At 41.3% G+C, this 144179-nt stretch overlaps 9 protein-coding genes across 13 annotated transcripts; 8 read left to right on the top strand and 1 right to left on the bottom strand.

Moving 5' to 3' along the window:
* Positions 1-481: 481 nt before the first annotated feature.
* Positions 482-7621, top strand: LOC308325174 (uncharacterized protein). 2 transcript variants are annotated; one of them, XM_080777596.1, is made up of 3 exons: positions 482-639; positions 3946-4046; positions 4422-7621. In XM_080777596.1, exons 2-3 carry the CDS (start codon positions 4037-4039, stop codon positions 5660-5662), a joined length of 1251 nt encoding a protein of 416 aa, XP_080633722.1. In that variant the 5' UTR covers positions 482-639; positions 3946-4036; the 3' UTR covers positions 5663-7621. The 2 variants fall into 2 exon arrangements, with proteins under 2 accessions (XP_080633722.1, XP_080633721.1); XM_080777595.1 differs by lacking the exon at positions 3946-4046.
* Positions 7622-11490: 3869 nt separating this feature from the next.
* On the top strand, positions 11491-18223 carry best4 (bestrophin 4; the record flags this gene model as incomplete). The annotated part of the gene is made up of 9 exons (XM_080778953.1): positions 11491-11642; positions 11724-11824; positions 13065-13298; positions 13490-13644; positions 14082-14159; positions 14436-14588; positions 14683-14763; positions 16340-16488; positions 17941-18223. The coding sequence occupies 9 exons, from the start codon at positions 11491-11493 to the stop codon at positions 18221-18223; spliced, it is 1386 nt and encodes a 461-aa protein (XP_080635079.1).
* Positions 18224-18897: 674 nt separating this feature from the next.
* hectd3 (HECT domain containing 3) lies at positions 18898-28723 on the top strand. 2 transcript variants are annotated; one of them, XM_080777406.1, is made up of 20 exons: positions 18898-19016; positions 19550-20033; positions 21170-21423; positions 22326-22461; positions 22877-22998; positions 23132-23245; positions 23578-23660; positions 23920-24085; positions 24321-24402; positions 24687-24869; positions 25001-25053; positions 25559-25727; positions 26531-26644; positions 26754-26843; positions 27028-27234; positions 27386-27515; positions 27754-27828; positions 27921-28002; positions 28097-28168; positions 28519-28723. In XM_080777406.1, exons 2-20 carry the CDS (start codon positions 19683-19685, stop codon positions 28601-28603), a joined length of 2568 nt encoding a protein of 855 aa, XP_080633532.1. In that variant the 5' UTR covers positions 18898-19016; positions 19550-19682; the 3' UTR covers positions 28604-28723. The 2 variants fall into 2 exon arrangements, with proteins under 2 accessions (XP_080633532.1, XP_080633531.1); XM_080777405.1 differs by having other exon boundaries at positions 23578-23666.
* A 2164-nt stretch (positions 28724-30887) lies between these two features.
* Positions 30888-32813, top strand: LOC308325544 (heat shock 70 kDa protein-like; the record flags this gene model as incomplete). The annotated part of the gene is made up of 1 exon (XM_080778070.1): positions 30888-32813. The coding sequence occupies one exon, from the start codon at positions 30888-30890 to the stop codon at positions 32811-32813; it is 1926 nt and encodes a 641-aa protein (XP_080634196.1).
* Positions 32814-35275: 2462 nt separating this feature from the next.
* On the top strand, positions 35276-38174 carry rps8a (ribosomal protein S8a). Its single transcript, XM_080777748.1, has 6 exons — positions 35276-35326; positions 36139-36245; positions 36490-36589; positions 36803-36978; positions 37716-37845; positions 38019-38174. Exons 1-6 carry the CDS (start codon positions 35323-35325, stop codon positions 38126-38128), a joined length of 627 nt encoding a protein of 208 aa, XP_080633874.1. The 5' UTR covers positions 35276-35322; the 3' UTR covers positions 38129-38174.
* A 1492-nt stretch (positions 38175-39666) lies between these two features.
* Positions 39667-48817, top strand: acadm (acyl-CoA dehydrogenase medium chain). The gene is made up of 12 exons (XM_080777362.1): positions 39667-39781; positions 41757-41856; positions 42674-42771; positions 44968-45037; positions 45311-45411; positions 45643-45723; positions 45820-45950; positions 46086-46194; positions 46754-46894; positions 47185-47280; positions 47781-48029; positions 48127-48817. The coding sequence occupies exons 1-12, from the start codon at positions 39767-39769 to the stop codon at positions 48196-48198; spliced, it is 1263 nt and encodes a 420-aa protein (XP_080633488.1). The 5' UTR covers positions 39667-39766; the 3' UTR covers positions 48199-48817.
* Positions 48818-49499: 682 nt separating this feature from the next.
* On the top strand, positions 49500-57590 carry rabggtb (Rab geranylgeranyltransferase subunit beta). Its single transcript, XM_080778002.1, has 9 exons — positions 49500-49547; positions 50021-50128; positions 50791-50988; positions 52434-52539; positions 52765-52817; positions 52952-53062; positions 53154-53279; positions 53751-53900; positions 55313-57590. The coding sequence occupies exons 1-9, from the start codon at positions 49545-49547 to the stop codon at positions 55451-55453; spliced, it is 996 nt and encodes a 331-aa protein (XP_080634128.1). The 5' UTR covers positions 49500-49544; the 3' UTR covers positions 55454-57590.
* A 6553-nt stretch (positions 57591-64143) lies between these two features.
* Positions 64144-71965, bottom strand: LOC308326145 (cotranscriptional regulator ARB2A homolog; the record flags this gene model as incomplete). Its single annotated transcript, XM_080778952.1, has 4 exons — positions 64144-65275; positions 70102-70221; positions 70734-70809; positions 71950-71965. The coding sequence occupies 4 exons, from the start codon at positions 71963-71965 to the stop codon at positions 64144-64146; spliced, it is 1344 nt and encodes a 447-aa protein (XP_080635078.1).
* Positions 71966-75539: 3574 nt separating this feature from the next.
* st6galnac3 (ST6 (alpha-N-acetyl-neuraminyl-2,3-beta-galactosyl-1,3)-N-acetylgalactosaminide alpha-2,6-sialyltransferase 3) lies at positions 75540-134724 on the top strand. Of its 3 annotated transcripts, none has more exons than XM_080779211.1 (5): positions 75540-75629; positions 94298-94495; positions 100540-100949; positions 125589-125696; positions 130382-134724. In XM_080779211.1, exons 1-5 carry the CDS (start codon positions 75600-75602, stop codon positions 130569-130571), a joined length of 936 nt encoding a protein of 311 aa, XP_080635337.1. In that variant the 5' UTR covers positions 75540-75599; the 3' UTR covers positions 130572-134724. The 3 variants fall into 3 exon arrangements, with proteins under 3 accessions (XP_080635337.1, XP_080635336.1, XP_080635338.1); XM_080779210.1 differs by lacking the exon at positions 75540-75629 and adding an exon at positions 75645-75799; XM_080779212.1 differs by lacking the exons at positions 75540-75629; positions 94298-94495 and adding an exon at positions 75645-75799.
* Positions 134725-144179: the final 9455 nt, after the last annotated feature.

The raw sequence follows: 144179 nt of genomic DNA, 5'->3' as shown, positions 1-144179 counted from the left end.
GAAAAGTGGCTTTGGAAATCAAATGTAGACTAATTTATTATCAATGATGCTTTATAATTTAAAATTTTAATATGATCATGGATGTAGACCTACCTATTTAAGTAGGCTCGACACTGTATAAACATACTACGACATTAAACCTGCATGCACTTGTGGTATTATTAGCCACCAGAGCGCGCACTATACCATTAAAGTGGTAGTAAGATACTGGCTCTTATCTATGGCTTCTATCTGCGCTTCTACACTTCTACTACTTTTTATTGGAACAAATCATAGTCATAGAGACACTGCGCAATGTGCGCATCTAAATTTCAATCGCTGATGATGAACAATACACACGCACGCGACGCGGCATTGATTGAGCGCACGCACGCGTGCCGAGTCCGACACAAACACGGGAAGCTGAATTTCCACATTCCGCTTGGAGTTTAGCAGTCAGTCAGTGGAGGGAGCGACACACCCAGCCTGATCCAGTAAAGGTTAAACAGCAGGCTATAAGCTCTCTGTGATGCGGAGAGGAGAGGTCCCCGACTCCCCGTTGCACTGAACCTGTCCGTGGAAAACGAATGAACCCTTCAGCTGCCCATGAGGGCAGCAACACATAGGGAAAGCAACAGGTTGCAGCCATGGCATTCAAAGGTAAGGGAAGTCCTTCCGATTTTATAACGACTTAAACAACTGCTCACATAAATCACAGTCAAGTAATTTTGTTTTACAATCCATTATTTTTATATTCTTTATTGTCCATTGCAACAATTTCAAAATGTAGTTTAGAAGTTATTGACAATTTATGAATCGTTATAATAATATAGCCTATCCTTTATTATAAATTATAATGTAGTTGTATTAATATTGAATAATGAATTAATATAATAAATAATAAGTGTGTGTGTGTGTGTGTGTGTGTGTGTGTGTGTGTGTGTGTGTGTGTGTGTGTGTGTGTGTGTGTGTGTGTGTGTGTGTGTGCGCGCGCTCTGCTTTAAAGTGTTCTAATATCCTGATGTGGAGTATCTTACATACATTTTTTAAAATGCAGATTTAAACGTAGCAATGTAAAGGTTCGATAGAAAAGCAGGCCGTTATCTTTGGGGAAAGTCTCAGGGAGGATGTAAGCAACTCACATCGTTACACAGTGAGGTCATTTTTTGGTGCTCCAGCCTCCAGAATTAAACCATGCTCCTCTCTCTGGTTGTACACTCCTGAGACATTCCCGAGAATGATCCCTATGTTTACATAATACATACGGAACAGTAACACTGGTAAGTGGACCACGCTACAAATTAAAGAGTCATCGCCTCACACTAATATACACAGTAACATCCTCAGTATTCATGCATCTCTGAGAGTGTACAGGTCTGTTTGATTGCATTTTCACACTCAGACTTACGAATATAATACACGCACACGCCCACACACACACACACACACACACACACACACACACACAGGATCAGGATTCTATTGTGATGGCTGTTTCTTGAAGACTGAAGTCTGTCATGGTAGTAGATCCCTGACCTTTGGCTCCAGACTCTATAAGTAAATAGGCCTATCATATAGAATCAATGGTTGACCTGACTTCCACCAAAAAACAAAAGCATGGCTAATTGTCTTGTTTAATCTTATCAAGCTAGTTGCCTAGTTGTCAAACCTTCAGACTGTGATTGTGTTCCCAAGCAAGATATAATCGTTTCAGCTATGTTTAAGTACTCCTTCAGTGATTTAGATCTACAAGGCAAACTCACAACACGTTGCAACACATCACATTGTGAGGTTGTAGAATGAAGATCATGTTCTATTTTCACTGAATGTTGCCTATTTTTCGCCGCAAGTTCTCCTATTATGACAAGCATGCCCACTTGCCCAGGAATTGCGATACTAGGGTTTGTGATTGGTGAATGCACTGTAGTGAATAACACAACATCCTGGAAAATTTGAAGAAAAACACAAACGTAACCACACATATTGCCTAATGCAGTATTACTCAATGCAGTTGTGTCAAACTACTTTTCTGTGCCTTTTCACAGTGACACAAAGCTTTGAATATATAACTACTGATAGCTATCTTTTTTGAACAAGGCAAAGAGCCATGTGCGATGCAAATGACTTTGGAGATAATATCCTGCACATGGACAATAGCCACCCCAGACACCAGTTCATAATGTAAAATCATTCTGCCTGCCTGCAGGGACATATACAGTATAGTGAATAAACAAGCGAATGTATGGTTGCAGTGGAACACACACACACACACACACACACACACACACACACACACACACACACACACACACACACACACACACACACACACACCATTATCTCAAAGTGATGAACAAACATGTGATTTCTTTCTTTCTTATGCAACCTCTTTTGCTTATTTGTTTCTGTGCGCTTTGTTAGTGCTTTATTATGGGCATAAAAGGGCATACTGTATAATGGGTACTCTGACAACGGTAACAACGAGTACAACAGGTATTGCATCGTTCCAAACTTAACAATGGTGGTTAACTAATTGTAATGCTAATGGTGTGTGAGGAGAGCTGAAACGTGGATAAAAAACTCGGAAATAAGTAGACACAAAATACAGTTTATGACCTGTAGTCACGCTCTGCCTCAAGTCAATTTATTACAATATTTATTCTTGTGAGTGTTATGCTTCACCTTGATCAGTACGAGATGAAATTAGAGAGCTCTTTGTATTGAAATGAGGTCTCAAAACAATATAATGTACAGTATCTAATCCAGTGGAGGTGCGTTTTATTGTTCATGGTTTTATTATTTCTTTCTTTCTTTGTTTATTCTGAAATTGAGATGCTGGCACGCTGCTATGACCAAATTAGGGTTTTATTCTCTCTTTTATTTTGCCTGCACAGTTGACTGTTTTATCTCATACTGTGATTTTGTGAATACAGCCATTTTCACATTATGTTTGTTAGTTCTCTGTCTTCCAACATGGCTGCCTGTAACATAGCAACCCTTGTTTCTTTAAACGGCATTGAAAGAGACAGCGCGGTTGCTATCTGTTTTTACATCTGGAGACTCCCTTCCAGGACAGGCTAAGTTCAAACGCACCTCCTGCAGGAGACTTGGCTCAGATCTGAACCCATGTGATTTGGTGTTGCGACCACATGCCCTTTCTGACGTTGACCCAGAGCAAAAACATAAGAGTGTCTTTCTTTGTTACTGGATCTTGTAAAGAAGTCACAGTAACATTAATATTATTTCCCTGTGTTTACCAATCATCACTCCACAGAAATTCACCATTTTCTTTAAGAAGTGGTTAGCCAGGTTACAGGCAGCCATACTTGAAGAAACTACATAAGCATTCCGTGCTTTGATTGATAAAATGCAGTTGGGGCATCAATTGTGGAATTTTGAAAAACTACTGTGTCCCAGCATGCATCTACCTCCAGCTGACTAGGGTGCTCCTGTTTTAACCCCACCAAATGGAGTATCTGTGTGTTGTTGGGGTGTTAGCACATTCCATCCTTCTCACTGTGGAGCCGCTTTCCACTTCTATTGTGAAGGGTGAGGAAGTGTGATGTCACTGGCAAACACAGGCACCGCTCCCCCTCCCCCCCCCCCAGTCTCTCTCTCCCTCTCTCTCTCTCTCTCTCTCTCTCCCCCCTTTCTCATCCTCTCACGCTTCCTGTCTGATTCATATGAAAGTGACCCTGTGTTGAAAATGCTAATATCTTCACATAGCATCCCAAAGACCATGCAGGAAGTTTGCTGCAAGTAACGAGTGACGTGTATCTGCCTGTATTTATATAAGTCTGTTAAAACTGTATATTTAAAGCTCTCATCCTTACTCCTGCGTTGCTTCATGTGGCTCCAAGACTGCATAGTATATCTGTATGTTACATGCTTTATAGTAATTGTAAATACATTATTTTCTGGCACGCCAAAGTCATCGCACCTGTTTCCTCTCTCATATCCTGCTAGTATGAAGGTCTGAGGTGGACTCTTGCTCCCCAGTCATCTGCATTACCATGGCAACGTCCGTGCTAATCACAACAACCAGGAGTCCTTAGAGATGTTGCTAGGTACCAGGCCCCTTCTACGTCTCTGTGGGACTGTATGGAGAACGTCCACAAAGACTGGTGTGTGTGTGTGTGTGTGTGTGCGCGCGTGTGTTGTGTGTGCGTGCGTGTGTGTGTGTGTGGTATTTTTATACAGTATGTGTGCATATGCTAGTCTATGGGGTTCACTGTTGGTCTGTGTGTACTATGTATGCAGGCTTGTGCATCACCATCAGAACAGCAGATGAGAAAGAGTGAGGAAAAATAAAACTCGTCAAACTAAAGACTAATAGAGAAGCTGAGATTGATGAACTGTATTCCGATGACTTTCAAATTCTCTCCTTTGTAATGAAGTCTCACAGTCTAACTTGTCTTGTGTTCTGTTCTGTTCTGTTTCAGAGATTGTCTGCTATTGGGGTGTCCTGTTGCATTTCATGTTGCTGGTAAATAATGGAATTGTGGATGGATGCCTGTGTCCTGAAGCCACCATTTTGGACCAGTTTCCCTCAGAGCTGCCCACAGAGACTTGCTGCTTGAACTACTCTGGTTCCACGTTTGGCCGCTTGCCTTGGCCCGTGTTTACCAATGAGACAACCATAGAAATCTTGGATCTGTCCCATTGTAACATCAGTCACGTTGACATCATTGGCACCGGAATATCTGTTGTGAGAGAGGTCTACCTGAGTCACAATGGATTGACCACACTGCCAGGGGGATTCCTGACCAGCCAGACTAGCCTGAGGCTGCTGGACCTGGGCATGAACCTGCTGCAAGAGCTCCCTCAGGGCTTCCTTCAGAGCGCTGACCGCCTCCAGGAGCTACGCCTACAGGGGAATCATCTGCGCTCTCTCCCAAGCTCTCTGCTCCAGAAGCCAGACCTGCTGAAGCTAGAGCTGGATGGTAACCCCTGGGTCTGCTCCTGTTTTCTGATGGAGAGCCTGCAAGCAGGGTTTCATGACAATAGGACCACCAGCCTACAGGATCTAGTTGGGAACCTGACCTGCGCGTCTCCCAGGAAATTGGCGGGCCGGATGGTGTGGTCAGTGAGTATAAGCGACGTGTGCCGCCCGCCTGGCCTCACCGCGCTCTTCATCCTCCTCCCCCTCCTCATCCTCTCAACCCTGGTACTCTGCTGGTGCTGTGGGAGGAAGAGGAAGAAGAAGGAGACGCCGGCCTTCAGCACCTCCAAGAAGAAGCCCTCCACCTCCAACTGCAATGGCCAGAAGCACCGTTCCAAGCAGAAGCCTGCGCCCAGAGGGTCACCTGTCAAACCCGCAGACGTCGGACGCGAGGGGATCCTGAAGAACCAGCTCCTGCTACGCCCGGCCTCCACCCTCCTGGGCAGCACCAGAGACATTTATGAGGAGGTGGAGATTAAGCTGGGCTCAGTGGAGTCACTTACCCATGCCTCCTCCTCCGCCCGCGGCTCCACCCCATCAGAAGTGAGGCAGGGCCCCCATGGCATGGAGACAGGCAGCAGGGCGGAGCTGGACACAGTGAGCGTGACAGAGGTGATGAAAGACTCCTCTGACAGGGAGAAGGCCTACATGACCCAGTCCACTGAATACTACAGCCTTGTGCCTGCCATCGACCTGGACGACTCTGACCATGCCGATTACGAGAGTGTCGACCTCTCGTGACACTAGCGTGTGTGTGCTCGTGCGTATGTGTGCGTGTGTGTGTGTGCATGCATGCTTGTGCGTATGTGCGTGTGTGTGTGTGTGTGTGCATGTGTGTGTGATAGATAGACGAAGAGACAGTGAGTTATCTGTTGTCACACACAGACAGTCTGGTCAGAACACTGTTGTATCACAATGTAAGAGGAAGTGATATAATCCCAAGCTTTTCCTGTGGGACCTGAGGAGCGCTGTTGCTGTTTGAAAGGGAGGCCCACTTTTACTCTTGTACTGACTAACCATGTAAAGACTTACATTTCACTGCAAATACAGACCTTTTGAACAGTGACTTTTGACAAAGGTTTACACAAAGACATTCATAATGACTCCATCGTAATACACCAAAGACTATTATTCTATTCAGAAGGACACACGTACATGTGTTTGACAGAGCTCCTGCCATCTGCATTGCTTCCTCTTGCCACACCCAAGTAAAACGGACATGTGTAGTACATACAGTCCAGTACTAGTTTTACCAGTTACATATGATTTTCCACACTTGATGCACTGGAGATTAATATAATGTACCGTAACGACTTTCAAAATGGTGTTGCTATTTTTAACTTGTCATTAAGGGTAAAACTTTTCAAAGATTTCAAAAGAGATTGTGAAAATATAGAAAAGCTCACATCACATCACATTTTCCACTGTTTGCTTATGATGTAGCTCAAGTGGTTAAGGCTACGCCACTAATCGGTGCTAAACAGTGATTAATCAAGCTACAATCGCTACTATTAATTGTATGTTTGATTTTGATTTGATTTATTTGATATATTCATGATACAATTCATAGGAGAGCAGTACAGAATTATCAGGATTGCACAAAAAGTCTGAGGACTTATTTCTACTTATGTCTACTTTACACATGTAAAAGTAGACATGAGAGGGAAATGCTGACTTTCTGCCACTCCACTTGCTACAATCCACACTTGCACACTAAAGTCCTCGCTCAGTGTTAAATTAACACTGAGGCTTCTTGGAAAATGCTTGGAAAAATGGCAGGATCAAAATGCTGGTAAAATGCTGGTGTTAGATAGTGATCTGTGTGCTGTGGCATGATTCAGGCTGGCTCAGTAAACTGAGCTACAGAGGGCCACTGTGTTAAGGTGCTAAGCATAATGACAGTGCTGGGGAACTACACAAAAGGATAACTAGTTGCACTAAATATTGGGGTCAACAACAAGGTGCAGAATGTACAGACACTATTGTTGTTAGGAGGTGGAAACTAGATTGAATGTTCACTCTCACCGATTCTGGTTTAGTGTTTTAATTGAACGTTGTACAATAAGAAAGAGAGAGGACAGGAAGATGGGAGGGGAACTTCCTGAAAAACAACAACAACTTGTTTTCATCACCTTTCTCTATATATAGGCCTATTGTAAGATTTTAATGTATTTCAAATTATAAAAGTTTTGGTCAAAACACTTCGGCAGATGTAGCAGAACTTGACAATGACTCATGCTAATTTGTTTTATAAATCTGGGAAACCTTTGCACTGTGGTAAGATATAGGCTACTATGACCTATCAGCCTATTTGGAGGAGCACAAGAGAGGCTCAAGAATTTATGGCATAGACATTTTGTTATACAGTAAACATTAACACTTTCAATGACAAGCTATTACAGGTCATGTCAGTAGATGATTGTTGCGTTAACTTTCAAAATGGGACTACTGCTACCCAGAGGCACTGATATTTATCCATGTTGACAAGTGTATTTTGTTGATACTGCTTTTTTGGTCCACCATGCATTTCATTGTTTTTTGTCATGCTTTTGGGAGAAAAATAAATATTATTTTCAAATCTTTGCTTCCCAAGACTTTGGTGTTGATGATAACAACACACACTGGCAAGTTAATGGCACATCAAGTAGGCCAAGATATGTCATAGGCCACCATAAAGGCAGCTAAAGTAACATTGAAGATTTTAATGTGCATTACTACTGTCTGCTATTCAATTAAAATATTCTACAGATATGTATGTTCTGTCTCTCTAATGACCTTCAGGCATGAGTGAAAAGTTTCAGTAAGACAGTGAAAGGATTGTATTTGAATACTGTATGTCTTGAGGACAGAAAGCTATATTATTATAAGCTACGTAACTGTTCCCATGGGAATAGTGTCTTGCTCTTTTTTATCTGAGCGTCCTTTGTGGCCCCTCAGTTTGCTCTGCCCCTACAATGACCTAAGGCCTCAGCTACCTGAAATCCCGTTTCTACCCAGCTCTAATTACACTCACAGTGGGAGGTTGTAATTATGGCGTTGGGTTACTCAAACGATCAGCATGGAACCTACACCCTCCTCTCTGGTTCTCAGAGGTCTTAGCCCCAATCAGTGGATCCTTTGGCTGAAGCCAGGAAATGACTTGGCAGAAGTGGTCGGGGTCTCCTCGGAAGCCTGTGTGCGAGATGTATTTGATCTAGAGCAAGATCACAGAGCAGCCATTGTCCTTAGGTCTGATACAGAGGACATCAGTTCCCAAATGAAAGTGGGATAGTACCCTCACCTTGTTGAATGAATGTAGCAGTGAATAGTTGTCCATCTTAAAGTAATGATATTAACCTTAAAAACACAAAACATCATTTTTAAAATCAAATATGAATATAATGACTTAATTATACTCCTCACACCAAAGAAGGTATAGGCTATCTACGGTGTGTAGGCCTATATGAGTCTATACATTAAGTTATGATTATTGATGAAACAGTTGACAAAAACGAATCGATTTGATCAATAATTGAGTGCCACAGACGAAAAACAGTCTAAGTCCAAATTTCATTCTGACCCCTCCACGAAAAGGCCTAGTTGTCCTGACCCCTTGCCTTATCTATCATTTATACATTATGGATTAATAGTGTGGACTGTTTTTCGTCTGTGGCATTCTTCATTTAATAAAATGTTTATTTATAGAAAGTCTGGTCACCATTGTTGCATCATCGATTTGTTAATCGATATATTACAAAAAGTATATTAATTGATTGAATAATCAAAAATAAAAAAATAAATCGTAGCACAATTTGCAGGAAATTATGATTGCTATGATTAGTTTTCTAATTTTATTTTATCCTATGACCTTTTTGATTCATTTATGAGATAAAATAGCCTAGAGGTAGTATATTCCATGGTAGGCTGCTACTGTCAGAATTAAGGGGCTGCGCCGCCGCGGCCTGCGGCCAAGAGTAATGTTCTGAATTACAAGAGTGGCATCCAGTGGTAGGAATGGGAAGTGCAGCATGTCAGACGCTCTGAAAATGGGTAGTCTCTCGAGACAGACTGTGTGTTGTGTTGACCGAGGACGCTGTTTTCCCTTTGTTTTGCAGATTAATTGAAATGGTGGAACAAATCAATCAACACAGGTAGCTAATATATGTGATTGCGATATAATAAAACGTACACAGCATCTGCCTTATAGTTAGATGAGCATGATTTGGATTTGTATGCAACTAATGAGAGCAAGAGGGAAGTATAGGCCTAATAGTAGCCTAGTTAGTAGCAGGGCCATATAAGAAATATTATGTCTATGAGCAGGGCTGCCAACATTGGACTGTGTAAATCCAGGAGATTTCTTTGAGGGAAGCTGAGCAGGGGGTCTGGGGTCCTCCTAGATGTATTTCCTGTGTTAGCTGGTTCTGGTGAATTTGGGGAGTTTTTTGTAGCTCTAGCATAAGGACTTCCTTAACGCTATGGACCAGAACTAGGGAGTTTGATACTTTTATCAGGCTTGCTTAACTAGCATTGGAAAATAATGGGTACAGTTTCAGTCAGCCCCAAAGTTTTCTGGTAAAATTTGGGGCAAAATCCAGGTGACTGGCAATGCAGGAGACTCCTGCAGGATCCAGGAGTGTTGGTAGCCCCTGACTGGGCTCCAAGGAAGAACAGATTGCCCCATAAATATACTGTCGAGAGAGTAAACATAGCAGGAATAAAACGGTATGGAAAACAGAGCCTGATTTACAATATTGACTAGTGAAACGATGTGAAGAACAAATAAGTCAACTGAGCACATCAGCCAATGACAAAGGTTGAAGGTTGTGTGGAATGATTTAGATATGCATCAGACTGTCAGGTAGGTAGGTGTTTTGACACAATGAATGAGTCGTCGTGAGTCGTTATCAGTGTCACTGATCTATGATGAAACTGTAAACAGCAGTGTTCTGGACTACCATTTCCCAGTAAATTGCTTGAATTACAACTATCTTATTTTACAAGGTATGTTGGGGTTTTAGACAGTGAGTGCACAATGATAGAAATGTTTTTTTAATTATATGGTTAGAAAAAATCACACCCGTGTGAAGAGAGGGGCGCTCATCATGACGTAAAATAGACAGTAGGTCTTATTTGCTCAGACACTATGACGTAAAATTGTCCATTAATTGTCAATGGGAATTTAATGTTTGTGAAAGACAAAACATTTGCACACACAGCAAAAGTGCTAGCCTGTGTTCCAGCCCATTTTGCTGCGTTCCGCGGATCTGAAAATGTCACTTGAGTTGCGAAGTGACAGTTTCAGATCCGTGGAACGCAGCAAATCAGGCTGGAACCCAGGCTACAAAAAAAAAAGTATTTGAAATTGTAATTTAGTTTTATCACCTAAACCCTCTAGACTTAATTAAAACAGGGGCCCCAAGGTCTACTCTGTGAGTCTACTTGGACCACTTTTTGCCCTCCACACCAAATCTCTTCACCAAAAATAGCCCATCTACAAGCTCACTCACAGTCACAACACAACGTTGTGAGCTTGTAGATCTGCTAGTTTTGGTTAATGTTCCCACAGAATATGAATGCTCGTGTTCAAGTGGCAACCGATATTAGTGACCATAACCTATTTTCAACATGTACAGCTATCCATAATTCATTGTACTATCACTTATTATTATTATTACTAGACTGGTGCCCGGCTGCAGAGCACCGAGTCGGTAACGAAGTTGGATTTCCATGCCCCACCCAGCTATGCAATACCTGTTGTACCCGTGCCAGAGTACCCGTTCCACCCATCTGTCTGTGTCCCTTTTATGCCCATATATGGATATTTCTGTATCTGTCTCTCTGTGTCCCCTTGTTCCTATATATGGAGTTCTGTGTCAGGCATGCCCTGCTCTGGACAGGACAGGGGCCCTGTCCAGAGCTCGGGCCGAGGTCTTTTGTGGCGGTTGTCCAGAGCCCGGGCAGAGGCTTTTTGTGTCGGTTCTGGACAACCGTGCGTCCAACGGACTCGATACCCGGCACTGCATTCCCTGTGGGGGTGTGGAGTGGAACATGTGTGTCAGATTTGAGTCGGTGGGGCGAACGGTTCTCGAGTTACGTGCATTACAGATGTACACACGTACGTACAGACAGACGTACAGACAGAGACATGGTGCATTTATAGATAGATAGATTAGGTTATATCAAAACTTATGTTTCATAAATAAATAACGGGTTACCCTCAAACAAAAGTGTCAAAGACCTTGGATTCTATGAACAAAACCACAAGGCGTTTCCATAGGCGCTCAATTTGATTTGGTTCCCACACAATAAAGTTCACATGATGGATGATGACAGCACTACAGCACTACAGCACTATGATGACAGCACTACACTAAACTTTATAATGAGACGTAAGGGTGAGTCCTCTCAGGACACTCACACTTGATTCTAGAACGGATACAGGTGGCTTTACAGGTAAAAAGAAATTCTCCATCCTTCTATAAATCTATGATGTTATAATTAAGCTATTCAACTAATCTATGTTCAATTTAAAAGGTGCCCTTGATATTTTTAACAGGACTTTCCTGCCTCACTACATTAAACCAAATATGACGGTTTCCTACAGCCTTGAGGTGGCCAATGCAAAGTTTGGCGGCTTCGCCAAGCTCCTGTTCCGATGGAAAGGAAGCATCTACAGGCTGATTTACAAGGAATTCCTGGTGTTTTGTGTCATGTATTCCTTTTTCAGTGTGTTTTACAGGTGATTGCATATATCTGATCACGTTATTCACCTGTTTGGTTACAGTGAAGGCAAGCTCTAATGATATGATTTTCCTTGCAGGTTTTTTCTCACATCAAAGCAGCAGAATCAATTTGAACTTGTAGCACTTTACTGTGATCAGTTTACCAATACCAACTTTATCCCTATGTCATTTGTGTTGGGTAAGTCGCACCAGCTTACTACTATCTGCCTCAAGAAAAGTCATGCTTTGAGAGAGGAGCATTTTGCAGCTCAGTCAGTGTTATACACTATTTTAAATTACCATCAGTGTGACTAATATATAAAAAAGGGCATTAGTTAATATGAATGGAATACCTCTTGAATGTGGTTGAAATTGCATAGGTTTTCAAAGGACAAATTCTAGCACATGTAAAGCCCTCTGCTCCATATCCGAAGTTTAACAGCGTTGTAGTACCAGTACCATCTCGCTGAAAAGCCATGCCTCTCTAAACATTGCTTACAAGCAATAGCAAGAGCATAATAAGGGACATTAAATTAATTCAACAAGTATGTTTGAGTAATTAATGTTTGAAAATGAAAGCAGTCAAATTTAAGCATATGACCCTCAGGGATTGACTGTTAGTTTGAATCCTGTAATGTTGCTGAAGGCATAGGGAGAGAGTATGTTTTGCACTCTGTTCGTGTCCGTCCGTCCGTCCAGCCGGCCGTCCGTGTACAGCTAATCTCCGGTCGATGCCAAATTTTGCACACACACTTCCTGGATGCCAACGATGAACAAAATTTCCAGAATGGCGCCACCAGGAGGCCGACTTTTTAAAAAACATTTTTTTATATTACTCCTCCAGATTCTGTCCAAAAATCCCTCAAATCGTTACACACTATATCTCTAGAGTCGTGTTCAAGACAGATCTGTCCGATATTTCATATTCCATCCTAATTGGCTGACATTGGCTTTCAAAGTTTGCAGGATTGGCCCGTTTTGAACAAAAAGCCTCAAATCATGAACACAGAGTGCAAATTACGTGAAATCTTTCACAGACTTTCCTACTAGGCTGAGGAATATATCCCACCCATATCCCACCCCACATGTTATAGCGCCACTAACAGGTGGATTTTTGCTAGACACATTTTTGGAACAAAATCATCCAATTGCCATCCAAGGCATAAGAAGAAATGCCACTCTTTTCACATTGGCTATTTATAGCGCCACCAGGAGGCCACAAACTGACCTGCCCTGGTAGTTTTCAATGAGATAGGACGCACTGTGACAAAGCTACCAGCCAAGTGAATTGACATACAGCAGTAACAGCACTCACAATAGTGAAATGCACATTACCGTCAGATCAGAAGTAAGATTCACACATTAGATTCAACTGGACACCAGGCAAAGCATAACATTTTAAGACTGTGGTACTTTGTTGTTCTTTGGTAACATTACAGGATTCTACGTGAGCCTGGCTTTCAACAGATGGTGGGGTCAGTATACCAGCTTCCCGCTCCCTGACAACCTGATGATGGTGGTGTCTGGAAATGTTCACGGAAAAGATGAGAGGGGACGCTTGCTGCGACGCACACTCATGAGATACGCTAACTTATCATCAGTTCTCATTCTGCGTTCCATAAGCACGAGAGTCTGCAAACGCTTCCCATCTCTTGAACACATTGTGGAATCTGGTAGGTACTGGCATATTTATGAAGACCGTCAAGAAGGACGTTCACAGTAAAATCTTTAATTCCGAGACAAAATAGACCAGATGGACCTCAATGGATAAAAATGAACACTGAATATTTTATTGTGTGGTGTTTTAGCTGATTTTGCTGAATTAATTCCATAAAGGTTGTGATTAATTAATTTCTGTTTGTAGGATTTATGACCCCACAGGAACTCAAAATGCTTGAGTCACTGCACTGTGATTTCAACAACTACTGGATGCCTTTGACTTGGTTTACAAATTTGGCATCCAAGGCACGAGAGGAAGGCCGGGTGAAGGATGACGTAGCTTTGAGACTGCTCATGGATGTAAAGTATTTTGTTGTTTCTGTAAATGGACTAAATAACTGTACACGTGGAAACTTTTATATATTCTTAGAGGACATCTAATGTGGGAGTCAACACTTTACATGCCCTATTGACAAACTTGATGTACAGATGTATGTGTCGACTGAATGAGTCTTATAATTCTAATATTATACTGCTGTCTAACCCCAGCCTCAGTGTTACAAGACATATAGTCAACACTGGTATGATTGTCTATTGTAAAGATGGATGTTTTATGGTATAGGGGTGTTCTTTATGTACAAGTATATATATAGTGTTTTTATGGTGTTTGTTTTTACACAAATAAAGTTGATTGATTGATAATTGCTTCAAAATCTCTAATATACAGTACCATGCACTGTCCTAATTTTATAACATTTTATAAAATGTCCTTTCATTAACTGATATTCTGTCTGTAGGAGCTGTGTAACTACAGAGCAAAGTGCAGTCTATTGTTCCACTATGATTGGATCAGCATCCCTCTGGTCTATACCCAGGTAGGCTGTAGCAGTACAATTTTACAGTACAAGTTTACAATGGAGGCTTTTGCAATACAAAAGCCAATGGCCGGGTTTAATGCGTTTGTGAAGTGTGAATAAAGACAGCCTTTACATTAGCAGAGACTGTGTCACTACAGTATATGTCCTACATTCAATGTTAGAATTTGTTCACTGTTTTGTGCTTTTTTTGTGGGGTTTACATATGTTGCAGTGCTAGTCAGCCACTTTGGGAGAAAGTTGAACTATAATAATGAACTCACTAATCAATTACAGGTTGTTACTGTAGCTGTGTATTCCTTTTTTGGTTTCTGCCTGATTGGCCGCCAGTTTCTGAACCCTGAGAAGGGATACAAGAATCACAACCTGGATATGTACATACCTGTTTTCACTCTGCTCCAGTTCTTCTTCTATGCTGGCTGGCTCAAGGTGAGATGACAAGTGAATTCTTGAATCAATCAAATTAAACACATTTTGTTATGAAAACTCAGACTGCATTAAGTACTGTATATATTTTCTGCAGGTGGGGGAACTCATTATCAATCCATTTGGAGAGGATGACGATGACTTTGAAACAAACCAACTGATAGACCGAAACATCCAGGTGATCGCACAAGGCTTCTTTTCAATACGCAGTACCAGCATATACACAGTAATATCCTAACTCTGAGAGTGTAAAAATGGGGCCATTCCATCCATTTGACACCAGTTATGGCTCCACTCTTAAAGGGACACTTCACCCCTTTTGCTGATGTTTGGGAGACAATAAACACTTTCCTGGGGTTTTTATGTGGGTAATGTGTTTTTAGATATTTCACTATTTCAAAGTGTCCATGGGCTCCTTGATGTCATGGACACTGGGCTCACTTATTTCCTGGACTACATCAAGAAAGCTGGACTACATGTTGTCTCAGTAAGACAGCCCTCCCCCTATCCACAAGGAAGAGCAGTGGACCAAAGCATTATGGGAATTGTAGTTCAGGAAGGAAGTGAGCCCAGTGTCCATGACGCTTGTTTATGGATCCGGCAGCCCACAGTTTGAAATCATCATCATTTTTCGACCGTGGTGGAGATCATGGATTCCACAATGCTACGCCAGACTTCCCGGTCCTTCATTGCCAGTGCCACCCCCAGTTCCTGCCTACTGAAGCACTGGTCCTTCATTGCCACCCCCAGTTCCTGCCTACTGAAGCACCGGTCCTTCATTGCCACCTCCAGTTCCTGCCTACTGAAGCATGCGTCCCTATAGCGATGACATCAGGGAACGACATCTTTCTACCTCTGGTCCGCCCTGAGGCAGGACTCCAGAGAAGAAGGGAAGATATAACCTCATTGTCAGCTCTGTAGCAGTGGCCGGCAAACTGCGCTCTTCTGGATCGGACCAGTAAAGAAACACGGGGAAGGTTGCCATATATTAGATTAGTTGATGGGTGGCTCTTCCAAGACAAAATTTGCGCTCTCATTAGAAGGCGGGTGTGTGCCATCCAAACGATTCTTTTGTTTCTTTGAAAGTGTCTCGGAGCCATAGAGTAGAATCGGCTCAACGGTCGTCCTAAATATTTTTTACTTTTAACATCTTACTAATTGATGACCAGATCTTATGCATGTCATTGCAGGCTGACCAGGCCATACCCTTCCTAGTTTGAAAGTTATATGAACCCAAATACTTAGTCATCAACCCGTTTCAGAGGAGTACATTGTTAAGTGAAATACTAAAATATCTATAAAAACACATATTACCCACGTAAAAACCCCAGGAAAGTGTTTCTTGTCTCCCAAACATCATTATAATAAGATCTGGCTGCAAAACGGGTGAAGTGGCCGGGTGAAACGGGTGAAATTAATACTGAAGGTTTTTAATGTGTAATCTAATCTCCCAGAAAATCTTATTTTATAACTACACTGTTGATAAACCAAATGTCTTCACCAAAAATAGAAGATCAAGATCTCACAATGTGGCATGACACATTGGGTTCAGAATCAAATCTTTGAGCCTTCTACTCTAAATCTCCCCTTCCCATTTCCCTCTCTACTTCCCTACCGTCCATCTTAATATAATGTAATTGTGGAGTAGACTACCATATATATCCCTTAATGACACAAGTATATTTAGGAAGACTTTTTTTGCTACTGCTGCATACTGCTGCATACTGCTATTTGGTTTTCTATCCTATACACAGGTGTCAATGTTGGCAGTGGACAACATGCATCAGAATCTCCCCCCAATGGTGAAGGATAAACATTGGAAACAGGGATATTTCTCCATCCCATACACAGTGTCCACAATCGACATGAAACCTAATTTCAAAGGTTCTACCTATGACATGAGGTAAACATTCACGTTTTATTGCTCTAGTCTTTCCCAGTGATTATCAAACTTTTCAATTTCAAGGCCCCCCAGTTTGATAGGTAGCCATGGACCCCCCTGTAAATCTATATAAAGTGTTAATTTAACCCGAAGAGTGTACAAATCAGATCCATTTGGCTCCATTTGTACACACTCAGAGTCCATTTGGTTCCTAAATTTCAATAATTTAGCTGGGGGCCCACTAGAACCCCCTCAAGGACCCCTTTGGTTCCCTGGACCCCACATTGAATACTATGTCACAAATTAAACAACACTCCAATTGCATGCAAGGCTGTTTTTGTTTTTCTCATCTGTTCTATATTTTAGCAGGTAACTAAGGGATGAATTAATTATGCTCAACTAGCCTGCTTATGCGTAACAGTTATTATTTTGTAGGTAATAACAAGTTAATGATTCTGAATCACAATAAGATTATCAATAATAGATTACTGTTAAAGTCACAGAGTATAATATACCTCCTGGAAGAAGTATTATTATTATTTATAGTGACTCATAGGAATAGACTATGTGACAACCAGGTATAGTTTGGTGACCACCGGAGAGAAGGGTGACAGCCGGAATGTAGACGGCACCCCGGGAGCAGTATGGGTTAGCGCCCCAGCCTGCATCCTCCGTGAGGATGCAGGCTAAAAAACCTTCGGTGAGGCCTTTAGGAGGGCCAATCGAGCTGCAAGTGGAGCCTGCAGTACTACCATTGCCCAGGTGGAGCCTGCAGAACCATTGCGGCTCAAGAATCCACCACTCCTGAATGAAGTGTCTGGTGCTGGGAGTCTGGTGCAACGCACAGGTCCTAGCTGTACTCCTGGTGAGAGCAGGAGTGGACCTGGTGAGACGTAGGAGGGACCCGGACAGGAGTCAACCCACAGAGCCTAGTCCCTCCACATGCCAGAATTGTACGTCTCAGTCCCGGCATAGTAGTTCCGGAGTGGTTCCAACGGATTGTGTGGCCCTAGTCTTTCCCTAGTGGGTCTGATCGAGGGTAGCTACTGGGACGTAAGTCGGGACTTGATCACCCCGGCTGGTTCATCCGATTGAGGGGTATGATGTTCGCGAGACCCGAAACCCTGATGACCTTGGGATACATCACTGAGGATACGTCCCAGTTGCATCCATGCAATGTATTTTCGTTCTTTTTATGGGTCCTTTATAATAATTAGGCCTAATTACTTATTACAACAGGCATTACTTTCCCAAAATAATTACTGATGATTACCCATGCTGATTACACTGCTGATCATGCTTAATACAACAATACAATACATAACCTCTTTCAACCTGGTGTCTCTATTTTGGGCATGCCATTATTGGTGGAATTCTTAAAAAAAAATATATACAAACAATCAACAATTATTAATAATAATAACCAAAAAAAACAAGTGGTTAATAAAGGATTTGTTTGTTTGTCATGTTCAGGATGAGTGCTGAAGACCTTGAAATCCACCAGCCATCAGACACACCATTAGAGAACTTACCTCTCAGGGGATATCTGGGTGATGGTCTTGTGCGTAAAGCTAAGGGCATCCTGCGAGGAGGGAGCCTTCCATCCCTGCTAGATTGCCCGAGAGAGGGAGATTGTCTAGATTCTCTAGAAGATACTGATGTCCATCTCCTTTCCCTCGAGGGGGACGGGAATGTCTCTAATCAGAAAGAAGCCGAGATACCCATGATTAAGATTTCTGTGGAACATATTGAATGAAAATGAGCTGACCTGTTAGTAATAGTATACCAAAATGCATTGCATTGTTTTGAAGAATGCAAGAAGAATCATATAGCCATTGGGACAAATCTCTTTTGTTAGATTGTAATTCAGTCTTAAAATAAAGAATAAACCTGAGGAATGTTCAATGTTTTTTATTGTCTGTCTATGTAATAGTCTGTCTATGTAATTTCAAATATCCTGGGTGTCAAACTGTCACTCATTCATCATATTTGCCTATAATGTAGGTATAATATCCCGTGACCTGTGTTAATGGGTAACAAACAATCAATAGCAATAAATAAAGCCTTCACTGTCATTCCCTGGGCAGTGTGCCTGAGTTTCATGGAAAGAGGATGTTCATGGAAAGAGGATGTTCACACAACACTGTTCTGAAGAGAAGTTATTATTGTAGGTAGCTGCAGGTAGCCTATAATCATGTAGCATGTCTGTCAATCTATCAATGCCCAGTACTTGACTAATTTATTAATATTTATGTCAAATAATCGTACTTATAGAAGTTATAGTCGACTGTCCGAGTGTCCGTTCACGTTCATGGATGAAAATATGAAAGGAGCAGTGTAACTTGTATTTTGAAGTTTGATTTTGAAATACTAACGAACAGCACAGTTTACGGTGGGTGCAGTGGAGCTTTTATTTTGGCGTGTGGAACTCGGCACCACGGAACTCGCGAAGGGTCAAAAAGGATCAAAGGTTCTTCCGTGTTGTTTTTTACAATGCAACAAGCCAACGAGACTTGAAGTCATCTCCGTTACATATCTGAAGACTTCAGGTACGTAAACACCGTTATTCTGCAGCACTATACACAGATCCAAGCGTAGCGATGTCCTCTCTTTACAGGAACATGGCACATTTCCCCTAGCTGACGTTCCAGCACATATAGTAAAACGATCAATATCAGTTCAGTCCACTCGCTAACGTCAACGTTCTGTGCTTTTTTTTGCTAACGTAAACGGTAGCTGACTGTTGCGAAACAGGAACTTTGATTGGGCGTTTTGGTTTTATAGTTGAAGATCAGCTCTTGTTGTCGGCAAGCGGCAGACAGTCACACCCGTCCTGCGAGCTCCGTCGCACGACGGTGTCTCTGGCCGACAAGAAGAGCTGCCCTGGTCGGCAAGCAATAGCGAGCCACACCGTCGTACGACGAAGTATTGTGACTTGGGCTTTTTAGGCACAGCGTCACGTCACCATTACATTACATCCCTGCCCTGATGGCAGCGTTCATCATGGTTGCTGGGGTACCAACTGGCCCAGAGCCTCGATTCATAAGAATGTTCTGCTTTGTCTTGTTTGTTTGTGTGACAGGAACTGCATTACTGCATGAAAACAAAGGCTGGAGTGAACGCTGTAATGTCAGGTGCGCCCCCCCCGCTGTGTTGACTGTCATTGCCACCCCCAACCCCAGTGTTGGAGAGCTGGGGTTGACCTGCCACAAGAGATGTCCCTGGGTGACAACCCTCGCGTCCTCCTGGGGAGGATTCGCTTCCTGAACAAGTGCATCGAGTGCTTCAGGAACAGTGAAGCCCTGCCACAGTGTCTGTGTTATGTGCCGAAGGAGGTATGCTATAAAATCTGTAAAGATTCCTCATCCACCACGTCCGCTTCATCCGGTTCTGCTGCCGGCGCCTCGACCACTGGGAAGACCTTGGTCTCCGTTTGGGAAAGTCCACATCAAAGCATCAGCAAGAAATTATGCAAGTACAACATTGAACCAAAGAAAGGGACATGTATCCGGACGACGGGAGAAGAATACTGTAACAGTCAAGGCCTTTGGGTCAAAATAAACAAGGTAAGCAGCAGTCACAACCTCCTCCAGGTTAATTATTAGTGTGGTTGCCTAACACATCAAAAAAGGAAAAAGATATGCACAATTGCACATCTCTACATTTTTTAGATGTAGTGCTGGATCCAAAAACGATCAAATGAAGAAAAAAGCCAATGTCAAGAATATGTCCAAATTTCCAAGAATTGTGAATTTTCTAGTTGCTGTATGTTTATGCGTCCAGTTTACCTCATCATCCTGTTGTCAGATCCATTGGATTAACCTTTAAACTCCTTTGCAAAATGTTCCTTAACAATACAGTAGTTTTAATGTCTAATGCTGAGGCAGATGCAAAAGATGCAAATCTTTGTAGTTGAAGTTGAAACCAGCTCAACGTCTTTGTAGCTGTACAAATGTCAGATGTATCTTGTGTCACTGGCTTCCATAGCAAATGAATGGTAGACTGTATCTTACATCTACCCGTGTGAATGCAGCATTACATATGTTTTCTCCCAGCATCAGCCAGGTTATGTTTGCTGATCGTCATGCTACCATCTTTCTCCACTGAACTGTCTACAAAAGCAGAAAGGACCTTTATGATCCATTAAAACCGGGAAAGCATAAAACGTTGTCTCTTTAAAAGTAGCATATACATATACAAGGTCACAGCAAGTTGGTAGATCTGCTATTTTTGGAAAATTGTGAAAGTATATATACCAGTAAGACGCGCAAACGCGGGAAGCGAACGCAGCTCGTACATATTTGGGTTTTTTTAAGATTTATTTTTAAGTTATTATTTTTTTAAGTTTTTTTAACAAATCACTCAGCTCCATATATGGGCACAAAGGCGGGACACACGGACACACACACAGACATGATCTGCTAGGTCTCATAGTAAGTGCTCACTGCGTTCGCAATAAATCTATAAATATATATATATTAAAAACATCTTTAATGCAAATATTTGCTTCCGCTGGTCCGGAACAAAATATTTTGAGATGGGGGTCGGTGCTCCTTGACATGAAAATGTCTGAGTGCCACTGATCTAGAAAACATAAAATATTCAACTGCTAGGATTGATAGACTATACATATGTCATGTAGAATGGACCACCTCAGGTCTTAAAGATACTGCCTTCATTCCACATCCACGTCCCCCCCCAGGACCAGCTGGAGGAGCACCGTGTGGGCCAGGAGCTGGAGGAAGGCTGGATCCTGGTGTGTAAACACACGGACGGAGGCGACAGGTTGGTGCCCGTGGAGTCTCAGGACACCATGACCAGGCACCAGCAGCTCTTCGGCTACGACCACAAGCCCTGTGATCGGTGGGAGCAGGTGGTGGATGTGGAGCACACCCTGCACCTGGGATTCAAACCCAAGGTGGCAGAGAGCGACGATGCTGCCATCCAGAAGCTTAGGTGAGTTGGGTTTGTGTGACACGCCGAATGAGACTGAAACGTCACGTGTGTATCGTATTTTTGGTGTGTGTGTGTGTGTGTGTTTTCTTTTTGAGCGGTGCTAACCACTCCAACGTGTGGCTTTGTGTGTAGCCCCCCCCATGACGTCTTATGGCTTCCAAGTCGATGGCAAAATGAACGTGTGGCTTTTTGTGTCTACCCTGTTGACATAATCATTATAAAAGGCACTGCTCACTTCACACAAGTGTGATTTTATTCTTATCTCTCCTGCCATAATTATTCATTTGTTTGTTTTCTTTCTGTGTAATATTATATTATTGGGTATATATATTTTTCATTTAATCTATTTCCATTACTATGCTTCTGTGTTCAATCTGTTGATTTATTTCAGCCTCCTTTCCCCTATCCCTCAAGAGGCCTTGCCAAAAAAACATTCTTAACCTAATAATAATGGATTGCATTTTATAGTGCTTTTCTAAGCACTCAAAGCACTCTACAATGGTCCATTCATTCATACATTGGGTGAAGCTGAACAGCCACCCAAGCGTCATCACTTCCTACATTCACGCACCAAATGGTGGCAAGCTACTGTACCATGTGTGGCACTGACCGACTAATTGGAGGAAATGTGGGGTTCAGTGTGTTGCCCAAGGACACTTCGGCAGGAGGAGCAGGGATTTGATCAACCTCCTGAGCCACAGCCAACATAAATTCTTTGAGCCGAATGCGAACGAAAATAAAAGCCTGGGTACCGAGGCTACGGCCACCTTGTTTAGCATGGTTAAAGAAATCTCTCAAACTAAACTGAATATATTCACAAATAGCAGACAAATATTAGCAGACAGGTTGGACAAATAAATAGTTGTATACAGTTGACTCTCCCTTCTCTTCGATCCTCCCAGATATCTGCCACCTACCTGGACATATGAATGTGATGAAGACTTGGTGCACTACTTCTACGACCACATAGGGAAGGAGGATGAGAATCTTGGGAGTGTGAAACAGTGTGTGACCAGCATTGATGTATCTTCATGTTCAGTGAGTAAAATGCTTCTTTCAGACCTCAACATTGTTTGGTGGTGTTGTTCTGGGGGTCAGTCCAAAATGGTCAATGGAGCTCTACAGAATCAAATGTACACATATTAGTTTGTCACTAGGATAACCAGCAGCAATTTAAAACTACTGGCGGAGGAATTTAAGTTGCTTATGACCACAAATACACTCTGTCATAGCAATACCACATATTAATCCACAAAATGATTTGCCTTGCCCTTAATGAGAGAATGTATGTGTTTGATATCTGTGTACATTATATAGGAGGACCCCAGAAGAGGTGCCAGTAAATCTGTATGTGTTACATTTTAACAGACTTTTGTGTAGGGAAACTTCAACGGAGGTGGCAATGAATGCGTACGTTTTTCTTATTTAATAGATTTATCATCTGTGTCTCTAGGAGGACCCCAGTGGAGGCGCCAGCTGTCTTACTGATGGAGACACCGAAACGTACTGGGAGAGTGACGGCATGCAGGGACAGCACTGGATCCGTCTCCACATGAAGAGGGGGACCGTGGTCAAGTAAGACACACATCACCGAGTATCATTAACCACATATACAGTACACGGGGAAACAGAGATAAGACCTATTAACAATGCATGGGCATCAGGGCGTGCCAAAGCATTGATTTTATATCGTTATTGTGCCATGCAGTAAGCTGATTTTGACTGTCGACTCCACGGATGACAACTACATGCCCAAGAGAATCACAGTGTACGGAGGAGAGGGGGACAATCTGAAAAAGCTGAGTGATGTCACCATAGATGAGTAAGCATTTTAAAGCATTTCTACAAAACTTGAGCAGAATGATATGAATATATATGTTGAAATGAAATATATTACATACCCTGAAGAAGGAAGAAGTAGTTACCTGCCCAAAACATTGGTTTCTGTACTCCAGTGTGTGCGGCCACCTTGTCCCTTGAAGACTTATTCAGAATGAAATATATTCTCATCAAACACCATCTTAATTTCTTAATACTTTGCGAGGCGACCAGCAGCAGATTCAGCACTATATCTTGACTTTATTTATAATTGTTCCACACTGTCTGCTTGGTTGAAATGTATTCCTTTTTTGTTCCCTCTCATCTTGCTTCTAGCAATCTGATTGGAGAAGTGTGTGTGCTGGAAGATATGACCTCCCACCTGCCTGTCATTGAGGTCCGGATAGAAGAATGTAGGGGTGAGGGTTTGTACTACTTACTTACTTTTTTGCAGTGTTTCATGCAGATACCTCCATTGTGCGCCTCTGGTTGCAAACATCTGAATAGTTCTGAGTCAATTCAACTTGGTACTGTTCTGTCAATTTGAGGTGGTCATTGGACAATTGGATAGCATTCTGACTCAATCAGAAATAAATTATTATTATTCCAATAGTTTCTAACTAAGATAAGATGAGATGATATGATACCGTCTTTCTCCTTCTCTTATTCCCCATGCAGATGAGGGCATCGATGTTCGGATCCGAGGCCTAAAGATTAAGTCGTCGTGCGAGAGGGACCTAGGCCTGAATGCTGATGTCTTCCAGTCCTCCAACCTGGTGCGCTACCCCCGTCTTGAGGGAACGCCTCCCGATGTCCTCTACCGCAGGGCATTGGTCATTCAGAGGTAGGGGCCTGCAAAAGCTGTGGGAAATTATTCTTGTCCAGAATGCTATAATATATATCAATTTTATATATATATATATATATATATATATATATATATATATATATATATATTCACTAGTTATGGGCTAGTTTACTTGTAAAGGCTATATGGTGTAGCTCTTAATCATGACTCATCAATCTTTCTTTTCTGGGTTTGTGTAATATTGTCTCCTTTTTTATGTATTGTTCTGCAGGTTCATCTCTCTTCTGGACAGTCTGCTGCCTCATCTGGTTCCTGCCTGGGATTACAGCTTGGGCACATTCAACCAGATCAAAGTGAGTTATGTGGAAACTGTATAAAGAGTGAACAGTGTTTTAAATGTACTGCTTTTCCTTTTTCACTTCTGCTTTACATGATTATTGTAGGGCACATGAATATTTATTATTTAGCTACATGTTATTATAGCTCTGACCTTTCCAATCATATGTTGATGATGTAGCCTACAAGTTGAACCTGCATCATAATGTAATGAAAAAGTAATGAAAACCTGTCACTGCACAACTCCATCCAAAACCTCACTGTTTTTCATTCTTGTGCATGTTCTCTGGCCCCCCCTTAGAGTATAAAGCAATTCCTGCTGCTATCTAAGCGCCGTTCGGCTCTCATCACACAATGCCTGAAGGACTCTGAGACCAGTAAACCCAACTTCATGCCCCGCCTCTACATTAACCGGCGGCTTGCCATGGAACACAGGGACAACCCCTCCTTGGAGCCCAGCTGCAAGAACGCTGTCTTCACACAGGTAATGGCACATTATCTCACTATCTAGCTTTTTATCAAGTTGTCCTTTTTGAAGGAAATTATTATTGTTATAGTGATTATGTTGTGTGTTTGTGTGTATACAAAGCTTGTTTTTATCTTCACATATTCTAGGTGTATGACGGTCTCAAACCATCTGACAAGTTTGAGAAAACATTGGATTACAGGTGAGGTGACCTTTCTTTGCTATAATATATATATGAAAAAGATTATAGGTAAAGTGCACTAATCAGCTACAGGCACATGTATGCCGCCAGCATCTTTCAAAAAAAATACCGGGAGACATAAACTTCCATTCTTACCTCGTGCTGGTCACACTAAAGTCTCCATAGAAGCGTTAATAGTCCAAACAATGGCATGTTGAAGTCAGAAATGAAGACAGAACATTGCCCATGTGGTTAAAACCGCAAGGGGTACGGTGCAGAAGTAGTGGCCAATTATTATTATTTTTTATTAGAAAAGACGTGTGTACATCCAAGGCCAAAATGCAACACTTGACGCCATAATGAAACCACACACGTCTATCATCATCTGTGATGAGCAGATCTACTTAATTAGGGTCACCGGCCCCTCATACGTTGATCTAATATTTAATTTCGCTGAGATGTAGTTTTCAGACAATTTGACATATTTTAACGAATTAACAGTAAAGAATTGTTCTTGGTCTGTCAGGTGGCCTGCACGATATGACCAGTGGTGGGAGTGTAAATTCATCGCAGAGGGAATCATTGACCAAGGTGGTGGATTTCGAGACAGTCTGGCTGACATGTCAGAAGAGCTCTGCCCCAGCTCAGCGGAGTGTCCCATGCCTCTACCGTTCTTCACCCGCACATCCAACCAGGTACTACTCGCACACTCTGCTTAAGACTCACTTCTTGCTTGCATGACAGTGGACCTCAGCATCCTGTTAGTTCGCCCCAATATAGTCATTGACATTTCCCCCATGTTTATAGTCCCGGTCTGCCAAACCATAGAGTAGCTGTTGGTCGTGGGGAGGGTGTAGACCAGGTTCCCAACCACCGGTATGCGGACCGGTGCTGGTCCGCGGGACATCTACCACCGGTACGCAAGAAGGGAATTCCAGACGTGACTCTACCACGCGTTACCAAGATCATTCTCCAAACAGCGGTGAAAAGTACCAAGGATTCGTCAGTGATATCACTGACTATGGTTTATAAACGGCTTCAAGTCCGTGTTACTTAACAGTGACATCACTGTCAGATCCTCTGTATCTTACCGTAGCCTTAGTTTCATGTGTGTTCATGATTAGCGAGCAGCAGCGTAACAAGCTGTAGCCTATTTTATCACGCTCCGCTCGCACTAATGAGAAACTAAATGGGATTATAATATTTCATGTCAACATTCAAGTACAATTATCAGAAGATGTAACCCAGGTAAAATAATCTGTCACTCAGCAAGTTTAACTAAAGTTTTCCACCTGTACTGTCCAAAGTCATTTCTGATACAGACATAGCATTTTTTTAATCATCCTATCATTGTTGATATAACACTATTTAGGTCAATGATATTATAATATAGCGGTGGGTACTTGAGTCATTGACTGGCCGTCAACTGTCCGTGTTTTGGTACAATGATGACCGCACTGCAGATATTTTCTGATATTGTCATTATTATTTCCTCCAGGGGTCAGGAGAGGCCAGGGATTTCTATGTGCCCAACCCGTCCTGTAAAGAGTTTCACAAGTTTGAGTGGATTGGGCAGCTCATGGGAGCTGCTCTCCGAGGCAAAGACTTCCTGGTTTGTGACATCATTTTATTGGATAGTTAACCAAGGTGCTATTATCACCTGGAATTACGATTTAGCTGATTGGGAAACGTTGCGAAATAGGTTCTGCTGTCTCTTTCAGGTCTTGGCTCTACCTGGGCTGGTGTGGAAACAGCTGACTGGAGAGGCAGTGAGCTGGAACAAGGACTTCCCTGCTGTTGACTCTGTACTGGTAAGCACTACAGAATAGGGCTGCAGAAATGGTTGTTTCTGCAGTTCTCTCTGGAGCGTCATCCTTATCTGCAAGAATGGCCATGCTATAAAAAAAATAAGATAATCTCAGTCAATACACAAGTCAATAATTCATATAGTTGAATGGGTGTTGTTGATGTAAGTTTGCATCATGTGGTATTCAGGTAAAGCTGCTGGATGCCATGGAGAGCATGGACCAGGACACATATGAGTTTAAGTTTGGTGAGGAGCTGGTGTATACCACCCTTCTGAGCGATGGACACATGGTGGAGCTCATCCCTGGGGGGAGCAACATAGCAGTCCGCTATGAGGACCGCAAGGCGTTCATCCGCCTGGTGCAGAAAGCCCGGCTAGATGAGGGCAGACAACAGGTATGTTTTGTGAGAGCGATATATTGCTGAGGAGTCCACAGTGTCCTATTTGTAAGACTTCAGTTGTGGTTATCTGTGATTATGTTACGTTTATATACTGTACATCTATCACTAGACTGAATGATCGTTCTACTCTGTGTGCGTGCGTCAGATTTCAGCCATGCAAGCAGGCCTTTTGAAGGTGGTACCCCAGGCTGTGTTGGACCTGCTCACTTGGCAAGAAGTGGAGAAGAAAGTGTGTGGAGATCCTGAGATTACTGTGGAAGCTTTGAAACGACTCAGTGAGTGTTTTTAGGAGGTCACTCACCAACACTTGCAGTCAGTAAAAGCTGTTGCACTGTAGAGTACTTTCCTATTTCCATATGATTACAAGATACATGCACATCAGAGAGACAGTACTGTAGGTGTAAAAATAAAAGATATGATACTTATCATTGGTCCTTGCCTAAACGGTATCGCATATTACAATAACACAATACATTGCTTATGCTTATGTTGATGTTCCTATTTCCCCAACAGCTCGATATGAAGACTTGGAACAAACTGATGTTAGAGTGCAATACTTGTGGGAAGCACTAATGAATTTCACCAATGGTCAGTTTACCCAGATTATTCACTATTCTATTGTATGTACTGGCAAACACATTTAATTGTTAATTGAGACTTCTTGTGAATTCTGCTTTTAGAGGACCGTAGCAGGTTTCTGAGGTTTGTGACCGGGAGGAGTCGTCTACCTGCTCCAATCTACATATTTCCTGATAAGCAAGGGTAAGTAGGGTCCTACTCCCCAAATGAACGCAGGTTTAGGTCGATTGTATTTCATTTTCTAAAACACGTTTTTCTTCTTCTCCCTCTTCTACAGGTCTGAAACGACAGATGCACTTCCACAGTCCTCCACATGCTCTAGTACCCTTTATTTACCCAACTACCCAAGGTAAATGCCAAAATGAGTCATTCTGAATCTTTGGAATAACAGAATTTGAAATCTGCCTGAACTATCATCATCATTGTTTTGTGAGCCAGAGTCACAAGTTCAGTCTTTACACAAAATTCCCATTGAAAATGAATGGAGAATTTACATCATGTGTTTGAGCAAATCGCCATGTTACATCATGATGACACATGGGTGTGATTTTTGTAGTTGTAGATGACTTTTGGTTCTTATTGAACTGTTGAATTATTCTTGTTTCTTTAATTTTGCGTTTGACATTTACTGGCACATATTGCTGTCTAATTCCCCAGTGTGTCCTTCATTTCTCTTTCCTGTGTCTCTCTGTCCTGCAGTGCAAAGGTTTGTGAGGAGAAACTCCGCTATGCTGCTTATAACTGCGTGGCTATTGACACAGACATGAGCCCCTGGGAGGAGTAAAGTCTTTTGCTTCTTCACTAAAGGAGTTCTACACACCCATACCCTTAAAATGACTGGTGGAGGAATATTACCAAGTTTAATACCACATCTACACAATTGCCAATCAATCATAGCTGTATATAATAAAGAACTATATGAAAACATGAGCCTGTCATTTGCGTCCAGGACTCCACAAAGGTCATATTATTTGTTAACATAATTATAAAATACTACGGTACTCAAAGGGACTGGTTGTCCGAGTTTAGAACCCGCTGCAATGGTGTTCGGTAAGAACTTAAGTTAACTGAGATGTCTAGATCCCTGACACAACAATATCTTTTGTTGTAAGGCCACATTTCCTAACTACCGGTAGTGTGAAAGGTGATGGAATGAATGCTGTTTGAGGTGAGGGGAGGTTGGATATGAATATCGCCTCGTGTCGTGACGAGAGATGAAGAGGGGAGTAATGTGCTTGCCATTAAGCTCAAGGGTAATACGACAGAGACATCTAGTCTCTATATGGATATTTAGATCTCCCGGTACGAATATGGAGATTGTGATGTTGGATTGGATGGGTTTGTAAGATATGTCGGATATCTGCATATATGGGGCACCTCTGAAATACCCATATAAGGGAATACCCATGAGGCAGTGAAAGCCTTCATTTCATAATAAATATGAAATGCAGGAATTGGTTTTATAGTATTCTGACCACTGAAATTCACTGTCTGAAGTGTTGTACATGATGAATATGTTGAAATGGAATTATAAGTGGTGGTCAAAATGTATTGACATCTAGAGATGAAATGCCTCCAGTCTAGCGAATAATGACTCATGGGGAGTCCATCTGTATGTGTGGGGTCCCCCATATGAAATGCAATGGCCTCAATAAAAGAATTGGGCGCCTTCTCTGATTAGCTATAGGAAGCTTCAATTTGATCAGGTCTCTGTTCTTATAACTGGAGCAAGTAATTGGAAATCAAATAAGGAATCAGAAAATGCATTGAGCCAGCGAGGCTTTCCTCACTTTGAGTGGCACTGAACGTGGAAGGCACGGGTGTCTTTCTGACAGAATTACCAGTGTGGTAACTGCCTTTCTGACAGAATTACCATATAATGAATGCATTTATGATAGAAATACGGTGTGCTAAATGTATTTCTGACAGAATTAGCAGTCTGGTAACTGCCTTTCTGACAGAATTACCATCTGATTAATGCATTTCTGATAGAAATACATTGTGATAAATGTCTTTCTGACAGAATTAGCAGTCTGGGAACTGCCTTTCTGACAGAATTACCATCTGATTAATGCATTTCTGATAGAGATACAGTGTGATTTCTGAACCCTCTCTAACACTAACCCACTACCCCTAACCTCACAGACTCTGACGCGGTTTAAAACTTTACTTTATTGTTTTTTTTGCGGTTGGCACAAAAATAACAGCACAAGCAGGATTCTAAATCAGGAGGCGTGGATTGAACGTTGAGTCACTAGACCTCTATGCTACGAGGCAGTTGGCAGAGTTGCTTCTCAGCACGTAGTAGAATATGACAATGTCTAGCTCATGTAAAAAGAGAGAAAAATCCCCTCCCCATATTTCTGTCAGAAGCCGTTGAGTGCTGATTTTACCCTTTTGCCACATGCAGTCATGGACAAGGATGAAGATGGGTATTAGAGCAGTAGTTCTCAAACCTTTTAAATGACATTAGTATGTGACCTGTTTGACCATGCATGGACCCCCATGTGAAAATATTTTGTGCCAGTGACTGTGTTGTTAAATGTATATTTCAAAAATATATTAGGTTTCTAATCATATCTTTTCAAGATTTTTTTGAAAATAGATCTATTAGCTGTGGTAAAACTGATTAATTAAGTAGTTTGGCTGGGGACCCCCTGGAATCACCTCAGGCTCAACCCATGTGGTTCCCCAGGGGCCACTTTGAGAACCATTGCGTTACAGGTGGAGGACTGTGAACAAAGCTGCTCAACAGACATTTTGATTAATAAATTGCTCATACCATGCTGTAAAATGTTGATGCCCTTCAAATGCTCCTGTGGATGCTAACAGTTGTCAGTGGACGTTGCTAGGATACAGCATGTTGTATCTCAGCAATCACAATGTGAGGTCATAACTGACATCACACCCCACCTACAGTATATAATACTCGCACAACTCAAATTCAATGCCATTTCCTTTAGTTCTGTGCGACTTCTAAGTTTTTATTGTAAGGAATAGCTGAATTATTTCTACTGCTAATAATTTAGTACACAGTATTGTGTAATTCTAGATCATTATTATTCAAGATGTCGGCCGCAAAAGGTGTTGCTATTGGCATTGACCTGGGGACCACCTACTCCTGTGTGGGGGTTTACCAGCATGGCAAAGTAGAAATCATTGCCAATGACCAGGGAAACAGGACCACGCCCAGCTATGTAGCTTTCACCGATACTGAAAGACTCATTGGAGATGCAGCAAAGAACCAGGTGGCTATGAACCCTACCAACACCGTGTTTGATGCCAAGCGGCTGATTGGCCGAAAGTTTGAAGATGCTGTGGTGCAGTCAGACATGAAGCACTGGCCGTTTACCGTGGTGAGTGATGGAGGAAAGCCCAAAGTTCAGGTCGAATACAAGGGGGAGAAGAAATCCTTCAACCCAGAGGAGATCTCCTCCATGGTCCTATTAAAGATGAAAGAGATTTCAGAGTCTTACCTGGGCCAGACGGTGAACAATGCTGTCATCACAGTCCCAGCTTACTTCAATGACTCTCAGAGGCAGGCTACAAAGGATGCTGGTACCATTGCAGGGCTGAATGTACTGAGAATAGTCAATGAGCCAACTGCAGCTGCCATCGCCTATGGACTAGACAAAGGAAAGGCTGAAAGCAATGTCCTAATCTTTGACCTGGGTGGGGGCACCTTCGACGTGTCTATCCTGACAATTGAGGATGGCATTTTTGAAGTGAAGTCTACAGCTGGAGACACTCACCTGGGTGGGGAGGACTTTGACAACCGTGTGGTCAACCACTTTGTGGAGGAGTTCAAGAGGAAACACAAGAAGGACCTCAGCCAAAACAAGAGAGCTTTGAGGAGGTTGCGCACAGCTTGTGAAAGGGCTAAAAGAACCTTGTCATCCAGCTCTCAGGCTAGCATTGAGATTGATTCTCTTTTTGAGGGAACTGACTTCTACACTTCCATTACTAGGGCTCGCTTTGAGGAGCTGTGCGCTGATCTCTTCAGGGGAACATTAGAGCCGGTTGAAAAATCCCTCAAGGATGCCAAAATGGGCAAGGGACAGATTAATGAAATTGTCCTTGTTGGAGGTTCCACCAGAATCCCCAGAATCCAGAAGCTCCTGCAGGATTTCTTTAACGGAAAGGAGCTGAACAAGAGCATCAACCCAGATGAGGCTGTGGCTTACGGGGCTGCCGTCCAGGCTGCCATTCTGTCAGGCGATGAATCAGGAAATATTCAAGACCTGTTGCTGCTGGATGTTGCACCTCTGTCCCTGGGCATTGAGACAGCTGGAGGAGTTATGACGGCTCTCATTAAACGGAATACCACCATCCCCACTAAACAAACCCAGACCTTCACCACTTACTCTGATAACCAACCTGGGGTCCTCATCCAGGTGTATGAAGGAGAGAGAGCCATGACCAAGGACAACAATCTCTTAGGCAAGTTTGAGCTCTCAGGAATCCCACCTTCTCCTCGAGGAGTTCCGCAAATTGAGGTTACCTTCGACATCGATGCCAATGGCATCTTGAATGTGTCTGCAGCGGATAAAAGCACAGGCAAAGAGAACAAGATCACCATCACCAACGATAAGGGCCGGCTTAGCAAAGACGAAATTGAGAGGATGGTGCAGGATGCTGATAAATACAAAGATGAAGATGACAAGCAGAGGGACAGGATGGTTGCCAAGAACGCCCTGGAAGCCTACGCCTTCCAAGTGAAGAGTAGTGTGCAAGATGATAATGTGAAGGGGAAGATCGGCGAAGAGGACCAGAAAAAGGTCATTGATCAGTGTGACCAGGCCATAGCCTGGATGGAGAACAACCAGTTGGCTGACAAAGAGGAGTACAACCATCAGCAGAAAGAGCTTGAAATAGTATGTGCACCCATCATGAGCAAGCTGCATCAAGGAGGAGGAATGGGAGGAGGAATGCCAGCAGGCAACTCACAGCAGCCTCCATCGGCAGATGGCCCAACCATAGAGGAGGTTGACTAAATGACCCATTATGGACCTCACCGCCATGGTTTAAACAAATGGCAGAAAGAACAGAACGAGCCAGAGGAGAGAAAAGATGGAAGGGGAAGACAAAGAATGTGAACGGATGAAAACTGTGTGAGGGAAAAGACTATAACGATCTCTTTCCAAGATTTTTCATCTTGTCTCCAACTAATTGGGGAGAGTTTTTTTTTCGTTTTTTTTTTCTTTCTTGTTTTTTCCCTCTTGTTTTAACAAATCAATTGCTATACAGCATGTGATGAAACTATTTGGCCCTTTTTCCTTTCATTTGACAGTTTTATAGAGAACCATACCACAGTTATTTTTTCTTTTTCTTTAGTCAATTTTATTTCTATTTCGTATAATTATAATTGTCACAATATATTATATTATTTATAAATACAAAAAAAAAGAAATCTAAATATAATAGTAGATTGTAAAAGAGAAAAAAAAGACTGGTCACCAGCAGGATTTTTTTTTGGTCCGCAAGAAATGTTGCTTCTCAAAATCTAGCCAATATACAGTATAGTTCGATGCCAGTCTAACATCAACGACCACATATTTGGGGGCATGTCTAACCTAGAAATCCATATTTGGGCATGTCACGGGCCTCACAGCTGACTCACTCTTCTAATCAACATTGCAGACATCAGAGCGGAACCACTGCCAGACGATAATATTTGAAAGTAGCCCATCTACAAGCTTGTAGCAGTAGCTGTTGTCAGCTTTTAGGTATGGCTATTTTCAAATAGCTGATGTAAAAGTTGAAGATGCTATATTAATTCATATTGCTGGGGATGGCCTGGGAACCCATCAAGGACCCGGGTGTCCCTGGACCCCACATAGAGAACCACTGATCTATTTATGACTCAATATCCGATCAGTGCCATTTTTCATCAGTGATGTGGGCTACAGCAGTTGTTCTCAACGTTTTTTTTTATGTCAAAAGGATCCCCACAGTAATGGCCATGGACCCCCATCTGAAAATATGTGACCAGTGTTGGAAAAGGTACTCAAAAATGGTAATATATTACCTATTACTAGTTACTTTTTAAAGTAATATTATTACTTAACATATTACTCCCTGCCAAAAGTAGCCTACTAGAGTTACCAGTAACCAGTAATTACATATTTTGTCCCCACACGTCAGGTCAAATGTACGCTAAATCTTGTCCCCACACGTCTCAAGATTTATTTTTTTGCATAGGTGTGTATACTTGCATGTCTTTAAATATTCTGATGAATTGAAAATACTTTATGTAAACAAGTCAAGTGCTTTTTCTGGGTTTTTTTTAGCAGATTTTGTATTGACCTGTAGGCTACATTAATTGAACTGTAGGCCTACCCATTCTACAAACTGTTAATACAATGATCAATCAATCAATCACGTACAGTACAGACAACTTGAGACAAGTGTACGTGCATTGTTTCCGTATCCACGAGTCTAGATCCAGACAGATGAGCCTGCAAAGAAACTCATCCCGACAATAATAAACACCAAAGTCCACAGTACCACCAAGGCTCGTGAAGAGTCGTTAAAATAGTATAGTTACTTTTGGAAAGTAGTAGGCGTATCATAGTAATACCGGTATCTAATATTATTACTCAAAATGTGAAGTAACATATATTAGTAGGCCTAATAGCCTATCTATAATATTATTACTCAAAATGTGAAAGTAATTAGTTATATTAGTAGCTAGTTACTGGAAAAAGGTAATAATATTACTTTAAGTAATAAGTTACTTCAGTTACTTTCCAACACTGACAGGGGCCCCCATAGAAAGTTTTTAACAATAGCCTCTGGCTCTGGCCCTGAATCCCTAGCCATGCCCATTAAATAAATATATGTTCTGAACGAAATGAAATTTGTCAAAAGTGTCAGGCTATATTATCCATCTTCAACCTAGCCTGGCTCCAGCCCTGAATTGCTAGCCACGCCCATTAAGAAAATATATTCTGGCGATTCAGAACTTGAATTGAATGATTGAATAATGAACTAATTAGTGTAAAATGTGGTGGGGGGGGGGAACAGCGCCCTCTGCTGTTTGTTTAGCTTATGATGAATTTTGATGAATTGAAAATGGTGGACCCTGTGAATACAAATTTCAATCAATCATGTGTGGGGAGTGGGGAGTCTGGGGACTGACTTACTGACTACAACCTTTGCAGAATAACAGTACATTTCAAGTACAACTCAATACAAAAAACTGTTAACTGTGAGTGGACGACACCATAAATAAAGCATTACACAACATCCTGATGTGAAAGAAAATATTTATTTAAAAGAAGAAAAACTAAATAAGTTTGCACAATGGAAACAACCCCCTGCCCCCGGGACTTTTTAGGATTATGCTTTTTTGTATCTTTTTATTTTTTCTACTGCACTGCCTTTTCTAATTTATATTCAACGAATAAATCCAATAGCACTCTCGTAGATTATCGCGATAAAAAGAAGCTTCAAACTTTCCCATGACCCCTTGCGATTCCTCTTTCTAGCCGGCGCCTGAGAATGGGTACGTGTTTTCATGCTCGGTTTGGAGAGAGAATCTTTATCCATCTAATGTTTTACAGCATGAAAATGTAAATAACTGTTTGTCATGTTGAAGCTTAATATTATATTAACATACACATGATCATCTTAGTTGTTTATGGATATACTTTGGGGTTTTATTAAGTAATTTAAGCGTGATGTCTGAATTGCTCACAAAAAATGGCTGCTCTCATACACAGGCCTTGGCTATTGATGCTATGCTACACTTAACTTTAACTATTGCGGCTTTCATTGTCGGCTACTTTTAGTTTTCCTGGAAGTATATTTATATCGGCAGAAATGTTTAGCATGTTGTCTGGAAATTAATTTCTTGTGAGTTGTAATCTGGTGTATCGCAGTTCGCTTCCCCTGTTAGCATCGTATACTAGGATACATCGGGTACCTAGCTGGTACACCACTAAACATTAGTTGGAATGCTGCAGTGCTAAAATACATTTATTAACGGATATTTCGGCATTTGCCCAAACATGTACATGTTGTAGCCGGCACGCCAAATTTAACTTACGGTAACTGTTTTGTATGTGAGCGCAAGCAGTTTAGCTAACCCTATAGCACCAACCCACGTTAGACCTTGTGCAACGTTGACATGTGCAGCTTTCTAGTCTACACAACAAATGCTTGATTGACATGATGAATTAAACGGAATCCGATGTAAATATGCGGATAACACCTTGGAGAACTGATTTCTCAAGCATTCATTTGAACTGTTGATACAGCTGTCATTAAGGCCATTCCTCATCTAAAACGATGTTTCTATTCCTTGGTCCCATACAGGTATTTCGCGGGACAACTGGCATAAACGCCGCAAGACCGGCGGTAAACGCAAGCCCTACCACAAGAAGAGGAAGTATGAGCTTGGTCGCCCTCCTGCCAACACAAAGGTGAGCAAGGCAGCTGAACCACCTATAGACCTGACCCTCAATTTGATGTTGCGTGGGTGATGAAAACATGAACTTCTTAGGTAGGTTTCTCGTTGGCCGTTTTGGTTTTAACATTTGGACCTACCAATGTTAGGACTTGTTATAGTTACTCTGACACGTTAACACAATTACTGTTAATTCATTAAACAATATCTGACCATTTTGTTAAGGCACATGCTGAACTTGGGTACCACTTTTCTCCTAGATCGGACCTCGCCGTATCCATACAGTGAGGGTTCGCGGAGGAAACAAGAAGTACCGTGCCCTCAGGTTGGATGTTGGCAACTTTTCTTGGGGCTCTGAGTGTAAGTTTGTGTTGCATCATGAAGTAAAGTGTATTTAAAATATGCAGGAGTACCTGTCTTTCTGTGAGGATAACCTTGTCCAGTTCTGCTACTGAGTGAAAGTGATGATATTAGTGACTCTGAGATAGAACAGTCCTGCAAAGAGAATTTGTCATGTTAAACCTCTGTAGATTTCTGTAGTTTATGCTAATAAGCCTGATTGTTTGTCCACAGGCTGCACCCGCAAAACTAGAATTATTGACGTAGTCTACAACGCCTCCAACAATGAGCTGGTCAGAACCAAGACCCTGGTGAAGAACTGCATCATCCTTGTTGACAGTCTGCCATTCAGGCAGTGGTATGAGGCCCACTACGCCACTCCTCTGGGACGCAAGAAGGGAGCAAAACTGGTATGTCTCATTTGCACTGTGGTGAAGCATTGATTTTACAAGATATGAAAACCTAATGTAAAAGTTAGATAAAAACAACATTGTCCATGTGAAGGAAACTGATGTATTGGTAGATCACGTGTAGTCTATTGCGTGTAGGCTTTATAATCAAAGCTGTATTTTAATTGCATGTTTAGCACAACTCACGGGGATAAAACGTTTTAGGTTTTAATGGTCTTGACTGTCGGTGTGGATATTTTATGACTGAGGAAGACTACTTACTGAACTCATGGTTATGGTTGCAGTTGTCTTTTCAATGTTAAAGTTTGGTTAACATTTGTCTCGCTTGATGTCACTTTGTTGCTGGAAAGCTTTCTGGCAGTGGTGGGCTAAAGATTAGATTAACACTTTCGTCGCAGAAAGTTCGATCCACTGGACCAAAATCAGAGCTGGGAAGTGAATAAGCTAAATTCTCAAACTGTTTTAAGTGCCTTTGAGCAAGACTGATTGAACCCCCCCAACTGCTCCATGGAGTTGCAGTGACTGGCAGTTTAGGACTGGTTGTACTTTACACTGTACTTTACTGTACACTTTAACATGTGTTATGGCTCATTGGATCACAATATTAACAAGAGCCACTCCTGTAGCTTCAGATGATGACAAATTGTTAAAATCGAGTGCAACCACAGCCTGTCGGGTGTATGCTTGGAACGTAAGTGTATAACTGTCTAATGTGTTGGCATGTGTTTACACTCCAGACTTCTGAGGAGGAGGAGATCCTGAACAAGAAAAGGTCCAAGAAGATCCAAAAGAAGCTGGATGAACGCAAAAAGACTTCTAAGATCAGCACCCTCCTCGAGGAGCAATTCCAGCAGGGCAAACTTCTTGGTGAGTCTAGAAATCTGTTAAAGCTTGTGCAGTTTCCAATTGTTTTGGTCACAGTTGAACACTTGCCAAAATAAATCATATTATGGTACTTGATATTGTGATGTAATTGACACAATGTATGACCTGTCACCTAAAGTTCTGCTGTTAAATAAATCCTGTTGTCTTCCCTGCAGCCTGCATTGCCTCCAGACCTGGCCAGTGTGGCAGAGCAGACGGCTATGTCCTCGAAGGAAAGGAACTTGAGTTCTACATGCGCAAAATCAAAGCCAAAAAAGGCAAATAAATGTACAGCAGTGTAATGCGTCAATAAAGTCCCAAATGTTCCGTAACCTGTCTGCTGTTTTCTTATAGAACATCTCAACATTGTGAATTTACTGCAAAATCTCATTCCAGCTCTAATCTGGGAATGTCGGTCCACAACATCCGTCAGATTGATTTCTCCCTGATACAATATTTGTTGACAAATCACAACACTTGTTTCATACACAGAATGTAAATGGATTTGTAAAAAGTAGACATAATTTCCTTGAGCGGTATTTCTGTCAAATTCCACCAATGCACTCTACAGCGCATATTGTGCCCAGCGTGAGGTCAACCTAAGCCCAAAGACTATCAGGGCCACATGATGGATTGTTAGCAAATGGTGGTGCTGAAGAAAGTGAAACTTGTATAGTCAGCTTCTCATGTGACTTTACATCAGACACTTATATGGGGCTAGTGTAGAGAATGGAATAGCCTGTGAACTACTGAACTTGTGTACATTTGTGTTAACGTGTGGTTAAAGAAGTTTTGATTGCTGTTGTCATTTTAACCAGTTGAACCCAAGCATCTGTTCATTTGTGGAAATACTTTTAAGTGGTTAATGTTAATCTTGGTAATATGAGGGTTTACCCTGACTGTTTTGAGGTTGATATAATGGCTGTAAATTAATCTGTCAGTGGTGTGAAAAGCATACTGTAGGTAATTTATACACAACATCAAGTTGATGAGACGTTAAGGATGCCATCTGTCCAGAATCAAATTTGTTCAGTGCAAGGCATAGTTCATGTTTCGTTCAGATGAAAAGTACATGCGCTGGATTTTCTTTTGTCAGAAAATTGGTCATGAGACTACAAAATTCAGTCAAGTGACTTGAGTCAAATGACATTTACAGCTGTATGAGAACATGGCCATACATTAGTATTTGACTGGGTTAAGTATAAGAAGAATTTAATTGTACATTTTTCAGTTACATTTTACAGCTTCCTGGAAAAGAAAATCCAAAACTCATATTGAAAGTAGAATGCTTTCATTTAAAGGGAACAGGAATAATTAGACTTAACGATGTAGAAACAAACACCAGCAGGTGGAGCTATTGTGCATGCATGACTGCAAATCTGAATAACTCAATTCTGCATTGGAGTAAGCGCATGTTTAAAGTGAGTGTGGCAAAGCAACATACAAAGTCTGATTGCATTCAGATAGGACTTTTCTGTTTGGATGCATGGGTTGTCAGGGCCAGAAAGTAGTTATTGGCTACGCAGTAGCTTAGAGTATAAGCTCAGTATGCATTCCTGCATAACTTCCGGGTTTGATGTCACGCGCGAACCCTGGTTTAATTAGTTATTGCGATCATCTTGTTGAACAGAATCACAAGATTATTTCTCACTTTTAATTGGTCTGATATCGGGGTTGTGCAAGGTTATTTCAGGACGGTAAACTAATATAACTGATCTACAAGCTAACAGCGCGTCACACCGTGACGCGATGTTGGCTTGTAGATCTTTTTTTAGCAAACCAAACGCATGCGCGAAATGAAAGTAGGGCAAAAGTCTCTGACAGATCCATCACGTGGTTCAAGGGAGCGTTGCCATTGGCACTTTAAATTGGCAGAATATATTTTCTTTCAAGAGGTACAAGGTATTCTGTAGAAACGTCAACAATGCTCTTCAACAAGGTAAATGTATAAGTTAATATTGTCATTTACAAATCAAGATTTCCGTGTTTTAAAGTGACAGATTCAAGCTCGTCATGCAGTAGGTAGTTACATTTAAGTTACACATTTAATAACAGCTAAAGCCAGCGACCACACTAACCTAGCTAGGCGGCTAGTTCACACCGATGACATCAATACAATGCATTTAAAATGTGTTCATTGCCAGTAACTTCTTAAGTTACACTTACACCCCTGTAATGCATTCTAGTATGCGTGTCAATGACAACATGATACTACTTAAAATATCTAGGCATGCTTTTTATTTCAGGCAAATGTAGTAAACGTCGTTCTTGTGGGGATCTCGATCCTGACGATGTTAGACTAAATGTTTAACTTAGTTGGTGTAATGGTACTCATACCTGTTCTATGGTTTATTACCAGCTGATTAGAGCTGAGTTCGTTGTTCTCAGTGCCTGGTTCTGTTCGTTTCACCCCATCCCTACCAAGATTTGTTTATTTCACCCTGTCCCTTGAAGGTCAGGGACAGGGTTGATTTAAGGATAACACAAACAGCCCTAGGAATTGGACCAGGGATCTCGCCCCCCATGAGGAATTGGACCTGAATGAATATATATATATATATATATATATATATATATATAATTAGGGATGCACCGAAAGGGAAATTCTTGGCCGAAACCGAATATAGGAAACAGTTGGCCGAATATGATTAATATTGTACATCTTTTTTCCTACCATTGCTGTCATGGCCGTACGTTAAAGCTACCTGATTTATGGCAAAATAAATGGTTATGGCAAAACTTTACTTAAATAATAATCACTTATGGGTCCATAAAACATTTATTCAGCCCTTTTGAATGCATTGCCTATTAGGGCCGAAACCGAATAGGGCAAAAAAGCATTTTTAGCCATTTTCTGCCAAATATTTTCTGCGGCCGAATATTGGGTGCATCAGTAGTTAAAATAGTATGTGTGTATATATAATAATAATATATAATAGCTTAGACAACTGTTCGAAGTTGTCTCTCAGTTGAGCAAACATGTCAGGACACAGAGTCCTTTATAGCAGGCTATAGGAATCTTAGAATAGCCAGTGGCCACTAGTGACCACAAACAAATGGTTGGGGGTTGTTTGTTTGCTATGTTGGGACAGGTCTACTGTGTTCCTAGCTATTACCATATAGTGGACAGTGGGGGTTTGCATTTAATAGCGAAAATAGTTGATCTACAAGCTTGTAGATGTTTGGAAAATTTGAAAGATTTAGAAAGCTTTTGCCTATAATGCCATGTTGAAAGTGGTTATCACTTAAAGGAGAATTCCATACTAAAAGGCTTTCTTACCTTTCTTTGTAGTTGTTACATCCCCACCAAAGAGGTCCAGGTGTTGTTTGTGAAAAAGCTCCTTATTGCCTATTTCCCCTACCATAAGCCCTACATGAATTGCATTGAATTGAATGGGGCTATGGGGTGTTGTGCTAATTTGCTTATTTCCATCGCTCAAAATTATATATTTTTTGTATATATCCTCTCTTCATAATGTAAATAATATCCCAAACGGCACACTTTACTACTTATTTCGATGGAAATGAATGAATTGGCACAACACCCCATAGCCCCATTCAATTCCCATTCAATTCAATGCATTTCATTGAGGGCTTATGGTAGGGGAAATAGCCAATTAGCCATTTTCTGCCGAATATTTTCTGCGGCCGAATATTTGGTGCATCACTAATATATACATACACACACACACACACACATACATTCACCTACAACATTTTTAGCAGAATGATGGCTTCCATTTTTGCATTGCAACCTTTCAGGAACAGAAAGCCTGCTGTTGATGGACGGGTTTCTGAACTGCCCACAGCCTTTTTTGTTGCTATTTCATGAACATTTGAGGACTGATGACGAGTGATGAAGTGGTTCTTTTTAAGGCTATGTACAGATTGGACTACTCTGTTGACTCCTTCAGGTGCTGAGAGCCGGTGTGCAGGCTGGACTCAGGCTCCAGAGCACTGTTGTCAGTGCAAAGCCTGCATCCCAGCAGATATCATCATTGGGGTTCTCATTTGGTGAGTTGAGCCAGGGCAGGCAAGAGTGATCTTTAAAGATTATGGATTAGAGATGCTCTGATACTTTTTTTTGAGTGATGCAACCACTCCAAGGAACAGCTATGTCCTAACGACCTATCTGACTATGTCCCGATGTTTAGCGTACCAATAGGGGGTGCTGCTGTTTTCCTTCTGTGCAAGTACTTAATTTATAGTACTCGCCGATACCGAGTACAGAATAGAATAGTACTTTATTGTTGAGCAACCACTTATTTTATCCTCCTTTTCTCCAATTTTAATTCATTGTTATGCCTTGTATTTGTATTTATTGATACTATGTAATGTTCAATTACACAGCTGAAAATGAATTGTTTTGTAAAAAATAAATAAAGGCTTTATAGCCTATTTGCATAATTGATTTCTAAATGATAAAATAATGCAAATATCTATGAGGGTGTATGCCTGTCATATTGGCCATATTGCATATAGCCTACTCACTTTGAATTTGATGCATTTTTTGTTGTCGTATACATTTAACAATAGGCTACACATTGATTCTAAATATTACTTTCAAAAGAAATTTACCAGCCATGTGTTCCTATAACTCGTTCTAACTCCAACAGGCGCACTCTACACACACACACACAGTCACACACACACAAGCTCGAGCTCCGCCTCAGTCCTCTCACAAAGCATGAGCATTTCTCTTTCTCACTGTCTGTAGCTCAGATCCTTTCTCAACTTCATATACTGGAAATATTGTACTTTCTGTCACACAGTGAAATTGCACATAAAGGGCTGAGTTTCATACAAGCCAGACTCCTATTTCTGTCAACAGAACTCACTGACCAGCAAAAAGAGTTCCAGGAGCTGTCAAGGAAGTTCGCACGTGAAGAGATTGTTCCAGTTGCTGCAGAATACGACAGAAGTGGCGAGGTGGGTATAATAATTATCGGCCTGGGCCGTGCCTCAGCGGTCCAGGCACCTTGGCTGGTAATCCAGTCTGGCAGTGTGCCGCGGGTTTGACTCCCGTTCCCGACGGCCTTTCATCCCCCCCCATCTCTCTCCCAATTTCCTGTCAGCCTACTGTCTGTCCCTCCATAAAAAATATAAAATATCAGACAAAAAATATATAATTATCATAAAAGCTAATTGAACATTTGAGGGAAGCAGAAGAAACCATGAATGATAACCCCCTCAGAACCTCTCATTCATATTTCTGTTACTGTACTGTAATGGGGGTTCCCCAAGTGAAATGTACCAGGCTGGTCATCTGATTCTGTCCTCAAGAACTATCAGACGGTAGCAAGGAATAATTGGGACATATGAGCATTTTATGCATTATTCACTGAAACACGCCACCGAGCGAGGAGGAGAGGATTAGATGCGAGTCCAGAGGAATCAAGCAGGTTGTACTGACAGCCACATTCCAATTCCTCACATTCATGCCTGCTCGCTCCTTCCATGTCATGTTGTATTTCTCACTGGTTGACATGCATTCTAGCCCACAGCATGCACAACAAACATTTGTATGAATAAACACTGCTCAACACTTCGGTGAGCGGGTGAGAACAGGCTGTAGTGTACACTGGTTGTATAGTAGCGGTTTCACGCTCCAAGCGACTTACCATCTGGGACACACACAATTTCTGGGTTAAGCTGCTGGAGGACCGAGTGGGGTCTGAGCAGAGATTTGGTTATTGGAATTTGGCTTTCTGTATAGTGACAGAAACCATATCTTTATGGAAGGTTAGTGAAATTTGTGACAAAACAATGCTTACCACTAGTTTTCTTCACAAATGTCATGTGTTCATAAAGGTGTCTACTATCACCTCAATTTGTTCCAAACCAACTCTCTTGGGGAAACTTTGTGACAGCTGCTGAGATTTGGGGTACCATTAACACATTCAGACTTTAGGACGTGTGGAAATGTCATAGCTAATCCAACCGATGGATCCAGAGGATGTGTACACAGTACACACGTCCTATCGCTTTTTCATTGATATCAAACAAACCGAAAGAAGCCTTGTATCTCCGTATCTTGTATCGTCTTCTTTTCTGACTTCAACATGGCTCTCATTTTTAGAATATTAATGCTTCTAGAGAGACTTTATCGTAATCATCGTGAGGTAAGCATGCAACATAATGCATCCCGTTTTTTGTACGGAACGGAAGGCTTTCAGAGTAAAAGCTGCCATATCTGCCCGGCACCCTGAGCTCCTATTTTGAAAGATTCTGTTAACATACGCTGATTGGGTTAACATGTTATCTATGGCAAAAATTTCCAAATTTCATTAGAAAGTGTTGTGTCAAACTAGGTGTTTTTCATGATTCTGAATACATTGCAATCATTAGTTTTGCACGAAAGATTGCAATGGATTCAGAATCATAAACCCTCTAGTTTGACACGTCACATGCTACATGAAAATTTGAAAATGTTTTCTTATCTAGGTTCTGACAGCTGCTGAAAGTTGGGGTAAGGTTCCCAAGGGAGTAAAGGCCTATTCATAGTCTGGATTTTCGGTGGTGAGGTGACCACCTCTCTGGTGGTGAGTTGACCACCGGAGCTGAAATAACGTTGAGTGGTGGTGAGTAAAAACGGAGAAGGGCTGGAGCGGTGGTTTGCTCTTCACCGCGGCTCGTGACGTCATGTTGTAGTTCGGTGGTCACCTAACCACTGAAAATCCAGACTATGTATGAGCCTTTAGGTGTCTTGGAACTAATTGATGGCTAATAGTAGACCCATATATGAACACATTTGTGAAGAGATTTGCCATACATTTAGCTAACTTTCCCTAACTGTCTTCTTGAGGTACCCACTTTGCACTGCAGTCAGGGAAATTGTCTTCCCTGGTTTCACTGAAGTTAGGCTAGAGTTTGGAGATGGTACTAGACTCCAACTGTCTCCTGAGGAACACCAGCTATACACGGCAACACCCTGTCTTCTGAGGAGACACACACACACACACACACACACACACACACACACACACACACACAGAGACATGATGCTACTAGTACAGTAACAACTGAGGTATGATCGAACAAACACATTTCCAAAGTGTTTTGGGTTTACATCATAGATTGACCACCACTATCTTTTTTTGTTTGTTGCCATTATACATTTTACAGTATCCCTGGCCAGTCATCACGAAAGCATGGGAGCTTGGTCTGATGAACTCTCACATTCCAGAGGACTATGGTATGTACTTGTTTTACTTGAGTTCCGAAAGTATCACAGAAGTGCATTAATGACGATGAAGAACACCTTTGAGTGTAATTGTACAACAATTACCCTTAAAACTAAGATGATTGCAGAAATTTTATATTTGTTTCAATGACAGATGTAGCCACCACGACCACAAATGTCCCAAGAAACTAGCTAGCCTAGCATTAAAGACAATTCATGATCATAATGATCAAATCGTTTACATGAAACGAGATAATAAAGAAACGATCATTATTTTGTTTCCAGGTGGAATGGGCCTGTCAATTTTTGATGCCTGCCTTATCACAGAAGAGCTGGCGTATGGCTGCACAGGAGTCCAGACTGCCATTGAGGCTAACTCTCTTGGTGTAAGTTGACAAAGATTGCCTTTTGAGATCCTCTAACTATTATTTAACTAAGACAAATTTACTGGGATATAGCAAATGGTTCTGGTTGCACAGAAACAGTCTTGATACACTTTGAACTAAGCAATGATACAAATGAAGAACCCAACAAACCTGTTTTACAAATGACATGAGCAAACTGTGTCTAAGACCTGTGTCTCTTATCCGGAATATAATTTGTTTTTATCCACACAGCAAATGCCTGTTATCCTTGCTGGTAATGATGCACAGAAGAAGAAATACTTGGGAAGAATGACAGAGGAGCCGCTTATGTGTGTAAGTATTGCTTGTCATCTTTTAATGATTGTTACACCATTAAATTAAGTGTAAGACCAGATCTTGAAGTGTGGGCTCCTGTGTTGTTTTTGGCAGGCATATGGTGTGACAGAGCCTGGTGCAGGGTCCGATGTAGCTGGCCTCAAGACCAAAGCTGTTAAGATGGGGGATGAGTATGTTGTTAACGGACAGAAAATGTGGATAACCAATGGAGGAAAAGCTAACTGGTGTGTGGTCACACAATGTTCTCTTCAATATAATGTAAATGTTTTATAACAGAAGTAGTACCTTGTATAACGAGCTAATACTGCAGTATTTTCTCTCCATGAAGTGAACCTTTTTGTTTCTCTCCATATTCCCAGGTTCTTCCTCCTGGCTCGCACTAATGCTGACCCTAAATGCCCTACCAGCAAGGCATTTACTGGCTTTATTGTTGATGCTGACACACCTGGTATACTGGTTGGTAGGAAGGTAAGAACAAGGTGGAAGGTTTTCTCTAGTCAATCATCAACCACTTTCTATGTGCATGTTTTATTTGTGCATTTAAAAAACTACAGGTAAATGTAAACATGAAGTAATTGCAAAAATGTGCTTTTGCCTTCATCGACAATTGAGTAAATGTGCTAAATAAGTTCTGACAGAGCATTCAACTCGTATAATACAAAATGTATAATTCTGCAAAATCGATAGCATTTTTCAGGCCTACATTTCAGTCGTAGGCCTGCCAAAGAATACATTCAGATGATTAAATTAATTCCACAAGTATGTTTGGGGATGCATGTTTTATAGCCTATACTTTAGATATTATCTTATCATAATACTCATTATGATTGAAATTGCGCTTTACCTCACTTATTCTGTAGTGATCTTGTCCTCTATTACATTTATTTACATATCAAAATATTAGCAGTGTTTTACTAAAGAATCGTAACATTTTTGGCCTGTCCAGATGGCCCCCTTCATGTCTGATTTGAGAAACATTGTCCAATCCCTAAACATTCTATAACATATCTTCTCTCTGCCCATGTAGGAGCTGAACATGGGCCAGAAGTGCTCAGACACCAGAGGTATCACATTTGAGGATGTGAGGATCCCAAAGGAGAATGTTCTCATCGGAGAGGGAGCTGGCTTCAAAATTGCTATGGGAGCCTTTGACAAAACCAGGCCACCAGTAAGTCCGATACTGGAGGTGTTTCATCTTTAATACTACCAACTACCATTTTCCTCTACACCAAAACTCTTCTGAACATAGCCGATGTCTTTGCTGAATGTTCACCCCAGAATATGGACGCAAGGATTCATGTGGTTAAAGCTGGATAACATTGAATGTTAAATGGAAAATAAAAAAGATAATATATATATATGCATACACGCACTGTACTTTTAACACTTTTGATGATGCAAAAATGGCAAAATATACAGTATTGTTAATTGATGATAATGACTGTTTATGTGATGCAGGTAGCGGCAGGGGCAACAGGACTGGCACAGAGAGCTCTTGATGAAGCCACCAATTACGCACTGGAGAGGAAGACCTTTGGAGTCGCCATTGCTGATGTAGGTCATGTGATTCATGATGTGTTGGCAGTTTTACAGTAACTTTGGACCATGGTGGTGTATGTTTCGGGTTGGCTGGTACAGTTTATAGGTTATTTAAATGTGTTTAACTAATGTTATTGACACAATGGCAACGTACTATATAGATTGCAAAGATTCAAAAGGGGATCTCTGCTAATGACATGAAAGAAGAGGACGCACACACTGTCGGGAACTTGCAAAGAATGTTGTACTTTATTTGCTGTTTCGTCGTTAGACCTTCATCAGGACAGACAATTGTATGGACTTTTTGTCCTACACACCTGTCACCAACCTTTTAATGTGTGCATCAGCCTTTTTCTAAAAAATGTGAAGATTCCGAAGGAGCAGAAGTATATTCACATGAATTAAAACTTAAGTGAAAAAACTGATGCTGTATCTCTAGCCATCTTCCAAATGACAGGAAATCTCCACGGTAACCTGTAACTAAAAACAAATCACTTTGTCTTGTTCATCCACAGCACCAGGCAGTGGCATTCCTTCTGGCTGAGATGGCCATGAAGGTGGAACTGGCCAGGATGGGCTATCAGCGGTCAGCTTGGGAGGTGGATGTGGGCCGCCGGAACACCTACTTTGCCTCCATTGCCAAGGCCTATGCCGGAGACATTGCCAACCAGGTCGCCAGCGATGCTGTTCAGATATTTGGAGGCAACGGCTTCAACAGCGAATATCCAGTTGAGAAACTGATGAGGGATGCCAAAATCTACCAGGTTGGTAGTGATGCTATATCAATTCACTACTTTTACACCAAATGTCATTGGAAAGTTGTGCATAATTAACCATTTGAATCTTTATCTGCTTTTGTAGATCTATGAGGGAACAGCCCAAATTCAGAGACTCATCATTTCCCGTGAACACCTTGGAAAATACAAGAAATGAACTCTGCCAAGAAATCTTTGACTTTGTGATCTGTTTTATTGGGTTGTTTGTTTCACTTCTTCCCCAATTAAGTTATTGCCAATTTCCCCCATCTGTATAGTCCCTGTCACTACTGCTGGTCTGGGGAGCATTGGAGCCCCACTTCTCTCTCTCACACACACTTCTCTCATACATTGTTATAATGTAACAATGTCATTACTGTACTTGACAATGATGAAACATGTGGGAGTTGGCTATGTACAGAGAAGATGGCCACAGAACATGAACATTTTGGACTACCTCAAAATGCCCCCCTGCTGGCTCCCCAGCCACAAACACGGCCATTTGTGCTCGTTGGAGCTCCTGGTCAAGTTGGAGTCATTGTTGAAATGTTGTCCTTGTAACATCTTATTGTATACATGCAAATAGTACTGATCAATGCAACTCAGAATCCGAACCAATAACATGTTGATTGCCTTACATCACATCTTCAAGCCTTGATCGTTTTGTTTGAGATGGATTGTCCTTGAATGTGGATTGTAACTGATTAAACCAATGTAAAATAGATCGTTATGCCAGTGAACATTTTCTTACTGTTATGCTTAAGCTCTGAAATCTAATAAAAATGTATATATTAAAATGAGTCTTTTCATATTGTCGCCTAATATCAACATGATTTTTGACTACACAATTAAAAAAATTAAGGTTTTGAACTATGGAATGAAAATAAAGTAATCTATATAGTCTATATTGTTTCACAATCTTATGTTTTTAATTCATACCAACAAAGTAACCTGTAATGAGAAGTATTTGGATAGAGCTTCAATTAAGTACATAAACACAAGCAGCAATACCCAGATAGGCCTACAGTATACAACTTCTAAAAGGTTTAAAAGCGGCCAAGAGAAGGGATAAAATAAAAGGGCAATACAAAAAACGGGTGAGAAAAGTATGAAAAACAAATAAGGAATTCGAGAGTTAAGATTGTGGTCCCATAAAGGTGAAGACCGGTCTCCATGAATCGGAAGAGATATTAAGTTATTTGATGTGAGTTAACTTTTTGATCCACAACAGGCGTTTCAAATTGTCATCGTCACCATGGAAACAGTCAATCTGGGACTTGTAGACAGTTTAACTGGTTTGCGCAAGATAAGGGAAGGTTTCTGTAATCTGCAGCAATACCGAGAAACGTGTTATGCTCTTCATAATGTACTAAAAAGAAATATGTATCCCAGTTTAAAATGGAAAAGTAGCTGCCTAACAGAGGCAGAGCTAGAATGTTGTCCACTAGATTGCTGACCATTGCTGTTGACGCATTGTCATGACGTAGAATAACTGCGACGCCTGATCATGCGAGAGATTCGAGAATGGTAAGCACCGTTCTACAGATTAAATCGCGTTACATTTCACTATCATTCGTTGTAATGTTAGACATATAGCAATCAATGTTGTTTGAATTATCCATTGTTTAAATGTCTTTAACATTTATTTTATATTCGGCTGCTTATCCATGAAACACGGCTGGCTGGGTGGCTAAGAATTAGCCAATCTGTGTTATTTTGTTCTTGTTTACTCTTCTAGTCTACACTGTAGAAGACAAGACAGTACATATATAGCTACATAACTTTATATTTTTCCACTACACGCCTGACATATCAACTGAGCCTGTCGTCAATGTTAACATTCAACATTCAACATTTATGTGTTGAGTCTAGCCCAAACATTTAGACTTTCGTAGAGGTTTTTTTCAGAATTGAAAAAACCCTCTACGAGAGTCTAAATGTTTGGGCTATGTTGAGTCCTGTTTTTGTATTAAATACACATTATTTTTTATTTTATTTAGGGTACCCAAGTAAAAGATGTTGTCATCAAGCCTGATGCTCCTAACACTCTTCTGTTAGACAAACATGCAGATTACATAGCAGCCTATGGTTCCAAAAAGGATGACTACGTAAGTAATCGTGACTATTTGGCAACTTTTTCTATCAAATGTCATCTATACTGTTTCTGTAGCAGTTTTACCAGCTTCTCCTAGACATATTATGTTTGCATCACTGCACTCAAGTGGTATCTACCGGACTGCTCAGACCTACTGTACCTTTTTATACCTCTCATGAAGAGGTTTACTTTCATCACTTTCCATCACTCCTTTGCTAGCCTCGGGTACACATGAGTCTCTCTGCATGCCTGATCGACATCTCACTGTGGATGTCAGTCTTCTCACCACAGCAAAACATAAACAACACAAAACATATTTCCCTGTGGGATTTAGGAATCGGATCTTTCAATTAAAAACACCATGGTGACTCCTGCTCAAACTGCCAAGAATCTGGGAGTGGTCCTGCTCTAATTATTCAACCACTTTCCCTGTTGTTTCATGCTGCTCTGATATTGCACTTTAAAGTTTCTCTGACTATTGGATCGTCTGAAAATGTTAAGCAGAAGCTAAATGAAATTGTAGTCACTAAGTCGTTTCTGAGTAGGTAGACATTTGACAAGCCATATGGTGAGGACAGTGATTGCATTTAGGAGAGTCTCGACTCTCGAGTCGTGATTACCGGATGATGGTCACACCAACTCTAACCTTCACACCACTGTTGTTCATTTCTGCAGGAGTACACGCTGTCTGAGTACCTGAGGATGAGTGGGGTTTACTGGGGCCTGACGGTGATGGACCTGATGAGCGAGCTCCCTAGGATGAACCGTGAAGAGATCACAGATTTTATTAAGTCCTGTCAGCATGACTGCGGAGGCTTCAGTGCCAGCATTGGACATGATCCTCATCTACTCTACACCCTCAGTGCAGTGCAGGTGATGTTTTATTTATTTATTCAAACGAGAGACACTTAGAGTACAGTATGGAGCGGTGGCCTATCGGACATTTTAGCCCTTTCTGTCATTCGTGTTATTGGGTCATTCGCGGGCGATGCTGTTGCAAATTGAATTGACTCTGTATGGAATCGTGCCACATGCCACTGTCCCAACCGACTTCACACTCAACACTGCACTTAAGTTCTGTGGGAAGTCGGCAATAGTCAAGTCGCATTTATTTATATAGGACATACCACAAGTGCTCTTAGACAAGGCCAGTTTGAATGTAGCTAGTTGAGCTATAAAGTGCCTGGTGCTGGGAGTCTGGAGCAACGCACAGGGCCTGACCTGGTGAGAGCAGGAGTGGACCTGGTGAGACGTAGGAGGGGCCCAGACAGGAGTCAACCCACAGAGCCTAGTCCTTCCAAGCGCAAGAATGGTACCTCCCAGTCCCGGCAGAGTAGTTCAGGAGGAACGGATTGTGTGGTCCTGGTTTTTCCCTAATGGGACTGATCGAGGGTAGCTACTGGAACGTAAGTCGGGACTTGATCACCCCGGCTGGGTCACCTGAGTGAGGGGTATGATGTTGGAAGACCCGAAACCCGATGACCTTGGGATACATCACTGAGGATACGTCCCAGGTGCATCCATGTATGTATGTATTTTGTTTTTTAGAGGTTCTCATTATGTGAAGGACAGTCACATCGCTGTCATTTTTCCACGTTACCATACATTTACCAATGCTATTTGTGCCCACAGATCTATAGACAATGTATATCTTGAAACTAGTTTTTTAAGAAAATCGTTGCATATGCTAGAATTGAGCTCTGTTGTTGCATTCTGTCATGTCAGAACACAGGAGTATGCATGAGCTAATGTCTATCAATACAATATGGACCTACTGTATATTGAATAACTCATGCCAAGTTGTGTCAAAACAAGCAGGAATGACTCTGATGGAGGCTGGATACTGGATAGTTATATATATAATATATTGAACAGTTTATTTGGATAACGCACCATCATAGTCATCAGTGCGTTTTGGTAGAGACAATACTTTGTTATGACTTCAATGTATTCCTGCTTGTTGTTTGGCCAGTTTGTCAGCGTTTTACGTACGAAACACTGATTGCCGTTGCAGTTCATTCACAAGTGTCGTGTGTCCTGAATTGTTATGCCCACTGCTTGCTGTCTGCTTCTGTGATGAGAAAACTCAACTATCCATTTAATTAAAATAAGAAGAACTCCAGTTCACCCCGGTGGTAAACTTATGTCTATATTAGAGTACCAAATATTTGATTCTCCTGCACTGCCTGCATTTACATAAAGTGATGTTTCTTCATAGCCTAGTAGAAAAACTGTACAACACTTTGTCAAAATCTGGTCCTTAGAAGAATTGTATTTCACGGCAACTTTCAAGATGTATATATTTTTTTCTCTCTCAGATCCTGTCCTTGTATGACAATGTCAATGCGATTGATGTTGACAAAGTGGTGGAATATGTCAGACAACTGCAGCAGGAAGATGGCTCGTTTGCAGGGGACAAATGGGGTGCGCAAGGCTCTGTTTTATGGTCATATATTCCCTCAAGTAGCAGTCTTAAGTATCTTAAATTTCATGCACGTTTAAATTTCAGGTTTCCCCAAAATGAGTGTATTAAAGATTACTCCTATATGTGTAGCTTAATATTTAGTAGTAGCTCATATCTAAATAACGTGTTAAATAGATATATAAAATATATAGCATTCATTATACTATATCTTCTGTTTGGTGCAGGGGAAATCGACACAAGGTTTTCCTTCTGCGCTGTTGCGACTCTTGACTTACTGGTATGTGCATATATTATTATATTCTGCATGTGGTATTACTTTGGATTGTGTCATGTTCTACAAGACAAGATTCATTATATTTATAGCAATATATTTATTTGTACTTACATTTTTGGTATTTAAACCTTTTAAAGGGCAAATTGGATGCGATAAATGTTGACAAGGCTGTGGAGTTTGTGTTGTCCTGTATGAACTTTGATGGCGGATTTGGCTGTCGACCCGGCTCAGAGTCTCACGCTGGACAGGTAGGTCTCCTCGGTAATGTTTGTTCACACCAAATACGAGTACTTTGTCGTCCTCATGTTGAAAATCCCCCTTTTTTTTAATGGCCTACAGATTTACTGTTGTACTGGGTTCCTGTCCATCACGGGTCAGCTCCACCAAGTGAATGCTGACCTGCTGGGCTGGTGGCTTTGTGAGAGGCAGCTGCCATCTGGAGGCCTCAATGGTCGTCCTGAGAAGGTCAGTGGCCGTGCAAATTAATCGAAGTTTCATGAGTCAAAATTTAGCCAATTTGTATATATGGATAAACTATTGGCAAGGAACAAGATCTTGCGACTAAATAATAACATTGGAACACAGGCTCTTTTTATTGTCTGGAAAAGTAACAGTTTTGGACATAAAAGGTTTCCTTCTGAAAGCGATGATGTATAGCATACTGTAGCTATCACAGTACCTGCTATAAGCTATACTGTGTATATACAGTACAGTAGCAATAGCATTCCAGCAATATATTACAGATAAATGTTAATTTGTCTTTCAGTACAGAAAGGCAAAATAAATAAGTGCCTTGAGAGAAACAACCCACACAACTTTGAGTAGAGAAACCCAGGGTCATGTTGTGGGTGACTCAATTCTTCAGAAAACACGATGGAAAAACCAAAATTTCAGTACAGATGAAACTGAGAAATTTTCTCTGGCTCTTCCTCTCAGCTCCCTGACGTGTGTTACTCCTGGTGGGTTTTGGCCTCGCTGAAGATCATTGGCAGGATCCACTGGATAGACAAAGCCAAGCTGCGCGCCTTCATTCTAGCCTGTCAGGATGACGAGACGGGAGGCTTCGCTGACAGGCCGGGAGACATGGTGAGCTGATTGAATTGGAACACTACACAGAGAATCCTGTCAAGTGAACTCACAGAGTGTACAAATGCAATCAACTGGACTCCCAAGGCAGTGTTTCTCAAACGTTTTCATGTCAAGGACCCCAAAATGAATATGTAATTGGCAGTGGATCCCCATCTGAAGATATTCTGTGCCAGGGACCCCCCCAATACAAGATTTGTGTTAAAATGTTTCAAAAATATTAGCAAATCTTCAAAAAGTGGTCAAGATTGTTGAAAATGGCATATATAGGATTATGATATGGTAGTTAAACTGACTTTGATGCTACATTACAATTTTTTCTGGGGACCCCTTTGAACCCCCTGAAGGACTCCTGGGGGTCCCCGGAACCCACAATTGCCATAAGGGTCCTTTTGGTTGCATTTATATACTCTGAGTTCAATAAAAATCTGAGTGTACAAAGGCATTTGGTTGCATTTGTACACTCTTGAGTTAAAATAGCACTGAAGATTGTACTGTGTAGCAATAGTCATCCAAAACCATTCCTTTGAGGGTAATATTTCCCCTCTATAGAGCGCCGCAGGCCCGCCCCCTTTCAGAAAAGCGAGTGGCCCAGGAAATGAAACCCCAATGCATTCTTCCATCGGCACTTCTAATATAATTTATTTAAAGACGGTTACGCCGCGGACAAAGCCAACTCGGATCGTGACGAATCATGACAATGAACACAATGTTTTGGGCCGATCAAATCATTAGAAAGAAGAAAAGAAAGTCAGGAGACAACACTATTTGTTTTGTTTTTCGTCTTATAAATTATTTGATCGGCCCAAAACATTGTGTTCATTGTCATGCTTCGTCACGATCCGAGTTGGCTTTGTCCGCGGCGTAACCGTCTTTAAATAAATTATATTAGAAGTGCAGATGGAAGAATGCATTGGGGTTTCATTTCCTGGGCCACTCGCTTTTCTGAAAGGGGGTGGGCCTGCGGCGCTCTATTACAGCAGTGTATAGGAAACATGTACCCTCAGTGGTGGGCCACACTCCTACTAATATAGAGTTAGCAACTTAGCATATAGACTTAGCATTTTACCGTCACCGCTGCAGCTACTTACGTAAAGTTGAGTCCACTTGATTTATTTTCACAATCATGTAAGAATAACAAAAATGGATCAAAGTAAGTGCAATATAACCGCACTGTGGTTGGTGCAGGTGCGATCGTCCTTTGGCTATTTGTGGTAGTTCAATCAGTAGAGCGCTCTCCTCGCAAGGGCCTGGTTTCAATATTGGGTACTGACTGAATATGATGCAGCACCATGTATGTTCACAGAATCTTTTCCATTTATACTTTTATCACGCTTTATCATTAAATTGACTCCCACCCTTTTTATTTTTTTTTCTTGTCTCATTTCCTCTCCCTCTGTCGTCTGCTACAGGTGGATCCGTTCCACACACTGTTCGGAGTGGCAGGTCTGTCCCTGCTGGGCGATGAACAGATCAAGGCGGTGAACCCTGTATTTTGCATGCCTGAGGAGGTTCTCCGGAGGATAGGCGTACAACCGGACCTGCTGAGCTAACACTCTTTTAACACCACCACCTCTACTGCTAGTATCACCACCACCCTGCCAAGCACACCCAGCCTCACACCAATCACACCTAGAGCAAGGTATGGAGGTTTTCTGATGCAGAGAGGACCTCTGTGCATATTAGCTGAAGTCTGCACAGGCTGCTTTCAGCTTGGCTGCTCTCTAGTCTGACATTTAAGGTTCACGTATTAGCTCTGATGATAAGGTTCTCAGGTCACCCTTCTAGTCCTCTCAGCTGCAGGAGAGTTTTCTTTTCCTTTTAAGGAACTGGGTCAAAGCCATAAACAACTGGGATTTTATTTTGCTCAACATTCCATGACATTTTGACTTACTTTTAATAGAAGTAAATAAAATAACAAATTAATAAAAAGCCCACAATGGGACAAACATTTTCACAGGTACCTAACTGTTTTAGAATATATAGTGCTTATAACTGCTAGCAATTTCCTCCTGCGCTCATTTTCTCTGAACCTTGCTTAGAGAACCAGATGGTGGAGGTGTTTTGTTGTTAGTTCCGGTCGTTACGGACTGTGGATGTCTGTGCTACGGTGACTTCATGTGATGGTGGATGAAGGCAGATGATACTCCTGATTGGTATCCAACATAGAAATAGCCCATATTTATTCTTTATCACTTTGTTCAACAGTGCATTTTTTTGTAAGCACCAAATCTCTGTGAGCAGAGCTGAGTAAGGATGTCAGAACATTTGTTGTGTAAGAGTTGAGCCAGGTTAAAGGGCTCAAAATGAGAGCAGCTCTCTGCTCATACATACCCTGCATTGTTTCTTATGGGCTCACCACCTGTCTCAGATGAAATACTGTAGCTTCCATCATTGAAATGTAACTGCTTGTTACAAGTGTAAAAAAAAACCAAGTTATTACTGTGTTAATACCAGGACTCACAACTGGAGTTGCATTGGGGCAATTCTTTTTTTATTTTATTTCCTAAAAAGTCTGTTTTCAAGTTGTGTATCAAGTCAGTGTGTTGTGACGACGGCCTCTAGCTTGCAATCCACACAACCATCTTGAGGCTTAAGGCAAATTCAGTAGTAAATGTAGTTGTGTGAGCTTTGTTCATATCCAAAATGACACATTTTCAGCAGAAGAAAGTTACAACACCATTTTCAGTTGAAAATCAGCCATTTATGTCGAGTGACACTTGTCAGCCATAACAAGTAAACATAGTGTCGCTTGACAAAGTAAACATAAAACACACCCGTGTGAAATGAGGGGCGCTCTTATCATACATCATCTCATTCTGGCCAATCACAGTTTGCGTCCTCACTTTGTCTTCAATGTTTGTCTTTACACACTTTTGTCTTCAATGTTTGTTTACACAAACACTCAAAGCTGGACATAGGAGGGGCTAGCACCCCCCAAAATAAACATTAAGGTAATGACTGGAAACACATCAAGTGTGATATTTTATATTTAATAACTACACCTACTGTATGTATTTGTTATGGTCATTTTACTCTATCCAACATTATCAACTGTTTACCAGAAGTCCAGAATGGATAGATTTGTTACACAGCTGAAACATCATTTTATGATTCTGGGGGGGGGGGTGTAAGCTGGCACAGCCATGTGGTTTGCTTCACATAGAAGAACGGAGTTGCGATGCCAGCTGGCAGCTGCTGTGCAAGGTTAGAGGGGTGGTAGTGAGATGTCTTGATTTTTTTTAAAGTTCTTGTTTTGCAAACAACGATATTTACAGTTACATCATGGTAGCTGTTGCTTCCTATGTCCACCAACTGCACTGATGTCCATTTGTCTTGTCAAATGAACTGAATCTCTGTGGATATGGTCTGTAAGTAATATTTAGCGTTTGCAATGCATATTTGGGGATGGATTACAAAGAAAATACTATCAGTACCAATTGAAAAGTACAAACATAGGAATTAATTTATATTGTTTAGGTACCTTCACACGCATGTTCACCACTTCATCAAAGACCAATGTGTATTTATGATCATTGTTGGGATATCCAAATATTTAATTGTTATATTTAACATATTTTGCTTGGGTCACATTCAACCGATTTGCGCTCCTGTCTGTGTATGTAAGTTGAGTGTTAATGTGAGTAATGATATTACTAGTGTATCATCTTGGCTAGCAATAAATTAACAATGTATATCCCTGAAGTGTGCTTCAAGATGTCTTTGTACATAAAAACAAAACGACAGCTTGTAGAAAGTTGTACAACAAATAACCATTACCATTTTGTTTCTCACACATCGCATCTGAATCTTTTTTTTAAAGATATTTTTCTTTTTTATCCGTCGGGATCGGGAGTCGAGCCTGCAGCATGCCGTCAGGCTGGCTTAGCAGCCCAGGTGCCCAGACGGTTAGCTCACAATGCACAATGAGTACTTTGGTACCTTAAGACAAGTGCATTTTGATGCAGATACTTTTGTAATTTTACTCGAGTACATTTTAAATACGGAACTTCTACCTGCAACAAAGTATATCTTCATTGCAGTATTGATACTTTTACTTGCATATGAGGATACACCTCCGTTGTGAGAGGAAACCTGGAGATTAGTGTAACCCAGTGTTTTGTTTATTCAATTGTGTCAGTCCTGTGGAGATAAAATATATAATATCTTTTGTTCTACTGGAGACCTGGCACTGAATTTATGCAAATTCCAGCTTAGTGGCCTTGTGGTTAGAGTGTCCGCCCTGAGACTGGGAAGTCGGTGGTTCGATCCCCTGGCCTCATACCAAAGACTGAAAAATGGGACCCAGTGCCTCCCTGCTTGACACTCAGCATCAAGGGTTGGATTGGGGGTAAAACCCTGCAACATACTAGCGTCATGTCCAGGGGCTGTACTTGCACATCAAGCTACAGAAACAGGAGATAGGATCCTGCCCTATGGGCCTCATGGCTCTGCAAGGCTACTATGTAAGTTAATACATACAGTTTCTGGTCTTCCTTGGCCTATGGAGACAGTGAGTGCAAAACGTCATGACCGGTCCAGCGGTGCCCAAGATTAGCTGCTCACAGACAGACTCACAAAAAGAGTCAAACAGTTTTTACCTCCTGGCCTGTTGAAGACAATAACAATATCACTTTAACTTTCCCTCTGTGCTATCAAGGCGAAATTACGGAGGTATGGTAGTAATACGTGTGTCAGGTGACTTGGCACCACTAGGTGGCAACCTTACCATAGTCAGGAAAGTATTCTAAGACTGTTGCTGTATTAATAATGGGCCTAAACTCAGCTGGTATGTTTTGTGACTATGGTACTCTTTTATAACTGTAGAATAAAGTACTATGATACTTTCACATTCTTTCCTACTTTCCACCCTCTAAGAAATATATTTTTTTCTTTTTTATGTTTTATCCCACAATTTTGTAACCCATTTTTTTTCCGCCCAGTGTCAATGCATGAGGAGTCCAAGCTGCTTCTATTCACCTGACAGGGGAGAGATTCCCCGGCCGGACGTGTGAAAGGTTATTCCTTTCACGTTTTTCCGACTTTTTTACTATTTTTCCGCAATGTAAAATCTGATCTTAAATGCTTTCTATAGCTACCACAGATGTTAGTGCAATGGCAAAATGGATGCTATTTTCAATACGATAGTTTTACTATTTGTAAATCACTACTAAATAACACGCCTATTAATGGGGACTAGAGTGATCAATGCTATATTTGCTATATAACGTATTTTATACGTTTGTGTAACACTCCAGGTGTTAGTAGAAAATGCTATCGGCAAGTAAACTTGTGAGTTCTTTGTATTCATGTTTTATTTACGAAAATGTGATGAAATGTGGCAGCCAGGACTTTTAATGTTTGTTTAGAGCCTAATTATAACCCAATTATAACTCCCCGTTGCTAGCCAAGTCTATGGACTTTTATGTTTGTTTTAGGGTAGTAAATGACATGCCAGGGGTGATATAAACACTGCCCTCGCTGCGCCCTTCACTTCACACAAGTGTATATTTTTTTCTTTTCTTTTTCTTTGTCAACAGGAGAGCACACATTTATTTCTTCCCCGGTATCTGGGCAGGGACATTGTTGGTTGTCAAGCTACTGTGAAACCCCACTGGCTCTCATTAGTTTAATCCTGGGAGGAAATGGAGAGATAGTGGGGGGAAGATACGGTCACATTTTGAGGTCAATGATGTACATACAGGTAGCCTACAGTCATTATTTGTGAGTTTAACAATATCTCACATATTGAAGTAAAATGGAGCTGGATCTTTGTTATACTAACCCTAGTTGGTGGAAATAAGGATCAGCCCTACATATTGAGACATGCAGAAGCTCAGAACAGAAGGACACAATAAATTACTCGCCAAGTGTCTCTGGGTCTGATGCAGCAAGTGCCCTGGCAGGAAAGAAAAATGTGAGAAAATAACCAGGGTTTGTTTACTTGGAGTTCATAATTCATCACAGCTCAGCACAGATACTTTTACTTACCTCATCTTCCTCTTGGAAGCTGCTTTCAAAAGTGGTGTAACCAGCGCTAGCCACTATGGATGGGTTGAAACGGTCAGGGCAACATACTGCATGCATCAGGGTGAAACCGGAGTATAATGTTGGCTATTGCGGCCAGTCAACCCATGATTAGTGCAACCTGCCTGGTACATCGCAACATTCTCATTCTCAACTCGTATGACCGCCCGGGTTGGTCAAGACGTCCCTGGCTATTGCAGTGAAAGCTAACTACTGTAACTATTGCATGTTATAGCCTATGACTAGATGTGACCAGTGTGCATCTGACCGAGTCTGACCAATAACTATGCTATAACTAATTAATCTCAAATGTTCCTATGGTTTTCCATGGCCTTTTTCCGATTTTTCCTCCACCCCCTTTCCTCTTTATCTCACTGACTGCATGTGGATTGTCTCTGCCTCTCTCTCCTCCACCACTTCAATCATCCCCTCCTCCACTTTTTTCTCCAACTTGCCATCGTCTCCCACACTTCTCTCATATAGCTCCAACGGGGTCATCCCTATGTTCCCAGGTTCTATATTCCCCACCCCTAAAAAATGTCTATGTTCCCCCGCTCAACCAAAAAACGTTCTATGTTACCAGTCAACCATAGGAGGTTGCTGTGGACAGTCCAGATGTTTCCATTTCGGCCCTATGCAATCAATTCATAGACTTGACATGAAGAATAACAAAATTCAGTATCATCATAGGAAAAACACAATGTACAGCGTTGGGGGGGGTGATCATTTGAAAGATGGATTATCACGCCTGTTTTAAAAGATGTAAGTGATTTGAGGGAGGGGTCAGGGCTTTCCTCGCTTTGGTGGCAGTGCTAAGGAGAATTTCACTTTTTCCCCACTTTTTTAAACTTCTCAACAGGAGACTATTTTTTGCGGCTTACGCCTTTAATTGGTTTTTTGAAGGGACAGACAGTAGGCTGACAGGAAACGGGAGAGAGATGGGGGAAGACATGCAGTAAAGGCCACACACTGCGCACTGCCCAGACGGTTACGCCACCGCCCAGGGCGAGACGTTTAGTTTTTAACTTGAGCATACTTTAAGTGGTTCCAACAAAGTTCTGCCAATGACCTAAATCACATTCACAATAATGAACAATATAGCCTGATAGGCTATTTATTGTGCCGTACGCGTATGTGTTAAATAACAATACAGGAATGGGGTCGGCATGAACAGAAAAAGTTCAGCAGGGAGGGTCAAAGATCGGCAGCATGTTTCTCTTCTCTATCAGAAAGGTTACGTTTTGCTTTTTCTTATAGGCCTATGTGTTAGAACACGTGGGCGGCACAGGTGACACGAGGTTAAGTGGCGCAATGCAATCAGTGTGCCACGTAACCTCCCGAGAATTTCACATACTGTATTTGTTTTGAAAGTGGGTGGTACCAGATCGTTGTTCTCACTCCCATATTGGTTCAGCGGACTATCGGCCTACACTACAAAAATCACATCTGTGTGAAGTATTACTCATGTTGCTATGATTAGATGATGTAATGGTGATGTAAAACAAACACGGACAAAACAAACATTAAACTCTCAGAATGAATTAGGGGATATTGATAATCAGCACAGGTGTGAAAAATGTTCCTAATCAGTAGCTGTTCCTTCACATAAAATACACTCTATATAGGCCTACTTATCCAATCTGTCTGACCAATGAATGGCTGGCCAGTGCCACCCAATCTCCCGTGACCCACCCGTGGGTACCCAGTCTTTGGGAAACTAGAGCAGCTAGTCTTTACCAGCAAGATGGCCTCCAGGGGAAAGGAATGGGGCTGCTCTTAGGTCACCCAAAGGGCAAGTTTCTGATAGTAATTTCTCCCCATTATGTTCTGTTGTGTGTGCTTAGAGATGTTATTAATAATTTGAATTATTCATTATAATATTTCCTGCATTTTTTGGTGAGAGGGGAACATAGAACCTTTTTTAGTTGTGTGGGGAACATAGGACCCTGGGAACACAGAACCTTTTTTGGGTAAGCGGGGAACATAGAACCTTTTTTGCAGGTGTAAGTGGGGAACTATTTTCTTCCTCTTGTCTTATCTCCATCTTCCGCCCCACCACCATCTCCTGTTCCTCCTCCACCCAGCTGCTTATAGTTCTCCTCTGGAGACAGGAAGAACATATTCATGGGCTCTGCAAGAGCTGCTATATATTTGCAGGTCATTTCTCTCCTCCTTCACCACCTCCTAGACCTCCTCCTTTTCCAAATGTTTCATACTTTTGAAATATTTTATAACTTAATACTGTATGTAATGTGTAATACTAATATAATTTCCTATAGGTGTCTTCCACCTTCTCATTTTTCACTCTCCCCTTGTTAGTGGGGCGCTAGCACCTCCTATATACAGCTTTTGTCCTCACACGTCTCAATATTTGCCATTGACAATGAAAAGAGAAATTAGGTAAAATGTCTGCCAAATATGACATAAATTTGTGGCAACAATCACATAAATTCAGTTGTTCATGAGATGATGTATGATTTAATGAATTGATCTATTTTCTTATTCCCCTGTCTCCTTATTCCTCTCCTACTCCTTCTGTTCCCTTACTAATACTATGTCCCATTCTCTGTATACTTTCCTCTGCTGCTCAGCCTCCACTGAGGAAGTCCAATCCTGGGAAGCTGTTGATGAATAATCTGTTTACAAACAATTCCACGATGGCCAGGTCTTCATAACCCTTAGGCCTGACTCACGTGCACAACAGATTGATGTATGCTTGTTGTATGAGACTTATTGACTGATGCAAGCTCTCAATGAATTTCCAATGGGAGTCACATGGTTTGACACAACATTGTTGTTGTATGAGGGGTAGGGGGGGCAGTCGAAACACAGCCGAAAGCCATACAACAAAAATGTTGTGTCAAACCATGTGACTTCCATTGGAAATGCATTGACACTTACCCTTTGTTTACATCTAGCATGCATCTAGCATGCATCAATGTTGTATTCTAGATCGAAAGGTGTGAGTGAAGCCTAGGACTCATCTAGCATACTCGATCTAGCATACAACATTGATGCATGCTTCATATATGAAAGGGTTTGTTTACATCTTGCCCCAATGCATTTCCAATGGAAGTCACATGGGTTGACACAACATTTCCTAATAATTTGAACTCTGTGCCAGCCAGTCCCTTCAGTTTTGACAGTGACCGTGTTGTTTCCATCCAATACATAACTTAATATGTCATGTCACAATGTCTGTATGATATCCTGCTCTGTGCCGATATCAGGTTTGGGACGCCCCAGTAGAGCGCGCCGCGGCACACACACACACACACACACACACACACACACACACACACACACACACACACACACACTGTGTGTGTGTGTGGGAGTACAATACAGTATACAGCACAGCACCACTCACTTCAGATGGGTCTGATTTGTGTGTAGGAAATATTTCATACCACTTGAATGCAAATAAAACACATTTTGTTCATGAACAGCTAAACTCTGAAATAGGGATGACTAAGTAAATTTGGATTAAGGGAAATCTACCTTTGGGCTAGGCCGTCCTATGACCAGCTTTTTTATATGTTTATGAGGCCAACGTCTGGCTATCAGAAATGATTATGATGTCATGTGGCAGCCAAGTCTATGGACTTTCAATGTTTGGGGGAAAAACAATCACACCCGTGTGAAGTGAGGGGCGCTTATCATCATACATCATCATCTCATTCTGGCAAATCATTTGCGTCCTCACCTTCATCACCAGTTTTAGTGTTAAACACACAAAATTGTCCATTCATTGTCAATGGCATTTAATGTTTGTGTAGTAGAAATTTGGTGTGTTAGCACATACACCAAAAGCTGGACATAGGGGGGGGGCTGTAATGTCCCTCAATTGTTTCTAAAGGTTTGGACATGCAAGGTGTCCACCCAACAGCAACGATATCGTGAACGCAAGATCCAATCCTATGAACCCTATGGCAGACCCTACATAAACATGTTCCCCCGCAGCTTATTCGAGCCTCTCCGAGGAGAGCACCTTTCTAGCTTGTATACAAGATGATGTCTGGCCGCCTAAGTATGTCTATTTTAATCTGTATTGATCAGGGGGAGACCCACTGCTGAATGGGTAGGGTGTGTATGTGGTTTCTTGCGGATTTTTCCTGCATGTCACTCCCAGTCTCTCCCAGTTTCCTGTCTCGCTGACGCTGTGAAATATTAAAAAATAAATAAAAATCACATCAACTCTCTGCTCTTCCCATCCTCATCTCCTCCCGTCCTCCTTCCGCGGAGCCTTGTTGAAGAACCTGAAGATAGACTGGAAGCTCCTCCAGGAGGTCAACTCGTGCTCGTCTGTACCTGCAGAGACGCAGGGGCAGTCTGGCCACTTGGTTCTCATGCGGGTGTCCAAAGGCTCCTCGCTCCTCACCCAGTTACGACAGTGCTCCTGCATCCAGTTCTGTACACCTTGGCTGGGCTTCTGAAGCCAGATGTTGTGCACTGAGTCTGTAAAGGCGACGGCAACCACTCTGCTCTTCAACTCGGTCTCCCTCCGTTTCATCAGATCAACTAAAGATAACCCTCCATAGCTGTGGGCCACGATGAAGACATCCTTAGCTTGGGCTCTGGACACAAAGTTATCCCACACGTACAGGACGTGTTCCTGTGAAGAGCTGTTCTCCCGTATCTGGATCTGCTTCGTCTCCCTCTCCTTATCCGAGTTGCAGTGTTGCTTGTCGAATGCCTTGTCACGCTTCTCAGCTTGGCCATCCGAGGGCTCGGACTGGGACAAGGGCAGCAGAGAGGACGGGGTCGGCATGTCCACCTCCACAGAGTTTTCGTTGGGGTTGAGGACCATCACGCCGTAGCCCTCCTCCATGGCCCTGGCGATGAAAGGGATTTGTGTTCCTGAGTCCAGGTCCTCATTGATGATGAGCCTGCGGGCCCACTGGCCAGCCCTCACCACCCCGCTGCCCTGGATCAGAACCAGCAACTTGGATGGGTTGGTCAGGGCGTCTGGGCTCAGGAAAATGAAACTGCTGGGTTCGTTCTCTGTGGCATCCACTGGCACCATCACTCTGTTCGTGTTGCACTTCTTCTCTAGCAGCTCAAACACATGCTGGTTGAGGACTTCTCCCAGCGCTTCGTAGCGTTTCTGGTTCCAGTTACGGTCATCCTCTCTGACCTTAAACACAAATGCCTCTCCTGTCTCCACATGTCTCAACTGGCCCTGTTCATTAAAGGCGTAGCCGAACCCCTCCAGAGTCTTGGGAAAACTAAGAGGAGGTTCATCGTTTGTCTGTTTGTCCATGCCTAACCGTAGATCAGTTTCCTCTCTATCCTCTGGGTTGACCAGCTCGCCCGTATTTATGGTACAGGACACAAAAACCTTCAGACTCAATATGAGTCAGGAACAGTACACATCACTGTTTATATGCTGCAGTGACATCACTTCAGTGCCAGAAGACACATTAAACAACCATAGAAAAATCACACTCATGTAAAGTGAGGGGCTCTCTTATCATCATAAATCATGTTCCGTGCTCAGCCAATCAAATCATCACATTCATCAACACATGAAGCTGTTTCTTGTTGGCACCACATGTTGGAGGGAAAGGGAAAAACGGCATATCCACACCCACATAATGTGTGTGGTGGAAAACACTTTTCTATGAAATTGTCAATGTTTTATCAATCTGGGAACCATTCTGTCTTGAGAAATGAATTTTTCATTGATGACATGGATCATTAGAACTGGTGAAATATATCTGTCTGTGTTGATCAAACAGATCGTTTTTTGTTCTTTTAAAAAAAACATGTCACATTATGTGCAGTAGGCTAGTTACATTATGTGCAGTAGGCTAGTTAATAGGTAAGTAATATCACACCTGTGTGACTGTGAAGTCAGTGGCGCTCTTATCATACATCTTCATGGTGTAAAACAAAAATCACACCTGTGTGAAGTGAGGGGCGCTAATATATTAAAGTCTAACTTATCTTGATTAGGTAATTGTAATGGTGATGTAAAAGAAACGGTGCCAACACAAACATTAAACGCCATTAACAATAAAGAGACAATATGACGTAATGAGGCACATTATGGCGTACATTGTCCCTTCATTGTCAATGGCGTTTACAAAACAAACATTGAACTAAAGACGTTTAAACATTAAATCTGTGTGCGTGCGCCCCTCAAAAAAATATGAAAATAAATATCTATTTTTTTATTAACGAATTACTCTAGTTGAAATCATTTTTTAACAAACATTGTTTTTCAACCATCATGCAAGTTTAAAAAAAAGTAGTGTATAATGTATATAAAAAAGAAAACATAGACATTGTCAATGGCATTTAATGTTTGTTAGGACAAAATACTGTAGCCGATTTGCTCGTCTACATATACGACGTAAATTCTCCATTTATTGTCAATGGCATTTAGTGTTTGTGTTAGGACAAAAACCTATACTATAGCTGAATATAGGTGGGGTTAAAGGAACATCACTAATGTATTTACTGCACTTATTCTGAAGATAGGCTACTGTCAGCTAGCTTGCAAGCTTAGAATAACTTCTCTAAGTGGACCCATAACGTGTCAGGAAAATGCCCATAAATGGAGATATGGATATGTCATCAAAAAGCCGATGTCATCAAACCAGATACCCATGCAGGGAGATATAGGCATACAGTATAATGGAGATTCAGTTGACCAGAACCACCTATCTGACCGATATACCCATACTGTATGGGCATGCCCGTATATGGGCTTTCCGAACTCGTTCTGAAAGCCTGGGCGGCTAGACTTGTAAAGATGATAATTATGTAAGATCTTAAATGGGTTTACACACAGTTTAGCACATGACATGGTCATATTAACTAGCCAGTCATACAGTATAAAGATAAAGAAATATGTATTGTCCATTCAATTTACATGAAATGGAAATTTGTCTTTGGCACACCGGCAGTCAGTTACAACAATAAAACATTACATAAAATACACAGATGCATTTTAAAATACTATATAAAATGCATTCACATAAACACAGCAACAGTGGTCATGAACAGTGGGGATTAGGTGAACTATTTAAACATTTTCTTATTTAAAATGTCCACAGCAGTTGGCACAAACGAAGTTTTGTAACCCTTCTTTTTAGCTAGTTTTGCCCTAAGCCTCCTGCCCCATGGCAACAAGTCAAATTCAGAGCGAAGAGGGTGGGTAGAATCATTGTAAATCTGAATTGCTTTTTTGGTTATAAAGCGGTTGTTTGTCTCCAATGATCTTACTTGCCTGGTTGACTATGGGTGAGTTTGTTTTTATCTCTAACTGAGAGATTCCCAAACCAGGACACGATGTTAAAAGTGAAAACGCTCTCAGTCAGTGATCTATAGACCATGGTCAGGGTTTTTGCCTTAGTGACATTAGCTAATGACCAAACCAGGTGGCAATACGGTCGATGTGCTGGGAGTAAGAGGGACTGGAAACGCCCTGCAGGCAGGCAACCAAGGCCATGTCATCAGCATACTTTATGAGAGAGAACTATTTGTTGTTGAATTTCAACTCATTTGTGTATAGGGAAAATATAGGGATAAAACTCACCCCTGTGGAACACCAGTATTTAGGACAAGGCAGTCAGACAGAGTGTTATTAATACAGATTTGTTGGGGTCTCTCTCTCAGAAACCCCCTAAACCTAATCCACAAAATGAGATTACTACTGACGTTCAGGTCACACAGGCCTTTTAGGAGGACTGTTGGACTGTATTATAAGCAGAGGAGAAGTCCATAAATATATGTATTTACATCATTCCATTATGTCCCCCTTTCTTCTGCCCATTAATCTTATTTGATTGATTTGATTGAGGAAAGCATCTCTGAGGGATTACACGAGAATAAATACCTGAAATGAGGCCTTTTAGATTGGGAGGAGTTTGGAGGATATTTTCAAATAGCTGGGGGAATTTTGAATCAATTAAATGATTTGACTGATGAAGGTAGAATATTTGAGAAGGATAAGGTTCTAGACATATTTGTCAATAATTCCATGAAGTGAAAGTATTGCCAGATTAGAGAAAGCATAGAATGGAATTGTCACAAATTTGAAATGGTGACCAAAGTTCTATTGACAACAGGTTTAGAGGTGCAGAGAGTGGGAGGTGATGATAAAAGGTGTGATTGATTTTCAATTTTGCACCAGCTTGGTTTTGGTATTTGGACACAGTATAGGATTTTCTGATTATTGGCCACCCAGTATACAGCACATGTGGTAGAGCCAGTCTGCCCTGGATGGCACCTACAGCATGCTGCTGCAGGATGGGACCTACAGCATGCTGCTGCAGATGGGAGTTATTTTTGTACTCTGGTGACTGTTAACTGGATTGTCACACACCACCCACCCAGCCTGCACACACACACACACACACACACACACACACACACACACACACACACACACACACACACACACACACACACACACACACACACACACACTACCAGTCTGCCAGACATCACCTAATTACATCACCTAATCAACCAAATCAACATGAGTTAGACTTTAATATATTAGCAGATTGCAGCAAGCTCACACACAGTAGTCATGTTGACCGAGAATCCTGTACCTAGGGGAGCGTTGCTGCATGGAAACAGCCATCTCATCCACATCCATCCCCTGCCCATATTACACTATTATTATACGAAAGAGATGTTACTAATCTATTATACAAAAAAGTCATAGGCCTACTATATGTTTTTACATTACAAAAATGTTATACTATTATACGAAAACATTTTCATGGGGTGATTAATATCATACTATTATGAAAATAGTCAATTCCTTCTACAGTGAGTGATTAAAGAAGATTGTGTGCAAGGTTTTTGTACTTTCTATTACATTATTCTAAAGTAACGTTTTGTGTCAAATTATAGTAGAAATGAAATCCCTGCGGACTGAGCCAAAGTTCCACAGCATATCCTCTGAACTCATGTCTGCTGGCGGCCGCAAGCCGCTCCAGTCAGGTGTGGGAGTCATTATCTCAGTGGTTCATTGGTGGAGTTTGCTAAGAATAGCCCAGGGTTCCAGAGTCTCAGCCAGAATGGCCAGAGCCTGATGACATGGCCCTTTTCATGTGTGTTGTCATGTTGGTTTCATCTAAGACAGACAGGCACGCTTAAAATTAATCTTAAAATTAAGACCTAAAGTAAACCCAAAGTAAATATTGATTAAAGAGGTAAGAGACACAATGAATAGAGACATACTGTACATTATGATGAGTGGGGAAAAGGGAGGAGTTAACTTTAACATACAGTATTTTAGTAGTAGCTGCCTTAATAGTAAACTTAGTAACTGCTGCCTTAAGCGCCTTTTGAAAGCAGACACAGATAAGATTTATCATAGTGTTGTCAATCTAATTCCATATCTGTGGGCTTCTGCAAACAAGTAAATACGTTGTTGCAAAAGCACATGGTGTGCTGGTTGAACTGAATTTGATGGTAGGCTTACTACTGTGAATAGTGATGTTATGGAACAACATTATCCAAAAGCATGTTTTCCCTAACTAAGTGTATACTTGTGAAGTGTCCCTCTATTGTAGTGCCCTACTTCTGTGACCCCACTCATACTACTACTGCTGCTGCTACTACTACCATAATAACCCATGCTCACAGCACATACTAAGGGCACCTCTCAGTGTGTAGTTATATCTTTTAATTTATTTAGCCTACTATTAATTCAATTATTGAATTATGATTATCTATTTTGTCTTGTTTCTTCAATGCAAATACAAACACGTACAAATCAAAACCACGTTAACAAGGCAACAAAAATCACAGAGAGGTGATATCACACATAATAAACAGCATTCAAAACAAACAATAACAGACAGGACCAGGTTATAAAAATAACTAAATAAATACTGAGCTTCTCTGCTCTGTAGTTGAGGAGCAGGGAATCTCACTAGGCTACTAGAACTTTCCGAAGTCTTTAGGCCCTAAATGTTATATCATATTGATAGTGTCTTCTGTCTACACTGGGCCTCTGCTATCCTGTCTGCATGCACCACCTTGCAAAGAAGTGTCCGTAAGCCTTTTGATGAATTCATTTACTTGTTCTCTTAAAGCTCTTTGTCTCTGCCTCTCCTTTTCAATAGGTGCCATAGGCCTATTGTGTTCCAGAACAAGGTTTTTGAGGCCCTCTTGAATTGCAGTTTTAGACAGTTTTTTCACGCACCTGTTCAGGCTGCCATCTTTTGCATATACTCCTGATTTACAATCAAACGATTTCCATCTCATCGCCGGGTCAGTTGTCACTCCTGGCAATTCAGCATCAATCCTCTCCTTCGACACCAACCTACCAGAGATAATAGAAGGCAGGGAGTTGTTCATGTCTGTATGTGACCGGTCCAGACCTTTTGAAGAGTAGCCATCTTGAAGAGCATTGCATGTCCCTTTCCACACATCAGATGATTGACAAGGAGGAAGCGGCAGCAATGATGCGCATATGTCTCGACCATTCTTTCTTCCCCTATGGGTGTCAATCAGCAATAATTCCAGTGTCTTTCCTTCCAAACCTGGCAAGTCCTGCTTATCAGACAACTTTTCAAATTTTGGAATGGAAGTTGTGCAATTCTCAGCCGAGGAGGAGTGCAGTCTTAGATTCAGGGACTGCTGCATTTGGTGAGAATATCCACTAGTCTCCTCTACATGCCTTAACCTCCTCTTCACATTTCGCATTTCCTCGTTGATCAGAAACAGATAACGATAGTGATCCTTCTCCATTCTTGTCTGTTCAAGGGCATAATGTTTCTTTTTGGTCATTTTTTCCATATTTGAGACTGTTTTCTTTATGCTGGTGCAGCTCACGTTAACACCTCAGTAGCTTCTGAGTCCCCTAATAAGCCTCCACTTGTTCCCTTCAACCGCTGTGCCTCTGGGCTGGCTGTTGAGCACCATGGCAATGAGAGATACATGAGTACCTGAGGGAGTTTAAGTAAGGTCTGTGGTCTTTTATTTTTTTACTACGCAATACACTGTGCACTGAGTACTATTGTTGATGAGCCCATGTTGAAACTGAATTGTCCAGATTATTCTCTATCAAAGCATTAATCCCCTCTCTTTGAATTTGAATTATTTTATTTGGATCTGCACAAGAGGCGCAATACAATAGACTGATCAGAATTAGGTTACATTATATGGTCCAACCAAATATAACTGCTGCACATGCTTTGTTTTTTTTTAATATATATTTTTTATCCCACGATTTTGTAACCCATTTTTCACCCCTGTGCCAATCATCTACTGTGATCCTGGGCTCTACACACCCTCCGCCAACCTGGGGAGAGCAACGGACTTAACTCATGCTCCCTTCATGCCTGAGTGTCCAAGTTGCTCCTTTACACCTGACAGGGGGGAGTTTCCCTGGTTGGACGTAGCGCGTGGAAGGAACACGTTATTCCAACCAGTTCCTTTCCCCTCCATCAGGCGCCCCGGCTGGCCAGGGGGAGGCAGTTTAGAGACCAGGATTACTGCATGTTTTTGATTACTGCACATGCTTAACACATAGAGGAAAAAAAGATAGCACATTGATGACATACTATTGTCATCACGCACGCACACATGCACACACACACACACACACACACACACACACACACGCACCAACGCATGCGCATGAAAGATTTTATTTTCCTGCAGTTGACTAGGCTAATCTATCTATATCTGTACATTTGTACATACTGTAATGTGAAATGTACCTGTCCTAACTATTAGGAGCAGTGGGCAATATTAATACAGCACCTGGGGAGCATTTAGGGATTAATTGTCTTGCTCTGGGACAAGACAGGGCAAACACCAATACTAAAAAGGTAAGCAGGTCAGCATGCACATACTGTAACATGCATGTCTATTTGTGATAGGAAATTGGGGCACTCAGAGGAAACTCACATTAACATTGGCAGAACATGCATACTTAGACCTACCTATTCAACCCCCAGTGGGATTCGGCCACAGGAGCTTCTTGCTGTGCCCAGTCCACTTGATGGGTAGATATAATATATATAATCAGGCTATAATCACATACCTTCACTTGAAGACATGTACAGTTTTAATAGCTACTGTTTTTATGGGTTTTACGTATGTGCAACTACATAAGTAGCATTAGTATTTTGGGTGAATGTGGGTGGCACAGGATTGTTTTTTTTACATGGTGCAACTATAATAACTTGGGATTAAGTTCAGTGAACCTTGCAACAGTGCTGCTACCAAGCCAAATAATGTATCTTTAATATGTTTGACATATAAATACAGTCTTTGATGGAACTGTAAAGCATCAGAACTCCAATTATCTCGTTTTTTTATAGTTGAATTGTTCTCTGTCTATTCCCGTCTCCAAATCTATACACTGTTTCCTGCAAAATGATTCTGCCGGTCTTTGTAAAGGGATGATTCGCAGACATCGCCTGGGAACATCCGCCTGTGACATTGTGTGTATGTCTGTCAGTAGAGGGAGAGGGTTTCAGAAGATGAGAGGGCCCATCATTCAACCTTCCTCTCACTAATGTCTGGGAACCAGACCCACACGGACCAGCACTCTCATTGAACAAGGTGTTCAATGAGAAGTGAGAAGTGAATGTAAATCGCTCTGGATTAAGAGCGTCTGCTAAATGCCTAAATTGTAAATTGTAAATTGTAATGAGCCACAATTTTGTGTATGCTTGTACAACATCTCTAAAAACGGGAAAGTGAGAGCTCAAATGCAGTACAGTTTTTGGTTGTTTTACAATTGTTATGTTTTACATTAATTAACAATAGCTAAATCTGAAAATGAAGTAACGAATGTTGTTTCATAAGTGTGGGCCTGCTTTCCTTCAGTTTCTTGCCTGCATGTAATAATAGGAATCCAAGTGTTGAACTTGAACTTGATTGTTTACAGTCACAATGGCCTCATGTAAAGCTCTATGGAAACAGATTTGACTGTCTATTGTCCATCACATTTGTGCCAGTCTGTCTTGTCTGCCTGCCTGCCTGTCTGTCTGTTTCAATTTAAAAACAATACATATTTTTCAGTCAATATCATCTTAATTCTATTTGTAAAGTACATGCTGTAAAATTGCTGTCACATATTTCCTTGTAGATCTTAAGTGATCTTCCCATAATATGCTTTAATATTGCGCAAAACTTTACAAGAGACAGGTGGCGCATCTTCAATTGATGTTAATCTCATTTTTGGAAGGGAACTCCACTAATGCTTCTAAATCCAGGGTGAAAGGATGGCTCCCTGGTGGCCCAGATGGCTGACTTGTTTGTCATGAGTTCTGGTAAGATGAACCCTCTATGAGAGAGTGATCTGAGACAGATGAGTGGAAAAAGGCCTGTTTTTTTATCTCAGAGGCATAGTGTTACCTTTAGTATCAGCATTTCTGTGCACGAAGGTGATAGCTTATCGCATCTTAGAAGGTGTCAGAGTACCATCCACAGCCTCTTAATGATTCAATGGATATTTCAAATGCATGGCTGACCTTAATTTCCTTTTACTCTTTGTGTATGCAGTTCTTTGTGTATGCACTTCCAAGAACGTAGTCAGAACTATAGACTTGAAACTGCACTGTTCACTTGCTGCCCACTGCTCCTGACAGTTAGGATTTATTAAATTCATGAGAAAATGTAATGTAGACAAATTAAATGACAAAGTCTAGGTGCAGTGGTATATGCAAATCTACTTGGCCACTGAAATGTTTCCTTCCCCAAACTGGGTAGGATATTTAATTATGGAATGGGCAGAGCTGTAGACTTGAAACTTGGACTCGGGTCAAGGGTCTCTCATCCGATGTCTCGCTGGCACGACCAGGGGAGCACGTAGGTTGCTGGAATGTAACACCTAGACATGCAAAGTCTGTGACTGTGACAGTATCCCCCCTCTAGGGACGGCTCTTGACGTCCCACAATGTCAAAGAAGAGGAACGTAAGAGAGGGGACCAGAACTGTAGAGAGGGGACCATAGCTTGAGTGTGCTGGTGCTGAAACCCCCCAGAGCTTTCTTCCGCTGCTGGATCAGGAACAGGGCACAGGGCACAGGGAGTTGGTCCAAAAGGCAGAGAAAGGGGCTTGAAAACCCCCAGAGCTTGCTTCCACTGCCAGGACAGGAACAGGGCAGAGGGAGCTGGTCCAAAAGGCAGGGAAAGGGACATAGAACCTGGAGCTGAAGAGGTGTTGGACAGTCAGCTCTTCCACAACCAGAACCTCTGAGGAGTGAGGTCGGAGCATCACAACCAGGACATCGGCATCCAGTAGCTGGAGCTTCAGATGTCGACTCAATTCGAAACCCCAATACCTCACCAGGTCTGGACAAGCTGTGGCCAGGGTGCTGTCCGCTGGGTCCAGTCTGGTCGAGTCATTCTGTCATGGTATGCAGAAAGTTGAACCCAAAAGCAGAGCCAAACACAGGAACCAAGTTAAGGTATTTATTCACAATAAGTGAATGGGAAGGTAGCATAAAACAAACATGGAGGCGGATGAACAGGAGAGCTGGGTTCTGGAGGAGAGGAGAATAGAGCTTGAGTTGCAGGAAACACACAGGAGCAAAACACTAGGAATACTAGTAGGAACTAATACTTGGAATACTACTAAACTATAACTTCACTACTAGGACGTAAACACTGGTTTAGAGACAAGCTACTACCATGAAAGGTTGTACAATGATCTGGCGATGAGTGGAGTTGAAGACCAGGGTTTAAATACTTTCTGATAGGTGTGACTGGCGCCTCAGGGCTGAAGAGTTGATGGCTGGCAGGTGTGTCAATTGAGTGCGATGAGGTGACCACAGACAGGTGTGCCAAGGCTGGAAGCTGGGAGGAAAGCCGACGCTCACACACAGCCACAGTATGGCAACACAGAGCCACATATTGTGACACCAGGAGCACTAAAATTAGATCATTCAAAACCTTTAGGAGAGCCATCTCGGTGCTGTAGCCTGCAGGTTTAAATCCTGACTGGAATTTTTCGTGGAGGTTATGGGTGACTACCATGCCGGCAATGGACCCTACTGAACCGCCTATGCACTGGGGTCCATGAGCCTGAGGAGACTGCCGAACATACAATTACCACCTTTACAGACCACCCTCAGAAGCTGGCTTCTACGATGCTTTTGACCAGAGCAATTTGTTGAAATAGGCTGTCCAGCCATGCTGAAATGAGCATGACAGCACACCTAGCCGTGAATAGAAGATTTGAGAACGGATTAATCACATTTAGAAATATCATTAGTTGTGCTGATTAGTGATTAGACAGGTTTGTCAGAGCAGCAGCATTATTGGCTTACTTGGAGAGCCAAATATTTTCTGAGGTGGTAGGCTACTACAGTATGAAAAGGTTGGGAAGCAATGATCTAAACTTCTAAACCTAAAGCACCAGTATCTCACTCCAAAAATTGCTGATCTAGGCTACAAGCTGACATTATGCTTCCTGCTGTAGGAAGCTTGTAGATCTGTAGATTTTCAGTTCAAGACACAACAAAAACAAAATATTAATCTATCTGACACTGCTTTCTCCTGTCGACTGTGCAGGAACGTCCTCCTCGGCGACACCGTCGTACCATGGAATATATAGTTTTACTGTTCAGCAAAAGAGTCGAGGACGAGGAATGAGAATCAGACGTGGTCACATGACGCAGGAGGAGGCGGCGCTGCGTGCCCGCCGGCCAGTGGCGGTGTGAGCGTCAGTCCAAGCAGCTCCATGGAGAACGCCAAGAGAACACGAATAACGGTACGCTACAATATTTATGGAGATGATCTCCGCTCGTAACCACACAGCATCTGCGCTGCGTGCATAAATACATGCACTCCCAAACACAGATTATGGTGTTTATTTCGGCTCGCGAAAACAAGCGGTCCACCATTGTCTGCATAGAATTTAGAATGGCCTGGATGTGGAAGGTAAGTGGTTGTTTCTCACATACATACATACTGTGCACAATAAGGAGCAGACGATCTCCCCACGTTAGTATGCATTTGACCAGATGTGACATTATACGCTGATGGCTCTGTGATACTATAGCCTAAGTTGATAATAATCACCCATATTGATGTTTTTCCAGCAACGTGCCTTTTTGCTTTTACAGCTGTCTGGCAAACCATTTCGCAATTCGCTATTGTAAGCATCTACTGTATATAAACGGAGAATCAGGCCTTGGGTGTTTATAACAATGTGTTATATTTGCATTCTAACCATGTCTGCACTCATGTTTCTCAGTAAGCCGCTGCGGCAAGCCACACTCAAATCCCACTGTCAATATTCAGTTAAGTAATTTCATGACAGAGTTTAAGTTTCTCTCAATACAATAGAAAGTGTTAATGAGGGCAAAATCACTAAAGTTTCTGGCAGATAGGCTACATGCGCAAACTAACACACAGAAGAAGTGTATAGGCTACATGATGTTACAGTATTTTTTTACAACCACCTAGCTGGTAGGCTACATATAATTTACTTTCACAACTTGTTATGTGTCCCTCTTGCTCAGCCTCATATAATTGCAAAGAATGTGATGATCAGCCTAAGCCATGTCCTTGGGGATGCCAAATCTATTGGCATCATGGCATACATGTCACCCCAAATCTGCCCTGGGGCCTCTTGGTTCTACAATGTATGTATAATGGCTCAGTTGACTAGAAAGAGTCCACTTAAACCAGTGGTTTTCAACCTTTTTCATGTCAAGGCCCTCCATTTGATGAATAGCCTCTCAGACCCAAACTAAAAAATATTTTGATTATCGTTGGATAAGGTTTTGCCCACAATTTCATGGTTTATTGATGTGGCACTGGTACCATAGGAAAGTTATCAGGCAAACGATCAAAATAACAATTCTTCTACATTCTCTAATTGTGTAGACTTCTTGAAAAATAAGTTATGCAGACGTTTAAAAATAATTGAACTCTTGATAGTGTAAAATGAAACCAAATGGACAGTTACACAGTCCCACGTAAATACCCATTATTAACCGATTCATTTAAAAAAAACTTTTCAGAGTTTTCCTATGGCTTGGGAACGTTTTTACATGGTCTTCTTCAATGAAGTGGAATTTCAATTTGAATAATTTGAAGGGTACACAAGCTGATTTTGCAGATGATGTCTATTGTCTATACTCTTTTAAAAGGACAACTTAATATTCCTGTCATTATCCATCTATTTGAGTTAATAACTTTTTACTTACTTACTTACTTACTTACGCCTATAGCCCAACTTAGGGCATAGGCCACGAACAAGAGCTCTCCAGACATCACGGTCCTGGGCCATAACTTTTTGCTACCCACAAATTGCAGTTACAAATAGGCTACATACGTACAGTGCAGCTGTATAATATAATGTCTCATGACATTGCAGCTCTGTTAAGGCTGCTAGTAGGCTACGACTTGGATGTACTTGGAAGTATTTTCATCAGAATTATATGTGATTATTGTCAATTAAAGTGGGCTTTCCATGGAATTAAATTAAAGTAAGTAAAATACAAAGGCTTCAGTTAATGTGAAAACTTAAAGGATACTGTGCGCTAACTGTGTCTCTAATATAAATCGCAGCCCATTGCCAGTGTTTGTCTGTCTGTCTGTCTGTCTGTCTGTCTGTCTGTCTGTCTGTCTGTCTGTCTGTCTGTCTGTCTTTTTTTGTAATTTAATTAGTGAGAAAAATCCAGAGAGAGAGAGAGAGAGATCTGACATGCAGAGGTCCTCTCTTTGTTCGCCTGTGTTTTAATTGGTGTGAGTTCATCCGTGAAGAGCTGTGTTTGAGCTTGGAAAGGCCTCCGTTTCCATCCATCATTGCTATTCAGAATGGGTTTTCCATCATGTTTAATCTGGGAATGGCGGCACTGGTATTAACTTATGGTTGCACTCTGCTAAATCCTATGGGCCGCCCATTATGAGTTAAAATAGCTGGCACTCAGGAGTTTGCTGTGCATATGGCATAACAAGGCTATATTTCAAAGTTTCTCTTGTATGCCCTGAGGGATTATACTATATGCATGCGCGTGTATTTGTGCTCATTAGACACAAACACACACTCTTGTGTGTGTTTGTTTGTCTGTACAGAAGTAAATGTTGTGGGTGTCCCAGTTCTCAACTCTCTCAGGGCTGAATGGCACGTCTCTGACTCCCCTGTGTGTTACAACGGATGGCAGGCTAGTAAAATAAACGCCCTGCCACAGTTTTGAGAGAAAGCACAGGGCACAGGTGACATGCTGAATGGGTCTAAAGGCAGCTTTTTACATTCAAAGTGCTACTAAACTGGCACTCAAATTCCCCTTTGTGTTCTTTTCTCCATTTAATCTGGCTCCCTTCTTGAGTTTAGAGTTTAATGGAATCGTATTGTCTGCAATGAAACATTAGTCCTATTTAATTGCTTAGTTTCCCAGATAGATACTTTCTTAATACAAAAAGCCTATAACTGTATATCATATATTATACATACTGTAGGTATATACGTATATTCTTCACCCTCATTGTAAAAAAAATAAAATTCCTTTGAGACTGAGGGCAACTCGATAGCATAGTGGTTACAGGGAGTATGTGGCCTCTGACAGCAAGTCCCCAATTTGACTCCATGCTGGTCAGAGTAGACCATTTGCTGCATGTCACTCTCTCCATGATTCCTGTCTCCCTCCACTATCAAATAAAGGTTCTCAAGGTTGACAAATGATTTGTCATTTAATACTTAAACAACTTTACACCCTGTACTTAATTGTAGCGAACACAGCCGATCTACAAGTTCACAACATATGCATCGCCATCGTGACATCTTGTGCGTTTGGAGATTGGCTCTTTTTGCTATTTTCCAGACATTTTGAAATGAATATTTTTGAACATTTCAGGACATTTTTAGTAGCCTAAAGTTTTTATGTTTGTCGAGGCTGGCAAGTAGACTATAAGAGGAATCCACAGAGCGCTGCCCTGTAGTTGTCATCAATATTGGCCAGCAACTCTACAACCCTTAGATCTCCATATATGGATATATGTCATAACCTGTTCTGTATTCCATATGTTGATCCTTTCCAATCCATCCTTCCTTCGATGTCTCCCTTTTGACTGATACCTGTCCATTCAAACTCTAGACGGGCCTGCCCCAAAGTTATTAGTGCAGCTGCGCCTGGCAACCAGCGAAAACTAGAGTTCTCCACAGGCCCAAGAATTAAGGCCCGGCCCTCAACAAACCCTGTACACTCAAGAGAATGACCCTGCTACCAACCTTAGATCTCCATATATGGAGCTGACCTGTTCTGACATTCCATATGTTGATCTGACATCATCAAACCCTGTACGCTCAAGACATGCTCCATGGCTGATGCCTCGCCCTTAGGCGTCTTACTGGTGACTATAATCCAGCGCTATTTTGAATTTGCAAGATTCTAAATTGTTTAATGTAGGCTGGAGTAGGCTAGGTTTATTTTTTCAAATATGAAATTGAACATTGCAAGATATATAGGCTACAGTATTTTAGTAGTAATGACATCCTTATGGTTTGACTGAACTGAAATGACTCTTGATTGAATTGTAAAACTTTAATACCAAAGCATACTGTTTTGATGCTTTCATTCCTGTATCACAGTTGGCCCTCTCCACTGCTTACATTAATAGCCATGTTTATTTTTGTGGGCTTAGGAAGGTAAGGATAATAGCCCACAGTGTTAACTGGACCTGTTTGATCCATTGGCAGTGCTGATGCGCTCAGCAGTACTGGAGCGACCAGTTCTGCACAAGGATTAGAAGGCCACCATGTTATAGGATTAAGGCTGACCTGTTACTGTGACTCTCCAGTGAGAAATGGGAAGCCAATATTAGATAATATAAGGACTGTCACTGAGTGCAAGGCGGCAGATGAGCACAACCTGTTTTTACCAAGACAAAGCCAAGATGGCAGATCCTCAGTGATCAGACAATATCACTTAGCTCTGATAACTCCATGTTGCTGGAGTGTTATTGTGGAAAATTTCTACTACTAGTGGTGCTGTTGCTGTTGTTGAAGGGGAAATGTCTCTCCTTAAATATTTGGCTATACAAGAGATGAATGGTTGATGTGACTGCATGACATTGTGGCTTTGGTTTGATGACTGTGTTAATGGTGTGTGTTTCTTGAGACCACAGCCTTTTTGTACCAGAATCAAAGTTTGAAGCACTCCAACAAGTAGGCTACAATTGGCAGTGTTCCTGGACAAGCAGCAGGGGATTACTGTATGTCTTTGTCACTGCAGTGACTGCACTAGTGACTCCTAGCGGTCTGTGCAGCTAGGTGCCGGTTCAGCATCTGGGAGAGATGAGCCCGCTTAATGCCATCAGGTGAAAAGGAGCAGCTAGCAACACCATGTGTATCAGAGGAGGCATAATATGGTAGTCTGCTGCCCTCCAGGACAACAGTGGAGTTTGGTAGAGATCGGGAGGGACCAGAGTATACTGGGTAATTGGCAATTATACAATTTAAGAAAATGAAAAGAACAAAAAAACTTTTGCATCTAGTGTAAGTCTGTGTTACCCTGAAGCAGGGGAAATAACTTAATTATTTTATATAGAGGCTTTGCAGTCTTGTGATCTGATGCCATACAGGGGTCATTATTTAACTTGTATGAGTACTTTGCATCCCATACAAACATCCCTTATTTTCAAAGTGACAAACTGCAATATATTTTTGTTTTAATATTTTTTTTAATCGGTGTCCTTGCTACCTTTTATCCCCAGGGGAATTCTTTATTCCCAATATATAAAAGCAATGCAAATTTGATAAGCTTTCAGTGTTGAGCTAACTGTAATAGTCAGAAACATTCATTTGATTGTTGCATCATTCCTGGTTACGGTCATTCTTGGCCAGCTGGTCAGCTTGATTGTACACTTGGCATGGTCTGACCTGAACCAAAGGCCCACTGCCGGGAAAACCAAAAGGGGACAGGGCTTCTTGGTAAATAAGAGAATATCCATCTTTCTAATAGTGCTGGCTTGCACACTTATGCTAAAGCGATCCAAGGATCTCTTTAGCATAAGTGTGCAACCCCAGGAATGAAATATGCAGATATGTGGCACGAGCTGCTCAGATAATTGATTCTTACCTAGTATTATAGCAGGGTAGTTATGGGAACCGAGGCCATGCATGCATAAGTGTGTAAGTATGAAGACATGTTTTTGTCTACTTTCTGAGATCCTCAGCCCTGCCATTGTAATCCTGTGTATTACTGTCTGTCAACATCACTTGCAAGCAGTGAGGTGGCTAGATTTGGCAGGGCTTCAGCCTTGAGTAATGTCTGATTTTGTGCAGCAAGCCTTGTATTGTCCTGTACTCCACCCTGGGAGTGAGCCTCTGAGCAAGCAGAACATTCCTGTAATTACATTAGTGTTGTCCAGTGGTGCAAGCCCATGCAGTTCCATGTCTGTTCCTTACAGACTGGCAGTTGTAGCTCAATTTAACGTCTTGACAAGCAATGATTCATTTGTATTATATGTAGGTATAACACACAATTCTTCTTAGTATAATGTAAATTGTTATAATTGTTGACTTAACTGTAAGACATTTATGTCCACTAGCTCTTTTTCTCGGTTCAGCTCTCAGTTCCTCTCTTAAAGGTTTCTCTCTCTCCTTTTACCTGTCAAGTTGTCCTATAAAGTAAGTCAGCATCGTGGCAACAAGGAGCCAGGTCTGGTCACAGCCGAGGGCTCGACCGAGACAGCTAATAAAAAATAACATTGTTCCTGTTATTATCCCAATGGGATTCTAATGGAAGTGCTCTGGGCTCCTGCATTATTGGCCTGTCTGCAGACTGACCTCCGTCAGACCTCAGGCTGACAGCAGAAAACAGGGGCTATGGTTAAGTGAGGATTTAAAATATAATGCAGTCAATATATATTAGTCGATAACTCGATATATAATGATAAAATCCTCAGTATGCGTTTAATTCTGCAATGTTGCCAAATTCTGAAGAATACTTTTTCTTGCACTGGGGTTGTTACAAACAAAGGGAATGGGCAGCAGCTCAACAATCTACGGTGTTCTCTGAGTAAACTGCAGCTGATCAGCAGGCCTGCTGTTGTTTTCACCAAGTCTGAAACACACACACACACACACACACACACACACACACACACACACGTCACACACACGCACACATGCACGTGCGCCGCCAAGTGAGCCTACCTCGCTACTTTAGTTTCAGTACACCGCAGCAGTGCTGGATTGCGTCTGAGTGTGCAGACAAGTCAAGCCAGATTTATACGTAGTTCCTTGCTACTAGTGTCGCGTGCCGAAAATAGAGGATCTACAAGCTCACTCTGGCATGCAAGTGGTGTGCAACTTGAGTATAAATCAGACTTCAGACTCACGTAGAAGAACTTTATTATTGGCAGTATATCTGTGACCTGTGAGCCACTTGGTTGGAGTGTTTACAGTGTGCGACAGCTGTAGTACATTTATGTTTTAGAATGCCCTGTATTAGAAACAGATGACAAGAAGAGTAACTTTCATCACCGCTGGGAAATTATTTTTACTGTGAAACACTGAAAACTGTAACATAAAGTTTAACTATACAAGAGCATTAATAAATAACTAAAAGCACTGCCGTTAATGAATAATTTGGTTGTGCTAGTTGTTGGTTGTTCCAGAGCGGTAAGGTTTATTTGCTATAGTGTGAGTGGAGGATGACGAGATTGAAAGGGGAAAGGGACATTCTTTGAAGAGTGTCTTTTGTCTGCTTATTTGTTACCTTTTCTATATAAATAAAAGCTTTGTATCTTAAAGATGCAGTCTGGACTTGAAGAGCTTGTCCTGTGATTTTCAAATGAGCTTTGTCAACCGATCACCACTCAAAGGGCGGGTTTCTTGTGTGCCACTTTCCAAACATTACATGCATGCCATCAAACCTTTCATATAGGTTCAGAACACCAGAGCTCATATTTCAGCCATTAAATGTTGTATGATCTTATCCCATAAGCACAGTCAGCAAATTAAAAAAGTCTAATAAATCACTGTGTAAATAGAGCTTATGGCAACAGTCAGTCAACAGGAAGCAACACATGACCTTTTAAAAGCATGCTTTTCCTCATAATTAAGGTGTTAGTTGACCCAAGCCTCAGGAAGCTAACCTCAGGCAGCTGAACCTGCCACATCCTCCCTTTCTTGTGGAATAGATATTTTCTTTTGCTTGGCACTGAATGCCCAACCTCCTCCTGGCAGACTTTTAGAAAGTGGCTTTTGCCTGATACTCGGGAGACCTTTAGAAGTCAGATTGGTATTAGCAGAGCTGTTTCGTACTCTTTTCTTTGCTATTCTCTTGACTGAAAGAAGGAACACAAGAGTGACTAAATGAAAACCCTCAAATGTTACAGTACAGTGAAGATGAAAATAACATTGGCAGTTGAGTTATTAGTGTGTTTTTTATATCATGCACCTGAACGTTCAGGGTGCATTGTGTTTTCTGACTCCGGTAGACTTGAGACAAATCTTGCTGGACACATCTTTCAACAACTTAGTCCACTGGAATCTGGAATATCTGAGCAGAAGCTAGATGTCTGTATACAAGTGGAGGTGGGAGTGAAACACACGTGCGCGTGTGTGTGGGGGGGGGGTCCGATTTCAACTAATTTTATTTACTTTTATGACCCTAAGGCCATCACCACCTCCGTGTGCTGTATGTCTTTGCTCGTACATCTCTTTGTGAGAGAGAGAGAGAGAGCTCAGGTGAAGCGATTTCCTCCCGTTAGCAGAACACCCCTGTCACCTATTCATAATGGTTCCATCCAGTGCCAAGGCCAACACAGGGTGGCTGCCACCAGGAGTTGGAGAGAAAATTTGAAATGTTGCTTTCTCTGTATAGCAAACGCCAAACGGTACCCAGTTTTTACACACTGCCATTTGGCCAAAGACTATTTGTTCAGATATGTTTTATACTTTTTTCATGGGAAATTGCCAAATGTCACTCATCTAGCAAATTTAAATAGATTTTCTCTTGTCGATGCTTTCCCCAACAGCCTGGTTCCCTGTACTGGTTTTGCTCTTCAAATGCAGGGAGAGAAAGAGAAAGAGAAAGAGAGAGAGAGAGAGAGAGAGAGAGATATACAGAAATGTAGATAGTGAATGAGAAGGTTGGTATTGGCATTTAATGCTCAGTTTTACACCTATAAAAGGGTACAATCTACCATAATTATAGCAGGTTATAATATAGAGCACTTATAGGGCATCTGTGTCGTGCATTACATTTGGACTTCCTTGCAGCATTTGAACTTAAGTTATGGTCACTTACACAGATTTGGAATTCATGCTGTACTGTAGGCCACTGCCCTGACTTGTGTCCAGCATAATTCCTCTGGCCTCCTTGAGAGAGGGCACATGGCTATTCACCAGCATAGCCTTGTCCTTGGCTTGCTCTCTCCTCTGCCCTGCTGCTCTATCGGCCATCTGTGACTGTAACAGCCATCAGCACTTAAAAGTCCACCAAGATCAGGTTATGTTAAATCGGCTTTTGGCAAAAGTATAGGCTGGCAGAGCAGAGTGCACTTCAGGTTCTAGGTGATTAGAGAAAGCAAGTATCAAGCTTGTTGTTGGTACCCGGCCGTAACACTATAGAATCTAGATCATGGGGACAGAAAATGATTTCAGGTGTATCAAGCAGTATTACTTGTAGATCTTCATTATCTTAGTGGAAGAATTTGTAAGCCATTGCCATCTTGGCAATAGTTGCTAAAGTAGAAAGAAACAACACATTTTAAAGGTCTCCGTTGTCTTAAGTTATGACCCTAAACTTAGAACTACAAATATAATGCTTGCCAACACATTATATATTGTGTGATTCGGCTTTCTCTTACCTAGAGTATTGACCTTGATATTGGCACTTAGTGTTGCCTTTGACAATAGGATATATGAGGCGTTTGTTTAAAAGGTCTTTAAAAGTTTGTAAAGCCTCAGGTCCCTTGGCTAAATGGCAACCTTGATGTTTGTGCTAAATAAATCCCTTGACAACATTTTTTTGTATAATAAAATGCATTCCATGTTTTGAATGCTTAAAGGGACACTTCATCTTTTTTCCCAATCTTATCTACATAATACTATTATGGTTTGCTCACTCTGTGTCTCAGAGGTATGCTGTGGCTAGCTTGCCGATTTACCTGCCCATGGCATCATCGGTGGCCGGTGGGGATGTCAAACTAGATTTATTTTATTTATGCAATAATTGCAGCTACTATTTCACGGTGCTACGAGACGAAAGGCTGTAGTTTTTCACTTCACATCATCAGTCATCGGTAGCAGATGGTTTCATACATTGGAGTTATCTTCATAAACAAGCCAACCGACCCAGATCTTATGGGGGGAACTATAGGACTAAAAGGCCTCTATTTAGTTGAGTTATTTAGAAGGGCAGCATTTGTAGGTCACATTAACATGATCAACCCTGAGAAATAACATCATCAAATGAGATTGGGAGCCCACACCAGGGGGAATTGCAATTGTTCTAAGTGCTGTTGCTTTTTCTTAGGGGGGGTGTGGGGGGGGGAGAAAGAGTGACAGCTGTTGTCAGTTTCAGCACGACACAATGGGTTGCTGGCATCCAGGAAGACTTCCAGTGAGTCCTAGTGTTTCGCTGTGCTTTCCTTCTGAAAGGTAGACTATAGTGCTTTGTGGAAACGGCCAACCTTTGTGTGGCAAATCTTTTTTTTCCCTCGTGGCTGCCAGAAGGTTGCCAGATGCAAATTCATATAAAATGTTTAATCCTTTACTCATGGGGATTATGTTACATTTGATGTCAGATATGCATTAGTGAAATGGTGTTTGACAGCTTTTAAACCCACTCACCCCATGTATATGTACCATACAGTATCCATTTGCAGACTCACACACACATGCACACGGCACGCACGCACGCATTTTTCTAGCCTTGATTCCAGGCTAGGATTGTTCAGCATACCGTCAATGATTTTGACTGGGCTCTCACTCTGATTACCCCCCCCCCCCCCCCCCCCAACTCCATCAGAATGATCACACACAAACTGGTCTGAACTAAGACTCATTGTGATGCAATATCATTATGCCACCAGGGCAGATTAGTGGGTTGTTGTTGTTTCTTTGACCTGTTAAATTTATTTCCTTTTCAAATGTGACCATTGATAGGGGGGGGTGACAGACAGGGTTCATAGTGATACTGATCATGAGGACTTTAACCCATTTTTGGCGGGAACCCCTTTTGGTGTTTTAAACATTACGTTATATATATATATTTTTTTTTAAAGATATTCTTTTGCGGCTTACGCCTTTTATTGTTGTTTTTTTTGAAGGGACAGACAGTAGGCTGACAGGAAACGGGAGAGAGAATGGGGAAGACATGCAGTAAAGGCCGTGTCGATTACGTTATAATTTAGCTATTAATAATAATAATAATACAACTTTATTTGCATAGCACCTTTCATGACATGAAATGCAGCTCAAAGTGCTTTACAGAAAAATGGAGAATAAAAGAAAAGCAAGGCAACAACATTAAGAACAAGCTGTAATGCAATACAGTGAGGACATGAATAACAAAAATAAAAAATAAAAGATCAATTAAAAGCAATGTTGTAGAAGTGGGTCTTGAGCTGAGCTTTAAAAATGTCTACAGAGGCTGCCTGACGAAGATACAGTGGGAGCTTGTTCCATGCCGACGGCCCGTAGAAGCAAAAAGCTGCTAACCCGTATTTTTTAGTTGCCATTTTTTTTGGCAAAGCGAGCAGGCCAGCAGTGGAAGACCTTAGGGGGCGGTTTGGGACATATTTAGGCAGGCAGTCATGTAGGTAGGAAGGTGCAAGACCATTGAAAGCTTTAAGACAAGTAAAATAATTTTAAAATCAATCCTAAAAACAACCGGAAGCCAGTGCAGTGATGCCAAAACTGGAGTAATATGTTCTCTCATCTTAGTTCTAGTTAAAAGTAAACTCTGGCTGCTGCATTTTGGACAAGTTGTAATCTGTCAGTTGTTTTCTTAGGCAGTCCTGAAAAAAGTGCATTGCTGTAGTCAAGCCGAGAAAAAACAAAGGCGTGGATTAGCGTTTTTGCATCGTCCAAGGACAAATAGGCTCTGATTCGTGCAATATTTCTAAGGTGAAAAAAGGCAATCTTGGTAACATGATTAATGTGTGAATTAAAATTCAATTCAGAATCAATAATAACCCCCAGGTTCTTTACTGTACTGTTACTTTCTACAGTCAGGTTACCAAGTCTGCTTATTATTGATTCTTTCTGCTCACTAGAACCGATTTACGATATTGAAAAATAGCAGATCTACAAGCTCATAGCGCGCCACCGAGTGGCGCGCTACAAGCTTGTAGGTCTGCTATTTTTGAAAAACCGTGAAAATATTTATTTCAGAAAACTGGAGGATTTAGAAGATTTTTTTTAAATTTCGAGGTCAGGCCTAAATGGGTTAAGTATACTACGTTAGTTTCATTGATCCAAGCCCGAACACAATCTATAGGTTCAATATTAAAATGCTCACACCCAAAGCCACGATACTAGAGGGAGCGACAACAACGATCTGGTACCACCCACCTAAAGAACAAACATGGTGTTCTCCTTCTACAGCAGTGGTTTTCAACCATTTTCATACCGAGGCCCATTATTTATTCAGCATTTGAGCCACAGACCACCATTTGATGACATGTAGGGTTGTATTTTGTGTGTCTTAAGTACCAGGTCTTATTCCCTAACTTGAGTAAACTAAAGACCTGGAGGCGTGATCAATGCTCTTTGGCCACTCAGAATAGCCAAATGGCATTGATCACGCCTCCAGGTCTTTAGTTTACTCATGTTAGGGAATAAGACCTGGTACTTAAGACACGCAAAATACAGCCCGTAGTCTCTCAGACCCAAAACTTAGAAAATGTTGTTGTCGTTGGATAAGATTGGATAAGAAGGCAAACGTTGCTCAAAATAACAGTTCTTCTACATTCACTAATTGTGTATTTCTTGGAAATTAACTAAATGCAGATTTTAAACGATAATTTAAATCTTGAGAGCGTGAAATGACACCAAATGGACCTGTATGGGTCCATTTGGTTTCATTTCACGCTCTCAAGAGATCTATAAGGGTCCATGTGGTTAAGAACTCTCCATCATTTAGCTGGGGACCACCTGGAATCCCTTCAAGGACCACTGGTGGTCCCCGGACCACTGGTGGTCCCCGGACCACTGGTTGAAAACCACTGTTCTACAGCACTGCAACAAAGTGTGGAATGCCCTGACCCCATCCCTTAAAAAATGTGGATCACTGGCTTCCCCCAAAAAAGGCCTGAAAATCCACCTTTCAGGGGGCCAAAGGGGGAGGGAGGTACATCTCACTTCTCCCATAGAAAGGTGATGTCATTCATTGCCTTCACTCGAACGTTTCCATTTGGCCAAATGAGGTGCAGCAAATGCATACTGGCAGCCAGCCTGTTAAGTTGTCTGAAAACCCACCTCTTCAAGCTCCATCTTAGCCCGTAGCACTTGCCCTAGCCTCGGTGACCTTACAGACATATGCTTATGGCTCAACTCATGTAACTTAGATAGCATTTTATGTAGACATAGCATGGTATACGCATAGTTTCATTATATAGATATTCCACTGTTTGGTTCTTAGCTTATGTATGATTCATGATGACTATTATGTATTTGATTATTACCATGTTTTTTTTCTTGCTTACTGTAAATTGCTCTGGATTAAGAGTGTCTGGTCTGCTAAATGCCTAAATTGTAATTGTTGTGAGGCAGCAGAAAGTCAGCCTTCTCCCTTGGAGCACTGACTGCTGTACTGTTGTGCCCCCCCCCCCCCCCCCCCCCACCACCACAGACCAGCTGTGTGAGGGGACTGCCCCCTCTGCTGGGCTGTGCAGGGATCTGCAGCACAATGATATCTCTGCCATGTTGTCACAGTGGTGTCCTCCTGAGCTCTGAGGCAGCCAGGTGGCGCTGGAAAGCCAGCATCTGTCCTGTTCTCTTCATTTGGGAATGAATGGAGGGTGCCACTGCTTTATGTACACATTGCTACTGTACAGTATTGCCGTTCCATTAGTAGTTCCATTATAGTTCAGTTTTCACTTTTTGGTCTTTTTTTTCTTCTTTATTGAGCACAACGGAGATGAAGCGAGGAGAGAAGGAAAAACAGACAAAACTAACTTGTACCGATCAGATTTAAGACAGTGAGTGCATAAGGTGCATCATATTGTTAAAGAAAATCAAACTTGCACCTAAAACTAGGTGCAGAACTAACTGATCAACGCAAGTAAAGAAATGAATAAAATATGCACACTGTGACATAACTTACTCCTACTATATTATAGCCATACTCCTATTAGCCTATTATTACTAAGATATATAGCTTCTTGCAGGATGACATTAATTAATATATATCCGTCATCACCAGAGGATCTCTTTTTATTTACTTTTCTTTAGTTTATGCCTCTATTGTATTGCCTTAATGGCTTGGGCGAGAGAGAAAGAGATCGCAAGAGAAAGATGGCCTGGGAAATATTTTCTCGAATCCTTGATTAATTGAACTTGGATTTTAACTGCTCACTGGACCATCATAGTGAGTATCGGGTGCCAAGTAGGTAGTGATTTTGCAATTCAAATGTAATTTTCTGTTTTTATTTTTTGCTATTGCCCAGGAGGACACTGAAACTACAGGGCTCGAAATAGCGACCATTTTGGTCGCAAATGCGCCTGAATTTTAATCTGTGCGATCTCAAAATATAACTGGGCGCACCAGTGCTACTGCATATAATTACTGTAGTGCGACCAAAACGATCGCGACCGAAAGTGTCGCGGGCCGGTTCCCTCCCGCGAGATGATTTAAACTTGTAGAGCATAAAGATCTGAGCATGTAAAAAAAAAAGTAAGTTCCTAGTCCATTCCTGTCCAGAGTTATGATTGTTTAAAGAAATATCTCCTTGGCTTCTTCTACTTCCTCTAACCTCCCGTCAGTCCGTGGACTGATTGGGTGATCAACATCAGCTGGACCTGAGGTCCTCAGCTGTGAGAGACAACAAAAGGGCTCAATTGAATGGAATGTGTGGAGTCACACACACACATTTATGATGACATTATGAAAATAACTTCTCATAAATATATACAGTAGGCCTATATATATATATATATATATATATATATATATATATATATATATATATATTTTTTTTTTACTTCAATCAAAAAGCAGGCCTACATAAAACAAAGGGTTTTGTAGCCATTTACAAATTCAGAAATTATAGCAGAGACAGTATTTAGAATTTAATTATATTTTCAACTGGTTTATTGCCACAAAAATAGCATCTCATACCAACTGGCTTGTAGGCCAGTGGTTCCCAAAGTGGGGTCCGGGGATCCCTAGGGGTCCTCGGTTAAATGATAGTTAGGAACCAAATGGACCCTTATGGGTCTGAAACTCTGAGAGTGTACTACATACTATGGGTAAACCAATTTCACTGTACATTTGTACACTCAGTTAAATTAACTTTGATTTTATGGGTCCCAGAGATAGAAATGGGGAACGGTAGCCTAATTCATGTCAAACTGGGGGTCCTTGAAATGTAAATAACTGAAAATCACTGCTAGAGCCGTAAAAATCTTCTCATATGGGGGTCCCTGGCATATATTTTCAAATGGGGGTCCGTGGGCTAATGAGTGTCAATTTGAGGGTGCTTGACATGAAAAATGTTGGGAACCACTGCTGTAGGCTACAAGTGTAATAATAATGAATGTAAAAAATCGATTACATATTGGTGCTCGTAAAATTTTGGTGGGTGCTCCTAATTTTTTTCTGGTGCTCCTTCATTCTGAATTTGGGAGCACCAGTGCTACCAAGTAAAAAAGTTAATTTCGAGCCCTGAACTAACTGGGAGATATGTTTTTTCATGAGCCATTTTCATCAGGTTGAGGGTTCTCATTATTTCCATTCCCATCACGATCAGCATTTGAAATGAAATACAGCACGAGCCCCATTGTTTACTGAGCTAAGGCGCTAGTAGAGTCTGGTCTGGTCTTTCTCGGAAAATATATTCTTTTCAAGCCTAGATGGAGCTCGATGGAGGTGAAATTTTGGTTGCACGTTTTCTATTCATTATTCAAGTCAAGGGGCATTGCTTGCTCATCATTTTATTATTTACTGATGTATTGCCTATTTTGTGTTCATAAAAACCAGGCACATTGCTGCCGTGATAGTTTGCCTGAGCAATTTTGAGATGGTGCCCAACAGATCAAAATGGAGAGCATAAAATTATATCAATGGGGGGGAAATGACACCCTCACATTCAACACAAACCTGTATATGTTTTCTTGGGAATGTAGTCTGTTTTCATCCGCCCAATTTCTCACTTCATCCTAATAAGGTCGGCGTTACAAATGGTCAAGGTAGCATTCAATATCCTCCAGATAATTCTTCTCCCTATAAGTCTATATGAAATGTGGTCACAGGTATACAATAGGATGGGCTGGCTGGAGAGAATTATTGCCCTCCAGTGTTCTGGCCCTGGGTTACAATGAATCACCCACGTACCCCCTCTACCACCACCATCACCATCCACATGGTCTGTGAACCAAGATCAATAGTTTTAGTGCCTCCACAGATAAGGAAATAGCCCGTTGGTTGCTTCTGGGTGATAGGTGTTAATTGAAATGTTCCTTGGGTTGACCCTGCACAACCAGTGGTGCAGGTAATGTTTTTGTCCATCACTGAAAAATATCACAGTAAAACAAATAAAGTCACTACTAGTGACTCTAGAGATCCATACTTCTCGAATAAATTGTCTTAAGATTGACTTCTACTTTTGAGGTTTGCCCTTGATGTTATAAGTCTCAATTTCTCTCGTTCCTCCATATAATTATTTTCTTTGCCAGTTTTACAGTCATGACATGGTCACATGATTGCAGATTTTCTGTGGACAAGCCACCTAGTAATTGCCCTAAAAATGAGAAAATTAGAAATTGTGGGTTCTCTTGTATTAAATCCGATGGACGCTCAGCCCCCTATAACACTACCCCTCTAGCCGTTCAGAATTGCTTCAATACTCCGTGACACATCATTTCCCTGGTGATTTGTGGCCAGATTGAGGTCGAAGGAGAAGAGGACAAATTTTCCTTCCTCTGTTTCACTTGTCACTAGAACAGATGGATGCTGTATCACTGCAGCAGGTATGTGCAGGGGAGGTCTCCTTTTTCCTTAATGTTCCATAATCACCTCTTGATGGCAAGCTATTACAGTCAATGAAATGCCCCTCTGGATAGCAACGCATTACTTTTGGTTTGGTGTGGAAAAAACACTAAAAGGAACAAATTGGACACAGAGGGCTCCAATTTCGTCTCCAACTTTACCCACAGCGCGGCCCGCAATTCAGCCGCTGCCCGAAATTTACGAATATAGGAGCTTTCTCTGTCCCTTAATGGTATTTTAGTCCAGCATCACCCGCTGGCACCGGTATTTGCGCCTAGAGGTGTGGTCATGGGCGTGCTGGCACGCTTTCCCCTAAATTGCTGTGCAGCACAACTGAGACTTCAAGGCAGCAACGGGCTTAGGCTATGAAGCAATATAGCACTAACGGGCAACGCATAAGGGATCTTTTAAAGGCAATGGCACGTGGACTGGTGATTGGCTAAATTTGGTTTAATTATTGTAACGCCCAAACCACACCTATGCATAATATAACGGGTAACGGAGGTGTTTTAAGGGATTTAGACAGGTAACCAAAATACCAACTTTAGTGGGGGAACACCCTTTCCCCACTCCTAAATCCCCAAATAGTGGCTTTAGAAAGATGAGACAAAAATGGAGCCCAGAGCCTCTTCTTGTATGTTCATTTTGTAGGATCAAAGATACCATTATAAAGCCACAAATCTACTGGTGATGTAACGCGTATGCAATTGCAACATAAACGCAAAAGTCTTGTCAGAGAACGGTCACCTCGGTTTCTTTTCATCCGCCCCCACGTGTTTGATCCTTCTCTGGGAAGCTCTCTCCTGGGAATGTTCATGTTGGAAGATCAGAGCATGTAGGTGGTGCTGCATGCAGTCTGGCTTGGTTGTCAGCACACCGCCAACCCCGTCCCCACATTATTTTGCACCACATCCAATATTCTCTCAATAGGACAACTAGAAACAAGCACCGGTTTATGAAAAATGTAGAAAGAAAATAAACCAATCCAACCATTGCTGGCTGGGAGAAATGCATTAAAGTTTCCCAAATATTGTGTCTCTGCTGGACAGTGGACACTATCACCTCAGGGTCCACGATATCGTAGTGTGCCATAGTAATTTAGCCTGTCTTTCTTTTTTCTACCGTCTCTCTCATGTTTTTGCTCTCTCCCTCACACTATCTCTCTTGCTCTCTTTCCCATTCTCTCTTCCTTTGTGCATTGATCTCTGTATCAACCATGCCATTAATGTCTCCTCTGCAAGACCTCTACCTCTCCCTCTCCTCTACCCAGTGATTAATGGATATGCATAGCTTCCATATCTCCCCAACTGTTTCTGCCAAGTTTTCATTTGTGTCGTGTCCTCCAGTTGATCATTTTGTCGTTTAGCGACAATGTGCCATCTTGGCGAAACTGGACATTCTCCTAATCCTCTCACTCATAAAAAGGACGCAATGACAACTCTTTTTTTTTGTGGCATCAGCTCTTTCACACTATTTGAAATGACAGCTCCATCTAGAGAAAAGTGTAAGCTCTCCGGCTCAGTGAACAGAGATTAAGTTGTCCTCTCGGCCATGTACAGGGGTGTATTAGCATAGTTCAATGTGTCCTCTTCATGCCATCAAATAGTTGGAGTATTTCATAGATCTGGGGTGAAAAGAGAAGTGAGAGAACATCATCTGCCTTGTACAGAAACCATACCGATTGGCTTTTGCATTGTGTCTCTCTCTTTCTGTCAGTTGTGGGACACTTTTAATGCAGCTTGAATGTGAATGGGCTCATATCTGCAAATCAGACGTGCCATTCTTTCAGCATCTCATTCCGATGCTGTCAAGGCTGCAGACTTCCTTGCATCTGAGATATTGTCATTTTTAATGGTTGTTTTCATTTCAGTCTGTATCTGTCGGTTGCCCAACATTAACATAACATTTACATTGTAGGAATCCAGCAGGTTTCTTCTCTCTTTCTTCCTAAAGATGGAGTGCCGTGATGCTTTTATGGTTATGATGACACTAAAGTGGTGTATTTTTGATTGGGCCTTTTGACTCAAAGACTTTCAGGAAACCAAACATTTTAATATTATAACCACACCTGGGGGTATATGGAGTAATACACTCCAGTCTCATACTGTACAAAACAGAAAAAGTACAAAGCCGTGATGGTAGTTACAAATTATATTTGTTTATTTCATCTTACATAAAATGTAAAATGTAAAACGTTAAAAAATATATAATGATTTATTAGAAACCACTTACATTTATTTTCTATTTTTCTCTTCATCCACAGAGGAAGTTGATGATAGCGTCCAGTCTGATCGTGGCTGTGAGCCTCTTTGTGGTCATGGTGTACACAGAGAAGCCCTATTTCCTCCTGGAGCCTGTCTTTGGTCAGACGTTCAGCAGACACTGGATTCCTGGTTTCTCTAGACCACCGCACAAGGCCTTCAAACCCCACCTTGGCTATGTCAGCATTCCCAAACAGGAGGTGAGGGGGCTTCTCTAAATGCATAAATACATTGTACATATGCAAGCACACATAGACACACACGTATGCACAAACCTGTCCAAAACAGTAACTTTTCAGGATTTAAAAAAAGCAACTGTTTTGGACAAGATACCCGACAGCCATGATATGTAAATATATATTATATATGTCCACTCATCTGCTGATAGAGAGGTTATAGTGAGTAGCCATGGGTCTTTGTGTCCTTGTCTACCCCAAGTTGTGGGCCCAGCCGCCCCTAGGTAGGGACTGAGTGGAGTGGAGATTATTACGGGCAGCACCTCGACCTCGTCTGTCATTGTCACGGGCGCTGTCGCAAATTTTGTCTCCCGGAGGAATGTCCACCAATCTGAACTCTTTACTTTCTATTCTATTCTTCTTCCTTGTAGGAAACGGTCTAAAAGACGTGTGTGTGTTGGGGACAGAGGGGGGGGGGGGGGGAATACTGTAGCAGACTGTACTGTACCATACCATACTGTACCGGACTGTACTGCTGCGCCGTGTGTGTGTGTGTGTGTGTGTGTGTGCACTCAGTGGAACGGGGTGTGGCCTTAAATTTGTGTGAAATGTTGCGCAATAACATGGTATTTCATGCAAATGCAAACTGTACAGTAGTTATGACAGTTGCATGGATGCAACATTGTCGTTATGTTATTAGCGTTATGTCTGGACAGGCATGCAGTAAGTATTGTGCATGGAGAGATGTCTGGACAGGCATGCAGTAGGTATTGTGCATGGAGAGATGTGTGCAAACGGAGTGGTTTGGTAGGAGAAGGAAGGCGAACATATAAACGGGCGCAGGGCTTTCATTTAGTGTGGCAAGATGTACACACATGTGCTGTCAAGCACAATTTTGACAGATGTGGTATATTATTGCATTTTATTTCACCATTTGATGGGTCTGAGCATCCTCCAGTCTGTGTATGTGGTTTTTCAAATAAAGGGAAATGACAGGAAAGTCATAATATTTATCTGCTGGTAGATATGGTTGTCATTATTCAAATTTGCGCAACGTTAGTGGAATATTGCTGACACGCGGAACATCCACAGTTATGGTCTCAGCTCAAAAAAATACTTGGGGTGATGGGAGATTGCATGGAACCTGTGCCTTAAATAGTTCTAGTCACTAATAGGCCTATATCCTAATGCTATATCCCAATGCCAATGCAGCTAGCGTGCTGCTTGCTTATGGTTATGGATATACTTACTGTTTACTTTTACTACTTTGTCATCAGTAATTAAACAGTAAATACTTATAACACGCATAAATAAATTGCATTACACTGCAGTGCTGCAGGGCGGGTCTTGCCACAACCCTTTCGGCATTGGGATATAGGCCACTAATAGTCACTTATACACGTTTTATAGAAAATGGTGTGCATAAGGATAGCAATGTTGTGCTGTACATGCAACACTGATGCTGAGAGGTTGGGGAATTATGGGATTGTTATTTTTATTGTTTTATCTTGTCTGTCTCCCAAACCAAACCTAAACGGAACCAAATGTCTCCAGTTGGACACATTGGTAAACAACTACTACTCCAATGACTCTGCATGTGTATGGTGCACATAGTGTGATTCTCCAGTACCAATATGTTGCCGTCCAGCAAATGCATGACAGGCCAATACATTATTGTTGAATAAAAGAGAATAACACATTCACATTATATTCAATTCACTGTTTCGGTTTTATTTCACTACCATGCACCCCTGCATTCAGGTAATGTTTTCCTTGTGAGTCATAACCACTTATTCGCTTTTGATTCATATTTAATTTATAATCATCTAACAAGGCTATGTTTCACCTTGATGCTAAAAATGTATTCAAGCAGCACAAAGGCCAAAACTCCAAAAGGATGTTCTTTATTCATTATAATACATCAGGTTCTTCTGTGATGGCTTTGAAAGAGCCTGTTTGAAGTCTCGGGTGAACATTGTTCCTTTGTAATTTTGCATACCTTGGTCCATGAGCCCATTCTCCTACATTCAGAAAGCTCTTTGCGGTAGCCTATATCCCCATACAATTTATGGAAATTGAAATATCAAAGCATTTTAATTCTCAGCACATCAAAATAGAGGACCGAGCTGCATGTTTGTTGTTTAGGGCAGGAAGTGACAGAAATTGAAATGGAACCCATAGAGGCGGATATTGGGCACAGAAAAATAAATTCCCTACACTGAGACATGCAAACATGATGCAATCTTTCCCACTCACTGATGGAGAAAGAACATTAGCATATTGCACTCGGTCTCTCTCCTCCCTGTTGGAGAAGAGGGAACCATCAGTGTAGTTTGAAATCCTGGACACGTCGCTCCGGAGCCCCGATATTTACTAAACAATAATGTAGTCTATAAACAGGAACCTTTGACAATCTCTGTCTGGGAATCTTCTTAATTTTTCTAACCTTATTAAGGCCCCCTGGGTGGTGTCTCTGGATCTATATTTGCATTGGTTGCCCTCCCTCTCAATGAGAAACGGGTGCCTTGTATTCTGCCTGTATTGCTGCTAGATTAATGCGGGGCGTCAACCTCTCCCTCCAGGGAGCTTGGTGCACACAACCGAGGTCCAGAGGCAGTCACGCATTACACCACATCTCCACGTCTGCACCTCCTTCTGGGTTCAGACGAGTCTGCTTAAGTCACCCATCACCTCGTCTCTCCCCCTCCCGCAGAGATGTATGAATATCATGTGAAAGGCTGGCAGCCGCTGCAGAGTTAGGCTTCTGTTTTTCCTTCGCAAGTCCCTCACATTGCCAGTGACTTTTACCCAAGCAAAGTAGAAGAGGCAGTGATTTATCTGAAGTTGAATGTCAACAGCGTTCCAGTATGCGTCCAGAATTCCTGATGAAGGGGGAACACAGACAGGATATATACAGCCAAAGTGCACACACACTAAAAGCTGGACATGGGAGGGACTAGCGCCCCTCAAAAAGGGTACACTGGTCCTACTACTTTCTCTGTGCCTGCCACAGTGAGATATTCCTGTTTGATCCACAGTTGAGGCGTTATAAGCCTTTCTTGAGCATGTATAATGCATAACCTCAGTGGTGTGCAAATTGCCTCCGTTATTTCTCTTATTGGATTGAGTCTGTCTTGAGTGGTGGTGATGCATTGTTCCCACTCTACTTTTCAGGTTGAAATGGAATACATTTATCTTGTGACACTGCTCCTCCTCCTCCGACCGCCTTTTGGAATTCACGTCCCAGGTCCATCATGGTGTGAGGCAGAAATTCAATATTTTCATTCACACTTGAAAATGCTGAATTCCAGCCATTTTTTTAAGCGTAAACAATGGCAGAAGTGGCAGGGAGTGCTGGCTTTTGGATTACTTTGTTGATAATTTTAATGAGAAATTGCTTCCGTGCAGACATTTCAAAATGACCCAATGATACCAGGAAATCACTATACACAAAGGAAAATAAAGCCTGGCAGCTCAAAGCAATTATTCTGTAGCTCCTATTGAATCCGCTCTGAAATAGCAATTCAGAAGTAAATTACATTTTAACTTTCAACTTTAGCCACCAAAAAGTGCTTTGAATTGATAAGTGCTGAAGAGCTGAACAGCTAATGCTAATCAATGGATTTTTTTGTCATAGTGGGATTGTTAAGTCTCAGACGTAGGCCTATAGCATATTAATGTTGTAATTATCACCCATTAATGACTCATGTTTTGAGCATTTTAATGAATGTCAAGGTTAAGTGCACAACCCATTGCCATAAATTAGTGACAGCCACGTTAAGCATTTTTTTAATCACCTACTCTATTTGAGGAATTAAAATTGGAGGCTTGACTGCGTGTGCAGAGTAGATTTTGTACTTATTTACAAGGGGCAAATTTATTGGGATGAATTTCCATTTTTGATTAGTGTATGCCCCAGCATGTAAACGCAAACCAGCTGGCCATGAATAATTAATCATAATGAACACATTTAGAAATACACAAAGAGGGAGCGTAACATTTTATTGATTTACAGAGTTAATACTTTCACACCCAGGGTTTGAATTCAGCAGATACCAAGATAAAGTTGATATTTATGTTGTTTCTTTGTTTTTCGAGAACCACTGTACTTTTGGGAAAAAAGCCCTCAACATGTTTTGTATAATCAAGTACCATTTATTTCAGTCTAAAAAAAGAATTGTTTTTTCTTTCACTGATTTTAAATGATTACATTTCCCCCCCATTGTCAAATCTAACCACTTAAGTCTTAAACCCTTTATACTTTGTTGACCAGAGTCCCCCGTGGGTCTATACTGGATATACTGTACCCTCTACACCAAATCTCTTACATTGTGACCTATATGATTGTGACCCCTAACTCTTGTAAATCGTCTGCTGTAGGGTTCATGTCGTTAAACAAATCTAACCCACAGAGGGTTAAATGAACCTGCAGCTTGCCAGACAGCAGTCCCCAAAGAGCCCAGCCCAATCTATATGTGCTGAGAGGCGTGATGGAGTTATGAGTCAGGCTGAGGGGAGCGCTGAGGCTAATGGACAACCTGCTGACAGCTCAAGGCTGCTGTGATGTGTGTCTCAACCACCCGGTAAATGGAGAGGTACAAGCCTGGGCACTGAGATTACTCCTTAACCCGTCATTGAAGCCTATAGGGGGGAAAGGAGAACGAGAGAAAGAGTAGCACGGGGCTCCCTTGAACTGTTCCATAGAGGCATGACTCTGGAAAACCAACATGGTCCTTTGTGTTGCCTGGCACCGTCCCATGGCTGTGACTGATGATAATGGATGTTTGGAGCTCATCAGAAACGTACTGTGTGTACTTGCCATATAACGATAACGTGCGTACAGTTGCTATTTGTTAGTTAGATAAAAGGATAACTCTTGGTTACTCTTTGAGGGGGGAATTCTTTTTGTGTTATTATGATGTGTTGACATATTCCGCCCTTTACAGACTAGCATAATGCAGTACGAATGTATGTGATTGATTTGATATACAGTCCAATGACATTTTTATTACCATGGCACATGAACTTCCAGTTGTTTTTTTGTTCTTTATTTCTTCCTTACTGCCTTAACTTTCTCTAGTATTGATTTACTCGCTTACGCTTTACCTTATCAAAACAAAACAGACAACTTAATTTAGGCAAATGCACCTTTTCACAGCCAAAGCAGAATCGTTCAGAGCAGAGTGTTTCTCCCTCCCTCCCCTGGCAGAGCTTAGCAAAGACCAATTATTGAAGGTTCACTACAAATCCTCCCACTGCAATATAGTGTGGATGAATGCGGCAGCGTCCTTGTTCTTCCATAATGCACTGTGGCAATAAGACAGTTTGTCGTTTGGGGAAGGAAAGCTGATCGGTCCATTTCAACTGCACTGTAATCTCGGAGGGGGCAGATTCAATTAACTTAATCAATGTCTTAGTGCAGTGACATTGATCTTTGGAAGCGAGCAAATATAATATAAGGCTATAAAATGCTGATGAATATCTGTATAGTTAATTACCAAATTACAATTTATACAGTATTATGACAGATATGCCAATATAACACTTCAATTATACATTTAAATGTGGTGCTATTAGCATAAATTGTAGACTAAATTAACATGTCGTGTTTAAAGAGGCCATTCATGTTTAAAGAGGTCATTTATGCACTATGTCCAATCCATTTGAGAAGAGATTCATTGCCTGGAATTCAATATTGATTCTGTAAAACTATCCTCCTTTTGTCAGCCAAGTACTTACTAACTTTATCCTTTAAAATGAGCCATAATTTGTTTTATTTTCGTGTGCGATCATCTACCATCTTGTAAGAAAAGGGCCTCTACTCCTCTGAGTGAGGAAAACTGCCACACTTGGCTGATAACCCAGCACAGAATACGCTCAGGGAGTATGTGCATAGCCAGGAAATAAGATGAATCTGCTAGTGCAAAAACTAAAACTAAAAATCCCTCCGCAGATTAGTCTGGCCATGTCAGGCTAGTACCTACAATACATGAGTACATTATTTTAAAATGTCCAAGTAAGGACATTTTGCTGAAACACAACTTCTATCTATCCTTCTCCTCCTGCAGCCCCTGAAGCTGCACTGTGATCTGTGCAGCATCGTGTCCAGCTCGGGGCAGATGCTGGGCCAGGCGGCCGGCGCCCAGATCGACCACTCCGCCTGCATCTGGCGCATGAACAACGCGCCCACGCGAGGCTTTGAACAGGACGTGGGCCGGCGGACGACGTTGCGGGTGGTCTCCCACACCAGCGTGCCGCTGCTGCTGCAGAAGCCCCAGTACTTCTTCGGCCAGGCCAACGACACGGTGTATGTGGTGTGGGGGCCCCTGAGGAACATGAGGAAGGATGGCAAGGGAATCGTGTACAACATGCTGCGCCAGGCAGCTGAGAACTACCCGCAGGCGCGCATCTACGTCACCACGGAGGACCGGATGAACTACTGCGACATGGTGTTCAAGAAAGAGACGGGCAAGGACAGGTGAGTCGGTGCGCTCTCTGAGTACATTATGTATGTACAGTATGTGTGCCGTTTGTTTCTCTCCTTCACGCACAGCTGACGTGCAGGTTTATACTTCGGGACCCATTTGTGGGTCGCCGCGGCGGGGGCTATTTTCACTATAGTTTGGGTCCCGGGAGAATGTCTAATTTCTGTTTTGGGTCACAGGCTAAAAAGGATGAGCTTTTCTGGAAGACTGTTTACCCTCTACCTTCTCTGGCGTTCAGTTAACCGGCATAGTGTTAACACGGTTGACCTTATGGAAGTGCAATGTCTTTTGCAGATGCACTCTATGCTTTCCCTCCCCCCAGCACTCTCGCTTTCATGATGCCTTATCTAAGTCAGTAGCTACACTTCCCCCTGAAGAGCCTCGGCACTGTGCTGGAGGACATTTTAAAAAGAGGGCCTTTTGATAAGCTCAGAAACATGACCCGGTGAAAATCAAGACAGCCAAACGTTGGTCTGGGGAAATTCCACCTAATGAGCTTGCTTCTTGTGGCAGTCTTTCAAAACAACCCAGCTGGCGTCACTGGCAGAACGTCACTGACACAAAATCTTGAACCTTTGTTTCATCAGTCCAACACCCCAAAGCAGGTTAATCTAGGATAAAAAGAATTATGATTTCAAGGTATTTTCTTTTATTCCTTTTTTATTATCCCAGCCCGCCATACGGTAAGGTTAATAAGCATGAAACCAAGACTGGGCATTGCCATTTATATAATGAACCTCAATTTTCGCTGCCTAGCGTCACTTCATTACCATACAGGCCGACGCCTCAGTGTCTCCCACATGTCATCAAGACCTTTCTTAACTCCGTAAGCGGATTAACATGTTCAATAATAAGTGTAGCATCTATTCACTTCCATTGTCTACGTTTCATTCACAGCGGCAGGGTTAATGCGAGCTTCATGTACCGCATACTTCAGCCAGCCTGAGGCATTGTGAAGGCCCGGGCAACACACATACAGTACAGATGTGGGATTAGGGAGAGGAATCTCATTACAGGACGTAATGCTCCATGTGTGCAATACCCTGCTCCACTCATTACACACCCAAACTGGAGGTGTGACAATGGCCCACATCTAATGAAAATATTGTTTTCTGTCTGCTTTAATCGTTTGTTTCGCATTTCTGTGTGTGTACTCCAGGCTTAGGAGATAATGGTGGTAACACTACCTCAATATGCCTCAGTGACTGCAGTAATTTTTACTGATGTATAGGACACAAGGGCTGAGAGAGAGAGAAAGGGAGGAAGTTTGCCACTCATAAAAAGGGCATATTATTTCCTGGAAATAAGGGCGTCTCTAATGTAAGTCGACTGATATATTGGCTGGCCAATCTTTCTGGAAAATATTAGCCTTTTTGGACCATATTGTCAAGGACGAGGGTCTCGTCAAAACTATTGAGACAGTGTACTGCTAATATCTATGCTATAATATACAGTATTCTAGTGTAGAGCATTGATAGTAGACAATACATTGGAATCATTGCAAACAAAATACAGTTGTTTGCAATGATTCCAATGTATTTTACTGTCACATTTGAATTCTGAAACTGACCCATTGCCTACTACTAAGTACAGGTGTTTCCTATTGATTGATTGATTGAATACTTTCTTAACAGTTTGCAGAATGTACAGTGGTACAGTCAGTTATATTTAACCCATTTTGGGCGGGAACCCCTTTTGGTGTTAGCATTATGTTATGATTTAGCTATTATCAAAATATCAGATCTACAAGCTCATAGCGCGCCACCGAGGCGCACTACGAGCTTGTAGGTCTGCTATTTTTGAAAAATCGAAGAACGACTGACATAGAAACATAGCATTTTCAGAAAACTGTCATTTTCAAACAGACATTTTTAGAATCTGATCTCAGGTCAAAATGGGTTAATACTGCTAAAAGGATAACAAAAAAGCCCCAGGGGCTTGTTTCCATTGTGGTCCTGTATTCAATTCAGAATATTGCCAACTGGCCCGGGCTGGTCTAGCGGTCCGGGCACATGGGCTGGTAATCCAGCATGACAGTGTGTTGCAGGTTCGAGTCCCGATATAATATTTCCTACTACTACTACCTTTAGCATTACATTGTTGTGAACAACAACCAAGCACAACACCTTACTGTTAAGTTTAGTGTGTGTGTGTGTGTGTGTGTGTGTGTGTGTGTGTGTGTGTGTGTGTGTGTGTGTGTGTGTGTGTGTGTGTGTGCATCACTGTTGGTGTTCACTGGGCTTCCATCAGCACTCGTTGCGCGGTGCTGGAGATAATCATGGGCCTGTTGGAGACAGAATGGTGATGGAACACAACTCTAAATATCCAGATTGCTGTGAGGAGACTGCAAGACAGGCTGCCTCAGCCTCGGCCTGCTGATCAGGCAGAACGCATCGCTAACACAGCGCTGGCTCGCTGGGCTGACCAACTGGCTCATACCTAGTAATTTTTAAAGGAAATATTGGAAACTATGAGCACATCTTCAGTCATTTCTGCTCCTTTGAGTTAGCTTGATTGGATGGGAGGGGACAGAGGCAATGGGGCTAGACCACAGACTCTTTGAGGAGGGTTCATGAGGATATAAATGTATATGACAGCCACTCAAATGTGCGATTCAGCGTTTGCATAATGTATATGAGCGTACAGGGTAGAAGTCATCAGGTCCTGGACCCAAGCATTATTATCAGTATGACTTTCTGAGCTGTTGTCACTGGCTGTCGGGCCGTATCGGTGCAGCCCGGTTAGTGGAGGGAGATAACAGGCTTCACTACGACAGGACACTTAAATCACACTGTCACATTACAGCACTGCCACCTGGACAGGCTTGACCCGGGTTACTTTTCTACACTCAGCTGCTCACTTAATGGTAGTGGGGGCTCTGTAACGCCATCGATCTTAGTTGTTTTGTGTGACTGTATCTGTCTTTGTGCGTCTGTCTGTAGCAACGGTCTGTGTGTGTACAGCTCATGTGTGTGTTTTATCTGGGGGAGGCAGTAGCTCAGATGGTGTGTACAGCTCATGTGTGTGTTTTATGGGGGAGGCATTAGCTCAGGTGGTAGAGCGGCCTGCTTGGGGATCGGAAGGTTTCCTGGATTGAGCGCCGGCTCCCCCTGGGTTACGTTAGACAATGAAGCCCTAACTGCTTCCGGTGAACAGGTTGGTACAGTACCTTGCATGGTTGGTGTGTCAATGTGTGCGTGAAGGGGGGAATATAATGCACACTATAAAGTGCTTTGTAAAAGGCTCTAAATGCACCATGCACCTGTTTCTTTGTCTGTGTGTGTATGAGAGAGAGAGAGAGAGAGAGAGTGAGAGTGATAAAACACCACCTTCTGTATTGCGTGTTAGCATGCATGATGTGTTTGCTTATGCCTATCCGTACAGTAATTGTCTGTTTTCCTTTAGCGTTTAGCCCTCACATGTCAAACCTTCACTAAGGGCTGCTTATACCTGGGTCAAAGCGTCTTTGAGTACAAAACATACAGTATTTCAAGTGACCATTACTCAACATGACTGACTCAAATGTATACTTGTGTCTTGCAAAAGATTACACGTTTTCAACTGAAAAATGGTGCTGACAGCTTCTCTGCTCTCTCTAGCTTCTGAATGTGTGTGCCTTTAGTTTTTCACTCCGAATGTGTCCACTCATTCTTTGTAATCTTCAAATGTTCACTTCATACGGGTTTAGAGTACCTTTAAAGTAGCTCTCTGGCAGTCAGAGTGTTCTAATGAAGTACTTTTGGTGGTGAAACCACTTAGTTTTAGAATAATACTGTAGTTAGTCTGTATTGTGAATATGAGAATCTCCCTCATACGTACACACAACCGGCAGAGGGTTGTGTCTAATTATCTGTCATTAAACAGATAATTAGACCAACCAAAACAGCTTTCTTATTACTATAGGGTACTGGATGTGTTTTTGTGCCTCTCTCCGTGGTGCTGAATAAGCAGGGATCAAACCAGGAACCTTCCGATATGCAAGCAGCTGCTGTGCCGCCTGAGCCACTGCCACCCTGTCAGACTATATTTCAAGTAATCCACCACTCTGGCTTAATTAGCTATCTTTATTCCTGTGAAAATATTCTTCATCACCATTTTAAAGTGTCTACTTCAGCAGTGCCTGTGCCTATTTTAGTGACTAATACAGGACTGAATATTAGATTATGTTGTAATTTTGACAAATTATTTTGTGATTTATGATAATTATGTCTCATTTTTCTACCATGGTATGATGTATCATTATTTCTTTATCTTATAAAACAGCAATAGAGGGTATGCGCATGACATCATCGTACCTGGAAGTTATGCGGGAACGCACACTGAGTGGCAAAAAACTACTTTCTGGCCTTGACAGCCCATTCATCCAAACAGAAAAGTCCTGTCTGATTGCATTAAACAATGTTTGCAGCGGAACGAAAAGCTTGAATTATCCTCTTTCTATCTGCAAAGTTTTTGTTTCATGAAAATCCACCATAGAAACACCATAGAGCTACTTTCTGTCAAGAAATGCCCTGCATTTGATTATTTTTCAGAAGTGCTTGGTTTCAAGAACACAACATTTTGCTGCCTCCTGCATTATGTGACATTTAGAAACGGGTGGTACAGGTGGTACGCAGGACGTTTGAGTGATTTCCAATGAGCGCTTCCAAACTCTGATGGGAAAATCATGCATGTGCATACTCTCTATAGCTGGCTGTCTCCTTGAAGACACAACGTGACTACGTATTTTTTAAGTGGCCGTGTCTTTAGCGATACTTAGCCTGACAGCTTCATTTCAACATCTCTTTTTTTAACACAACATGAGAAGTGCAATTGAGAAATAAGGGTGTCCAATAATAACATTTAGTTAAGTTAATGTTTACATACTTCTCCCTTACTTAGTATTGTCTTAATCCCATTCATTCAAATAGTATAGTAATATTTGGGGCATCCGGTTAGCTCAGGGTAAAGGATTGACAATTATTGATACCGTGTTTGCAGGTGGGGAACTGGTTGGGTAGGTCATTATCTGTCACTGCACACAGGTTATTCTGTATGGACTGCATGGAACGGAACTGGGAGGGATAGCCTGTTCCTCTGTATATGTCAAATCCTCCCTGTGAAATGCCTCACTGTGTCCCTGTAACCATGACCACTGTGAACGATCATGAATGTGACATGGGCATCACTAATAATGGGATAAAGAAACACTGCTGCTTAAGCAGAAATAGAAAACAAACATTCTGTCAGGCTCCCATTCATTCTTTGCAGAGCATCTGTTGATGTTAATACCTTAGTCTTAGTTGTGGCTTTTGGAGATAAATTTGTTGTCGTAGACTAGATTGGAATAATAGTTAATAGATCCCTGACCCTGCTGGATTCACAAGAACAGCTTAGGAACATCAAGGATTGTACCATTCCCAAGTATTAGAGAAGAGTCATTGCTTTCAATACCAAATATTCCTCCTCTAGTTCAGATTGTATTTCATACAGGTCCTATTCCTATAGCAGGTGACTTTATTTGCAGTTGTTTCTTCTTGTACAGTATGTGTAGTTGATTTGCATGTTTGCTTTCAGGGACCTCCAGAAGCTTTAGGGGAGACGTGTCAAAGAGACACTGAGAGTTAGTGTCGAAGTGTCCTTGAGCAAGACACTGAACCCCTAATTGCTCCTGATGTGCTGGTTGGTGCCGCCATCGGTGTATGAATGTGTTTTAATGGGTTAAGAGAAAGGGTAATTTATGGATGATGCAGTTACTGTATAATTCTGCGTTTACTCTAGCATCTGCTCAGGGTGTGTTGGAGGGTGAAACACAAGCTGCTGCAGTTAGAAACAGCACCATCATTTCATGCTTACCACTACATGCAGCCGAAAGAAAGTAGGATTCATTGCATTTCTCAGCCGCATCAGGCAGTAACTCTCATTATATAGAACCTTCATCTAATGTGTTTCATGTACTGATTTGGATCCATACAGTGAATTTGTTGCTTCACAAGTGTGTAATCACATTACATTCCTGTGTCAAATTGCCTATAATTACTGTGAAATTATCTTCAGCCAAAATAACCCCCATCTTATGGCACGGCTCCAAAGGTCAAAACTTCCACCAGAGAAATCACACTTTCCTCTTTGAAAAATAAAAGCATTCTTATGACCCCATCTGAGAGAAATGAGGCGATTGTCAGAGTGCAGTGTTCCTTAAATCTCATTAGCATTTATGTGGCAATAGCATAATGATAGTGTTGGGATGTGAAACTACTGGTATTTGCGGCGAAGGGACATCAGAAACGGCCTCCATTAGCAAAATACCTTTTATCCTCTGCTGCAAGTATTCCATCTTTATAAAGAGGTTGATTCATTCAGATTCTCAGTAAATTCATTTTCAGAAACGTTGCTTGGGATTCATCACTCGGTAGACTCATAAATATTAAGCCGTTTTATTCTCATGTCAGCAATATATTTGTAGATTGAGTTGCTGTCACTCTATTCAGATTGTGGATAATTCTGGTCTTGAACTAATGCATTCTAAGCTGTCAAAATGACACCATCATTTCTACCTTTGAGCATAAACATGAAAGTTCCTTAATTCATTAATTTCTATTTTTTAAGATATGAATCTATAAATGCGCCATGTCTATAATGGATTTTATTTATAACAAAGGCATACTGTAGCTATAAAAATGCTTTGTTAAAAAGTCCTCTCTTAAATGAGTCAACCAACTGTGGTGCTCTCGGGTGTGGGGAGGGCGTTCCACAGTTCGGAGGCGACCAAGCAGAAAAATCGGTCACCCATGGGGTGGTTTGAGGCGGTTAAGATCCCTGCACACAGAGCTCGTTTTTCGGATTTCTCCGTCCTGTTTTCTGAGGAGTGTAGGTTGCGAGTTGAGGGTTGAAGGGAAACTAATTCCTTGAGGTAGGAAGGAGCGTTGCCGTGGATGCACTGATGGGTTAGCAGGCATAATTGTATTCAGTCCAGAATGAGACGAGAGCCAATGTCTCTGTACACCTGTATCCACGTAACTCAAGAACCGTTCGCCCAAATTCGACACATGCGTTCCACACCACCACAGGGACTGCAGTGCCCGGCCTTGAGTCGGTCAGACCCACGGTTGTCCAGAACCGCCACAAAAGCCTCTGTGTGAATCACATCAGTCTCACTCATAGAGATCAAGAGATGTTGTAGTGCACTAGTTCTAAACGAGGGCTCCAGGGACTGTTGAGGGACCCCCCTCAACGGACCCCCCTTTGCTAGTTTACGGTGTCTGTAACTCAGTGTACAATTGGAACCAAATGGACCTTTATCGGTCCATTTCATTCGATTTGTACACTTTCTGGGTTTAACACAGACCTTTTCATGTCAAGGACCCCCAAATTGACACTCATTAGCCCTCGGACCCCCATTCGAAAATATATGCCAAGGACCCCCATAAGAGAATATTTTTACGGCTCTAGCAGTGATTTTCAACCATTTTCATTTCTAGGACCCACGGTTTGACCTGCATTAAGCTACGGACCCCATTTAATGGCCTTTATATCTCGGACCTGACCCTAACGGGTCCATTTGGTTCCATTTGTACATAAGGGTCCATTTGGTTCCTATTAAACTATCATTTAGCTGGGGACCCCCTGAAACTCCCTCAAGGACCCCTATAGGGGTCCCCAGACCCCACTTTGAGAACCACTGATCTAATTAATATCAAAAGGGTTGAGATTCACTGTCGGTCAACCAGTTGCTCTGTAACTCAGGTATAGGCATGGTGTGCAGTGGTTCTCTAACCTCCATATTAATAATGTTCAAACCACACACCTGCATTACTAGTCAATTTGACAAGGCCGTATGGTCCCATCAGATTAAGCTTTAGTCCATCAAATGGATGATTGGTCAAAAAAGAAAAAGCTGAATAAACCCGCACACTCATCTGCTCCAATATAATTTATTGACGACGTTTCGAGCCAAGGCTCTTCATTTGGTTTATTCTTCTATTTCTGATGACACTTTCCAACCCAGCACCTCTACTAAGTGATATTCTATTCATTAGGAAACCCTATAAAACTGATCACAGTTTTCCCACTTAAAATCACAGCAAATCACAAATCACTCAGTTTTAGACTGACTGTTTTGTAAATGAAGACATTGAACTAAAGGACTGAGTCAGTCTGAGTCTGACTGGCCGTGTGTGTACAACTGCACACACGGTTGTATTTGGTAGAAGTGAGCCTTTGGCTGAAAACTGGGACTATAAAATGTGGAATGTTGTGATCAGGGCTGAGAATGTTTCACGGGTATATGCTGTACATTGTTACTGCTTGTTATCCTCCGGCTCTTTCCCCAAGCCAGTGTTTGACATTTGAAGTGGAGAATGTTAGACCTGTTAACAGCTATGTTGGGTTAACCATGGCTTCCTACATGTCTCATGCATTCTAGGTCACAGACATCTGTAACCTTCCCTCAGTAATATTTAGATGATGGCTAAAGACCCAGTCGTCTGTCATTTAAAATACTTTATGCTTACAACATATATGTAACATATAATAATTTATATAATAATATAATAATGTTATAATGTTGTTTTTAACCAGTTGAACCCCAGTGTGATTTATTTTATTAGTCTGAGTATACACAAGAGTCTGTAATCTGTATAGTCAACCCGACCTCCCAATCTCAGGTGGAGTCTCTAACCACAAGGCCACTGAGCTTACAATAGCTCAGTTGCTGTTGGGAAGAAACCACCTAACTCCATTTTTGAGGTTTTAGATTTTCTTTGAGGGGCGCTAGCCCCTCCGATGTGCAGCTTTGAGGGTTTGTGTTAACATAGCCCCATATGTGCCCTCAGTCCCTACGCTCATTCTGTAGCTCCGAGATAAGGTCACACACAGTTGCCATTCCACTGCGTTTCAGAAACGGCGCATGGTTTCCACTAGGAACGTTGCTTGCCCTTTTCTGCACATCGTATTCAAAAAGTAAAGGTCAGAGAGCTAAACTAATTTTACTTTAGTTCCGGACAAGAAAATCCAAGTTACGGGTTGAAATGAGCATTTAAATCGCTTGTTTAGTCAGCCGCTTCCATTTTTTCAAGGAAGCTTGTGTGCATTAATTGAATGCCACAGACGAAAAACTGTCTAAGTCCACACACTATTTATCCATAATGTATAAATGATAGATAAGGGGTCAGGACAACGAGGCCTTTTCGTGGAGGGGTCAGAATGACATTTTGACTGTTTTTCGTCTGTGGTACTCGCGCCTCCAACTGACTCCAACTGACTTCAGTTCAGTCCCCTCTCAATTGACAATATATAAAGTCACTCACAATACCAACTATATTAACTAACAGATATTTAGTAGACCCAACATATTAGGCATCAAAAACGGACAATGAGCAGACATCCATGCACCTATAGGAGGTCCACACAGTCATTTGCAGTAGTCAGCGGATACTGTATAGAGCGCCGCAGTCCCCGCCCCCTTTCAGAAAGCGAGTGGCCCAGGAAGTGAAAGCCCCATGCATTCTGCCAACGGCACTTTTAATATAATTTATTTAAAGACGGTTACGCCGCGGACAAAGCCAATTCGGATCGTGACGAATCATGACAATGAACACAATATTTTGGGCCGATCAAATAATTTATAAGACGAAAAATAAAACAAATAGTGTTGTCTCCTGACTTTCTTTTCTTCTTTCTAATGATTTGATCGTCCCAAAATATTGTGTTCATTGTCATGATTCGTCACGATCCGAATTGACTTTGTCCGCGGCGTAACCGTCTTTAAATAAATTATATTAAAAGTGCCGATGCCAGAATGCATGGGGCTTTCACTTCCTGGGCCACTCGCTTTTCTGAAAGGGGGCGGGGACTGCGGCGCTCTATAGCCATATAGTTTAAGCTATTTGATTCATTAAGCTCATGAACTTGGTCCTTCTCAGAGGACCAGTGCCAGGCATATCAGCATTTGATATATCCTCCACAAGATAATCTTACATCATCTGCTCTTGGCGTTCTGTTTGAGACAGTGTAGATTTGTTGGTTGACGAACCTGCACCTCCCACACAAGGACAGCAGTTTGCTCTTGGGAGAAATTTCGCTTCAGAGGATTTTCTTGAAAATTGCCCTGTGCTCGGCACAGTGCACTGCACTTAAAGGAAATGAAAAGCGATCATTTGATTGGTCATGATTGAATTTCAACTGTTACACAACCACTGAAAATATATTCAGCCTGGCTGCAGATATCTCCCTAGGAGGCTTCCAGTATCCACTGAATGAAAGGCAAGTCTGCTGGTCTCTCCATCCCTATGTGTCTGCTCCCTGTTTAAACACTACAGTTAAGTCTGGCGACGAGCCAAACAGAACCTGGCAGTATGTTTTATAGTCTAGTTAGTTGACCAATCAGTAAGCCTTTTATGAATGAGACATCTATGGATATTATGCCTCTGTGTGTGTCACGATGACGCACAACACTTGTGACATGGGGGAAAGAATACATTGAGGGAATCTATAACAAAGTGGAAGAGACAAGTGTAATGTGAATAAAGGGGCTTTGTGTGATTTTGTCCGGATGCAACTACACCAGCAAAAATAACAAGAATAGCAACGAACGCACAGCAGCTACAGTATACACAAGCTGTGCTGGTGCAAAGCACGGGGCCGGATTTACCCTCCCAAGGGGCCATGGGCTAGACACAATTTCAGGGCCCCCCTGGGTTGCGTGGTGCTTTTCCGCGCGGACAGGGAAAACAATTGCGTATTTTGTTTTAATTTCACTGTAATCCCCAAAAGAGGCAGGCAGGCAGGCAGACTAGTCGCTGAATGGCTGCCATGCACAGCGACATTGGCAGGGGTTTCCACAGATACCCCACAACACAGTGTCACTGTCTGCAGTGCAGACAGCAGAGCAGAAGCTCTCAATGTTAATACTAAATAATACAATAACTAAACATAAATCTCAATTGAATTGGATTTCAATACTTCATTTTCTTTGGAGGGCCCCCCTGTCGGGGGCAGATGCTGCAAACCGTGGTCCTCATTGACCCCAAAATAGCAGTGCGCTGCTAATTTTCAAATGACATGCTCCCTACCGCACCTCTCCTCCCACACCTGAGCACTGTGTGTCCCCAAAATACCCAACACTTCACCTCTGGAAATGGTCAATTCACCCATCCACTGTACCTGACGCCACCTGCCTTTAAAATAGGCCCCTTAAAGCATAAAAACAGCTTTCTTTTTTCAAACTTGCCAATACCGCTCATTGCGGTTCATATTTTGAAGCCGGAAAATTGGTCATTCTGATTGTGGTGTACACTGCTTTAGTGCAGTCCTGATGCTGTGTAATCTGTAATGCATTATTTTAGTTTGTTTCTACTGCAAATGTGAATCAGACTCCTCAGATTATAGTTATTAATTCTATGCAGGGAAATGGAAGAAATCACTTCTTGGTAGCTCAATATTAACATCCGCTTGTATCCGCTTGTAATTGTCAAGCTGCCATCTCCCCAAACCGTACAACCACGCATCATCAAGAGCATCTCAGGCAACAACAAATAATAATGTAATCATTTGACTGAAAAACATGAGCATATCAATGTGCATGAATCAGAAACAGGGATGTTATGTCTTTTTTTGTTCCTTGGGTTTAAGTGTGTTGATGTACAAATCCTTGTAATCATAACAACAGACTTCTCATTGTGTTTTCTCTAGGGCCGGGACTAATTGCGATTAATTTAGATTAATTAACTACAGAAAAATGTATCGCTTTTTTTTCACCGCGGAACGTTTCTCACTGGGCGCTTTTCTATAGTACTGAAAACTGGAAATAATAAAAAGTCACCCCATTTTGTGTTGCCTAGAACTGGAGGTCTGACAAAAAACAGTAACAATATGAAGTAAGTACAGCTTTGTGATGTCACTGAGATGTACTTGTTACTGTTACTAATTATTTTTCAGACCTCCAGTTCTAGGCAACACAGAATGGGGTGACTTTTTACTTGCGCAAGCAGAGCGCGCAAGTAATCATTTCGCTTGGTCTCTTCAAAGTGAAGCCAAGTTTTTTTCAACCGTAAGTCTGTGCCTGGTTTGCTGGGACCAGTTACAACATTACGTCATCGTTGAGAACTGGGACCAGAGTACATGGTGTGTATACGTATGTAACTGGTCCCAGTTCTCAACGATGACGTAATGTTGTATCTGGTCCCAGCAAACCAGGCACAGACTTACGGTTGAAAAAAACTTGGCTTCACTTTTTGGAACCAAGTAACCACAGTATACTGCTAATCAAATTACAACTACATACTCTGTATGTAGTTGTAATGTGATTTGTAATTTGTAAATCTGTGCCTGGTCTGCTGGGACCAGACTACACAGATGACCATATCTCTTACGTCATCACTGAGAGCTAGTCATACATATACACACTGTGTACTCTGGTCCCAGCTCTCAATGATGACGTAATGTGGTATCTGGTGGGACCAGATTACACAGATGACCATTTCTCTTACGTCATCACTGAGAGCTAGTCATACATATACACACCATGTACTCTGTTCCCAGCTCTCAACGATGACGTAATGTGGTAACTGGTCCCAGCAAACCAGGCACAGACTTACCGTTGAAAAAAACTTGGCTGTCACTTTTTGGAACGAAGTAACCACAGTATACTGCTAATCAAATTACAACTGAATGAAAAACTGAATGAATGAAAAAAGTAGAACACGTATGTATACATGTAAAAAATAAAGATCTATATATCATTCTTATGTACAGATCACCTAAAACAAACCTTTCGGAATTAAACACATTTCTCAAAAAAATGGTAAAGTATCTATCATCTCCGACTTCCACAATTATGATAATAGGAGATTTCAATGAAGACCATTATACTGAAAAAGATATAAATATAAAGACCTTCATGTCAAGATTAGGCTTTAAACTATTAAATACAAATCCAACTACAGATTTCGGAAGTATTTTAGATCATGTATATTTCAACAAATTTGAAAGTATTATTACAGAAATTGAAGTTAGAGACACATATTACTCTGATCATGATTTAGTATTAATATCACTATAGTACAAAATGAAATACATTTAAAACAATTGACAATTTACAATAAGTAATAAAATAATTATACTGTATAATATATTTTAATTCAGTTTATATACCTTTTTTTTCATCACATATCAATGATTAATTTTTCTGTAAAAAAGTAGTTAGGTAGCAAATAGTTACACGTAATGATTATACATTTCAAACGTTCCTTCACAGAGATACTGAGATGTGATAGTTTCCAGCGGTCGAAAGTACTTGCGCGCTCTGCTTGCGCACTAGTAGGCCATTTATGGCCTACTAGTGTGCAACAAGCAAGTATGCACTCGGCAGAGTGCAGTTCTAGTTATTATTATTTCCACAACAGGTATATTAATGACAGTAAAATGTTGAAAATGAGTGGTATCCTGTAGTCACTATTCATTGATTCACTGGGATACCAAAAAACATTAAAAAAAATGTTTCTCGCTGTTCTCAGGTTGAATATTGATATGCGATTAAAATGCGATTAATCTAGATTAATTAACTACAAAGCCTCTGATTAATTAGATATTTTTTTAAAATCGAGTCCCAGCTCTAGTTTTTTCTTCTCAGAATAATTCCCTCACACATTATTAAATGATATATTACGTGACGTCACAAATCAATAATAACCTCATTCTATATCTGCCAGTTCGAGTTGTATGTACTTGTCTGCCCTGCAGATGTGTGAAGCTACTATACTTACTATAGGGAAAGAAAAAAGACAAAAAAACAAAAAAAAACAGGAGTACCTGATTGGGGCAATAGGTCTGAGATATAGGCTGGAGCAAGACCTAGCCTGGCTTTGAATGTGGTCATATTTTAAAATGTATTCTAAATTCAACTGGCAGCCAGTGTAGGGATGCTAGGATTGGTGTGATGTGATCAAATTTTCTTGAACCGGTTAAGATGGTTCTTGCTACTGTATAAGAACGTACCCTAGTGCGGCTTATTAACAGCCTGAAAAGTCATAGAGAACTTAAAGGGACACTTCACCCTTTTTGCAAAAAAATATATGTTAATGACGTTTAGAAGCTTTAGATCACTTTCCTGGGGGTATTTATGTGTGTAATATGTGGTTTTAGATATTTTAGATTGTAGCAGTGAGCCTGTTGTCTCTGATGTCATGGACACTGGTCTCACTACCTTCCTGGACTACAATTCCCATAATTATTTGGTGCACTGCTCATAGGGGGAGAGCTGTCTTACTGAGACAACATGCAGTCCAGGAAGGAAGTGAGCCCAGTGTCCATGACATCAGAGACAACAGGCTCTACTATCTAAAACCACATATTACACACATAAAGACCCCCAGGAAAGTGTTCTAAAGCTCCTAAACGTCATTAACATGTATTTTTTTGCAAAAAGGGTGAAGTGTCCCTTTAATAGTTCTATGATTATTGGACTTGAGTAGCTGGATTACTTCCTATTGTTAGCTATCTACGGTGCAAAGCTAGAGGAACAGGCCACTCTGAATTATTCAACACCACATCTAGGATTAATTGATTATTGAGCCTTAAATCAATAATAATCAGCAGTTCTGCATGTAATTTGGGATGTTAGGTCTTTGTCTTGATCTCTTGGTCTCCATAGAAATAGCTTAAGTTCGTCTTCATCTGTTTTGCTAATCCTTGGTTCTTATTCCCATGGTGTATCTATTAGCATGTAGAATAGGCTGTGTGCAATTGTAACCACTTAAACCCTACCTAAATACTTGTCAGATAGTGAAAATAGCTTCTGTACTGTATAGTATAAGATCGGCTATTTTACCTATTGATGCTGAATGTTCAGCTACTGTATTATGACATGCGGGTGCATGTGGTTAATTTATAGTATATGTCATGAAAATGGTTTCCTTTTCCAAATATATTCAGTTTTCTTCCACCTTTTTCCTATTTGTTGCCATTTTGTACCTTCGTGTTTTCCCCAAGTGAACTAATTCTGGTATTACCGCTTGTAAAGCATCACCCATTTATCCGATAACGATAATAAAAATAACAAGCTTTTTATTAAAATTATTTATTTTATTTACTTATTCTTTTCCCCCTATCTAGCACTTTGTTGAGTGGAACTGAGGTAATCTGTCCAGTCTGCTGAAATAATGCTGACAATATGTTTTCGCTAATATGACCATGAATGTACAATTAACCTTTGTTAAAAATACTTGCATGAATACAAAACCTACCACATAAATAAAGCATGTGAGAAAAAAATGGCCCAATATCATACAGTAGGTTAGAAAATACTGTAAGTCAGGTTCTATTTATGGGATATATTCCATGCAGAGGCACTTCAGCAAACACGCCTCTTCCTGAACTGCTTGAACCTAAGATATATGTGTTTTACTCTTTGTGTTTGGTTTATTATATTTTTTGATTTGAATTGAACTTTTCTTCTAAGCTGACAATATCAACTTGGTCTCTGCAAGTACTGCTCGCAAATAATTGTAGTGTAGTAAAAATAAAACTTGCCTCTGAGATGTAGTGGACTAGAAGTATAATGTATATACTATATATATATATATTTATTTATTTTATGTTCTTATATTCAATTTTGTTCTTTGCCATTGTTTTATCATTTTAACTACTTATGTTTTATTGTATTCTATTTTTGCCCTGTGAAGCACTTTGCGCTACATTTATGTATGAAAGGTGCTATACAAATAAAGTTTATTATTATTATTATTATAGAAAAATGGTAAAGTAAAATTACAGTACTTGAGTAAATGTACTTTGAGCCCTACATGGCACAGCAGCACTCTATGGACAAGCTGCCTCCTTGGCAGAGGACTGTACACTGGCGAGCATATTTTTCTACTAATTGATGTCACTGCCTCTTCATCATCATGGAAGCTTTTAGAACAGGCTCATGAAAACTCTAACTTGCCATTCAAGTCCATTAAGTTTTAGTGTTTTAATTGTTGACAGATGGGAAGGTTGTTGGCCTGTCTCCATTATCCCATGGCCCATAATTATTATTGGTTCACAAAGTGACACACTGTACAGTAGGTGGCTTTGCTTACTCACATCAAAACATGCAGGGGGAGACCGTGAATACTGTATAGACATTAAGGTGAATGTGACTGTGAATATCCCATTGTCATTTTGAAGACGTAGTAGGAATATTATGCATAGGCACTCGCAGGGACCCTGAGAATTTGAACTTGGTACCCCTCAGATATTGGTTGTGGTTGATATTGCTAATGTAAAACACTAGAATTTCGTGGCCGCGTTGCCGCGCACTATGGGAAGAAGGAAATTGCGGGAGTTGACTCCACAGTAACGGATGGGTTATTAGTTATTATTATAGCACAATGACATTAGCACCCCTGGCTAGTTACAGTAGCTGCCCACTTAAGCACCCTGACCACTGCAACAATGACATTAGCACCTCTCCCCACCCCAAGGATGGCCTATAGGTGAGGAATGTTGTTTTTCCAGTTCTAGATGGGAGATCATTAAGATGCATCCTTACTTCCTTCCTTTCAAGCAATGGAATTTAAATGAATGCCTGGAAATGTACCATTGTTTTGTCTGTAACCATATACCGGTACCCCCTTTGCCCCCCGTGGCGCCGGGCCTGCAAATCCAAAAGTAGTGTGACTATTTCCACAGCCTAATTACTAAAGGATAAACTATCAGTCTTCTCCGAAATCTGTCAATCTTTGTCAACTCAGCACGTGTTGACAACGCATTGTAAAAGTAGTGTGAATATTTCCACAGCCTAATTACTAAAGGATTGTGACTGTGGGACAGACATACGTCTACATACAATAGGCTACACGTGTGCACAGTTAATAAACAATTACCTATATGTCCAGAGTTCTTAAATTAACATACCATAGTTGGATTTTAACAGAAAGACAATGCCATAAATCAGTCAAAGTAAGTGACAGACTCAACAGTAGCACACAGCATACAAGGCAGGATGCATGCATGCAAACATGTTTCTCCAGCTGAGATTTAGTGTCTCCATCTCTCTGTGGAAGAGGTTGCACATGACCTGTACGGCCACACTGAGGCGCTCCAACACAAAACAACACCACGCTGTTTGTCCAAAACACACAATAACTCCTCTCCCGTCATGTGTTATCTTTAGCCATATAGACTCCATTTGACCCAAATCAACACCAATGCTAGCCTGTTTGTCCAAAACACACTATCTGCTCTCCACGTTTCTATATATATATATATATATATATATATATATATATATATATATATACATTCCGTCTGTAAATCCCTGTAGGCTATACCCACATATTGGTAGCCTATCCCAATATTGGCGTGACGCATTTCACTTGAATAATGTTATGTGCGCGCGTGCGGAGAAATACAGTTATTTAATGAATCGCATGTTGGTGAGCTCTGTTTGTGTGTGTGTGTGTGTGTGTGTGGGACACGTGTGTGTGTGTGTGTGTGTGTGTGGGGGGGTGGCTTCCAGGCGTGCGTGTCTGTGTGTGTGTGTGTGCACGCCAGGCGTGCGTGTGCGTGCAGGCGTGTGTATGTGTACTGGGCAGTTGGCTGTCAGGCGAAAATAGCCAAAGCGATATGTGTAATGTTAATATTTAGGCAGGAACCAAGTAGTGACAAAGAACAATGTTGATGTAAGTAAGGGATTCGCTGTGTCAGTGATTTATGAGCCTTATGAGGAGATAGGTCCCGAACACTGCGAAGGGTAAGTGTGTGACGTCACTGCCCGTGTGAGTGTGTGTGAGTGTAGTGTGTAAGATGGTGTTGTGGGCGTTGCAGTAGCGACGTAGCTGTTCGTGGCTTTGGGTTCCTTGCCATGAGTTGGGTACAACTTCTCCAATGTATAATAGATATTCTACAATTGCTATTGTCTAGATAAGCAGTGGCTAAGTTAGCTTTTGGAATGCAAACATAACTTTGTAATCAGTTTGAAATATATATATACTTTTGGATGAAACAGGAGTGTAAAAAAAAAGGCAATCTCAGTAAATGTGAAATAACTTATCACCACAGGCTTTTGCCCGAACTTTTGGCTTTCAAACACTTATCAGTTATGTGAGAACAGTCAAACGAACCCAGTTGAGAGAATAAATGGAAGTGATATTACAAAACACACCATTTCACTCAGTAAAAATGTTCTTATCTTAATCTTATATTTTCCCTGGGGCCATGGACATTTCAAATGAATTCAGTTCATTCACTTTCAAAGGTAATGGCAGCAGGAAAACTTTGTACAATTCTCTATTTTAGGGATCAGCACAGTCTCTGCTGCACAGATTCTAATTAATTATCAGAGCCACAACCACTGTAACACAGTGGTTGTGAGAATGCTGGAAAGCCTGTGATTGTATAAAGAACTCAGTATTCTTGGTGACGGAATCCTCCATTAATTTTACTTGGGGATGAAGGGGTGGTGTCGCACGTGTGTGTGTGTGTGTGTGTGTGTGTGTGTGTGTGTGTGCGTGCGCGCCATCTTCAGAGACTCTTCTGAATCTCTAAAAGAAAAAAGGGGATTAGAATGTGTCTTTTTGTACTGAATATTCTGATGCTCTGATGTTCTGATGCTGATTCTGAGGGGAGCTCTCTTCGCCAGACTGCTACTAAACTAATGAGAGAAAACTGCTGGGGGTGTGTGTGTGTGTGTGTGTGTGTGTGTGGGGGGGGGGGTCTTAAAAGCATTAGATTTCTCTTCACTACCACTGAGAGAATTATTGAAGTGCTCTGTGCCAGGAATCAGTGTAGAGGGCTCCTGGTTGCAGGCTGTTTCACTGCCGGCAGGGGAAGGGGCCAGCATACGGATAGGGATCCCTCAGTAGGTGGAGAGGAAGGAGGGAGGAGTGGTAAAATAATATGTTCTTTTGGCTGTTACCGTTTAGCACCATCTGGTCATCTGGGCATGTGGATGTTTTCCTCGTTTTCTTTTTATTATGTATTTTATTTTCGTATTTTTGTAAGATGCAACAGCGGAACTAATGACCCCTGTCAGGTCTGTGAGTGTGGTGAGTTTTATGCTGATTTATGCGTTGTTGTATGATGGTGTCGCGTGGCGAAAATAGACAATCTGCAAGCTTACAACGATTTTCTATTTTCGCCACGCAAAACTGGCAAGCGACGACATATAAATACCACTTCAGGTTGATGGATGGCCTACACATGCAGAATGTCAGTAGCATGGCTTACGTTAACGACACAGAGCCCTGCGGGGCAGATATGAGAGATAGGTTCTTTCACAGGGGTGACACTGTTTCCAGACTAGTATAGCGGGAGGGCCGATGGCCCCTTCCCTACCTCCGACCACACCCATCTGCCTTCATTGTGATCTCATTCTCAACTACGCTTCGTAGCATGACGGAAAACATACCTGCACGGTCTGCTTCGTGCCAGCATATGACGTCATATCATATGCTGCTAAGGGACATACTGTACGCATCGTAGCACCTGACTGATAACATTACTTGCACAAGTACTGCTTGCGCAAGTAATAAGGGTTAATATAATTATAACCCAACCCATCCTATCTCCTCAATTCATTAGGCTCACAGAAGCACAATAAAACATTTTTTTTACAGTATCATGGTACTAGACTAGACAGTATTACCAAACAGCAAACACAGTTTGGCAGCAGTGACAAGACACTTACCGTGCTACGCCCAGGATCGCCCCATTTAGCGGGTAGACTCCATCGCAAAAAAGAGGATCTGCACGAAAAGTCAGTGCAATGTCACAAACGGTTTAGCGGTCTGACTAGGATGGACGGCACACAGGGAGGCCAGAGCCAATGACACAGCCTGTAAGTGGACAACAAGGCCATTAACTCTGGTGTGGAGACAGGAAGTAAGGGAACACAGGGTCAGAGCACAGAGAAGGTTTCAGCCAGATGGAGATGCATCGAGTGGAAGAGAAGCAGAGATAGAAGGGGAGAGAGAGAGAGATGGTAGACAGGGATAGATGAGTTGCATGTGAGCAGATAGATGAGAGGGAGGGTCAGTAGAGGAGAGAGTGAGAGAGAAGACAGGAAAGGGCAAGTGAATGATTTGCTAGAGAGAGAGGAGATTAAGCAGACAGGCATGTTATAGAACAGGGAGCAAGAGAGATAAACGTAGTGTGAGGAAAATAGAATGGGTGAAGGGGGTCATTATCTGGGATATGGGGCTAGAGACCATGTACAAAAAGCGAGAAATACCCTGAATAATAGTGTGAGCTGAAAAGAGTCAGAGAGAGAGAGAGGGGAAGAAGAAGAAGAAGAAAGAGAGGGAAGAGGCATGAATTGAAAGTGAACTGGAGAGGGGGATGGGTATAGAGCATCATTGAGAGAGAAAGAGACACAGAGTGTGTGACATAAAAAATAATCACAAGGACTTCCTGCTGACCCGACACGATCGGAAAAAAAAAACGGAAATTAAAGATGTGTCTCATCTTCACAAATGAATAATAAATAACATTTCCTGCCTCTCTCCTCTTATTAACAAGCGTTGCATAAACCACTTGAAAGTAAACAGAAGGTAGGCAAATTGCACTTCACTCGTAAGGTCAGTCGACAAAAGCCACATATTACCGCCTCCAGTAGACTTTAAATGTCGGCTCAGCCAGTGTCTGCTCAGCCCACCGACATTGCGTATCCCCATTGTTAAAATGAATTGCTATGTGCTCTGTGGTATGTGGGGGAAATAAATACAATAGAGGACCTCCCTTATTTATCCCACGGTTCTATTATCACGTTTTGTCATTGTTTTGTCTCAGGGGCTTTGCTGCTCTTTCAGAGGCAAAGAGAACCTTTTTTTCCCCCCTGCTCTTTCTCTCTGCAGAACCTGCCCACGGGCAAATGCAGGAACTTATCTCTTTGCTCGAGTGCTATACAGCCCTTTTCGAAAACAAACCATGTGCGTTCTACTAGGAAAGAGGGAGCATGATAGAGAGAAAAGACAGAAAGGTCACATGGGAGGCTAAGGTCAGGGTGCAGGTAGGGAACGAGAGATGAGAGAGAGACAACAGCATGTGGATCGATGCATGGCTTTTAAAGCAGTCTGGTAGAGAAACCATCATTAAAAAGTAATTGTGCCTCCCCAATATACCACAGGCCACATGAGTGGCAATTTCTTTTAGGCAGAAGAGTAGAGAGAAAGAGAGAAATAGAGAGAGAAAAAGATGGGCAGAAGTGAGATAAACGTAGGATAATATCCAGATTGAGAACGATGGGGAACTAGAGAGAGAAAAATAAAGAGTGGAAGAGGAGTACTGTAAGAAAGGGAGCAGAAAGAGGAAGGGATGGAAGGAGGACGAGAAAGAGAAAAGGATGAGTGAGTGTTAAAGTGAGAGAGAAGTAGGTAGGTGCATCCTCTTCATAGAAGTTGACAGGCTTTGTTTGGTCGAGTGGAACGCTGCCTCCTATTTGGCCCTGAAACAGAGGATGAATGTGTTCTGTCGGCCACAGACTCAGCAAGTGCTGACCTCACTGAAATAGTGAAAGTTCCTACTCTCCCTTGATTAGTTTACTGCTCATCTGGTTCATCAACTCGAAACCGAGTTCGGTATTGACCCTGTAACGTTAGTATTACGCTCCGAGCTGTATCTGATAAGGCCAGATGCTCTGCTGTGAAATATTGGTCGGAATGGTGCCAAAGCAAGTCTCAGAGCAGTTGCATTTTTTTTTAAAATTCTGTCTAAATGTTTCATAGGGCTGATGAGTTGATGCCATAGCTAAGTAGTACAGGAATACTTCTCACAGTGGAATGAAGAGCTCTATACTTCTAATCGCTCTTGACAGCTCTGTGGACAGCTCTCTGCCCTGCGCCCCAACACCATCAGCACTCAGCAGGTAATGAACAACAAGCTCCAGCTCCGTCAGACAGGATTAGTTACTTATGGGGGCCCGGTTCAAAGTGTCAGACTTCATTCCAATGCAATGCTGCAGCAGCACCATGGCGTTCTAGCATGTCAGTCTCAATTCCTTTGCCCCAATTGTATCAGGTTCATGTACACAGTAAAATCCTCATTCATTGACAATTTTAATATTTTTTATTTTGGTGTCCAAACTATACTCAAAACATTATTTGGTTTTGTTTTACAACGAGGCTGTGCAAGTACACATCCGAAACGAAATAGAGAAATAGAGGAAAAACATTGAGACAGGGCTCACACCATGTTTGTTTGTTTGCTTAGATACAGCACAACCAAAGCATTGTGTGTAGTGCTTTCTCTCCTCTAACAAAACAACCAAATCACATTATCTCGGTCCACGGGCTCTAAATCAGCCAGCACATCCAGGTTGTGCAGTGATACATTTACTGTCCACCACTGCAGAGACTCAAGGGTTTGAATCTCCTGCACACCAGTGAACACCGTGGCTGCTACAGGTTACTTGGGGCACTTGTTCAGTGTGGTCACATTCATGACATTTTACTTTTTTCTGATTATTGTCTGTCTTTTTCTGATTACACTGCTAGAGTGGCAAATGGCTAATGAATAATACACAATAAATAATGGTGATGTGTTGACAGCATATAAAAATATGCCATTTAGTATATTCTGCTACTCAACTACCTTACTACAAATGGCCTTTTATGTGGTTTCATGTGTGCACCGGCTGAACCGATGAAAACAAACTGCAGCTTAGGGCCCAGTCTGAATATTCCCTTGATGCTTCTTCAACTCAAGCTAATTGTTTTCTCTAATTTATGGTGACTGAATTTGACTGTGTTATGGTTCGTTTGTTCGTTCATCATCATACTGAGGTGACCCCATGAGGGGTGACGGATAGGGATGGAGCTCGAAACCCAAACTCGTTAAAACATATTATTGAGGACCCGGTATCAATAAGCTTTGGGCTTGTCGAGCCTGTTATCGAGCATAGCAGCCCATGACGTCATGTTTAAACAATCAAGACAAGGACCGATCAGGAATGAAATCTAATCAACCACGCACGCTGGCACAAACATGTCAGTCTAAAAGTGTATTGAAAGGGAGCCATTTAACACATTTATGAATGGTTGTTTTAATGATTTTGAACCTTTGTCATCTTCATTTAATTTTAGATGGTGGTCAGCCACAAACTCACAGTCACTCACTGGCCAATAAAAAAAGATACCAGTTCTGTTCAGGATTTGTCAAGTCTCAAGTCTTGAGGCGCGACAGTCCTAGCAGGAAGTATAATTGAAGTATTCACCATATTCACACCCCGGCCATTTTGCACTTAAGTCATACTTAAAGTGCGATTTCTTCCCAACTCGCAAATATGACATTAGAGCAATAGCCACTGTGTGAATATAGTCAATTCTATGTAGCATGAAAACAAAAATGTAGTAGCCTGGTTCTACTTTTTTTCTGTTCCACCACTGTCCACAAAATATGTTTAGGTATACATTACTCCAGTGATGCAGAATGGCACTTTGACAAATGCAAAATGTTAACATGAAAATGTAGCCTACCATTTCATTTGTGTTTTATTCTTGATTGTTGACGGCAAAATAATGTTAGGCTTGCAATGACCAATTTAGAGGAAAATCTCTAAAGGAACTATCCTTCCCAGTTCCACTGCATGCTGAACAGACACTCCAAACAGTCGGAAGTACAACGACTTCCTACCCAAATACGCCTCCAATTGGGTTCGGGTGGAGCGCCCGGCCACGCTGGAGGCACCATGAAGGATTTAAACCCCTATTCTTGTGTGTGTGTGTGTGTGTGTGTGTGTGTGTGTGCCCGTGCGCGTGCCCGTGCGCGTGCGTGTGTGTGCGCGCCCGCCCTTGTTGTGTGTGTGTGTGTGTGTGTGCGTGCGCCCGCCCGTGTTGTGTGTGTGTGTGTGTGTGTGTGTGTGTGTGTGTGTGTGTGTGCGCGCCCGCCCGTGTTGTGTGTGTGTGTGCGCGCCCGTGTTGTCTGTTGTGTGTGTGCAGGCGTTCCCATTTTATTTGTCGGTATGAGTAGTTATGGGTAAGAACATGGTTATCCACTAGTCTTGTGCACTAGACTTACATGTGTGCAATTAACATTGACATTTTCCCCCATTTTTTTCATGAAACATTCCATTCATGACCTTTGCCGTTCACAATTAATTGCATCTCTCAAACATATAAACCATGTGAGAAGAGTTTGTTGCAGTTGAACAACAGTAATATCGGAATACAAATGCTTTGCCTCATCAAAGGGCAAAAGGGCATACAACCTCTAGCTGTCTATTTTTATATAGTTATTATAACTGTACTTAAAATAAATACTTTTGAGGCATTATAAATTCATGTCACTCACTTCACTTCTGGAAAATGAAAACGGACTATATGGGTTCATATTGTACTTTATTTGCATCTTACTGTAGGTATTAAATAGAGCTGCTTCAAACCTGAGTGCAGCAGCACGATACACTTACACTATGAAATTGCTTGCTTTACAAGTAATCAAAGGAGTGCAAAGTTCAAGAGCCCTGATTTGATTAGATCTTTTGGGACAATTTTTACACGCCACCATTTTACAATTACTGTAAGTACAATACGATTTTACGATGATAAAAATGTGTTTTTGCCCATTCGTTGACGTATCCAGTAAAAATAAAACTACATTATTTGATTTTCGGTTATTGCCCAGCCCTTACACATTCACATACAATAAAATCTGCCTTTATCTTGTTTTATTTTTAGGATCCAATCGGGCTCCTACCTCAGCACCGGCTGGTTCACACTCATCTTAGCCATGGACATGTGCAAGGAGATCCACATCTATGGCATGATAAATGACACCTACTGCAAGTAAGACACCAAATATAATATTGTTGTTGAAACCTTGTATCTCCATATTTAAACACATGTTTATTTAGTTTCCCATAAATTAATGCCCTACTTTGTCCTGCAACACTGTTGCAAAAAAAGTACTAAAATGTGTGACACATTGTGAGCTTGTAGACCTGCTATTTTTGAAAACCTTTGAAAGTGAAACTCAAATCTGATTAATTCTATATGTGGGCTTTATAAAAATGTAACCAATGAAAAGTATTAAAGAACTTGTGACTAAATTAACCACATTGAACACAGGTTCATTTTTTACATTTCCTGAAAGGTATTTTTTCGTTTTGGACATACAATGTTTCTACCCGACAGCAACCATATGGCAATGAAATATACTGTACAAATGTAGAAAAGCCAATTCACATGCACTGCACAACAACTGACTGCACCCTCCCATACCCATGTCCTACTGCAGTTTGAATACATTTTCAGTTCCACAGTTTGAATTTAATGGCTGTATTTCTACGCAGAAATCCATATTGGTTTAGTACTTTTCGCTTTAGAACACCCAGCAGGTTGCCGGAGCAGGCTGTCTCTCGCAGCAGGCGGTTGGACCTCAGGACCCCGATTTATCTGCCCAGGTTTATTTGTATTTTGGCACTGGAATTTCTCATTGACTCTAGGGTGTGTGATTATTGTCTGGCTGTGAGGCAGTGGGAGGGTGACAAACAAGATGTTGTTGCTCAGGGCATGGTTGCTTATTTATATTATGTCTCCATAATCGAAGCAGGCTCGCATACAGTACGTTCTCGCCGTTACTTACCCCTACTCTCACAATTCCACTGCTATTTCTATACACCCACCCGCACTCTGAATACAATGCTTTACCTATTACGGAGTGATGAAGAGAGAGAGGTTTAAAAAAACAGCTTGATTATTATCACTCATAAGGATGAGTGATAATAATAGGTGGTATTGGAGGTTTATATAGACATTAGACAATATTGAAGCCACGCTTTCTCTCTCTCGCTAGCTCTGTCTCTCTTGCTCGCTCATTGACTTTGGTCTAGTGAGAGGCAACACCTATCATGTTTCGGAGTAGACAGAAGGTTTACTCCAGTTTACAGAAGGTGGTGGAGAGCACACTTGTGGCTGTGCCTGCATGGCAGGAAGGTCACCTCTTTGCCCTGTCATGCTCTAAGGCTGCAGTCACAATTTAGCTCACTTTGTGCAGTGATACAGATTCAACAGGCACAGGCCTTTTGTTAACGCTGATATGCGTGTGTGCCACTGTGGGACACAGACAAGAGGACAGGTATCGAGAGATATGCACTGCTGCTGCAGCCTGCAGCGGCCATGCATTAAACTGGCAGCCAGCCACAGTGTCTGTGCGTCCGTTCGTTGTGGTGGACACCACAGCTGGGTATTATGATTGCTGTTTCTTCCTCTCCCATAGTTTGTTCATTCCCCTAATAAAACTTGTTACACAAGTCCTCCTCTTATAAAACTGTCACTTGTTATTAGAGTCTGCAGTAGAGCAGGGTTTAGTTCTGCCCCATATCATTCCCTCTCACACGCTTGAAAAATAGTGATAGGTAAGCCTCTCTGTGCACATGACCAGTGTGGGGCGATGGTACTCCAGTCATTGGAGAAGAAGGGGACCTTCGGTTCCCCTGTTTCAGAATCTCAAAACCAGTGGGGAAATTATGGGCTGAGAATGTGAATGAGAAACACTCGTGTGGTGAATTTGTAAGACACAGACCAGCTAATGATGCCTGGACATCACTAAATGTCATGTGCACATACACGCATGCACATGGAGATGGATACATAAGTCCTGGTAATAGTGAAACATGATCAGGGTTGGGCACAGAACAGAAAGGCAAGCCAAGACAAAGGCCCATGGGTAATAAATAACTGGGGTCATTGTTAGGGGTTGAGACCCAAGGCAGTGGTCAGACCGTGGGTTATCCTGATTGGCCGAGAGCCATATGAACACATGAACGCATGATAGATATAATGCCAGACAAAGAAATATCTGGGCCGGTTGTCCCCCACTCTCTACCATGTAACTGGACATGCTCCCCGACGGCATGAGGCCGTCGGACCTATGCTGTGTTTGCTGTGCTGTGTACTCTGAAATAAACGTCAAGGAACATCATCTCGTTGTCTGTCTGCCGTGCACATTTACTCTCCTGTATGGTATTTTAATATACAACAGATGGTGCCGAAACCCGACCTTCATGGTGTCTTTTTGGGCCAGTTAGGAGCAGAACCAGCGGTTTTTTATTCAGTCTAATTATTCAGTCTAATTCGAAAACGGGGAGTTTTTGTGGACGGCGACGAAGAATTTCCAGCGGACCCGACCGGGAGCTTGTCTACGCAGCGGGGATGATGGCGACGACCACCGCGATGAGGAGTGTTGCGCGACGGGGACCGAGGCCAGCCGCCAGATGGGTGGACGGTGGAGCGGCCTGCGAGCAACAGCCAACATCACGCCGGCGTGAGGACAGCGGTCGCGGGCGGCGAGCAGGGAGATGCAGCACAGCGCGGCGGGGCTTTCCATCATCCGTGGCCGATTGACCGACCTAAGCTGAGTGCCTTCGTGGACCTGATCAAGGGGTCTGTGATGAAGACGTTCCAGCCTTTTCTTTTCTCTTCGCGAGTGTTCCCAGCTCTGATGGTTCAGAGTTGGGAGGGGGGAGAGAAGAGATGATGACGACGACAGCGGAAAACAGCAGTGAACTTTTTCAACTTGGTTTTGGTGTGTTGACATTGTAAGATATTCTATTATAGATATTGTTCTGTGTCATATGTGGAGTTGAAGTAATCTTGATAAAATAGCAGCTACGAATAGTTCAGTCTATTAACTACATTATATATTTCTTATATATGTGGGGCTGGAGTAATCTTGATAAAATAGCAACTACGAATAACTTCATATGATCAGTTGAGTGTCTGGACTAGGTTTATTGCAGCTGAACGGACATTTCAAAGCAACTAGAAAGAGCGGCATACAGAAGAAGTTTCCTTTGTCATATCAGAGGCGAAGAGGGACAATTCCTTCACTCTGATTACAAATTGTGCGTTGCGTTTGTTTTCAACATGAATTAATAGGCCTCATGTTGGTATGTTTGCCGTATGATTAGATAAATTGAGTCATAAGTAGCCTAATTATGAGTCAATGAGGTATTTTCCTAAAGATATCAAGAGATATGTGTTATTATAGTTAAACTCTGGCGTTCAATGTTATTTCTTTTTATCTTTTATGGAATCACCACGGGTGGTTAATGGAATCACCGCGGGTGATTGTGGTCAGGATGAGTCCGAGGAAGTGACTCAGGGTATTCTGATATTGTGTCTATTTACTATGTACTATAGCATTGGAATAGCAGAGTTTAGTGGTAAACATGTAGGTTATTGCATATCAAAAAGTGCTCTTGTAACAATGGAGCTGCAAGCGGCATGTCTTGTTTAAATGTCAGTTAACTGTACTAATCATTGCCATTATTCATTGTTTGAGATTATTTATTTGTCAGAATAGTGATTAAATTACAAGGCAATTGGCAGCCGAAAGTTTACAGTGTTTAAAGAGAGTTTGATTTTACTCTTTGTGGTTCTCTAGGGCTTAAAATGCGATTTAAGAGTGGTCTTAATTGCTTTGTTGAAAGTGATGAGATATTGGTTTTCATGTGGATCTCGAGAAGAGAGGTCCATGTGATATGGTTCATTGTCCTGTAACATTTTTAGCCATAAGAGTTTGAAGTAACACGAAGAGAATTCTCCACTGATCCGAAATTGTATCTACCCACTGTAATGAAAATCATTTATGGCAAGTAATCTTGAATGTCTGTGTTTGAAAACCATGTTGGGGAACTTCTTATACTGTAATGCTGTTATTTGTGGTGTCTTGAAGGTGTGTCCAGCTGAGGGTCAAGGGGGGTATAAGCAACAGTTATGAATATGGACTATACATTTTGTATTCAACAGACAAAGTCTGTTGAAAGGGGGGAATGTGGTGAATTTGTAAGACACAGACCAGCTAATGATGCCTGGACATCACTAAATGTCATGTGCACATACACGCATGCACATGGAGATGGATACATAAGTCCTGGTAATAGTGAAACATGATCAGGGTTGGGCACAGAACAGAAAGGCAAGCCAAGACAAAGGCCCATGGGTAATAAATAACTGGGGTCATTGTTAGGGGTTGAGACCCAAGGCAGTGGTCAGACCGTGGGTTATCCTGATTGGCCGAGAGCCATATGAACACATGAACGCATGATAGATATAATGCCAGACAAAGAAATATCTGGGCCGGTCGTTCCCCAACTCTCTACCATGTAACTGGACATGCTCCCCGACGGCATGAGGCCGTTGGAACTATGCTGTTTGCTGTGCTGTGTACTCTGAAATAAACGTCAAGGAACATCATCTCGTTGTCTGTCTGCCGTGCACATTTACTCTCCTGTATGGTATTTTAATATACAACACTCGCTCTCTCAACAACTACCTCAGAATTGGCCTTAGATAAGGCATGTAACACAGCGATTGTAACTTTAAAGATTGTTGTTCTACTTACACTCCCAGGGGAAATCTGTGTGCAGGAGACAACACAACTAATTGTCAACTAAGATACACATTTTCAATTCACTTAACCAGTTTCTCTTTCCCTCTCTCTACCACTACCTCTCGCTCCTGATCAGGACGGCTGGTTACAGAAAGGTGCCATACCACTACTATGAGGCAGGCAGCCGGGACGAGTGTGCGGAGTACACGCTTCATGAGAGCGCCCCCTACGGTGGCCATCGCTTCATAACAGAAAAGGCGGTCTTTGCCAAATGGGCCAAGACACATGCCATCAAGTTCTTCAATCCGTCCTGGCAGCTATCATGACCTCAGCTGGAACAGTTTGGCACTGGCACTTTGCTACCCAGGGACGAGGCAATCTCATGTAAAGACATGAAGCACATTTTCCTCATCGGTTATACGCTAATGTTCATATCCTCACAAGTCCCAAGACATATCAATGGTATAATGCATAGAATTGTTAAGTTGCACATTGCTAGTCCCGGCTGGTTGATTGTTGTCCTCAATTCACATTCAATCAAGAATTTTGTTTATGACCACTCGGTGAGGACGATAATGAGGAACCTATCGATTGTTGAACATTTTGGCTTCCTCCGCTGAATTCAAGAATATAAGGCACTCTGTTTTCCTGTGAAGGAGGGAGCAGATGAAACAACTCCAACAATCTGCTGCACCATAAGTCAAGCAGAAGATGGTTGTAATGCAGAACACAACATAAAGAAAACAAAAGCCGTCCTCCAACTTAAAGTGACCTCCAAAGCCTCCACACACATCTGCAAGCACAGTAGATAAAAAATAACTCAAACTAACTTTTGTTAGAGGAAACTTCAGCCAAACTGTGGGGAATGTGTACTGCCTCCGCCACGCATTCCTCTGTCCACATATTCTCCTGTCATATATACAGTATATCATTTGGTTCATTTTCAACATATCTCTCCAAGATATTTCATCGTTCTCTCCGAGTCCTGATTCACACTTTTTTTTAAGTTAAATTATATATTTTTTTAGTTTTTTTAAATACAATCTGATGTTTTCTTTTTTTTCTCCTTTAGATTATAATTGTATTATAATATTATATTATCATTTAATGCTGTGAAATTGAGTTACAGTATAGTTGATATGTTCCACCATTGGCTGGATGTCCTGTGTATCTGGTTGGCACAGAGAGAGAGTGGGGGAGAGAGAGAGAGAAGTTATTGACGCTCTTATCATGTGCCATTCTTTGACAATGTGAGAGCACATAAAGCAATGTGCAATTAAAGATTTTGTCCTCACGGACAGAGTTGAATCACTTATGACCCCGTAGCGAGAGGGACATTTTAATGTGTGCAGTAAAACCGTTTGAAGTTAATGTGTGCTATTATCATTTGTGCCTGCAATATAGTGAACCGCTCATTGTGTATAGACTGAGACAGCACATTCGTCAGTCTATTTTCTCCCTCACTCTCTCATATTCTCATCCAATTATCATGCCTCCGTGTGTAGAATATCACTGTGTCATACACACACACACACACACACACACACACACACACACACACACACACACACACACACACACACACACACACAGTGTGTACTACTGTATGCGTAGTTGCATACATATCTTCCTATTTCTCTTCAGACATAACAAGCGTGTTCTCATGGTTCATGCCATTACCTTTAAATGCAGCCTGCCCTTTTAAGACTGCGGCTCTGAAACATAATCGATGAGGTGCTGAACCGCGTTGGATGGCAGCCAATATGGTAGCATTGACGGAGGGCTGCAGACTGGGCTGGCTGCGTGGCCACAGCCTCCCTCCCGGGGCTGTGATTAGTCTCCTGGTCAGGGCCCAGAATGGAGAAACGGTGGACTGGTTCTGACTGAGGGGATCTAATTTAAGCAGCCTGATGCAACGGGCCCTACAGCACTGTAATACTCAGTCTGAATTTTCACTCAGACTTTGTACTGTTTGTACTATATGCTTTACTCCACATGGTCGGTCCACAATGTCTCTTGTCTCGTTTCCATTATTGGTGTCTCCCGTTGCAGTGGTTCTCAAAGTGGGATCCGGGGACTTAACCACTTTAACCCTATACATTGGCTTTTTGAAAATAGCCAATCTACAAGCTCACAACGTGTCACAATACAACGCAATGTGAACTTGTAGATCGGCAAGGAAAAAAAACGATCAAATAATTTTTTTGATATACCATATATAATTCTATTTTCGAAACATTCTAAGAACACAAATCTAGTATGGGGGTCCCTGGCACAAAATATTTTCAGATGGGTCTCCATGACCAAATGCATATCAATTTGCGGGTTCATGGCATGACAAAGTTTGAGAAAAAGTACTAAAATTATGTATTTCTTGTTTGCTTACAGTTATACTATATGATATATAATTGTATATGATCAATGTACTGTATAATTTATGCAGTTCTATAGCCTGTGATTGTGTTGTCATCTGGCAGCTCTGTTTTCATTCTTTTGTTGCCTCCTTCCATGTTTGGTCCAGTCACCTAAGACTCTAGATCAGCTGTTCTCAGTGTGGGACCACCAGGGGACCTTCACAGGGTTCCAGGGGTTTCCCAAGATTACAGGTTTGTAGGGTTAGTACAGTAGCTAGGCTGTAACTCAGAGGTTGTACACTTGTAACCAAACAGAAGCATAAAGGTCTATTTGGCTACTATTATTTGGCTTTGAAAACGGTTCTGACTGTAATAGAGTCAGTATGGTTTAAAATATCACAAAGAAATTGTCTTATCTCCAGATCTATGGGCTGCTGTATACAGTACTGTACATGTACAGTAGTGTAATAATATCCAAAATAAAGAACAAATAGCAGTGCTTTTGCTGATGAGGCAATTAACAGAAAATATATCTAAACTGACAATAGGAACCATTAATGGACTTAATCTTGCTCATGCAGATTAATCAAATCAAGAAGCATGGTTTCTTGTTTTTATATTGTTTTAAATTTCTTCAAAATAATTGTGATATTAATTTGAAGTCATATCGCCCAGCCCGTGTCTTCATGGACAGCTTGTGAGGCTCTGCTTTACTGACCAAGTCAGAGGCAGATCTCCCTAGATTCTGATGAAGATGTGTGGGTGTGGAGGCCAGCAGAACCCAGCTGTGAAATTTCAATATCCTGCACCATTAAGATAATCTCATAATTTCAGGACAATTTCCTGCTGTGATCAATAGAGGTAATTACCGTCCATTCTGGAGGTGATAGTTCATTTAAAAAAAAGAACTGTGCCACTGAGTCTTATTCCCTGTTGAAATCCCCACCGTTCGTAGCGCATCATCCATCCACTCCCATATGTGTTGCAGTTATTGTTGCCATTTTGTAAAAAAGATTGACATGAGTCTTAAAGTCTTTGTCACGGCAAAGCCGCACTATAATTTTGGCGCCAAGTGTCCTTGTGCTGCATGTTTTGTCGATGGGTAATTCAATTCTTGAGTAACCTTTGTTAAGGTATATAGAATGTAACATGAATTGGAGATTGCCATAATGGACAATGGAAGGGTCGTTTTTGATGGCAATGTACACCTGTGGCAAAATAAGATCCTCAAATACTGCATGGATCACTGCAGCTATTTTTTTTACTGCATGGTTTAAATTGCTACTCTCAAATAGCCTATACATTTCTGGAAAATATATTGTAATTAATGTAATATATAATGTAATTTTATGTTATTTGCTGTTTTGTGTGTCTGACTCAATCCTTAAAATGGATTGTATTTACCTTTTTTCTCTGTGTTTTTTGCGTTAGAAATAAGAAAATGTCAATGTAATGCAATTGATTAGGTGATTTAGCGCCATCTCAAAAGCAGATCAAGGAGTGTCCCCAAAAGCAGAAGAGAATTGTTCAGCAGTGTTCGTGTTATAAGGCGTACCGCCGTACCGTAGAGCAGGGATACTCAAATAGATTTACCTGTGGGCCACATTACAAAAATGGCAAGGGGCCAGGGGCCAGTAGATAAAATTACGACATTAATGATACTTGATAACTTCTCTCTTTCAATTGCTTTATTTTCGCAAAATGTATCAAAGTACAATGTGCATTGTCACGGCCCCTTGGCCTGGCCTGCAGGGCCTATGCTGTCTATATGGTGTACTGCCCTGTCTGTGTGTTTCCCCCACAGATCATGTGGGCGTCGGCCCACTTGAGACTCCTCATTAGGTGCATTAGGAGCACCTGATCAGTGCTCCTGGAACTCCTATAAAGAGGGCTTGCCAGCCATTCTCTTGGTCCCACTCCAGATGACAGCACCATTCTGTTTGCTGCTCCTCACCATTTGATTTGCACACTACACGAACACACCTTCACCATATTAACCACACATCCACACTGACACCACTGATCTTACTGACTACCACATCTCATACTTTTTGTAAGCATTATCATTTATATTAAGTATTATTAGTTATCTCTTACGAATAAATTATTGTTATTTTGAACACTGCTCTGTGTCCTCCTCAATTTGTCATGGCCCAACGGGCCGGGTTATATGATACTATAGCGCGCCGTTTTTCATCATTTTTGAGGATTTGAAAAAAATGACGAAATGACAAAAACGATGGGTTATAGCCCATGTTTTTTGAAATTTTGAAAAAAAAAGTTAGCCTCGTTTCTCATCATTTTGGACCGTGGGCTATAGCCCATATCGTACGGCATACTATAGCGCGCCGTTTTTCATCATTTTTGAGGATTTGAAAAAAATGAAAAAAATGATGAAAAACGATGGGTTATAGCCCATGTTTTTTGAAATTTTGAAAAAAAAAGTTAGCCTCGTTTCTCATCATTTTGGACCGTGGGCTATAGCCCATATCGTACGGCATACTATAGCGCGCTGTTTTTCATCATTTTTGAGGATTTGAAAAAAATGAAAAAATGACAAAAACGATGGGTTATAGTCCATGTTTTTTGAAATTTTGAAAAAAAAAGTTAGCCTCGTTTCTCATCATTTTGGACCGTGGGCTATAGCCCATATCGTACGGCATACTATAGCGCGCCGTTTTTCATCATTTTTGAGGATTTGAAAAAAATGACGAAATGACAAAAACGATGGGTTATAGCCCATGTTTTTTGAAATTTTGAAAAAAAAAGTTAGCCTCGTTTCTCATCATTTTGGACCGTGGGCTATAGCCCATATCGTACGGCATACTATAGCGCGCTGTTTTTCATCATTTTTGAGGATTTGAAAAAAAAGGAAAAAATGATGAAAAACGATGGGTTATAGCCCATGTTTTTTGAAATTTTGAAAAAAAAAGTTAGCCTCGTTTCTCATCATTTTGGACCGTGGGCTATAGCCCATATCGTACGGCATACTATAGCGCGCCGTTTTTCATCATTTTTGAGGATTTGAAAAAAATGAAAAAATGACAAAAACGATGGGTTATAGTCCATGTTTTTTGAAATTTTGAAAAAAAAAGTTAGCCTCGTTTCTCATCATTTTGGACCGTGGGCTATAGCCCATATCGTACGGCATACTATAGCGCGCTGTTTTTCATCATTTTTGAGGATTTGAAAAAAATGACGAAATGACAAAAACGATGGGTTATAGCCCATGTTTTTTGAAATTTTGAAAAAAAAAGTTAGCCTCGTTTCTCATCATTTTGGACCGTGGGCTATAGCCCATATCGTACGGCATACTATAGCGCGCCGTTTTTCATCATTTTTGAGGATTTGAAAAAAAGTGACGAAATGTCAAAAACGATGGGTTATAGCCCATGTTTTTTGAAATTTTGAAAAAAAAAGTTAGCCTCGTTTCTCATCATTTTGGACCGTGGGCTATAGCCCATATCGTACGGCATACTATAGCGCGCCGTTTTTCATCATTTTTGAGGATTTGAAAAAAATGAAAAAATGATGAAAAACGATGGGTTATAGCCCATGTTTTTTGAAATTTTGAAAAAAAAAGTTAGCCTCGTTTCTCATCATTTTGGACCGTGGGCTATAGCCCATATCGTACGGCATACTATAGCGCGCCGTTTTTCATCATTTTTGAGGATTTGAAAAAAATGACGAAATGACAAAAACGATGGGTTATAGCCCATGTTTTTTGAAATTTTGAAAAAAAAGTTAGCCTCGTTTCTCATCATTTTGGACCGTGGGCTATAGCCCATATCGTACGGCATACTATAGCGCGCCGTTTTTCATCATTTTTGAGGATTTGAAAAAAATGAAAAAATGATGAAAAACGATGGGTTATAGCCCATGTTTTTTGAAATTTTGAAAAAAAAAGTTAGCCTCGTTTCTCATCATTTTGGACCGTGGGCTATAGCCCATATCGTACGGCATACTATAGCGCGCCGTTTTTCATCATTTTTGAGGATTTGAAAAAAATGAAAAAATGATGAAAAACGATGGGTTATAGCCCATGTTTTTTGAAATTTTGAAAAAAAAAGTTAGCCTCGTTTCTCATCATTTTGGACCGTGGGCTATAGCCCATATCGTACGGCATACTATAGCGCGCCGTTTTTCATCATTTTTGAGGATTTGAAAAAAATGACGAAATGACAAAAACGATGGGTTATAGCCCATGTTTTTTGAAATTTTGAAAAAAAAAGTTAGCCTCGTTTCTCATCATTTTGGACCGTGGGCTATAGCCCATATCGTACGGCATACTATAGCGCGCCGTTTTTCATCATTTTTGAGGATTTGAAAAAAATGAAAAAATGATGAAAAACGATGGGTTATAGCCCATGTTTTTTGAAATTTTGAAAAAAAAAGTTAGCCTCGTTTCTCATCATTTTGGACCGTGGGCTATAGCCCATATCGTACGGCATACTATAGCGCGCCGTTTTTCATCATTTTTGAGGATTTGAAAAAAATTACGAAATGACAAAAACGATGGGTTATAGCCCATGTTTTTTGAAATTTTGAAAAAAAAAGTTAGCCTCGTTTCTCATCATTTTGGACCGTGGGCTATAGCCCATATCGTACGGCATACTATAGCGCGCCGTTTTTCATCATTTTTGAGGATTTGAAAAAAATGAAAAAAATGATGAAAAACGATGGGTTATAGCCCATGTTTTTTGAAATTTTGAAAAAAAAAGTTAGCCTCGTTTCTCATCATTTTGGACCGTGGGCTATAGCCCATATCGTACGGCATACTATAGCGCGCCGTTTTTCATCATTTTTGAGGATTTGAAAAAAATGAAAAAATGACAAAAACGATGGGTTATAGTCCATGTTTTTTGAAATTTTGAAAAAAAAAGTTAGCCTCGTTTCTCATCATTTTGGACCGTGGGCTATAGCCCATATCGTACGGCATACTATAGCGCGCCGTTTTTCATCATTTTTGAGGATTTGAAAAAAATGAAAAAAATGATGAAAAACAATGGGTTATAGCCCATGTTTTTTGAAATTTTGAAAAAAAAAGTTAGCCTCGTTTCTCATCATTTTGGACCGTGGGCTATAGCCCATATCGTACGGCATACTATAGCGCGCCGTTTTTCATCATTTTTGAGGATTTGAAAAAAATGAAAAAATGACAAAAACGATGGGTTATAGTCCATGTTTTTTGAAATTTTGAAAAAAAAAGTTAGCCTCGTTTCTCATCATTTTGGACCGTGGGCTATAGCCCATATCGTACGGCATACTATAGCGCGCTGTTTTTCATCATTTTTGAGGATTTGAAAAAAATGACGAAATGACAAAAACGATGGGTTATAGCCCATGTTTTTTGAAATTTTGAAAAAAAAAGTTAGCCTCGTTTCTCATCATTTTGGACCGTGGGCTATAGCCCATATCGTACGGCATACTATAGCGCGCTGTTTTTCATCATTTTTGAGGATTTGAAAAAAATGACGAAATGACAAAAACGATGGGTTATAGCCCATGTTTTTTTTAATTTTGAAAAAAAAAGTTAGCCTCGTTTCTCATCATTTTGGACCGTGGGCTATAGCCCATATCGTACGGCATACTATAGCGCGCCGTTTTTCATCATTTTTGAAGATTTGAAAAAAATGACGAAATGACAAAAACGATGGGTTATAGTCCATGTTTTTTGAAATTTTGAAAAAAGAAGTTAGCCTCGTTTCTCATCATTTTGGACCGTGGGCTATAGCCCATATCGTACGGCATACTATAGTGCGCTGTTTTTCATCATTTTTGAGGATTTGAAAAAAATGACGAAATGACAAAAACGATGGGTTATAGCCCATGTTTTTTGAAATTTTGAAAAAAAAAGTTAGCCTCGTTTCTCATCATTTTGGACCGTGGGCTATAGCCCATATCGTACGGCATACTATAGCGCGCTGTTTTTCATCATTTTTGAGGATTTGAAAAAAATGACGAAATGACAAAAACGATGGGTTATAGCCCATGTTTTTTTTTATTTTGAAAAAAAAAGTTAGCCTCGTTTCTCATCATTTTGGACCGTGGGCTATAGCCCATATCGTACGGCATACTATAGCGCGCCGTTTTTCATCATTTTTGAAGATTTGAAAAAAATGACGAAATGACAAAAACGATGGGTTATAGTCCATGTTTTTTGAAATTTTGAAAAAAGAAGTTAGCCTCGTTTCTCATCATTTTGGACCGTGGGCTATAGCCCATATCGTACGGCATACTATAGCGCGCCGTTTTTCATCATTTTTGAGGATTTGAAAAAAATGACGAAATGACAAAAACGATGGGTTATAGCCCATGTTTTTTGAAATTTTGAAAAAAAAAGTTAGCCTCGTTTCTCATCATTTTGGACCGTGGGCTATAGCCCATATCGTACGGCATACTATAGCGCGCCGTTTTTCATCATTTTTGAGGATTTGAAAAAAATGAAAAAAATGATGAAAAACGATGGGTTATAGCCCATGTTTTTTGAAATTTTGAAAAAAAAAGTTAGCCTCGTTTCTCATCATTTTGGACCGTGGGCTATAGCCCATATCGTACGGCATACTATAGCGCGCCGTTTTTCATCATTTTTGAGGATTTGAAAAAAATGAAAAAATGACAAAAACGATGGGTTATAGTCCATGTTTTTTGAAATTTTGAAAAAAAAAGTTAGCCTCGTTTCTCATCATTTTGGACCGTGGGCTATAGCCCATATCGTACGGCATACTATAGCGCGCTGTTTTTCATCATTTTTGAGGATTTGAAAAAAATGACGAAATGACAAAAACGATGGGTTATAGCCCATGTTTTTTGAAATTTTGAAAAAAAAAGTTAGCCTCGTTTCTCATCATTTTGGACCGTGGGCTATAGCCCATATCGTACGGCATACTATAGCGCGCTGTTTTTCATCATTTTTGAGGATTTGAAAAAAATGACGAAATGACAAAAACGATGGGTTATAGCCCATGTTTTTTTTTATTTTGAAAAAAAAAGTTAGCCTCGTTTCTCATCATTTTGGACCGTGGGCTATAGCCCATATCGTACGGCATACTATAGCGCGCCGTTTTTCATCATTTTTGAAGATTTGAAAAAAATGACGAAATGACAAAAACGATGGGTTATAGTCCATGTTTTTTGAAATTTTGAAAAAAGAAGTTAGCCTCGTTTCTCATCATTTTGGACCGTGGGCTATAGCCCATATCGTACGGCATACTATAGCGCGCCGTTTTTCATCATTTTTGAAAAAAATGACGAAATGACAAAAACGATGGGTTATAGCCCATGTTTTTTGAAATTTTGAAAAAAAATGTTAGCCTCGTTTCTCATCATTTTGGACCGTGGGCTATAGCCCATATCGTACGGCATACTATAGCGCGCCGTTTTTCATCATTTTTGAGGATTTGAAAAAAATGACGAAATGACAAAAACGATGGGTTATAGCCCATGTTTTTTGAAATTTTGAAAAAAAATGTTAGCCTCGTTTCTCATCATTTTGGACCATGGGCTATAGCCCATATCGTACGGCATACTATAGCGCGCCGTTTTTCATCAATTTTGAGGATTTGAAAAAAATGAAAAAATGATGAAAAACGATGGGTTATAGCCCATGTTTTTTGAAATTTTGAAAAAAAAGGTTAGCCTCGTTTCTCATCATTTTGGACCGTGGGCTATAGCCCATATCGTACGGCATACTATAGCGCGCCGTTTTTCATCATTTTTGAGGATTTGAAAAAAAGTGACGAAATGTCAAAAACGATGGGTTATAGCCCATGTTTTTTGAAATTTTGAAAAAAAAAGTTAGCCTCGTTTCTCATCATTTTGGACCGTGGGCTATAGCCCATATCGTACGGCATACTATAGCGCGCCGTTTTTCATCATTTTTGAGGATTTGAAAAAAATGAAAAAATGATGAAAAACGATGGGTTATAGCCCATGTTTTTTGAAATTTTGAAAAAAAAAGTTAGCCTCGTTTCTCATCATTTTGGACCGTGGGCTATAGCCCATATCGTACGGCATACTATAGCGCGCCGTTTTTCATCATTTTTGAGGATTTGAAAAAAATGACGAAATGACAAAAACGATGGGTTATAGCCCATGTTTTTTGAAATTTTGAAAAAAAAGTTAGCCTCGTTTCTCATCATTTTGGACCGTGGGCTATAGCCCATATCGTACGGCATACTATAGCGCGCCGTTTTTCATCATTTTTGAGGATTTGAAAAAAATGAAAAAATGATGAAAAACGATGGGTTATAGCCCATGTTTTTTGAAATTTTGAAAAAAAAAGTTAGCCTCGTTTCTCATCATTTTGGACCGTGGGCTATAGCCCATATCGTACGGCATACTATAGCGCGCCGTTTTTCATCATTTTTGAGGATTTGAAAAAAATGACGAAATGACAAAAACGATGGGTTATAGCCCATGTTTTTTGAAATTTTGAAAAAAAAAGTTAGCCTCGTTTCTCATCATTTTGGACCGTGGGCTATAGCCCATATCGTACGGCATACTATAGCGCGCCGTTTTTCATCATTTTTGAGGATTTGAAAAAAATGACGAAATGACAAAAACGATGGGTTATAGCCCATGTTTTTTGAAATTTTGAAAAAAAAAGTTAGCCTCGTTTCTCATCATTTTGGACCGTGGGCTATAGCCCATATCGTACGGCATACTATAGCGCGCCGTTTTTCATCATTTTTGAGGATTTGAAAAAAATGAAAAAATGATGAAAAACGATGGGTTATAGCCCATGTTTTTTGAAATTTTGAAAAAAAAAGTTAGCCTCGTTTCTCATCATTTTGGACCGTGGGCTATAGCCCATATCGTACGGCATACTATAGCGCGCCGTTTTTTCATCATTTTTGAGGATTTGAAAAAAATTACGAAATGACAAAAACGATGGGTTATAGCCCATGTTTTTTGAAATTTTGGAAAAAAAAGTTAGCCTCGTTTCTCATCATTTTGGACCGTGGGCTATAGCCCATATCGTACGGCATACTATAGCGCGCCGTTTTTCATCATTTTTGAGGATTTGAAAAAAATGAAAAAAATGATGAAAAACGATGGGTTATAGCCCATGTTTTTTGAAATTTTGAAAAAAAAAGTTAGCCTCGTTTCTCATCATTTTGGACCGTGGGCTATAGCCCATATCGTACGGCATACTATAGCGCGCCGTTTTTCATCATTTTTGAGGATTTGAAAAAAATGAAAAAATGACAAAAACGATGGGTTATAGTCCATGTTTTTTGAAATTTTGAAAAAAAAAGTTAGCCTCGTTTCTCATCATTTTGGACCGTGGGCTATAGCCCATATCGTACGGCATACTATAGCGCGCTGTTTTTCATCATTTTTGAGGATTTGAAAAAAATGACAAAATGACAAAAACGATGGGTTATAGCCCATGTTTTTTGAAATTTTGAAAAAAAAAGTTAGCCTCGTTTCTCATCATTTTGGACCGTGGGCTATAGCCCATATCGTACGGCATACTATAGCGCGCTGTTTTTCATCATTTTTGAGGATTTGAAAAAAATGACGAAATGACAAAAACGATGGGTTATAGCCCATGTTCTTTTTAATTTTGAAAAAAAAAGTTAGCCTCGTTTCTCATCATTTTGGACCGTGGGCTATAGCCCATATCGTACGGCATACTATAGCGCGCCGTTTTTCATCATTTTTGAAGATTTGAAAAAAATGACGAAATGACAAAAACGATGGGTTATAGTCCATGTTTTTTGAAATTTTGAAAAAAAAAGTTAGCCTCGTTTCTCATCATTTTGGACTGTGGGCTATAGCCCATATCGTACGGCATACTATAGCGCGCCGTTTTTCATCATTTTTGAGGATTTGAAAAAAATGACGAAATGACAAAAACGATGGGTTATAGCCCATGTTTTTTGAAATTTTGAAAAAAAATGTTAGCCTCGTTTCTCATCATTTTGGACCGTGGGCTATAGCCCATATCGTACGGCATACTATAGCGCGCCGTTTTTCATCAATTTTGAGGATTTGAAAAAAATGAAAAAATGATGAAAAACGATGGGTTATAGCCCATGTTTTTTGAAATTTTGAAAAAAAAGGTTAGCCTCGTTTCTCATCATTTTGGACCGTGGGCTATAGCCCATATCGTACGGCATACTATAGCGCGCCGTTTTTCATCATTTTTGAGGATTTGAAAAAAATGACGAAATGTAAAAAACGATGGGTTATAGCCCATGTTTTTTGAAATTTTGAAAAAAAAAGTTAGCCTCGTTTCTCATCATTTTGGACCGTGGGCTATAGCCCATATCGTACGGCATACTATAGCGCGCCGTTTTTCATCATTTTTGAGGATTTGAAAAAAATGAAAAAATGATGAAAAACGATGGGTTATAGCCCATGTTTTTTGAAATTTTGAAAAAAAAAGTTAGCCTCGTTTCTCATCATTTTGGACCGTGGGCTATAGCCCATATCGTACGGCATACTATAGCGCGCCGTTTTTCATCATTTTTGAGGATTTGAAAAAAATGACGAAATGACAAAAACGATGGGTTATAGCCCATGTTTTTTGAAATTTTGAAAAAAAATGTTAGCCTCGTTTCTCATCATTTTGGACCGTGGGCTATAGCCCATATCGTACGGCATACTATAGCGCGCCGTTTTTCATCAATTTTGAGGATTTGAAAAAAATGAAAAAATGATGAAAAACGATGGGTTATAGCCCATGTTTTTTGAAATTTTGAAAAAAAGGTTAGCCTCGTTTCTCATCATTTTGGACCGTGGGCTATAGCCCATATCGTACGGCATACTATAGCGCGCCGTTTTTCATCAATTTTGAGGATTTGAAAAAAATGAAAAAATGATGAAAAACGATGGGTTATAGCCCATGTTTTTTGAAATTTTGAAAAAAAGGTTAGCCTCGTTTCTCATCATTTTGGACCGTGGGCTATAGCCCATATCGTACGGCATACTATAGCGCGCCGTTTTTCATCATTTTTGAGGATTTGAAAAAAAGTGACGAAATGTCAAAAACGATGGGTTATAGCCCATGTTTTTTTTAATTTTGAAAAAAAAAGTTAGCCTCGTTTCTCATCATTTTGGACCGTGGGCTATAGCCCATATCGTACGGCATACTATAGCGCGCCGTTTTTCATCATTTTTGAGGATTTGAAAAAAATGAAAAAATGATGAAAAACGATGGGTTATAGCCCATGTTTTTTGAAATTTTGAAAAAAAAAGTTAGCCTCGTTTCTCATCATTTTGGACCGTGGGCTATAGCCCATATCGTACGGCATACTATAGCGCGCCGTTTTTCATCATTTTTGAGGATTTGAAAAAAATGACGAAATGACAAAAACGATGGGTTATAGCCCATGTTTTTTGAAATTTTGAAAAAAAAGTTAGCCTCGTTTCTCATCATTTTGGACCGTGGGCTATAGCCCATATCGTACGGCATACTATAGCGCGCCGTTTTTCATCATTTTTGAGGATTTGAAAAAAATGACGAAATGACAAAAACGATGGGTTATAGCCCATGTTTTTTGAAATTTTGAAAAAAAAAGTTAGCCTCGTTTCTCATCATTTTGGACCGTGGGCTATAGCCCATATCGT

This window comes from Protomyctophum bolini, assembly GCF_963924005.1.
Source record: "Protomyctophum bolini genome assembly, chromosome: 12".
Taxonomy (NCBI): domain Eukaryota; kingdom Metazoa; phylum Chordata; class Actinopteri; order Myctophiformes; family Myctophidae; genus Protomyctophum; species Protomyctophum bolini.
The sequence above is the reverse complement of the archived record's forward strand: the minus strand, read 5'-3'. Positions and strand labels throughout refer to the sequence as shown.

Excerpts from the sequence above, each read along its gene's own strand:
- hectd3 (XM_080777405.1), top strand. The coding sequence starts at position 19,683 with ATGTCCCTGGGTGACAACCCTCGCGTCCTCCTGGGGAGGATTCGCTTC. Across the intron at positions 23,246-23,577 it reads AGTGATGTCACCATAGATGA|CAATCTGATTGGAGAAGTGT; the intron begins GTAAGCATTTTA and ends TCTTGCTTCTAG. Across the intron at positions 27,516-27,753 it reads GGAAGCTTTGAAACGACTCA|CTCGATATGAAGACTTGGAA; the intron begins GTGAGTGTTTTT and ends TTTCCCCAACAG.
- acadm (XM_080777362.1), top strand. Across the intron at positions 45,951-46,085 it reads AATGGAGGAAAAGCTAACTG|GTTCTTCCTCCTGGCTCGCA; the intron begins GTGTGTGGTCAC and ends CCATATTCCCAG. Across the intron at positions 46,895-47,184 it reads TTGACAAAACCAGGCCACCA|GTAGCGGCAGGGGCAACAGG; the intron begins GTAAGTCCGATA and ends TATGTGATGCAG.
- st6galnac3 (XM_080779210.1), top strand. The coding sequence starts at position 75,701 with ATGCACTCCCAAACACAGATTATGGTGTTTATTTCGGCTCGCGAAAAC. Across the intron at positions 94,496-100,539 it reads TCAGCATTCCCAAACAGGAG|CCCCTGAAGCTGCACTGTGA; the intron begins GTGAGGGGGCTT and ends CTCCTCCTGCAG. Across the intron at positions 100,950-125,588 it reads AAAGAGACGGGCAAGGACAG|GATCCAATCGGGCTCCTACC; the intron begins GTGAGTCGGTGC and ends TTTTATTTTTAG.
- rabggtb (XM_080778002.1), top strand. Across the intron at positions 50,129-50,790 it reads GTTCCAAAAAGGATGACTAC|GAGTACACGCTGTCTGAGTA; the intron begins GTAAGTAATCGT and ends TCATTTCTGCAG. Across the intron at positions 53,901-55,312 it reads CTGACAGGCCGGGAGACATG|GTGGATCCGTTCCACACACT; the intron begins GTGAGCTGATTG and ends CGTCTGCTACAG.
- rps8a (XM_080777748.1), top strand. Across the intron at positions 36,590-36,802 it reads CTTTTCTTGGGGCTCTGAGT|GCTGCACCCGCAAAACTAGA; the intron begins GTAAGTTTGTGT and ends GTTTGTCCACAG. Across the intron at positions 36,979-37,715 it reads GCAAGAAGGGAGCAAAACTG|ACTTCTGAGGAGGAGGAGAT; the intron begins GTATGTCTCATT and ends TTTACACTCCAG.